General features: G+C 52.2%; 10 protein-coding genes and 1 non-coding gene across 16 annotated transcripts; 6 read left to right on the top strand and 5 right to left on the bottom strand.

Moving 5' to 3' along the window:
• Positions 1-2272: 2272 nt before the first annotated feature.
• Positions 2273-6533, top strand: LRFN3 (leucine rich repeat and fibronectin type III domain containing 3). The gene is made up of 2 exons (XM_065899399.1): positions 2273-3693; positions 6068-6533. Exons 1-2 carry the CDS (start codon positions 2273-2275, stop codon positions 6531-6533), a joined length of 1887 nt encoding a protein of 628 aa, XP_065755471.1.
• A 23924-nt stretch (positions 6534-30457) lies between these two features.
• Positions 30458-30814, top strand: SDHAF1 (succinate dehydrogenase complex assembly factor 1). The gene has a single exon (XM_065899457.1). The coding sequence runs from the start codon at positions 30458-30460 to the stop codon at positions 30812-30814; it is 357 nt and encodes a 118-aa protein (XP_065755529.1).
• Positions 30815-37586: 6772 nt separating this feature from the next.
• SYNE4 (spectrin repeat containing nuclear envelope family member 4) lies at positions 37587-41370 on the bottom strand. 2 transcript variants are annotated; one of them, XM_065899421.1, is made up of 8 exons: positions 41243-41370; positions 40892-41042; positions 40252-40392; positions 39803-39997; positions 39473-39731; positions 38619-38722; positions 37857-37915; positions 37587-37764 (listed from the first exon to the last, which is right to left on the bottom strand). In XM_065899421.1, the coding sequence occupies exons 1-8, from the start codon at positions 41368-41370 to the stop codon at positions 37587-37589; spliced, it is 1215 nt and encodes a 404-aa protein (XP_065755493.1). The 2 variants fall into 2 exon arrangements, with proteins under 2 accessions (XP_065755493.1, XP_065755494.1); XM_065899422.1 differs by lacking the exons at positions 39803-39997; positions 40252-40392.
• A 417-nt stretch (positions 41371-41787) lies between these two features.
• On the bottom strand, positions 41788-46944 carry ALKBH6 (alkB homolog 6). 4 transcript variants are annotated; one of them, XM_065899443.1, is made up of 8 exons: positions 46860-46916; positions 46237-46242; positions 45990-46058; positions 45606-45674; positions 44213-44273; positions 43681-43832; positions 43361-43477; positions 41951-42214 (listed from the first exon to the last, which is right to left on the bottom strand). In XM_065899443.1, exons 1-8 carry the CDS (start codon positions 46905-46907, stop codon positions 41951-41953), a joined length of 786 nt encoding a protein of 261 aa, XP_065755515.1. In that variant the 5' UTR covers positions 46908-46916. The 4 variants fall into 4 exon arrangements, with proteins under 4 accessions (XP_065755512.1, XP_065755515.1, XP_065755513.1 ...); XM_065899440.1 differs by lacking the exon at positions 46237-46242 and having other exon boundaries at positions 41788-42214; positions 45990-46072; positions 46864-46944; XM_065899441.1 differs by lacking the exon at positions 46237-46242 and having other exon boundaries at positions 45990-46072; positions 46853-46916.
• A 1057-nt stretch (positions 46945-48001) lies between these two features.
• Positions 48002-59423, bottom strand: CLIP3 (CAP-Gly domain containing linker protein 3). The gene is made up of 14 exons (XM_065899406.1): positions 59295-59423; positions 58757-58980; positions 55604-55743; positions 55425-55518; positions 55076-55237; positions 54544-54662; positions 53799-54035; positions 51377-51512; positions 51109-51237; positions 50327-50470; positions 50136-50259; positions 49864-49928; positions 49411-49483; positions 48002-48870 (listed from the first exon to the last, which is right to left on the bottom strand). Exons 2-14 carry the CDS (start codon positions 58920-58922, stop codon positions 48816-48818), a joined length of 1644 nt encoding a protein of 547 aa, XP_065755478.1. The 5' UTR covers positions 58923-58980; positions 59295-59423; the 3' UTR covers positions 48002-48815.
• On the top strand, positions 49077-49149 carry TRNAV-CAC (transfer RNA valine (anticodon CAC)). The gene has a single exon. It is a non-coding gene; the product is annotated as a tRNA-Val (tRNA).
• A 1982-nt stretch (positions 59424-61405) lies between the features above and the next one.
• On the bottom strand, positions 61406-72667 carry THAP8 (THAP domain containing 8). Of its 2 annotated transcripts, none has more exons than XM_065899436.1 (4): positions 72585-72667; positions 63726-63918; positions 63170-63564; positions 61406-61556 (listed from the first exon to the last, which is right to left on the bottom strand). In XM_065899436.1, exons 1-4 carry the CDS (start codon positions 72665-72667, stop codon positions 61406-61408), a joined length of 822 nt encoding a protein of 273 aa, XP_065755508.1. The 2 variants fall into 2 exon arrangements, with proteins under 2 accessions (XP_065755508.1, XP_065755509.1); XM_065899437.1 differs by having other exon boundaries at positions 63293-63564.
• Positions 72668-73322: 655 nt separating this feature from the next.
• WDR62 (WD repeat domain 62) lies at positions 73323-118545 on the top strand. Its single transcript, XM_065899369.1, has 32 exons — positions 73323-73545; positions 76317-76408; positions 77769-77831; positions 82029-82086; positions 82323-82493; positions 83355-83492; positions 83907-84089; positions 85477-85637; positions 87075-87264; positions 95133-95270; positions 96913-97091; positions 98685-98776; positions 100302-100427; positions 103313-103380; positions 103461-103582; positions 104369-104444; positions 105221-105332; positions 105428-105491; positions 106092-106217; positions 107900-108033; positions 110209-110261; positions 112240-112458; positions 114259-114386; positions 114723-114826; positions 115181-115288; positions 115597-115731; positions 116026-116140; positions 116265-116406; positions 116488-116548; positions 116730-117413; positions 117964-118121; positions 118216-118545. Exons 1-32 carry the CDS (start codon positions 73369-73371, stop codon positions 118477-118479), a joined length of 4641 nt encoding a protein of 1546 aa, XP_065755441.1. The 5' UTR covers positions 73323-73368; the 3' UTR covers positions 118480-118545.
• Positions 118546-123064: 4519 nt separating this feature from the next.
• On the top strand, positions 123065-125008 carry OVOL3 (ovo like zinc finger 3). The gene is given in 6 exon segments (XM_065899452.1): positions 123065-123158; positions 123233-123252; positions 123255-123299; positions 124083-124149; positions 124152-124283; positions 124800-125008. Coding segments are annotated over 6 exon segments (567 nt in total).
• A 50-nt stretch (positions 125009-125058) lies between these two features.
• On the bottom strand, positions 125059-126612 carry POLR2I (RNA polymerase II subunit I). The gene is made up of 6 exons (XM_065899456.1): positions 126207-126612; positions 126074-126128; positions 125708-125781; positions 125546-125620; positions 125396-125447; positions 125059-125165 (listed from the first exon to the last, which is right to left on the bottom strand). The coding sequence occupies exons 1-6, from the start codon at positions 126263-126265 to the stop codon at positions 125103-125105; spliced, it is 378 nt and encodes a 125-aa protein (XP_065755528.1). The 5' UTR covers positions 126266-126612; the 3' UTR covers positions 125059-125102.
• Positions 126613-126841: 229 nt separating this feature from the next.
• TBCB (tubulin folding cofactor B) lies at positions 126842-134990 on the top strand. The gene is made up of 6 exons (XM_065899446.1): positions 126842-127034; positions 127434-127577; positions 130926-131022; positions 131758-131946; positions 134492-134564; positions 134720-134990. Exons 1-6 carry the CDS (start codon positions 126921-126923, stop codon positions 134832-134834), a joined length of 732 nt encoding a protein of 243 aa, XP_065755518.1. The 5' UTR covers positions 126842-126920; the 3' UTR covers positions 134835-134990.
• Positions 134991-136485: the final 1495 nt, after the last annotated feature.

Below are 136485 nucleotides of genomic sequence, written 5' to 3'. Positions count from 1 at the left end.
GCCTGAACCCCAAGAATTTGAATATGGACCCCAAGATTTGGAGCCTGAACCTCAAGATTTGGCATCTAAAACCCCAAATCTGGAGCTGAACTCTGAGCTCTGTGCCTGGGACCTTGAAATCTGGGACTGGATTCTCATTTCTATACCGTGGAACCCACTATTTGGGACCCCAACCCTGAGACTTTAGGCCTCAGATTCCAAGATCTGAACCCTGGCATTCCAAAGGGCCTAAACCTGAGTTTGGGCCTGAAGTCCTTGCTGCAAACCTGAATACTGAAATTTGGGGCAAATCTTGACTCAGAGCCCCAGTATCTGAACCCAGCACCCCAGTATCGGATCCCAAGACTGGACTTGGGACTCAGATCTTAAACTCTCCATTTGACTGTTTAGCATCCCAGGACTGGAGCTGGGAGACCATGACTCCAAGCAACCCAAACTGGGGCCTGGGTCTCTAAAACTGGACCCTTAGAGGCCCAATATTTGGAGATCTAGGACCCAAAGTATCCAGGTCTATCAAAGTATCAAGGATATCAAAGTGTCAAGACTCCGTGGCCACAGATCTGAGCTGAGACATAACAGACGGTCCCTCTACAGAGGCCTTGGGGACAGGGAAGGAATGACCAGGCACCCCCTCCAGACCCCTGACCCCCTTGGAGCTTGAGGACTCTGCTCCCTGGGGTTGCTTCCAGCTCAGGTAAGACTACTGGGAGGCCCCATAGTGGGGAGGGACTTGGGAGGAACTTTGTGACTGGGGGTGGAGGTAAGGATTACCAGGTTCCCCTGGGCACCTTTGGAGTTTCCCCAGGAAACAGATATCCCCTCACAAGGGTCTGCCTCCAGCTCCTGCTCTGCTTCAAACACTCTCTGGACATTTGGCCAGCCCTGCCCCTCTCTAACCTCCTCTTCCCCAGTTGATGGCATCTCCAGGTCTGTGACCCACTCACCACCACCCCCTCCCCCCACCCTGGCTCTCCAGCATCTTCCTACCATCTGTCTTATTTGATCATCTCCAGCTGCCTCTCCTGTCCACCATTCCGCTCTCCAGTCTCCTTTCTCTGCCTCTCCTCTCACTGACCATCTCTATTCACCTCTCCTCTCTCTGATCATCTTTGACACTTCTGTCCACTGTTCTTCTCTCTGGCTACCTCTGGCCACCTCTCCTCTCAGTGACCGTCTCTGTCTGCCACTTCCGTCTTTGATCATCATCTTTAACCCCCCTGTCCACAGCTTCTCTCTCCAGCCACCTCTGTCTACTGTTTCACTCAATGACCACCTTTGATATCGCTGTCCAAGGTACCGGTCTCTAATCATCTTTCAGCAACTCTCGTGCCCGTGTCTACCCCTGACCCTAAGCCTTGACCTGTGACTGTCTCTGACCATCTTTGACCTCTTTTTCTACCACTGTTCTCTCCAGCCGCTTCCATCCATCTCTCCTCTCTGACTTCCTTTATCCGCCTTTTCTCTCTCGGACCATCTTTCACCATCTCTCTTGCCCTCCACCCACTCCTGACTCCAGCTGCCAGTCTGTGACCATCCTGGCCTTTATTGACCACCTCTCTTCTCTGTGTCTCTCTTGCTCATTGGTGTTCTCTGATCATTTCTAACATCTCTGGTTGCCTTTCCTCTCTCGGATGACTTCTCCCCACACCCATCATCCTAACCAGCTGTCCCATGTCCAGCTGTCTCTGACATGTCTGTCCTCTCCTCCTCTCTCTGACTGCCTCTCTGCCTTTTGACCATTTTGGACCATCTTTGGCCATCTCTCCTGGATCTGACCACCCCTGGCCACTTCCCCTCTCTGTCCACTTCTGATCTTCTTGACCATCTCTAACCACCTCTCTTCTCTGGTCATGTCTGGCTACTTCTAATCATTCCCACTACCCTGACCAACTCTCCTCTCTTTGGCCATCTCTGAGTATCTCTCTGACCATGTCTAAAGCTCTCTGGCTTACCTTCTACCCACCCTGACTGCTGATCCTGTTCTCTGACTGTCGCTAACCGTTTCGAATCACCTCCCTTCCCTCTGACCGTCTTTGCACATTTCTGCTCCCTGGGTTCGCCCGGGAAACATCTCTCTGAGTCTTTGACCGTCACCTCTGGCTTTTGATCTGTCTGACCAGTCCTCTCTCTGACCATCTTTGACCAAGTCTTCTGCTCTGTGACCTTCTCTTCTGGTCTCAGACCACCCCAACCCCCTTTAGCCACCCCCCCACTTCTGGCCTCAGCCCGCCCTAACGCCCCCCTTCTTCCCTGCAGGCCGACCCTGCCCGCGATGGCCGTCCTCCCTCTGCTCCTCTGCCTGCTGCCGCTGGCCCCCGCCTCGTCTCCACCCCAGCCAGCCACACCCAGCCCGTGTCCCCGCCGCTGCCGCTGCCAGACACAGTCCCTGCCCCTAAGCGTGCTGTGCCCGGGGGCAGGCCTTCTGTTCGTTCCACCCTCGCTGGACCGCCGGGCGGCCGAGCTGCGCCTGGCGGACAACTTCATCGCGACCGTGCGGCGCCGTGACCTGGCCAACATGACGGGCCTGCTGCACCTGAGCTTGTCACGCAACACCATCCGCCACGTGGCCGCCGGCGCCTTCGCTGACCTTCGCGCCCTGCGCGCTCTGCACCTGGACGGCAACCGGCTGACGTCGCTGGGTGAGGGGCAGCTGCGCGGCCTGGTCAACTTGCGCCACCTCATCCTGAGCAACAACCAGCTGGCAGCGCTGGCGGCTGGGGCCCTGGACGACTGCGCTGAGACACTCGAGGACCTCGACCTCTCCTACAACAACCTCGAACAGCTGCCCTGGGAGGCGTTGGGCCGCCTGGGCAACGTCAACACGCTGGGCCTCGACCACAACCTACTGGCTTCCGTGCCCGCCGGCGCCTTTTCCCGCCTACACAAGCTGGCGCGGCTGGACATGACCTCCAACCGCCTAACCACCATCCCGCCCGACCCACTGTTCTCCCGCCTGCCACTGCTGGCCAGGCCCCGCGGCTCCCCCGCGTCCGCCCTGGTGCTGGCCTTCGGCGGGAACCCCCTGCACTGCAACTGCGAGCTGGTGTGGCTCCGGCGGCTGGCGCGGGAGGACGACCTCGAGGCCTGCGCCTCCCCGCCGGCCCTGGGTGGCCGCTACTTCTGGGCTGTGGGTGAGGAGGAGTTTGTGTGCGAGCCCCCCGTGGTGACACACCGTTCGCCGCCCCTGGCCGTGCCTGCCGGTCGGCCAGCCGCCCTGCGTTGCCGGGCAGTGGGCGACCCCGAGCCCCGTGTGCGCTGGGTGTCACCCCAGGGCCGGCTGCTGGGCAACTCGAGCCGAGCTCGCGCCTTCCCTAACGGGACTCTGGAGCTGCTGGTCACCGAGCCGGGCGATGGCGGCATCTTTACCTGCATCGCGGCCAATGCAGCTGGCGAGGCCACGGCTGCTGTGGAGCTGACCGTGGGCCCCCCGCCGCCCCCCCAGCTAGCCAACAGCACAAGCTGCGACCCCCCGCGGGACGGGGATCCTGATGCCCTCACCCCGCCCTCTGCTGCCTCGGTCTCTGCCTCCTCCAAGGCGGCTGACGCCGGGCCCCCTACCGACCGTGGCGTCCAGGTGACTGAGCATGGGGCCACAGCTGCTCTAGTCCAGTGGCCAGATCAGCGGCCTTTCCCAGGCATCCGCATGTACCAAATCCAGTACAACAGCTCAGCCGACGACATCCTCGTCTACAGGTGCAGGGTCCAGGCGGCGGGCAGGTTGGGTGGGGGAGCGAGGTGGAGGGAGGGCTGGAGGAGCACCTACTGATACCCCAGGTTGCAGCACTGGAAATGAGGCTGCAAGGTTACAAAGGCAATCAGACAGCAGAGGTAAAAGAAATCAGGCAGAGAGGGTAAAAGAAATCTGGCAGCAGTGGTAAAAATGAAAGAAGGCAGCAAGAATAAATACTAATCAGGCCAGAAGAGTAAAAAGATAATTGGGGGTGAGGGGCAAAGTTGAGGGGATACAAACCAACTTAAGTAGTAAAGAGAAGCCGGGTATTTCCAGATGACAGGGCTAGACTCAAGCCAGTCTGCAGGAAGAAAAAGAGATCAAGCGGGAGAGTACACGGATCATGGGAAAAATGCAGTGAGGCAGCCTGGCTGCAAAGGAACTCAGACCAGAGGCTAAAAGGAAAATGGGGGAGGACGTTACATAGAGATTAGGCTTTGCGTTTGTGCGGTGCGACCTGCTCCATGTGTTTGGAGTTCCAACGTGGTGACATCTCAACTTTTGGTTTTCTAAATCAAATTAAACCTAGTTCAAGCTCCACCTCTGGGTGACTGCTGGGGGCTCCCTTCTCCCTTCTCTTGTTGCAAACACAAAACTTGGGGTTTACACACTCCAAGAGGCGGGTTATATAACTTCTGCCCCCAAGCTGGAGAGCACATGGAACATCTGCTGTGGCCACATGTGGTCACTAGTGGTGGCTCTCATCCAGATGTGCTGACACATCTCACCCAAGTCCAGGCTTGCATGGATGCCTGTGGATGGCTCCCTGTTCTCACTGCCAGGCTGGGCCAAGGGTACAGTCCCTGACACCTGGCTGCAGAGGACTGGGCCTCCCAAGGCCTGGGGTCTTCACCTCGTAAACCCAGTACCTGGGTTCCCTGTGCCTCCCCAGAAGCCCAAACCTCAAAAGATAGTCACTTGATTTCCTTTTCAGTCCCGGAAATCCAATGAGCTTTTTCCACTCCCTTTCGTAGACAGCGGTACTCAGTAGATTCCATGGAGGGCCCACACCTGAAAATCACACAAGTCCTATCTACCTTGCCTGTCAGGGGACGGGACAAATGCTCTCCTAGATCATCACCCTCCTAGAGATAATCATGGAGTTCCCTCATTAAAGCAGTTTAAGAATAAAACAGATTATAAAACAAGTTAAATCTGCAACAGGGTGCCATGCTACCAAAGGAAATATAGTGGAATTGGGTACTAAGGATAAAAGGGAATGGGAAAGATAAGGATAAATAGAAACCAGGCTAGAGAGATGAAAGAGAATCAGGGGACAGAAGTGGAAAGAAATAAGGCAACAGGGAGAAAAAGAACTCAGCAATGATAACTGAGGCACATCAGTTTAATGAAAATGGAGCCAGATGACAGGACGCACTGGAAAGCAGGCTGTGGATACGGTAATAATAACACAGCAGCGGCAGCGGGGCTTGGGGGACATTCATTGGCAGGTTAGAAGGAAATCGGGCATCAGCGGTATGGGGGGATCGGGTGGTTAGATTAGAGAGAATTCTAGGTTTAACACTAGAGGAAAGTCAGGCAGCTGGAAAAGGGAAACCAGGCACCTGCTGGAGGAAAGTCAGAGGAGCAGAGGGAAATTAGGTGAAGGTCTAGAGGGAGACTGGGAGGTGGGATTAGAGGGAAATTGGATGGACGTGGGGGGGGGGTGTGGCTAGAAGGAAATGGGCATCAGGTTAGAGGGATACCAGACAGCATTAGAACAAAACTGGGTGCTGAGTTGGAGAGATGTCTGGCAGCAGGGCTGGAGGGAACTCGGTGGTGGGCTGGCGGGAAATGGGGTAGTAAACTGGAGGGACTCGGGCAGTGAGCTAGGGGAGAGTAGGGTGGGGGGACCAGCGTGAAGTCAGGCAGGAGAGTGGAGAAAAACTGGTCAGCAGAGCTAGAGGGAACTTGGAGGCTGGTGGGAAATTGGGGGGCAGTGCAGGATGGGAAGCAGGCAGTGGGGTATAAAATGAAACCCCACGTGGGGGGCAGTGGGGCTAGCGGGAAGCTGGGCAGCAGCGCAGAGGGGAAGCGGGCAGCGGCACTAGAGGGAATTTGGGCGTTAAGGCCACAGGGAGATCACATGGGTATTCGAGCAGTGGGAAGATGAGAGGGTGGGCTCGGGTGAAACAGGCTAACAGAACGGAGGGGTATTGGGCAGCTGATGGGTATCAGACCAAAGGGAATTCCGGTAGTGGTTACAGGGAACTCAGGGGCTAGGGTGAAATGAGACAGTGGCCTGGGGGGAAATCCTCCAGCTCGGAGGGTTGGGGCAGAGTGCAGGGTGGGTGCTGGGCAGCCGGAGACCTGACTCCCACCTGTCTGTCCCTCCAGGATGATCCCAGCCGACAGCAGCTCCTTCCTGTTGACGGACCTGGCATCAGGCCGCACCTACGATCTGTGTGTGCTAGCCGTGTACGAGGACGGCGCCACGGGGCTGACAGCCACACGGCCTGTGGGCTGCCACCGCTTCTCCACTGAGCCAGCGCCGCGGCCCTGCGGGGCCCCGCACGCACCCTTCCTGGGCGGCACTATGATCATCGCACTGGGTGGTGTTATCGTGGCCTCGGTACTGGTCTTCATCTTCGTGCTGCTTATGCGCTACAAGGTGCACGGTGGCCAACCCCCGGGCACGACCAAGGCACCTGCGCCTGTCAGCAGCGTCTGCTCCCAGACCAATGGCGCCCTGGGCCCCACGCCGGCCCCGCCGGCTCCTGAGCCGGCCGCACCCAGGGCCCACACCGTGGTCCAGCTGGACTGTGAGCCCTGGGGGCCCAGCCACGAACCCATGGGACCCTAGCTTCGCGCCCACCTCTATGGCCCTTCTGGCTCCAGGGGTAGCAGGACCCGGACACCCTGTGGGACCTGGCTCCAGACTCACCAAATTGCTCACGGTTTTTAAAACTCTGATGGGGAGGGTGTCGCGGGCACCGGGACACAACAAGAAAGTCCTATTTTTCTAAGCTTGGGCCTGGGCCCTTGCCCTTGTCTCTGTCTGTTGGGGCTGGGGGATCGTTCAGGGGTCTGGAGCTGGGATGCCCCCTCTGGGGAGAGAACCACCCCCCAGTTCTGTCTGAAGTCCCTGGATGAGGCTGAGGATGGTTATCCCTTTAGTGTCCTCTCTGGGCCTGCCCTGTGCTGGGTGATGCTGCAATGACTCAGGCAGCCCCCAGCCCTGCCCCTCAGACAGTGATAGCTCAGAGCGAGCAGAGTTGTGGTGAGGAGGTAAGCCTAGGAGACTGCAGGAGCCCAGAAAAGGGGCCTGTCTCAGCCCAGGGTGTGGTCAGGGAGGGCTTCATGAAGGAGACGTGATCTGAGAATGACGTCTGAAGGAGATAAATGGGCAAAGAGCAGTGGGAAAGGTGTTCCAGGCAGAGGGACAGCCCAAGCAAGGGCTTAGGAAGTGCCAGGCACTGGGGGTGCCGTGGTAGAAGTGAGGCAGGAAGGGTGGGCAGGGTTCAGGACCTCCAGGCTGAGGAGCTCAGACTCTAACCTGATGGTACTGGGGAGCCACAGAGGAGTCTATGCAAGGGAGGGAGAGGGTCAGGTTTGGGCTTTAGGAAGATCCTTCTAGCCATTATGAGGAGGGTGGACCAAAGGAGAAGACTGAGGTTGGGAGCCTGGGGGAAACCAGGGCAGGGACCTGGGTGGGCGAGGACAAGGCTGGACCACAGCCGGCCTGGGGGAGGGCACTAGGGGGTGAGTGAGAGAGACATTCAAGAAGCTGAGTGGATGGGTCATGGAGCTGAAGGGCTGTGGGGGAGAGAAGTGTCCAGGGTAAGGCCCAGGGCTCTGGCCAGGGGAGAGACAGTGGAGCTGCCCTGATACAGGACCGGGGAGGAGGGGCAGGTTTGGGGAAGATGCTGAGGCCACTGTGGGACTTGGTGGATATGGAAGGCAGCCGTGCTCACCACTGTACCACCAGTGCCTCTGGGACTTGGTGGATATGGGGGGGGGCCCAGAGGGTCAGCATGCCACCAAGGCGTGGCAGCCAGGAGGCCTTAGGACCGCTGGTCTAAGACTGGAACTGGGGACAGAAATGAAGCCTCTGTCAGCTGCGATGGGGAACTGAGGCCACCAAATTCTCCATATTTAAGGGACAGGCAAATAAAACCCTAGACTAAAAAACAAAGACTAAATAGGAGCAGTAGGTGAAGGGATGGATTGAAGCAAACCAGGCAAGTCAGACCCAAGTGACTCTTGTGTTTAATGATATCAAGGCTGCGGTGACCTCAGCGAGAGCAGTGTTAGGGGATCAGCTGGGCAGTTGCCAAATCCAGCTGATCTGAGAGGAGTAGGGAAGAAATTATAGACAAGGAGTGTAGACCCTGTGATTCTCGGGGTCTAGAGCCTGGTTCAGGTTGATCTGGGCCTTTCTGCCCCACGTCTCTCCAGGGCTGGTCGTCACTCAGTCTAGGTCTGCTCTAGGCTCCCCCACTCAGACACCAGGCCTGGAGGTTTGCAGGACTAAACCCTGGTCCTTGGAAATGTTGAACCTCACTGGAGATCCAGGAATGGGATTGGCAGTAAGAGGATAGCGCTCCCTGACTTCAGCTCACCTGTAGTGGTCCAGAGGCAGAGATGTGGAGGGAACTCGGGTTCTGTCATTCTACTCTGAAGTGATGTGTGAGGGGCATGGTGAAGAGAGCCCAAGACTGGTTGGGCCGTTCTCATCATCTGGCTCGCTTGACTTGTCCTCGTGGGATAACATCCTAGATTCTGGCGAAGCCTTCTAGATGGGTGTAGGCCTTGGAAATGATCCTACGTCGGCCAAGGGAACAACCTAAGTGCCAGGGACCTGATCTGACTCCTGAGTCCTCCAGCAGCATCCAGAGTCCTCCTTCTTCTTCTTGTTTGTTACCCTCGGTGGCTGAGGTCAGGTGAAGCCATCAGGGAGAGCGAGGTGTCTTGGGTAAAAGGGCCCAGGGGCTGGGAGGATGGGATGGATTCCTAGCGCCAAGCTACAAAATACCAGTGTCTGCCATGAGGGGGAGCCAGAGTGCGCCATCCCTCAACCCTCCTTTTAAAATCTGAACAATTTATTGTGTGCCCACTGTGTGCAACGTGCTAGGGATTCAATACTGAACAAATACAGGCCTGTCCTGCCCTCCCATGTCTCACCATTTGGTGGGGGAAACAAGGGTCAAATTAACAAGTGTAAAGCACGTATGGTGACAAGGCAGGTCATGCAGGAGAGAGCCTTGGAACTGTGAGAGCCTATAACCAGGGGACTTGACCCAGGAAGAAAGGTTGAAGGAGGCTTCCTGGAGGAAGTAACGCCTCTGCTGAGATGCTCAGGTTGGAGTTAACTACACAATGGGTGGAAAGGACATTCCATACAGATGGAACAGCACTGCAGGAGGCCAGGGGGCTGGAGTGGGGTTAGGATAAAGGGAATGATGCCGTGTTGAGGCTGGAGAGCCAGAAGGGGGCAGATGATGCAGGGCCCTGTAGGTGGCTTGCAGGAGCCTGGGTTTTATTCTCAGTGGCACGAGAAGCCATTGGAGGGTTTTGAGCAGTGAGGAGAGTTAGTGCTCCCTGATCTCAAGGAAGCTGGCAGTTCTGTTTGCATGTTCAGGACAAAGGTGAAGCGCAGAGACCAGGGAGGGGGCTACGGTGATGGTCCGGGCCGAAAAGTGGCCGGACGAGTTTGGGACCTGAAGTGGATGGATTCAGAGATTTGAAACTACCTCACCAGAGGCCTCCATCCCCTACACAGAAGGGGACAATGTGGACCACTGTCCAGCTACCCTGTTCTCAGGCTAGATTGCAGAGACTGGGAAGAAGAGTTGTAGAGCCTAGGTCTCTGATATCCAAGGACCCAGTCCTTAGAAGGGGGAGCTGACTTCCCTGTAGTGCAGGAATTAAGGACCTTTTCTAGGTTCAAGTGCTAGGACTGAGGCCATGGCTGGTCGGGGGGAATGTGGACACAGGAAATGCAGGCCCAGAAGGCGGACACACACCCAGTGGTAGCTTATTACACATTCAGAAGTCGGAGGTGGGAGGAGGCCCATGGGGGCAGGCTGGTCCCTCTAACGTGGTCCCCTCCTGCCTCCTGCACAGAATGCCTGGACCATCCCCCACCCCCAGGCAGAAACAATACAACTGTGGACAAATGGTGACGTGTCTGGAATTTAAAGTTAAAATGTAGCTTGTCCAACATTGCCTGGCTGAGTCCACCAGTTTCCTGAGCTCAGAGAGTGCTACTCTTTCCACTGCCCATCCTCCATCTGGCTTTGAGGATGCCCTGCACATTTCTGAGACCAGCTTTCCTGGGGCCAAAGCTCCAGGCTATTGGAGCATTTTCTTGAAGACACTGTAGTCCTGATACCAGGACTCTCCCCTGTCTGGGTCCTACCAGATCCAACCCATGTGTCTGGGTGTGGCTGATCCCCCGCAGGCCCTGAGTGTCTGGACATACCTGTGATCCCTTGAGAGGCCTCAGCTAATGCCAAGCCTTCACAGCTCTTTACCTGGGCACATATGTGGGAGAATCAAAGGGTCCTCAGAAAGGGGATGTTTCTTTTCTAGGTTGAACTTGGGCATGGCTCCAGCCTTTGATTCCTCCCTGATCACGCCTCACAAAAGCAAGGTTAAGTATCAAAGCTCAGTGTTGCCCTGACCTGTGCAGAGTGATGCTGGGAACACAGTGGTGACCAACGTAGCCCCAGATCCTGCCCTTATAGAGTTCAAGTCACCAAACAGTGGCAGCTCAAAGTGGTCAGGGCTGGGATGGGGGAAGCACAGGCAAAAATGATTAGGGCCTGTTTAAGCCCAAGGGACTCTGGGAGCCTGGAATGGGAGGTGGGGAGAATGCAAGATTTCCTGAAGGCAGGGCCGGCTTCATGGCAGCGTGCCCTGTGTAGTCGCCCAGTGCCCTGTGTTTAAAAGGACGCTGTGCTTGGCTGATGCCCTGCTGTCACCATCATGAAATTCTTAACGATTTTTGAACAAGGGACTCCACATTTTCACTTTGCACTGGGCCCTGCACACTTGAAGGATATACAAAGAGAGCCGGGAGAAGAGAGGGTCTTCCAAAGAGAGAGAACATCATACGCAAAAGATAGGAAGGGAAGAGAGAGGATTGTGCGTTGGAGAGCTGGCCAAAGTTCCGTGTTGCTGGAGTACAGAGTGCGAGAAGGGGGGACGGTGACAGTGAGCTTAAGAAGTGGGCGGACGCCTGCTGCCAGGCTTACGAACTGTGACTCCACGCCAGGGGCACTGGAGCCACGGGAGGGGCAGGATCTGGTTTGGACCTTAGATCTATGGTGGGGAGGGGTACATGGCACAGAACAAGGTCAGGGTGGGAGGCTCATTTGCCTTAGGAGGGGTTGGGAGTGTCTGGCCACTGGTTAGGCTTTTGAAGAGCCTTGAATGCTTGGGTGACAGACACCCCAGTGTACCAGGAGACTGGCTGGGGAGATTCCACAGCCACAGGCTGAACCCAGAGCTTCATTTTCACTTGAAGATTTTCACTGTTGAGGGTGGGAGGGGAGTACACAAGGGTAGGTTAAAGGGTGTCACTGGTAAGTACTTGAAAATCTTTTTATATGAGAGCTCACATGCATAGACCGATGGAGGGGAATGCAAAATTGATGAGAATTTAGAGTATAAAATGTGAGACTTCAAAGGACTTTATTCTCGGTATATTCTGGCTTCAACTCTGTGGAACCCCCGGGGTACACTTCACTCTGGATGAAACATCGGTTCTTTGGGAACTTCCTCTTCATCCACAGCGCTGAATGCTATGGTCCCCAGGGCTGGGAACTCACCGCCTTCCTGCTTCTCCACTCACCTCTTTCTGGGGCATCACCCCCAACACACCCCAGTGCCCCCGTTTTCCCTCTCTGCTGAGGCCCTTCACATTGCTGTCCCCGGCCCTGGCCCCTCTCCTAAACCCCGAGCCTGGCTTACCTTGGCTTCCTGGACATCCCCCAGGCCTTTCACACACACTGGGTCTCACACTGGCCTCAGCTTCTTCCCACACCTGACCCTCTTCCCCGGTCCTGTCTCAGGGCAACCTCCACCCAGCCTCCTGAACAGCCCGCCCACCTCTCCTTCCTCCCTTCTCAGGTCCCATCCTGTTCTAGCTCTGGCCTCACCCACCTGGGTTCCTGCATCTCCTCCCCCTGGGCTTCTGGCCTCAGTCTCACTCTCTGGTCCAGGGAGTCTTCCTAAAGCCAAACCTGGCCCTCCTCTGCATGGAGCCCTCCATGTTTCTCCAGGGTTCCCAGGACAGGGTCCCAGTTCCTCAGCCTGGTGGCACAGGCCTTGCCCCCTCCCCTGCTCCCTTGCCCAGCTCCATCTCTAGCACATGTGTTCAGGGACCTACCTGGCAGTCCAGTGGTTAAGACTGCACGCCACCACTGCAGGGGGCACGTGTTCCATCCCTGGTCTGGAAACTAAGATCCCACATGCCTCGTGGCGCGACCAGAAAAAAAAAAAGTCTAGCACATATGTTCTCCACCTCAGGCTGGAAGGGAATCGCTGCTTCCTGAAAGGCCCACACCTTTATACTCCCACACCTTCCCTCACCTTAATCCCTGTGCCCTCCCTCACCTCCTCTGCTTGTGATGAAGAGCCTGGGAAGGATCTTAAGCAGGTGTGAAATGAAGCAACTGAAAGAAAGTCGGTTCCTTCTTGAATTCTCCCCCTACTCCTCCCACCAAAGGCAAGGGCTCTGGGGGGAAAGGGACTAGGGGTGCAGGCTCCTGGGACCTGAGGGAGGGAGGGGCTGGAAACTGTATCCAAGGTCCCTTGCCTTTCCCTGTCTAGAGCCCCAGGCTTGCCATTCCTCCCGGGTCCTCCATGGACGGTGCGGCTCCACTATTCTCCGGCTCAGGACTTTCTGGGAGGACGGGAGTGACTGAAAGCCATTGTCTTCCCTTGGGGAGTCCCACCCCCCAATCCTCCAGACCTCCACATCGGGCACATGGTGTCCTCTCCCACCTGGCTCCAGTCCTAGGGGTCCAGGCCCCAGTCCCCACCTTCAGGTCCCCAGTCCTTCTCCCTCACACACAGAAAACCAGTTTCTATCCCCCTCCTTCTGCAGAATCCACAAAGCTGCTGGCACCCTGGCGCCCTCCTTCCCAGGATCCCAAAAGTCCAAGCCTGAAGCTCCTCCCTCCTCAGCAGGCTCAGGAGCCCTGCTCCTCTCCTCCTAGGAACCATGGTATTCTTGCTCCCTTCCAGCCCCTGATTTGTAATCCTCTGTCTCAAACTTGGAGCCGTCACCTCCTCCAAACACAACCACTTCCTCCACACTCGAAGGCCCTCCTCTGAAGAAATATCTTTCTTGTCTCTCTTGGCCTTTACATCTCTCCACCACGCTCAGCTCTCTCTACATTCCTTACTCTGCCTGTCTCTCTCCCCACACCCATCTCTCCATCTCCCTGTAATTTTCTTGTATTTTTTCCTCTCCCTCTTTCAGTATCTCTGCTCATCTCTGTCTCTCCCCTCTTCCCTCTCTATCCCTCTCCCTCCGCTCTCTGTCTGCCCCTTCTCCCTGACCCCGCCCACTGTTTTAGGCCTCATTTTGATCCATGGCACCAGGCAGGCTGGAGCCAGTGTTAATGGGGACTGCAGTGTGCTGACCCTGGGAGAGTTTTGAGGGCCAGGCCCAGACATCTGGAACTATAAATGCCCCCACAATGTGCCCGGCCTCAGTCTAGCTCCTGGCAAGTGAGATCCCCAATCTTGCCTTTTTCCTGGGGCTTGGAGGTCCAAGCCCTTCTCTGGGATTCCTCTTGTGTCCCCTTCCACTCCTGCAGTAGGAGGGCTGGAGGGCAGACTGGCAGGAGAGACTGCACTGACTAGCCTGGATCTGTCCACTCCCTCTCCAGCCGTGGCTGCCCCGTGTGTGAGCACCTGCCCCGCTGTGCCTCGGTGCCCTGAGTTTCCTATGGGGTGAGTGACCCATGGGAGATGCAGAAGGCTGGTGAGCTGGTCTGGATCTACAGCAGAGGACTGGTTGTGCCGTCTGGGGTTGGGGGGCTGCCTGGCAAGTTCTGCAACAGGGGATTGGCCACAGTGGAGCTCCTTGGGACAGGGCCCTGGCCAGCTGGGACAGAGGACTATTTGGGCAGACTCTGTGACAAGGAATCGGCCAAACTGCTTGTGGGAAGGGGAACAGTCAGGCCTTTCTGGGACGACGGCCCAACGGAGGCAACTTTAAGTTAATGTTTATGTACCATTGTTCCGTGGCCTTTACGTATATTATCTCGTCTAATCTTCCCATAGCTCTGTGAAGTATGGGCTAAACACTACCTCTTACAGATGAGGCAAGTGTGGCCCAAAGAGGTTAAATACCTTGCCCACAGTTCACATGGCCAGGGAGTGGTAGAGTCAGGATTACAATATAATGTGTTTGGCCTCAAAATCCACCGGATTATGCTGACTCCTTCCTATCCCCTCCCGGTTCCCTCAGGCCCAGGGTCTGCATTTGTAGGTTTCCAGGGCCGTGACATCATCATGGCTTTCTTGGAGTACCGGCGCTGAGAAGGCCAACATCCGGCTGTACGTGTCGCCGCCGCTCAAGGGGCCCCTGGTGCTAGTGAGGGCGCACCCCATGCACCATGGGTTCGCGGCAGGCGGTGGGCAGCGAGGTGCGCCTAGAGGCGTCGCGGCCGATGGGAGTGACAGTGATGACCGCGAGTAGGCGCCCCTCCCTGGACACGGCACTGGCTCTTCCGCGCCACCTGCTGAGTACCCATGATGTCGTGGTGACGCCGTCGCTGCAGCCCCACGACCCGCACAAGGAGTTTGCCATAGTGGCAGGCGCTCGGCCAACGTGCCTGAGCCTCAAGCCTCCCGTGCGGGTCCTGCTGGCCTGAATCTGTAGCTGTAGTTGAACCAGCACCTACACCTGTCTCCCTGCCCATGCTCATGGCTGAACCAGAGTCCAAATCCAAGACAGTGTCTTGGTCTGGGTCAGAAACTGCCTTAGTGGCCAAGCCGGGGCTCAAGGTGGTGGCAGTGACTGAACCAAGCTTAGAGGCTGTGGCTGTGGGGAAACCAGAACTTGAAACTGTATCTGGGTCCAAAATGATGTTTGTGACCAAATCAGAGATAGCAGCTGGGACTTCCCTGGTGGCACAGTGGTTAAGAATCCACCTGCCAATGCAGGGGACTTGAGTTCAAGCCCTGGTCCGGGAAGATCCCACATGCCGCGGAGCAACTAAGCCCGTGTGCCACAACTACTGAGCCCGTGTGCCACAACTACTGAGCCCACTGCCTTGAGAGGCAGTGGGCTCAGTAGTTGCCCTTCAGTGCCACAACTACTGAAGTCCACACGCCTACAGCCTGTGCTCCGCAACAAAAGAAGCCACCGCAATGAGAAGTCCGCGCACCGCAACAAAGAGTAGCCCCTGCTCACCGCAACTAGAGAAAAGCCCATGCAGCAATGAAGACCCAACGCAGCCATAAATAAATAAATAGATAGTGGCTGTCTCTAGGAATGGGCAGGGGACCATCACAGGGGGAACCTGCTGGGCCTCTGGGTTACCATACATCTACACTCTGGATGGCTACTCTTTCCCCATGCCTGGGGGCTGCGCCTACATCCTGAGCAACTGCCCTCAGACCCTACCCAGAGGCCTCCGTTCCTTCCGGCTGTGGGTCGCCTGCTCTGGAGGGAGACAGCTCATGTTTTGTCGCAACGCACATCTCTGACGTCATCATCACTGCTGTCAAACAGGAGTTCCGTTTTTTCGGGTAAGAATCACACTGTGTGGAATCCTGGGAAACCCCATCCTTCTCTGTCCCTCATTTTTGTCATCTGTAAAATGGAGGCAATTATACAGGTCCACAGTCTCTTAGCTAAAATGATCGGGGCCAGGTGCATTTCAGATCTTAGAATTTCAAAGGGTCATACCATGCAAATGCCACATATTATATAATACCCCTAGTGGGTGTTACAAAATCACAAATATTAACGTCTTTACAGTGACATGTCTGAATATTCATACCAAATGGGATAAATTAAGACTACAAGCAGCTACATGTGAGGCACTATTGCTGCCAATTTAGTTCTAACATCAAACACACAAAACATCGTTCAGTCTTCAGACCACTTTTGCATTGGGGGATTGTAGATAAGGGATTATGGATCTCTAGCACCTACCTCGTCAGGCTCCTGTGAGGTGGGAATGAGTTAACGCATGAAAAGCACTTGGAACAGAGTCCAGCTCATGGTAAGTGTCATATGAGGAATGTTTGCTATGTTTATTGTCCCCTAACCCTGGCATCTGGAACCTCCAAATTCTCTGAGCTTTGGACATATCCTAGGACCACATGCAGCCACTGGCATGTCCCAAATTTTTCCTCAGGGAAGGTTTAGGGACATTGCTCTGGTTGGAAGCTTGTGGGAGCTAGACTATATTTAATTGTGGTTGCTAGCGGGGCAAACTGATGGAGGTTATGGATGTACGAAGCCACCTTTCAGCACCTTTCATCACTATAGAAAGACAATGGACTCTGGAGCCAGATGGCTTGGGTTCAAATCCCAACTTGACCACTTGTTATTTATATGATCTTCGGCAAATTAGTTAACCTCTCTGGGCCTCTGTTTCTTCATCTGTGAAATTGGGATGATGTAAAGACCTAATGCATAGGGCTGTAGTGAGGATTAAGTGAGATAATATAAGGAAAGCTCAGAAGGTGTATGTTGCTAAGACCTGATGCGTGAGCCCACGATGGTCCATACTCCTCTCCACATCTCTTAAGAGCTCACCCTGCCACTTAGGAGTCAGGAGTTCCCCAAGTGCTCTTATGGCTCCCCAGCATCCAGCAGCCTCCACTCCAGGTATCCAGTACCTTCAAATTCTCAGGGCTCCAGATTTTTTTTTTTTTTTTTGCGGTACGCGGGCCTCTCACTGCTGTGGCCTCTCCCGTTGCGGAGCACAGGCTCCGGATGCACAGGCTCAGCGGCCATGGCTCACAGGCCCAGCCGCTCCACGGCATGTGGGATCTTCCCAGACCGGGGCACGAACCCGTGTCCCCTGCGTCGGCAGGCTGACTCTCAACTACTGCCTCACCAGGGAAGCCCAGGGCTCCAGATTTTTACCCTCACCACTTGGGCCCCCATCTCCCAGGGACCTGACACTCCTGAATTCCTTCCTTGATTAAGGAATATTTTATTCTTATGTACCAGACCTTGTTCAAGAAACTGAGGACACGTCAGCAACAAAGACAGACAAAACCCTTGTTCTCACGGTGCTTATAGTCTAGCAGAGAGAGATAAACAATAAATGTAAGTTAATTACATAGTATGTTAGAAGATGCTACGTGCTAAAGAGAAAAAAAATAGAGCAAGGAAAGTGAGATCAGGATTTCTGAGAGTACAGTTTTAAATAGGAGGGATGTAACTTAAGCCAAGTCTTAAAGAAGTGAGGGAGAGAGCCATGTGGGTATCTGAGAAAAGAGCATTCCAGGCAGAGGGAACAACAAGTGCCTAAAGTGAAAATCTGCCACCCATGTTAGAGGAACAGCAAGAGGTCCAGGCTGCAGTGGGATCGTAGTGCCGAGTAAAGGGAGAGATCACGGGAGTCAGGTTGTGTACGGCAATGTGGGCTCTTGCGGTAACTTTGGCTTTTATTCTGTGTGAGGTGGGAACCAAGGAAAGATTTTGTGCAGAGGACGGTTGAGATATCACTCACGTGTAAATAAGATCCTTGTGGCTGCCATGTGGGAAACAGACTATGGGGCTTGTGGAGGAAGACCAGTGAGGAGGCTTGCTGCAATTCTCCAGGCAGGAGATGATGGGGGCTGGTCCAGGGTGGAAGTAGTGAAAGAGAGTAAAAGGTGGGTTGGGAACCTTCTGGGGGGTGGCGTGGGGGCATAAAAACAGAAATCATGGGTTGGGAGAAGAGAGACACTCTCTGACCTGGAAGTTCTTGGTGGAGGCTCTCGGTAATTGTGGGAAAGACCTTTGGGTCCTGGCTGAAGGCTGTCCTATTAACTAGAGGAGGTGGGCACGCCTAGCTCCTTAGTGGAACAACTTATCTGGGTTCCTCAGAGGAGGACTTCTGAGTTTTGCATGAGGACAGAACTGGGTATTGGAAACAAGACTCCTGGTTAGCAGATGAGGGTGAGACCTCGCAAAGCCCCAGTACCCCAACCTTCAACCCCCTCAGCTTTCATCCCTCACCCCTCCTCAAATGCTCAGGAATTCAGCCTTTCTGGTGAGCCTGGCTCTTGGGTTGCCAGGTGAACCGGCAGTGGCTACAGCTGTCGGCAGCCCTGAGTATCACAAGGCTTTGGCTGTACTTCCACAGCTCCGAACTACGGGCAGAGGCAGGTCTGGGGCAAGAGCCGCCTGCACTGCACTGTCTTTGACTGGCAGCTCGCGATGTCTCTGCAAGTGACCAAACGTTACCGCGCACACATGTAGGGCCTGTGTGGAAATTTCAACGGGGACTGGACCCATGATGTGGGAGGTCCCGATCTGCATGTCTTCTTGCATGATTGTGCCCTGCAGCTGCCTGATGCCCCGTGCCAAGCCCCCTAGGCTGCGCCCTGCATCAGACCTGTGTCGCCACCAGAGACCCCAGGGCCCTGTGCTGTCCTCTTGTTCTGAACGGGCCCTTTAGCCACTGCCACGACCTGATGCCACCTAGACCCTTAGAGACCAGCAGCAGTGCTTGGATCTGCAACCGACAGACAGCTTCCCCAGCTACCCATTTGTGCTTTGCGACTTGCACTTTGTGCGTGGCCCTCCAGGTCTATGGGCACACCTATCAGCGCCTGGGTGTCAGTGTCAGGAACGCATAAGTCTTGGGGTCGGGGTCTGTGGGTCCTGAGGGTGAAGCATTCTAATTCCTGGGGTCCAGAACTACTCAGTTCTAAAAGGCAGGATTCGTGGACTTGTTGCATGAAAAAGTCCTCTAGGCAGCGAGGACTCCAGGCTCTGGAGTGAGGGTTCTGTATCCCACGGCCTGACTTTTATGTGCTGGAGAAGGGACTTCTGGTTTCTGAAGACAGAAACTTTACTCTGTGAGATGGAGTTTGCTGGGGCTGGGGGCTGGAAAGCTTCCACTCTAGGGGCACCAAGCTACCTGAGGATGCTTTGGCCTGGACCTTCAGCCATAGCTTCTTGGTGGGTTCCCTAAGCGAGTGTCTGGATGCTGCTGGCAAGATGCTGTCACTGCCACCATGCTGTCACTCTGCCAACCACCAGAACCCCAGCCCACTTTGCCCACATGTGTGACGTCCTCTTTCACCTCGGGGCCCTTCCAGCTGCACCCTAAGCTGCTTGCACCAAACCCCCATGTCCAAGATTGCATGGTGGACGTATGCCTGGGCATTGGCCTATGCCCAATGCTAAGTGTCTACTGTGAAACCTGCCAGTTGCTGGGTGGCCAAGTCTTCCGCTGGCAGAAACTGAGCCAGTGCAGTGGGTGTCCAGGGCCTCGGTCCAGCCTTTCCATCTTTGCTCATCTGGGGCCCCCCTCCTGACCCAGTTTCAGCTCTGTGTTGCCCATCTCAGGGTGCCAGCCCCTCCCTGCACAGGTTAGTCCCTGAGACCTTGTACTTCCCACTGTGCCAGCCTCCAGCCACCCCTCCACGGCCCATTATGGTCCAACCTTTGCCCATCCTAAAGTGTCAGCCCAGCTCTGATGGCAGCCCAGCCCCCAGCTCTTATCCTTCTCACTTCTCAGCCCTGATTATGGTCCAGCTCTTCAACCCTTACCTCTCAGGAGCTCAGAGCCGTTCATGGTCCAGCCTCCAAGGCCTTATCCGTCCCAAACCCGTATGGGTCAGCTGTGCCTCTGATCCATGGTTGGCCACCTGGTATTCATCCCCTTGAGGGTTAGCTTCAGTACTGCCCAAGCCAAGCTTTCCAGCCCTTACCCCTGCAGGGCCCCAGATGCCCCATCCCAGCCCCAGAGGTGGGGGGTGAGACTCCAGCAGCCACTTGCCACCAAGGAACCCTCCATTCCTACTCCTTCCCTCAGGCCGGCTATGCCCTGCACGCCCACACTACTCGCTGTGCACTCCAGGACGGCCAGACACTGGCGCGGGGCTGGAGGGGCCGCCCGGCTGGGAGGGTGACAGACGCTGTCGCGGGGGCTGCGTGTGCAACGCGGGCCTCGTGCTGAGTGGTGTCACCTGCGTGCTCACGGCTCAGTGCAGCTGCTAAAGCGCTGGCCGGCTGCTACCTCCCACCCGGTGCACCGCTGCCGCGGCTGCCACCTTGGCGGCCAGGCGGCCTGCAAACCCTGCCGCGCAGCCCGGGGGCAGCCTAGGCCTCTGCCTCGCCTCCGGTGAGCTCTATTACCCCACCTTTGAGGGCGCCACCTTCCACCCTCTGGTCGCCTGCACCTATTCGTTGGTGAGCACAGGCACGGGTTGCCTTCGGGGTATGTGGCCCTTCGAGGTGGTGCTGGAGGTAGGCTCACGGATGCTCAAACTCCACCACGTGTTGCTCCACACACAAGGCCGCCGCTTCGGCCTCGACCCGCTGCCAGGATGGGGATGCGTCAGGGTGAGCTCCTGTCCCGCGTCTGCCGCTTCCCTCCCATTCCCTCTTCACCCCAGCACGCCCACCCCACCTGTCTCTCCCATCCTCCAGTCTTCATCTCCGAGTAGTTTTTCCCTCTGCCTGGGTTTCCCTGCACCTTCCCATGCTCCCCAACTACCATCACCTTTTCCCCACTCCAACCCAGCCTCCCCTGACCCTGGTTGCTGCTTGCCCAGACGCCTTCCCTGCGTGCCCCTCTCTCACCACTGCCCTTCCTCTGGCCTCTCATCCCCTCTCCGCCTCCTGCCCCCCGCATCCCCCTCCTCCTCCCTGGCTCGACAGCCCTCCACTGCCTCCCCATCCCCCAGTCCCTGGATGCCCTCTAGGTCTGTCTCCTGTCCTCCTCTCCCCTCTCATCCTTCACCCGCATGCCCACCCCACCACTCTCCCTCCCCTCCCTTCCCCCACCTCCTGTCTCCACAGGCGTCCTTCCCCTCCTCCGGCCTTCCTCCTACACAGCACCCACTCCCAAGCCCACGGCACCCACTCCCAAGCCCACAACACCCACTCCCAAGCCCACGGCACCCACTCCCAAGCCCACAGCACCCACTCCCAAGCGCCGCCCTGAACGCCTCTTCCCTTGACTCCTCTCTCCCCCTTCCTTCACCTCCTCGTCAGTCCGCTCACCCCTCCCACCCCTCTGCACTCTCCCCTGTTCTGGCACACCACCTCTCTCAGCCTTTGCACACACACCACCACTCCGTCTTCTCCCTGATGCTCCCCAGGCCCTGATATCGCCCCTCACTCTAGGCCTCCTTTGGCTGCCTGCCCTTCCCACTGACCGGAGGTGGGTGCGCACCTTCGTGTGGCGGGGGCGCCGTCTGTGGTGCTCGTGGCTTGGAGGCCAGTGGCTGCTCTTCCAGTGCAGCTCCCATGTGAGCCTGCCGCTGCCTGTGACCTCCTGCAGCTTCCCATGCAGCCTCTGGGGCAACTTCAACAGCAACATGACAGATGACCTGCAGCACCCGAGGCCCGGGTCTGTGCTGTGCTGTGTTCCTGCCCAGATGCCAGCCGTCCAGCAGCCACTGAGGACAGGGGCACAGACCCAGCACCTGCGGCCTCCTGTGTGAGCCCAGTGACCTGCTGGTACCCTGCCACCCATGCCTGCCGCCAGAGCCCTTCTTCTGGGTCTGTGTGGCCGACAAGGGACCTGCCCACAGGAACCTCAAAGTGCTCTGTGCCTGCCTGCAGGCCTCCATGGCCGCCTGCCGGACGGCTGGTGTCAGTGTGCAGCCCTGGAGGGCGCCTGGCTTTCGCTGTGAGTCATTGCCGGTGGGGTCGGCAGTGCAGACCGTGTCTGGTCTTCTGTCATCCCACAGGTGTTAGTGGAGGACCAGCAAGTGCCAGGCCCACGAGGGAGATACAGCGCCAAATAGGACAGAATCCTGCACACATTCTTGTTGGGAAAACAGATTTTATCTCTTAGCTACATTTACAGAGCACCCATTCTATATCAGACCCTGTGTTGAGACAGTGGGTCTCAAATTATTGTCCCTAGACCGGCAGCATCAACAACACAGGGTTTGTTTACGATGCAAACTCTTGCCCTGCCCCAGATTTACTGAATCAGAAACTCTGGACTGGGTGGGACCGAGCAACCTTTTGTAATGAGCCCTTCACGAGATTCGGATGCTAGGCTAGGTTTGAGAACCTCTGTTTGACCTGCTTTAAGTCAGTTCACTCCATCTTTGAACCGCTCTAGGAGATAAGGACAATCATTGCCTGCTTTCTACGGTGAGGAAACTGAGGCACAGAGAAGCTAAGTACTTCCCTAGATCTCAGCCAGTAAGCGGCAGACCTGGCCTTTCCACCTGGCTCCAGAATCCTCCTGGCCCTCTATGCTTTAGTATCTTTCCAACAATGATGTAAAAATAGTTCCAGTAATAACGTGAAAAGAGCAGCCGGCTTTATTGAGTACTTGCTCAGTGCTAAGCCTTGTTATTACCTTAACTGATTCTCACAACAGCCCCATCAGGCAGGTTTTTTTTTTTAAATTTATTTATTATTTATTTTGGGCTGCGTTGGGTCTTCGTTGCTGCACGCGGGCTTCCTCTAGTTGAGGTGAGCAGGGGCTACTCTTCATTGCGGTGTGCGGGCTTCTCATTGCGGTGGCTTCTCTTATTGCAGAGCACGGGCTCTAGGCGCATGGGCTTCAGTAGTTGTGGCATGTGGGCTCAGTATCTGTGGCTCGCAGGCTCTAGAGCGCAGGCTCAGTAGTTGTGGCTCACGAGCTTAGCTGCTCCGTGGCCTGTGGGATCTTCCCGGACCAGGGCTTGTGTCCCCTGCATTGGCAGGCAGGTCGTTAACCACTGCCAGGGAAGCCCTATCAGGTGGGACTCTTAGTAGCAGTGTCAGAATCCCAGACTGAAGAAAGAAAAAAAAGGACTTGAAGCACATGTAACTGCAAAGACAGAGGGTATTTCTATTTTCAGGCTTAGCTGGATTAAGAATTTTCAATTGCAGTTAGAAGAAATGTTTCTCTCCTTCTCTCTCTTGGTCTCTCTTCTGTGTCTTGGACTTCCCCTCCCTCCTCTCTCTGTGTTAGCTTTATTCTCAAGCAGATTCTTCCCTTGTGGTAGCAGCAAGGCTTCTGCAACTTCAGGCTGACGATTCTACCAGCTTCAAAGCCCTCTTCCAAAATGTAGCACCCTTTCCCCACTGGCCCCAGCCAAAGTCCTAGAGTCCCTACCCATAGACTTTGCTTGAACAATTATTGGGGCCAAAGGAATAATCTGATTAGCCATCCCCGATTCCTGTACCCACCCCGGAGCCTGGATGTGGAGTCATCTCAACCTACATGTTGAAAGTAAGGATGGGTGGCTGTCAAAAAGGAGGTATCATTGTCAGAAGGATGGGAGGACAAAAAAGACATCCACTACTAGAGTTTACTGACAGGTTCCGCACAGGCCCAAACAGGTGGATAAGAGGTGGGATCACTTGGTGGTTCAAGAGATGGTCAACCCTTTTCAGTAGGGGCTGGGAGTGGTGGGTGGGGCAAAACCCCAGAAGACAAAGAGCAGAGAAGCCATGTCAGTCATATCTAGGACCCATTAAAGTAGCCAGCACACGACGTGGTATGTAGACATTGCTCAGTCATTGCTGGTTATTACTGCAGATATGATTAATCCAGGGGGGAGGTCCCTCAAGAAGGATGCAGCCTCAGGGTGCTGGTGGGATGGATGGTAGGCCCCTGGCTTGCCTAAGCCTGACAAGCCGCCTTTTCCCAGCCATGCAGTCTCCCCCCACCCCCACCCCCACCCCCGCCCCCGCACATAGCCTCTACAGCTTGTGTGGAACCCCTGCCCCGTGGCCTGTCCGTGTGTCCAGGAGGTGCAGCTTCCCACTCCCTGCAGGTGTGATGATGGATTCTTCCAGGCGTGGGCTGACTGCATCCCTGTGGACCACTGTTGTTGCCTCCGCAATGGCCAATACTTCCCTGTGAGCACATCCTCTTGGGTCCTTGTTAGAGTTTCACATGGATCCTTCCACTTTGCCTTTGATTCCGATGCACTTCCTTGAATGGGGCTCATGTCACAACCTCTAGACGCCCTTCCTTTTAGTACCACCTCCCCTTTCACCCTCCCTCCCTTCCTCCACAGCCTGGCCAGACTATCCTCTTAAAGAATTGCCCCTCCTATACCTGCCAACCGGGGGACAGTGTGACCTGCAGCTGCCCTACAAAGTAGGTTTGTGGATCACAGATGGACCCCTAGGCTGTCAACTGCAAGGTGACCAGGGCTGTGGTCTGAGGGGTCAGAGATTGGGGCATGACTTCTGGGTCTTGGGAAGGAGGGGACTGGTGACTCAGACTCCTAGGACTCTTGGGTCCCTGACCCTCTCTCTCCCCCACAACGACCTTGGCCCCTGCTCTGAGACCCACGGCCTCACTGCTGGTTTCCCCACCATTGCTCCCCGGCCCCAGTCCCCAGTGCCCAGCTAACTCCAGCTTTATCCCATGTGGCTCTGCATGAACAGCCACAGGTATCAATCCCTCAGCCCCAGAGCACTGTAGCTGCGCCCGTGCCCTTACCTGCCCGTGCCTGTCTGGTCATCTGCTGCCTTGGAGGGCTGATGCGTGCCCCGTGCCCACTGCTCCTGCTTCCTGCACCAAGGCTGCACTTTCTGGACAGACAACTGTGTTCAGCATGGCCACTGCCTGGCCACTGGGGCCCTGGTAAGCAACATGCCCCAGTGATGGCCTGAGAAGTGCTGTGGTCATTGCAAGGCTGCCACAGGTGGCTGGTGTCACTGCCTGTTAGCCTAGTCCCCACCCAGCCCCACTGTCCTGGAGGAGCCACTGGTCTCCACTGCTACTGGAGACTTCCACTCCCGCACGTTCGGAGAAGCCCGCTGTGAATCCCCGGGCTCCTGTGTCTACCGCCTGGTGGGTCTCTGTGGCAGAGCCCATGCCAACCTTGACCCCTTCAGTCTGGATTTGATCCCTTTTCTGCAGCCACGTGGCTGCACCAAGGGCCAAACCCTCTCAGCCAGTCTGATACTGGACATGAGTCCGAAAGATCTCAACCATATCTGGGTGAGGTTTCTAAGGCCCACACTGACCCACCACCCCTCACTGTCCCCACTACCCTCAGGTAACCCATAGTAACCCCTTTTTCCTGCTGGTGCCCCCATTATTGACTCTCCCACTGGTCCTGAAAGATATCTACTCCAATTCCCTAGTGGCCCTATTCATCCCCTACCAATGGCTACTGACCCCCTCTCTCCTCATTGACTTGCTTGTTGACTCCTTCCTACTGACTCTCACTTGTCATTATTTACCACCCTTGAGACTCCTATTACCCTCCTATTAACTCTGAGTCCTCATTTGACTCCCTAATTGACTCCCCTTTAACCCACAGGCTCAGCCCTGACCTCCCCATTGACCCTCCCTTTCACCTCCCCATTTAACATCCCCTTAAGCCATTGCCTCCCCAAGTGATGCTTCTATTGTTATATCCACTTGCCCATTAACCCTACTTACTGCCCTGTTGACCCCACCCCACACCCTTCCCCCATTTATCTGTACTGAGCTATCTATTTGACACTCCCAGGGATCCATGACTGGCCCATTAATGGCCCCATTTACACCCCTGTGGAGCTTCCCATTGAGCTTCCTAGTGATACTGACTCCTCCATTGAATTCTTGGACCTTTCTGTTATCCTAATTCAGCCTCTTTGACTCATTATCTCATTCACTGAGACTTTCAAAGTGTCCTATTAATTCATCGGCTCACCTTCTGACTCCACCCGAACTTACCCACCAGCTGAGTCCTCCCATTGCCACCCAAAGCCATCTAAGCCTTCTCTTGACCCTCAGTGATGCGTGGATTTGTCCATCCACTTCTTCCATTTGCCCTCTTCATGATCCTCCCCTTGATCTCCCACTGACCCCTCCCTACTGACTCCCTAATTATCCTTTTTACCCCTCATTGATCTTCCATTGACCCCTCATTAATTCTGACGATCTAGTCACTCTACCATTGATTCCTCATTGGGTTCTTTATTGACCCTCCATTTAGCCTCCAACTGAGTCTCTTTTGATCCCTAATGACTAAACCCCGGTTAACCAACCAGAATGTTCTCCTTGATCCCTCTCTGATCCTTCATTGACATTTCCAGGAATGTCTGCTGACAGCCACTACCCCCTTCCCTGGCTGTTCTCCCGTCCCGCATTCCCTCCCTGGAGGTGGATGGAATTTTGGAATCACCACCCTTCATTCACAGCTGCCGCCTCCTCGCCTACCGTGGGGGATGCCTGCCCTACGTGTGCGCCCCACGGCATCCACTGCGCAGTCGACCAAGCCCTGGTCGCCTACATTGTCACCTGTCAGGCTCTGGGCGTGCGCCTGGGCCCTGGAGGATGCCTGAATTCTGCTGTGAGTGTGTGGGGCTGGCTGGAGATAGTGGGTGAAGCTCTGGAAACTCAGATTTGGGCCACCAGAGGATGGACGCTGGAGGACCAATGGAGAAGTTTAGGCCTGGTTGAGCAGGGGCCAGGCGAAGAAGGGTGGGACTTGAAGAGTTAAGACTACGTTTGAAGAAGCAGCCAGACCTGGAGGGACAGCAGTTTAACAAGGTCTTTCTGTTTTTTGTGCCTGTCTCTTTTTCTCACTATCTGTCTCCCCTTTGCCCCACAGCCTACACTGCAGGCTCGCCAGGAGGCTGGGATCCCCGTGATACCCTGGAGGGGTCCCCAACTTTGCTGTGAGTGCTCTGGCTGGGTCTGGGATGCATGCCGGGCAGGTTGTGGGCTGGCAGGAAGAGCCCTCTCTCCTGATGGAGATCAGAGAAGACTTGACATAGATGGAATTGGCTGGAGAGTGTGTGGGAGGGGCATCCAAGGGAAAGGAAACTGTAATTCAAAGTTGTGGAGGTTGGAAAACACCAATGGGAAGCTAGCCTGACTGGATGCAAGAGGCAGTAGGACTGGAAAAGGAAACTTGAGTAACAAGCACTCACCTTTGCCATCCACCTGCAGCCCTGACTTGTCCACCTGAAGCCACTACAACATCTGTGCATGGACCTGTCATGGGGGCTGTGTCCCACCTCTCAGCCCTGCTTACTGTTCTACCCAATGCCATGAGGGCTGTGAGTGTGACCCTGGCCTCATCTTTGATGGCACAGACTGTGTATCCCAGGACCACTGTGGCTGCTTCCACAGTGGATGCAACATCCCTGTCAGAGAGGTCTCCAGGCCTGGGTGGGTAGGCACAGAGTCTCCCGTACCTCATCATAAAATGTTCCCTGAAACACACCATATCAGTAAGACTTTCAGCTGTAACTGACAGAAAATGATGCCAACTATCTTAAATACAACAGGGAATTTATCTACTTTTATTTGTGTAAAGTTTAGGCCTTCAGACATGGCTGGATTCAGGGACCCAAATAATGTCACTGGGATTCAAGTTTCCATCTTTCATCCCTGCCTTTTCCTCTTCCTGTGTTAGCATCTATATTAAGTAGGCTCTACATCCAAATGCTATAACAGAGGCGCAACATTACAATGGCTTAAACTTGATAAAAGCTTATTTCTCATGAACAATCCAAGTATAACCAGTTTGTTTCCTCCAAGTCAGGAACACAGGCTCCTTCTATCACACAGCACAGCAGGGGTCAGCTCCTGGATTGCAGGGTTGAGAAATGAGACAGCTGGAGGCAGCAGGTATAGACACCTCTCTTGACAAACTGTCCATGCAGAAAGGGGAAAATAAAGATCAGCTAGAAAGTTCCAGAGGGCAAAGGTATCTTAGAATTGATGATGATGACGATGATGATGATTTTGAGATGGGAGAAACTCAGGGATGTTTAAGTGCTGATGAGAAGAAGCCAGACAAGGAGAGGGTGGAAATCCAGCAGGGAGAGATGCCAGGGTGGAGGATGCATGGCTCCCCAAGGAACTTGGAAGCAGGAGAGCAACAGGAGAATTGAAATTTGGGCAGGCAAAATGGATAGTATTTCTAAGTAAGAGGAAAACAAACCTGAAATCTCATGATGAGAAATAGAATCATCTGTGAGTTCAAGGTTAATTGTAGAAGTGGGAGGATGGGCCAGCAAGAGAACAGCTTGGGTATCTGCCACAACCTGGCAGGTAAACTAAGCCAGAACCTTTGGTTAAAGGGTCAAGAAACCCCCACTATGTCTCTTAAGCTTCTAGTGTAACTTTGTGTAAGTGACTCAACCTCTCTCTGTGCCTCAGTTTGCTCATCCACAAAAAGCGGTGATAAGAGTGGTGCCCACCACATAGGGTAGCTGTGAAGATACATATAAAGTGCTTGGGGGACTTCTGTGGTGGCGCAGTGGATAAGAATCTGCCTGCCAATGTGGGGGACATGGGTTCGATCCCTGGTCTGGGAAGATCCCACATGTCATGGAGCAACTAAGCCCGGGAGCCACAACTACTGAGCCCGCGTGCCACAACTACTGAAGCCTACACACCTAGAGCCCGTGCTCCACAACAAGAGAAGCCACCACAATAAGCCCACACACCACAACAAAGAGTAGCCCCCACTCGTAGCCCCCACTCTCCGCAACCAGAGAAAGCTGGCGCCAGCAACGAAGACCCAACGCAGCCAAAAATAAATAAATAAATAAATTTTTAAAAAATTAAGTGCTTGGTATAAGTAAGTGCCCAGTAAGTATAAGTTGTGATTGCTCTTGCAGCCATTTTTATATTATCTTTGGTGAGGCAGTATGTATAGCAGAGTGGTTAAAAACACAGGTCATGAAATGAGATCCCTGGGGTCTGAAACCTGGCTCTGCCACTTACCAGCTATGTGAACCTGGGCAGGCTATGTTACTTCTCTGACCTTGGTTTACTAAGAGGCAAGAGGTATATGGTCCTGCAGATCTACCTTGTCAGAGTGTTGGTGAGGATTTAATGTCACTTAAAATATCAAGTGTTTAGGGACTTCCCTGGCAGTCCAGTGGTTAAGACTCTGCCTCCCAACGCAGTGAGCGCAGGTTTGATCCCTGATCGGGCACGGCCAAAACTTAAAACAAACAAAAAATGTTTTAAATACTCACTATTTTAAAAATAAACTGTTTTAAATATTCACTATTTTCAAATAAATGTATTACATAATATAAATTAGGTGACAAGATATTAAAATAGCATCATATTATATTGCATATTTTATTAACATACTGTGTCATACATTATAAATAAAATATTAAAGCACTTGAAAGAGTGCCTGGTACAGAGTAGTGCTCAGTAAACAGTTACTAGATTATGAAGACACAGGTGAGAGAGATGTGACAGGATCCAAAGGCTTTTTTTTCTCTCTCTCTAAATCTCCCTTTTAAGAAAGTGTTTATTACGGAAAATTTCAAGCATCACAAAAGAAGAGAGAATAGTGTTATGAAACCCCATTACAGTTACAAATATTTTGCCACTCTTGCTTTCTTTTCCTCTCACTCTTTGTCGCTCCGCGGCATGTGGGATCCTCCCGGACCGGGGCACGAACATGTGTCCCCTGCATCGGCAGGGGGACCCTCAACCACTGCACCACCAGGGAAGCACCTCCTCTCGCTCTTTTTGTTTCGTTTGTGCTGGAGGATTTTAAAGCAAATCCCAGACCTTATTCCTCTAGCAAAGACCTGGATATGTATTTCTGATAGAGACACCGAGGGGATTCATAGCGGTTTCAGATCTCCCGTTTGACTCCCAAACTCCGACCCTCTCCCCAGTCCCTGATCCGCCTCCCCTCTAGCATAAGAACCCACGCCCAGCGCAGCTCGCCGCCCAGGTGTGCCGGGTCGTGGTCGCACGCTGGGCGGAGGGTTCCGGGTTATTGTCCAGCGGCCCCCCACGCTCCGGGTGCTGGTAGGGTCCGAGGGGATCGTGGCATTGCAGGCCTCCCAGCCCTACGAGTACGCCTCCGCGTAGCCTGCGAGGACTCTAACGGAATTGAGGCTGACCTGATACTCCCTGGACATCGGGGTGCCAGCCTAGTCGAAATGTGCCATGTGGGCTGGACTCTGGACTTCAACAGCTGGGGAGGCCGCTCCCTCTCCTACCCTCGGACCCGACTCATGTCGATAGAGGGCGCTAAGAGCCCAACTCCCTGCGCTACAGGCTGCGTCTGGGGGCTTACAGCCCACACCATCTCTCACGCCATCTTCTCAGCACCGAGAAACTTGTCCTGCCGGCTGTGACCCAACACTTCACCGCGTGACCCCGTCCCTCTGCCCGTCCCCAGGGTTGGGACCCTCGACGCACACCTGCTCTGCGGGTGGGAACGCATGGAGCTTCCCGAGATTGCTTTAATAAATAACTGAGGACAAAAGCATGCCTGTGCCTGTCTTCTCTCTCCCAGTGCCCCCAGAGCCCTGAGGCACACAAGGGCTCCAACCTCTAGCTCTCTCCACTCGTAGGACCCAAGAGTCAGGTCAGGATCCCCTGGTCCCTTCCAACCCCAAACCTAAGAGCCTCAGGGCCTAGCGCCCTCCTCACCCAGGCGCTCAGAAGTACCGTCCTCTAAAGGACACTGATTTCCTGTGGGGCGGGCCAGTGAACCAGAAGCTCCGCCCCTTACTCACAACATTGTGACGTAGAAGCAGCGACAACCTATGGGACGCGGCGGCGCCGCAAAGCTGGGGGCGGGTGGCGGAAGCGTCAGTTGTCGCGTTTCACCGCTTCTCCCCACTGTTCTGCCGCGCCACTCGGTGGGGCGTCCGCTGTGTGAGCCCGCGGCCCAGCTGCTACCATGTGCCGGCACAGCCGGCTTCAGAGACAAGTTCTGAGTCTGTACCGCGAGTTGCTGCGCGCCGGGCACGGAAAGCCGGGCGCCGAGTCGCGGGTGCGGGCCGAGTTCCGGCAGCACGCCCGCCTGCCACGCTCCGACGTACTGCGCATCGAGTACCTGTACCGCCGCGGACGGCGCCAGCTTCAGCTGCTACGCTCGGGTCACGCCACGGCCATGGGTGCCTTTGTGAGTACGCGGGGCCCGACTGAGGAGTCCCCCGGCGCGGGGGCCCCAGGGACCCCACCTGACGAAGGTGACGGCCCAAGGAGACCGCTGGACAGCATGGAGGTACCGAAGACCGCGCCGGATGGACGGTGACCGTCACCCGGTGGCTCAGGGGAACCGGGGGCCCGCCTGACTGCGTGGGGGGACCGGGGAACCGGCCTGATGGAAGGTGAGAGGTCTTGAGAGACCAGATCGACAGATTGGGGGAATTGAAGAGCCCTCCTGACGACGTAGGGTGCGATGGCGAGAGATGCCCGACTTTGCCCGATGTATGGTAACGGGTCAAACTTACCCATGAGGGCTTGGGGCAGCCTGGGTCGCCGGCTGGCTGGACTGTCAAGCTGAGAGCTACTTACCCGAAGGCCTTGGGGAGCCAGGACGCCCCGCTGTTGGACAGAAAGAGACAGACACGCCCTTCTCTAGACCCCGGAGAACATACCACACTCCTGGCTCCTCAAGGAGACTCCCTTCTTTGTAACTATGAGGAGAGCAGACTTTTTTGCTGAGGAGTTTGGGAAGATGCCCTGATGGCCGGTGAGAAGCCTGAAATCCCCTTAGAAAAAGCTTTCGCCCATTGTGACAAACTAGGATCGATGAGGAAGCGGGTAGGGAGTCTCTCACCCCAGCTAATCAATTAAAGACCCCCTCAAGACCTCTACGTGATACTTACGAGGGGGACTCCCGATTTCTGCCCCTTTCCCTGCTCAGGACTGTTGGACAAAAAGGCAATAAAATTGGGGATGTGCTTACTTCCCTGTTGGTGATCTTAAAGATTTAATGTTTGGGGGGATTTTTGAAGAGGCACACACACACACACACCAACTAGTGACCCTCTGGCAAGGGATGGGTGTGGGGAGCTGTCTCTACCCCTCTGGAGCCCTCTAGAATGGCAGATTGGTTGGAGCAGCAGATCCATGGCAGATCCATGGAGGGGACCCAGCCTGGTTTGACCCCAAAGAAGCCCCAGTAGACTCCTTAATGGAGGGTAATGAGGCAGGAGAGGAATAGTGGAGCTGAGGAGACCTGGCTGGTAACCCCTGAGGTAGTAGTGGGGCCCTCAAACCTGGCTAAGGAGTCCAGCCTCAGCTACAAGCTGGGATTTTTGTTAGCAAGGCTGAGGGGTTGGGGAGGAGAGGTGGACCCAAAGGCCACAGGCATACCTCGCCCCATAGACTTGCCCTAGATATTCTCTGGAGTACCGCACTTTGCAGCCCTCAGCTGTATTTGCACTGATGTCGGTTAAATAAGTGGAAAGCAGTTGAATGCAGTTGAGAGGAGGAGGAGGACCTCAGGAAAGGAGCCCAGACCTCAGATCAAAGGTAGTACGGACAGAAGAGAAACACAGTCTCTGCCCCAATCCCAGTGGGGGAGGCAGGAACCCAAATAGTAATAAAGTTGGGGTGCAATTTAAAGAATTATAAAGTGTTTGCCAGAATGTAGGGATAGGCTTCCAAGCAGGGGGACCAGTGTGGGTAAAGGCCTGGAGAGGGTGAGGGGAGAAATGCTGGGGCCTGGAGTGCCCCAGGGCACAGGCTGTGCTGTTCACGCAAGTGGCTTCTACTTCAGCTTTGTCTCTGGTTGGTGCTCGGCCTCCACGGCCATGTTCGTCTCTCTGCCTCAGTTTCTTTGGCCAGGGTGATGCTGTTAATCCTGGCCTGACTCCATTTTGGAGTAAAAGCCAAAGTCTTGAAAGTGGCTTAAGGGGTTAAGTCCTACCTATCCAGCCCCCATTACATCTCCACCTGCATCTCCCTCCTCTTCCTCTTGCTCACTCCTGGCTCCAAGATCTTGAGCCTTAATAAGCTCCAGGATAGGAGCTTCTGGCAGGGCTGCAGGCAATGATTGAGTTCTCACTGGGGCTGGGTATCCCGGTCAGGAAGGGAGACATTCACTCGGGTATTACAGAGGAATGGAGTTTGTCTGGTGAAGAGGATGAGGGAGGGGATTGCCTGATTTGAGGGAGGAGGTTGTAGGTGAGTGAGCAGTGATTAAGAGCATGGACCCTGGAACTGGAATGCCTAGGTTTGAATCGCAGTTTCAACACTTACTGATTACATGATCGGAGGCAAGTGATTTAACCTCTTTGTGCCTCAACACCCTTATCTGCAAAATGGGCATACTAATAGTGCCTCCCTCCTGTGGCTGTTATAATGATACAGTGAATTAAATACATGTGGCAGCAGGTGATGATGTCCCAACCCCACTTGTAGCTGCAGAGGAGGGTTCCCAAGAGGCAGCCAGCTTCCTGCTCTGAGCCCCTGCATCTCTGCTTCTCTGCTTGAGGGCTTTCGGGGAATTATGGGGGGTGGGTTAATATCCTTAGGAGCAAACTACAGCCTGTGGGGGACAGCAGTCACTGGATAAGTGCCTGTTGTCTGGTGGGACAAATGAAATGTGTTCTACAAGGTGCCCCCATGGGACTGAGCCCCAGTTGCTCACAGTAGCTATCACTCCATGAGCACGTTTTTTGATTTTCCCCTGCCCTGTCTCTCCCCACTCCCTAACTCCTGCCTCCTGGGATCACATCCCAAATAAACCACCTCACTTCAGTGCTGACGTTAAAGCCCCCCCGTTGGTAATCTCTGTGTCTGCTGCTGTGTTTTTCACTCTTCTAAGGCACAGGGTCAGTGCCTCTCAACCTGTCTGTTAAAAGAATCTCCTGATCTAAGAAAATTGGTATAAAGGACTTAAGGGGCTTGGAATAACTTGGAATATGGATTGTGGGTTAATAATAGACTTGAATTGAGTTTTTAAATTTCCTGATTCCAATAACTGTACTCTAGTTGTATAAGATCTGTACTTTTGATCTTAAGAACTATACACTGAAGTATTTAAGAATTAAAAGTATCATGTCTACAACTTACTCTCAAATGGTTCCAAATTATGTGCACATATATATTAGTGAGAGTGTGAATGGTGAAGCCCATGGGGTAAAATGTTAACATTTTATGTGAATGTGGGTAAAGGGTATATGGGGGTTTGTTGTACTCGTCTTAAAGCTTTTCAGTAATTTGAAACAAAACAAAAAGTTACAAAAAAGATGATGGTCATATCACTGGTCATTCCTCTTTGGGCACCAGAGATCTTCACACAGAGGATACAATTTTACAAGAGATTTGAGAAGAGTAAAGCCTGCATCTTCTGAGACTTTATAAATCTCTCATGCATACCTTCTTCGCAGATTTAACAATCAATTTAAATTAAATTTCTGACCTTTGAAATAATAACATCTGCTCTCCCTTAGAGATTCTGATCTCCATCCTATTGGGAGTGATGGGTCACTAGAATATGTTCCTGTCTTGGGTCACAAGCTCAGTGGTCCCAAAGGGGCGACCAGGTGCATGAGGTGGCCCAGTGGGGCCTTGGTGAATTCTGGGAAACTCACAGTACCTGATGAGGATGAGGAGCCAGCCACACCCTCAAATTCCCAGCACTCCTGCTCAGCTCCCTCCCTCAAATAGTGACATCCTAGGTGTAAGTGATGTAGAGGAATGACTAGAATTTTTTTTATAGTAGTAAGAGCGTTGTGATTGGACTTTTTGCGGGGGTGTGGGGGGGGGGCACACGCAGCACAGCTTGTGGGATCTTAAGTTCCCCGACCAGGGATCGAACCCACAAGCTCAGTGATGAAAGCATGGAGTCTTAACCACTGGACCGCCAGGGAATTCCGTGATTAAATTTTAAAACAGAATCGATCTTCTGGAGATGGTCCATGAATTGCTGGTGAATAGAAAGATACAATGTCTAGAATTGACTTCAAAGTAGTAATCTAGGAAGAGGGGAGTGAGCACCTGGGAGCATTAAATGGGATTGGCCCTGAGTTGATAATATTTGGAGCCAGTGATGAGTTCACAAGGACTTGTAATGCTGTTCTTTCTCCTTTTGTACAAGTTCAAAAATTATCAGAATGAAAGCTGAAAACAACAACAACAAAAGCCCCTCCAGTGCCCATCTTACTCAAACTAGAAGTCCTCACTGTGGTCCACAAGGCCTCACCTGATCTGGCCCTACTGCCTCTCTCACCTTGCCTCCTTCCATTCTCGCACTCCAACCACACTGGCTTTCCCACGCGCCAGGCACAGTTCTACCTCAGGGCCTTTGCACTTGCTGTCCCCTCTACCTAGAATGCTCTTCCTCCAGGCCTGTACTGTCCAGTATGGTATCTGGGAAGTACCTGTGACTTGAGCATTTGAAATGTGATTAGTGCAACTGGGGAATTTTTTTTAACTTTATAAATCTTAAAATTTTAAACTGTAGCAGTGTAAAATATTTTGTCATTAAACACAGCTGTATTGTTTTGGTAGCACTACATTTCATTTTATGCGTTGAAAATTAAGCATCTGAATTGAGATGTGCTATAAAGTATAAAACACATACCAGACTTCAAAGACTTAGTAAGAAAAAAGGATTGTAAAATACCTCATTATTTTTATATTGATTACATATCGAAATGATAATATTTTGGATATGTTGCGTTACAGTATAAATTAAATTAAAATTAATTCACCTGTTTCTACGGTTTTACTGTGACAGCTAGGAAATTTATAATATTTGTGGTTCACATTATATTCCTGTTGGACAGCACCCCTCTAGGAGTCCCCCTGGTTTGTGTTCTCACTGCAACTTGGTATAATGACTTAATGATAGCATAATGATATAATTGTCTCCCTGATTCTTTCTTCAACCATCCTAATTGTACCCCTCTCCCTTTGCCTTTGCCCACATTAGTTTTCTCTTTAGCACTTAACCACTCTCTGACCTGTTACCTATTTTACCTGTTTCTTTTACTTACTGTTGCTTTCTCCCACTAGAATGTCAGCTCCACAGGGACCAGGATTTTAGCCTGACTTATTCACGATCATAGCCCCGCTCTTTGACCAGGACCTGGTTCATAGCAGACTCAGTCAATATTAAATGAATGAATGAATGGCATGGATTTGCTCCATTACCCAATCAGTTAGGTCAGTATTGCCAAGACTCTGCCTGTCCCATTTGCTGGTAACCCCAGGAACACCATGCCTCCTCGGGGACAGGACCTGGCCTGGCATTTGAAACAGAACAGATCTACGTTTGCATCCCGACTTCTTCCCGAACTTGGAGTCACTCCCAGAATCTGCTCCTTCCTGCCCCCTTCCCTCAGTGTCCATCCCCCCTTCTGGTAACAGCTCCCTGATTTTTTTTGGAGAACGACTTCTCCCCCTGTTTTCAGTACACATGGTTCAGTCAAGGCTGACTGCAGCCCCCAGTGAAGTATGTGACACTGGCTTTGGGTCCTTGGCTGGAACTATAAGGGAAGAGTAACTCTCCTATTGGCTGCTAAATTGGTGGGATGTAGGCTTGGAGGTTTTGAGGGGCACTCTGGCGATCACTTGCATAAGAGTGAAGCCAAAACAGAGGAAAGAACTGAGCCTCTGGATCCAGCTGTGCTATAGTCCTGAACTTTTCAGTTACCCACGAAAACAAATTCCCATTTCTTTTTAAATCAGTGCGGATTTGACTTCAGTCACTTGCTCCCGTGTGGCCTCAGGCTGGTGGCTTCCCGTCTAGAGCCTCAGTTTCCCATTCTGTTAAGCGGGGCCACATCATCAGGTGGTTGTGAGAATTAAAGGAGAAGGGATCTGTCTTAAGTGCACATCCAGGAGCCTAGCACAGGGCTTCTGCCTCTGTTCTTGAGTCTGGTTCTGCTCTACCCCTTGTCCTGATACCTTAAGTTCTGGGGAGAGAATGAGCTTAGACACTGGGGCTGGGGACTGGACTTCAGGACTGAGGCCTGGCAATTCAGCATGATGACCTGGGAGAAGGGGGCTTTCACAGTCGTGCATCAGTGATGGCCAGCCTGGGAGCCCACCATGTGGAGTGTTTGAACAGAGCACGTGGATGAATGCAGGTCAGGGGCTATAGCAAGTACTGTCGGCAACCCAGCACCAACATCACCTGCACCCCTCCTGCACACCTGCACCCCTCCTCTAGCATCCTGTAGCAAGCACCTGTGCCTCTTTGCCTGAGGGTCGTTTACAGGCAGGAGAGGCTGGAAGTGCTGGGGAGTTAATATCTCTAGGAATAATCCTTAACCAATGAAAGATGGGAGCTGGTACATATATGCCACAACTTCTTCACCTCTTGGGTGGGACAACTTTGAGTGTGTCTCCCAGTCTCCCAGAGGTCCCTAGGGGGATGGCACTCTAGGTGCCCAGAGCAGCAACCAGCTCATTAACTCCTTTCCATGGCTCACTTCCCATTCCCCTAATCCATTTGCCTGGGATCAACTCCCTAAAAAACTACCTGTGCTTGAATCTTGGTCTCAGGGTATGGGGGAACCCAACCCAAGATGGGCTGATTCAGTTCCATGTTCTGTGCTCAAGGCAAAAGGATCTGTGGAGGGGGCTGTCCAGATGTACCAGGGCCATACCCAAGATTCTCAGTACTCAAGCACCCAATATCCCCACATATCCTGCTATAGACTGAATGTTTGTGTCCCCTCAAAATTCATGTGTTGAAACCCTAACCCCCAAAGTGATAGTATTAGGAGGTGAGGCCTTTGGGAGGTGATTAGGTCATGAGGATGGAGCCCTCATGAAAGGGATTAGTGCCCTTATAAAAGAGACCCCCAGAGGATTCTCTGCCCCTTCTTCTATGTGCGGATACAGTGAAAAGACAGCCGTCTATGAACCAGGAAGTGGGTCCTCATCAGATACTGAATCTACAGGCACCTTGATCTTGGACTTTACAACCTCCAGAACGGTGACAAATCAATTTCTATTGTTTATAAGCCACCAGTCTATGTTATTTTGTTACAGCAGCCCGAACAGACTAAGACACATCCTTTGACAGTGACCATTTATTACATATGTCTGGACTTGTGTAGTCAGATTGGGGGAGGACCATTGACATAGCTGAGCACCAGGTAAGGTGTCCTGGCCAGTCGGGCAGGAGAGCAGCAGGAGCCCCCTGACATGGGCAGGAGCAATGTGGCACCCACCAACAGAAGGAAAAGGAGGAGGAGGAGGAAGGTCAGGGGCCGCCTGGATGCAGGAGTGGGGGATCTGCAAAGGGAAATGCAGTGTTCAATGTATGGGTGGGCTGCCACCATGAGCCCTACCCCCACACCCCCAGACCCATCTCCCAGGCATCTCACCCAGGGTCTACCTCCAGCATCACGTCCTGGACGTTGGGAGATGCTTGCCTCATCTTGTCCTAAAGGTAGAGAGCAGCCAGCAGTAGAATGGGTGGAAGTGATATTTAATGTGGTCTTTACCTTACTCCCACAGACCTACAGAGCTGGGCTTATTTCTCCTCCTTTCCTAGCACTCCCTCCATCCCGAAGACCCCACATGGACTTGGAATATCTCCAGGTATAGTGGATGTCTGTCAGTGCCTGCCCTCCAAACAGTCTCCCTTTTCCTGGTAACAGTGGTTCAGTTTGGGGAGAAGGGTATCATACCTCCCTACTTTCCTGAACTCAAAACTCCACCTCCATCGTTAGGCATGTGACCCAGATCTGGCCAACCAGAGCCCTCCATCAGCTTGGCTACTGTGATTGGTTCAGGGTGTAGGCCATGACCCAAGCTGGGGAAGGAGAAGTCAGCCCTAGGACTTGGCTGCCGTAGGTCAGTGGCACTCTCTCCTCCTGGGGTGGTTAAGCCAGTGAGAAGTGAGTGTGTAGCTGCTGGGGCAGCCATTTTGCTGAGAAGGAATCCACCCTGGAGAAGTAGAGCCCAAGACAGGGAGGGACTGAGCCCTGACAGTATTTGAGGTCTTGAATTCAACACCACCTGGACTTTTCAGTTACATGAAAAAAACAGCACCCTCTTTTTTGTGTGTAATTCAGTTTGGGTTGGGTTGCTGTCACTTGCCATCAACATTCCTGAGTGATACACCTGGCCGAGGACCAACTCACCTGAGACTTCCGGAGCAGGGACCGTCTTCGGTGACCTGTTAAGTGTTTCCGGTGGCTGAGGCCTGACATGAGCATGTCCTGTGGGGAGAGAGAGGAGTGGGGTCCTTGGAGAATCAGTGACAAAGAGACACAAAGTTGGGGAAGGGCCAAGACGGGGTAAGTGTCACAGAGATTAGATTCTGGGGGAAGAGAGAGATCTCAGGGAGAGATGAAGAGAGGGGCAGAGCCAAAGAAACCAAGAAAAAAGAGACATTATTTATTCATTCATTCAACAAATATTTAATGAGCATCTGTTACATGCCAGGTGCTATTCTAGGAGCTGGGGACACTGTGAGCATGGAAACAGGCAAAGTCCTGGCGTCCATTGAGTTTATATTCTAGCAGGAGAGAGAGAGACCATAAGTTAATAAACGTATAATGTCAAGATGTGGTAAGTGCTGTTAGGAAATAAAATAGGATAAGGAGTGATAATGTTTGGAGGCCAGGGCAGGCCTCTCTGAAGAGGTAACATCTGAGGAGAGACTGGATGGAATGAAGTGAGGAGGTGAGCTCGGTGTGCCTCTGGGGGCTTTGAGATGGGAGTGTATTTGGAATATTTGAAGAGCCAGGAGGCTAGTGTGGCTGTGGTGGGGTAAGTGAGGGGGAGAGTGAGAGGAAATGAGGAAATATAGGTACAACAGAGACACCTGGAGGCCAAGAGCGGCAGAGGGACGAGGGAGGAGACCACTGAGACACCAAAAGCAAAAGAGACACCGGGAGAGACAGAGCCATGAAGACCTCCTCGAAAGGGAAAAAGGGCCCTGCTAGGAGACACACAGAGGGTCCCTTGGGTGCCTGGGGGGAGGTGACCCCACCTGCTCTCACCTCAAGGCTTTGTCCCCTGCCCTGGGGGCCCCTGCGGCCACACAGCTCACAGGGAGTCCCTGGTGTCCAGGCTGTCCTTTGCCCCAAAGGCCCGAGGCCCCCAACGTCCCCCGCCGGGTCCCACTCCAACTCTGCGGGAGTGGGGAGGCTACTGGGTGCCCAGGGCCCCCAGACCCCACCAGGTCCTGGCCCGTCTGAGTCCCCCTCGACCTCCAAGTCCTGCTCCAGTGTGCTGGCCTCCTCAAACACCTGGTCAGAGGACAGAGGTCATGAGGGTTGGGATCGGTGCCTGCGCCAGGGACCGCCAGGGTGGGCCATACCAGGCTGTAGCTGACCAGCTGGGCCTGCAGCCGCCACAGCTGCCGGAAGATGCTGTCTCGGTGGGCTCTGAAGGCCCTCAGGACCTGCTCCAGGGATGCCCGGGCCTGAGGCTCACTCCGCTGTGCCAGCCCCTCACCGAACACCAGCAGTGCATCTAAACGCTCAGCTGCCCCACGCAGGTCTGCCTGTAGGGCCTGGGTACACATGGTTGGACATCACCAACACCACACCAGCCCAACCCTCCCCCCCGCCGCCCCCCCCCCCCCCCCCGCGCCTCCATACACACACAGCAGGGGCACCAGAGACCTGAGAGCTGGAGCACTATCCCCACCCCCTCTGCCGTCCAGACACCTGGAACACGGAATAAACCCATTTCCCACCCTGGGAAGCTGGCACCCACTCCTGAGGCCCTGCCCACCCTCCCACGTCTTGGCTTCCCACTGCTCACCTGCAGCTGGACCATCCTGCTCTGGGCTGATGCCCAGGGCCCCAGGCCTTGCTCCAGGTCCTGCAGCCGGAGGCCCAGCCCCAAAAGGCAAAAATGCAGGCTGTCCTGCTCAGCTTCTAATCCCCAGCCAGAGATGGGGCGCTGGGGAACACAGGGGGCTGAGTCAGAGCCAGTGAGCCAACCAAGGCCTGGCCCGCACCCACTGCACCCAGGCTCCTGCCTTCTGGGTGCTTCTCTGCAGCCGAGTCCATCTCTGGGTCTGCACCAGGGTTGCTCCCACCTAGAGAAACTTCCCAGTGGAGCCAGGCCTGAGAACCTCTAGTTCAAATTCTCCAGGTTTTCAAGGCTCCTAGAAACTTGTACGTATAGGGCCTGGGGCTCTGGAGAGGGAGAGGGTGGTGGAGCTGGATAGCCCCACAAGGAATGGGGCTACACCAGGGCCAATGATGAAAGAATTCTCTCTCAGTTGGTAAAATACTGAATAGTGGTAGTTAAAGAATCATTGTCTAGAGCATCCCTCCCCACACAGATGCCCAACACTTTTCCAGAATCATCACCCCATCCCCAGTGTGGAAGCCAGATCCTGGGAGACAGACAGGAGGTAGGGGCTGGCACAGGGGCCTAGTTCACCTCAGCTCACCTCACGGTGTTTGGCCCCAGCCGAGTCCTCATGAGAAGGGGGCGTTGGCAATCTAGGGAGGCCAGCAGCAGGCTCAGTGCCCCTCGGCCCACCCTGGAAGGGCTCGGGAGGGTCCAAGGAGTCCTGCCCCAGCTTCTGGGCCCGTTCTGACCTGGGATGGGGTGGGGGGGAGGCATTGACAGGCCCCTGGGTGAGCCTAGGTGTCCATTATCCACCCTACCCTACCCCTGTCCCCAGTTACCTCTCTCATGTCCCCAGGTGATCTTAGCTACAATACCTCCTACCCTCAAAAGGTCCCTGCTACTGCCTCCACCCTTTTGGGACCACAGTTTCAAAAGCCCCAGCTCGTACCTGATTCTCTCCTCTCCAGAGGCAGGGCAGATGGTGCATCCAGATGTGTTCAGTTCCCTAGGGGCTCCAGGCGGGTGGCTGAAGGGCTCTGAGGGGGGTGTAGGGCCCAGGCGTGGGGGCAGGGCCATATTGGGGAGCCTGAGGACAGAGAGTCAGTGAGTAGGAGCCCTTTTCCTATCCTCCCAGACTTCCTCAGTAGGACTCACCCAGGCCTGAGGCAGCCAGAAGCCCAGGGGCAGGCTCAGCTCCACCTCTTTCTAGGAGGAACCTGGACCCAGGTAATTTGATGCCCAGCTCAGGTGATAGTAGCACCACTTAACTCCTTCCTCCCCAGCGGACCAGTAGCTGAACCTCCCAAGCTCACCCCACCCACCTAAGGGGTTTCCAGATATAACCCTGCCCCTCAAGAGCCCTGGGTTCTTCTCGACTCTGTGACCCGAACATCTGACCTCGAGAGCCCACACCATCCATCTAAGGTCCCAGACGCAGCGCCCCTCAGGAACCCAAACATCTGGCCCCCCACCCCCAAATGTCCAAAACCAGAGTAAGATTGTTTTGTTGGTGGTTTATTTGGAATGGGGCCTTTTCCTGTGGTTCCTTCACAGGTACTGGGAAAATAACCCGGGGGGAACCGCCTCTGCCCACAGGGCGCCAGCAGTCCAGAGCAGGCGAGAGCTCGGGAATCCGAGCGGGTCCTGGGTCCTGGCGTCACTTGCTGAGCAGGAGGCCAGCGCGCAGCACGCGGGGTACGCGGCGGATGGTCAGCGAGACGCGGGTGCCGCGGACCAGGCGGGCTCCAGCCTGCGCCGAGGGGCAGGCGGCTGCGTTGCGCGGCAGGGAGGCGGCGTCGAGCGCGTCTACGCTGGCGGCTGCGATGCCGTGGAGGAGGCGCGTGTAGGCGGTGCCACGGAGCACCAGCAGGCTGCGCGGTTCAAGCAACAGCGAGGTGGCCGGCCGGGGCGGGGGCCGGGGCTGCGGGGCGGGTTGAAGGTTAGCGGGTCCCCAGAAGTTAGGGGTGGGCGAGAGGTCAGCGGGTTTGGGGGTTCAGGGGGCGAGGGTCAGCGAGTCCCAGGGGCAAAGGCTGAGGGGCAAGTGTGCTCCTAGGGATCGAGGCTTTGGAGTGAAAATCCCGCGGGGGCCAGGGCCAGGCTTCCAGGGAAGTGGAGACGGGGAGGTGGTGGGGTGTCAGCAGCCCCTCGGCAGGGACTAGGCTGCAGATGGCGGTGTCTAAGGGCCTAAGGGAACTGCAGCTGGGCTCTGCAAGGAGCTGGGGCTGGGACCGAGGGATCAGTGGTCCCAGGAAACTGAGTGGAACTGGGCTGAGGACTTGGCTGAAGCCAGGAAGGGAGGAAGAGATGAGCAGGTGTGGTCTGGGAGGATGTGCGGATATCAGGATGTTTTGAGGACACCAGCAGAGTGGGAGGGGGTGTCAGTGCATCTAGGAGCATGTAGGATTAAAAAGGGCAGCCGTAAGGAGCAGCTGGTGTCGGGGTGTCCAGGGGAGTTTCTGTGCACACTGGGGTGTCAGACATACAGCAAAGAAAGAGGTCAGGGAAGCTGCTGTCATGAGCAACACAGAGGGGAGGCAGGATATCTGGGGGCCCTTGAGCAGCGAGTCATGTGTTGAGGTGCCAAGGAGAATCTGGGGGTGTCCTGCATGACAGATCACATTATTGGAGTGGGAGGTAGGAAGTCAGTGTTGGGGTGCCTGTGCAGTGGCCACTGAAAGTCAGGGTGTCTGGCAGGATGTCAGAGACAACCCTGAGTGGCCGGTGTTGGGGTATCTGAGGATATCAGTGTCTGTTGGAGAACTGGGGAGCCCTGCATGCGGTACTGGAGCGCTCTGAATGTATGGAGCCAGGGGATCGGTAGGATGTCAGGATATTCACTCAGCAGATGGGGGTACTGGGGTATCCGTGGATATCGTTATTTCTAGGGCACCCTGCAGGCAGATGGGTTGGGCATCTGGGCGGATGTGGGTGCCCTCCATGAGGGGACAGAGGAAGATTTCTGGAAGGGTATCAGGGGTACCCCGCCGGCAGGTGGGACTGGGGCCTCTTAGAGGATATGGGGTGTCGGAGGGCCCACAAGCGGCTGGGGCAGTGTCTCAGGGCCCACCTGCTCTGTAGGGTCATCATCCTCTGGCTGCCGAGGCTCGTAGAGGTCCAGCATGGTGTGGGAGCCCAAGCTGATGGTGCCGACAGTCGGGTAGTACAGTGGCCCATCCTCGTGGGGCTGGGGAGTGGGTACCAGGGCTGGACGGGGCAGGAGTCCACACCCCCCCACCCTCAGGTCAAAGCGGGGCTCCCCAGCTGGGGACAGGGAGGTGAGTGTTTGGTTGGGGTATGTGGCTGCTTAATGAGAGTGATGTGGGTCGACATGACGCCCTGCCCCGTGGTGGATCCGAGGTCTGGGGGTCGGGGTGAGAGCGTGGTTACCATGATGCCCTCCCCAGGCAGATACTGGTTCACGAGGACGTGGTTGGCCGGGAGACCCCCAAAAAGGCTGAGGTCAGACACTTTGTCCACGTAACGCTGGAGCCACGGTGGCAGCCGCTCCGGAACCATCCCCCGGGGATGGGGGAGCCCACCTGGGGGAGGGAAATGGGGTGCTGAGGGCACCCAACAAGGAGCTCTGGCATGTGGAGCCCCCATTAGGGATATCCCAGTGGTTGGTAGCACTCTGACCTCCTCGGGGACCCCTAACTCTTTGGAGATCACCACTCCACCCTTCAAAGGTTTCCTGACTTCTCCGAACCCCTAGAGATACCCTCCAACTCATCAGGAAATCCCTAAGCCCTCAGGACCTCCACTGACCCCTGAGAATCCTCCTGGCCCTTAGGACCCCTTGAACCCTCAAGGACCTCCCCCCGGCACCCTGACGCCTCAATGTCCTAAGACTATCCAACCTGAGCTGCCTACCCCAGTCCCCAGCCCTAAATCACCCATGCCCACAGCCGGAGACACTTACCCCAGTTCTGTAACTTCCTCCCGGTGAGCTGGGTCCACTTTGGTTTTGGGGCATTGAAGACCTGGGAGGTGGGAAGGGGGTCAGTCCTTTTCCAGGACCACCCTCTCTGATTCTCCCACCCAGGCCAACATAGGGGTTTTCACCTAAGGTGGAAATAGGTCATCTCAGTGTCTGTGGGATCATTCTCTGAGACAGTGTTCCCAGGATTTTGTTCTTGCCCTTTCCCCCTGTGGAGGCCGCTGGCCTCAAAGCCCCTCTGTGTCTAGGGATTGAGGGAAGGAACCAGCGCTACACAAGCAGGGTCTGAATCTACTCAGAGCTCTGGGCTGGGTTGGGCTCTTTCAGCCCAGCAAACAGTCCGCACTCCGTAATTTCGTGATTCCTGGGCTATCTCAGCACAGTCTGAGTCCTGGAACCTCCTTGTTCCTCTTGCCTGGGGGAGAAAACGTGCTCAACTGGGCTATTCAGTATAGCCAAGAGAGTACGTTGAAAATTCTCCACTCCAAGACCCCAAGGGTCTAAAAAGGGTTATCTCAGAAAGTCTAAGAAATCTCCTTATTTCCTTCATTGTTATGGGGCTGGAAGCGGCTGTCTCAGTATGAGAGTCCGAGTTTTGGAGCTAACTCATTCCTGGGACTCAAACTAGACAGGACTAGTTGGGATAGCACAGGGAAGATCTGTGCTCTATAACCAAGGCTCTGGGGCTGCAAAGGGCTATCCCAGTGCACAGACTCTGAGCTTTGTAAAATTCTCCTTTCCCCAGACCTTAAGAATAGAGTACGGACTGGGCTATCTAACACGGGTGGTCTGTGCTTGGTAACCGTGTTCCCAAGACGCTGGGTTTATGCTGAGCTATTAGCACAGGGAAGCGTTTAACATTCTGAGGCCTCGGTTATCTCAGCACAGAAATCTGAACACTGTAAATTCTTCATTCCCCAAATCTCAAGGGAGTGAACTGGGCTATCTCAGCCTATGTTATAACCTCCTTCTCTAAGGTAGCCGGATAGGGCTGTCTTAGCACAGGGAGTCTGAGCTCCATAATAACCACCACCTTTCTAAGAATCAGTTTGGGGAGTTCCCTGGTGGTCTAGTGGTTAGGATTCGGTACTTTCATTGCCATGGCCCAGGTTCAATCCCTAGGGGAATGAGATCCCACAAGCCGCGTGGCGTGGCCAAAAAAAAAAAGAATCAGTTTGGTTTCCCCTAAGCTTCCTGGGAAAAGCCCTTTCTGACAGGCCCCAGCAGGTGCTGAGAAAGGAATAGGGAAGGTGGTGAGGGTTGGGTGCCAGGTGGCACTCTCCCTCCTGCCAGAATCCTCACTGTGACCTTTCGGGCTCTCCCACGAGAACTGGGGGTTGAAGAGGGTTCTGGGAAGAGGGGATAAACAGGTCACCTGTCGAAGCAAATACTCCTCCTCTTCCTTGGAGATGAAGTCAGGGACATAGTAGATTACAGGTGGTGCCTAGGATAGAGAGATCCCCCCTGAAGGTGTGACCTTTGGACCCACACAGGAATGCTGCCATCCATGAGCAGCCCCTCCTCTGGAGCGGAGCTCAGGATGTCCCCAGACAGGCCAGGGCCTTAAGTCGAGGGACCAATGGCTATTTGGGGGATGGGGAGGTGGGGGTGAGGGTAGGGCTAGACCCTGAGGGTAAGGATGAATTGAGGGGGGGGGGCAGTCCCAGCCCACAAACCCAGGAGTCAGCCTGCCTATCCCCACTCTATCTCCCGCCCTCTAGTTCCCACCTTCACCCTCTGCACCCCCGGTCCTGACAACCTGCTCCACCCTGAATGGTTCCAGAGCTGGAACCCTGGCGTCCTGATCCTCCATTGACATCAAGTCCGTGTACCCGGTCATTCCTGTGGGGAGGGGAGAACATGCTGAAATCACCAAGCCTCCCACCCGCAGACTGTGATCCAGCTTTCTGGTCTCATCATGGGCCAGGGCCTCGCCTCAGCCCTCTAGTGAAACTCACTTGGTTTCGAAAACCTAGATGTCCTCAGCATCTCAAAAGCCACACAATGCACCCCTAGGCTCCCTGCCCAGACACAATGAGCACCCACAGTACTCCCCTCAGACTCCATCCACCAAATACCCATCAAACTACACATGTCTGCCCTCTCAAGCCTCTGCAGAGAACAACCTCAGACTCCACTGGGAGCCTTTCTTAAGAGCTCCACACATATCCCCCAGGGCTGCACCCCAGACCCCCTTTAAACACCTTGATTTGAGACCTCATCTTAAAAACTTCAGACCTGCAATCCCGAGCCCGGCTCTCTAACAATATTCGAGGTCCTCATAGACCCTCCTCCCGCCTCAAGCCTTTTCAGACGCCCCATTCTGAGCACGCTTGTGCCCCCAATCTAAGCTTCCTCAGACACATCCATTTTCAGTCTCCTTGTATCCTCCCCACTCTAGACTCCCCTCAGACTTCTCTTCCCGAGCGCCCCTTCCCTGCAGCCCCCTTGGACCTTTGACCCTGAGCCTGACCCCTCTCACACCTTCCCTCCCTGAACCCCTTGGTTCCCCCCGACTCTGTCTTCTAGAACCCCACACTTTTAGCTTCCTCGGACTCCCATCTGAGCTTCCCCGGATCCCCACTCTCAGCCCTCTTGGACCCCCATCTCCGCCCTCGGCGCCCCAAACTGACCGTCCACCAGTGACCCCTCCAAAATCCAAATTCAACACCCCCATTCCCTTCCCAGCCACTTCCTACCCACATGGCCGACGCAGGAATTCTCAGACCAATGGGAATTCTCAAAGGCTCTAAGGCTCCTCCTTCCACCCAATCGGCGCTCTCACACACTGTTGTTCCGCCCCCTCGCCCTCCTTCGGTGACAGGCTGTGCCTCCCGGCCTCTGAGCCACTGGGGCTCCTTCAGAGACGGGTCTTCGTCTGGCATCGACCAATCAGAGCTCCAGAATCGAACCTGTCCACGCTGCGGAGAGCCCAGAAAGGAGGGGCAGCCGTGGCGGCACAGGAAAAACGCGATGGTTGGAAGGACTCCCCGCAGGTTAGGCCATCCTATACAAAGCCGCAGGGATGCGAGATTGCTGTACCCAGCAAGGGTACGGAGGCAGGGCGGTAAACTCCCTAAACACCGACCCGACACAGAGAGCCGTAGAAACGTCTTTATTGAAGGGGGTAGGGGTCATGCTGAGTTTGGGGACATGCAGTGAAGGGGCAGTCGTGAGCTGTCCTTGGTTTTCAGGGCCCCAGGTCTGCCCTGGACCCCTGGGCCTTCAGGGTCTCCGTCGGGCTGTTAGTCTGGCCAGGGTGCTCTGAGGTCCTTCAGGGCCAGTAACTTAGATTTGGTGTTTTGGACCTGTGACCAGAATGTAGATTGAAATGGGGACTCCAGGATTTGGGATCCCCTCAAGGCCTTGATGTCCCTCATGTATGAGATGGAGGCTTGAGGATTTGGGGTTCCCTTGGGGCTGGGGCTCTTGGAATTTGGGTGTCTTGAGATCCATGGACTCAGGGCATTGAAGTCCTCTGGTTTCCAGGGATGAGAATTCCTGTTTGGGGTTTCTGGTGCCTATGAATAGGGCTTGAGGTGCCCTGGGGGCCCAGGATGCATATCTCCTCCATCCCAGGCACAAGAACCTCCATGATTGAGGTTTCCTGGGGGCTTGGGATTGGATTTTTTTAATTTGGGATTCCCTGGGGATTTGGGGATTCCATGATTTGGGGATCCTGGGAGTTAGGGCTTTGGGGTCTCCTAGGGGCTCTAGGACTTGGGGGCACAGGGGAGTTTAGGACATGTACTCTGGGGTTTGGGATCCTCAGAGTCCCAGAATGGGACCTCCAAATTTTGGGGTCCCCCCAAAGGGGGAAATAATTACTTTAAAAATAGAGAATTTTCTGGGAGCCTGGCCAGCACAGGTGCTGTGGGCCGCATGGGGTGGGCTTCGTACAAGGCACTGGGGGTTTCTTGAGGGTGCAGAGGATAGGAAGACTTGGGGGTCCTGTAATTAGCACTTCCAGTACTGTTTTGGTATCTGTAAATTGGGGGTGACAGTGGGCTGGTTAATGTGGGTCTCTTCTTAAGGGGTAAGAGCAGGGGCGTTCGTTAATGGAGGGAGTCTCTGATTGCAGTGTAGGGGGTTTGGGGTGACCACGGAGGTCACAACATCTTGAGGGGACTGATATTAAATGTGGGTTTGTTACTCTTGCTTTGGAGGTGTTTCTTTCAAGGGGACTTGATGGTGGAAGGGGGGGGGTCTTTGTTAAGAGGGAAGGGTTCTGATCCAGTGACTAGTGACTCAGGAATGTTCTGCTGTGGAGCATTATGTAGAGAAAGTCACCGTCATTTGGGGTGATGTGGAAACCTGTTATTGGGGGAATCTCCTCTGAGGGGTTGGGACTAGCCTGAAGGTACTACACTTAGGGAATCTCTTTCTGGGTAACATAGGGCCTGTATTTGGGGGGTTATCATGAGGGAGTCTGTTAATAATGGGGCCTCAGTGATCGAGGGCTGGCTAATGGGGGTCTCTATTCTGGATGTGTTACTGGGAATCTCTATCTCAGGGTGACTCGGGGGCTCCTTGTGTCAGGAGATGCTAGAGGAGGCTCTGTGTCTCTCTCAGATGTCCAGAGCCTCTAAGACTGCATCTCCGCCCTCAGCATCCAGGGAAACCAGCAACAGAAGAGCAACCTGGGGAAGAGAACTGTGTCACACGCTGGTGCAGGATGCGGGAGCATCTGGATCCATCACCGCCCAGCTCTTCCCCGAGTGTCTGGGATTTGGCCTTTCTGGATTCTGCCTCTGTCTCTCCAGCTGTGCCCTCTCAGGCTCCCGTGGAGCCGAAGGTGTTCTGCCTCTTTTACCTGCCCCTTAAAAGTTGGAAGTCACCAGGGATTTCCCTGGTGGTCCAGTGGTTAAGACTCTGTGCTCACAACACAGGGGGCCCAGGTTCGATCCCTGCTCAGGGAACTAGATCCCGCATGCCGCAGTGAAGATCCCGTATGCCACAACTAAGACCCGGCGCAGCCAAATAAAAGTTGAAGTCACCAGAATTCACTATGGGGCCTCACTCCCTAAAGACTGCTTCTGGGTAAGCTAACTAGTCGTATGTTTTCCTAACTTCTATTTCCAGCCCCAACCCAGAAGTCCAGACTCCCTGTGTCCAATGGCCTGGTGGATGCCTCTCCCTGAATATCCCACAGGAGAGGGGGACCAAGGGTTGCTACGTACCTGGAGATGGAGTTCTCTGATGCGATGTCCTTTGGGGTCCGGACTGTTGTGAAGGTGCGTTTGGGCTGCGTCACTGAAGGGAAGGGCAAGGTCTCAGGTGAGGGCATGATAGACCGACCTCTGTCCTCAATATCTACCCAGACTCTTTTTCATTAATATTTATCCACGTCCCCAATATCCTACATTCCCAATAGCCATCTAGACCTCTTGTCAATAATATTCCCTGTGTCCTCCAAGACCTACCCATGTGTCCGGTGCCTGCTCAGAGCCTTGTCGTTAACATCCCCATCCCTATAGTGCCCATCCTTTTTGGGATCCTGTCTCATCGTTTTCCTGGACCCTGTGTCCCCAATTAAATTCTGGAGATTCTGTCACCAGCATATACCTGAGGACCCAAGACCTTTCTTCCTATCCCCAAATCCACACTCCTCCCACAGCCAGCCCCCAACTCACTTGTCACTTGATGTACTTTTTTGGCTCCAACATTATCCCCAGGGGGGTCAGTGGATCCACCAATCCTGGGGAGACACGAGGAGTGGGAGGAGTCAGAGCCGCAAGAGGCCAGGGTCTGACCAGGAGCAGAGCCCCGGGGGGCCTACGACGAAAGAGCTAGGGTGTGGGGGTGGATATCCACACTGTCCTCCTGGTCCAAGAGGAGGAGACATCCAAGCAGGGGATCAGGATTCCGGGTGGTGCCCTGAGTTGTGACCAGAGTTTGGGCTCACCTCTGAATTCGAGATGCTGGTGCAAAGACTCCATGCCGTGGGGGGCAGGTGAAGTACCGGACACCAAAGACAGAGCCATCATGTTTGCCGGTGGGCTGGTCTAGCTCTATGCCGTACCAGTAACCTGCAACAGGAGAGTGTCAGGATGCCTCAAGGCCCTGCCTGCCCCCAGCCCAGATAGCTATCCTCACCTGGGGCAAAGTCTGTCTTCCCATAGAAACGCACGATCCCTTGCTTCTGGCCTGCGACGAGGACTTGGTCTCCAACCTCAGCCTTAGCTCCTTCACGCTGCTGCAGGCTGCCCAGAGATGGGGATGATGAGGGCTTCTTTTTACCTGGCAGGAAGGGGACAAGGGGTGAGGGTGAGGCCTCCAGATGCCAGCCCTGGGGGCCCCGTGTCACCCAGAAAGCCACAAGGTAGAAATATCCTGGTTCAAATGAGATGAGCCTTCCCCTGAAATGGGGTTAGGGGGTGGGCTTGAAAGGAAACAATCCCAGCTGCCAGAGAATGGGGGTGGGGGCTTTGGGCCTGAGGGACAACTAAGTCAAGAACCTACAGAACCTCAAAACTCTTTCTCAAAGTTGAAGATATTTGGGCCAAGGGAAAAACTGAGTCTCAGAAGTCAGAAACCCAGAAACTGTCCTTTTAAAATGAAGGGGGGAGTTAGGTCTGAGGATAAATCAAGTCACTAAAGCCAGGAACCCCATAGATTCTTCCCTAAAACTGGGAGAAAACCTTTGGGTCTAAGGGGAAACTAAGTCATAGGGGGCAGGGAACACACAGGTCCTTGCAAGAACTGGGTGGGACCAGTACTGAGTCAAAGGAGAAACTGAGGCACAAAAGTCAGGAACTCAGAGGTCATCCTCTAAAATGGGAGTTTGAGCCTGAGGAGAAACTGAGTCACAGAAGCTGGGCTATCCACAGAATATCCTCAAGAATGGCTCTCGTCACTCCTAGGGCTCCCCCTCTGACCTTTGTGTTCCCTGCGGCCTTTGCCTGTGACACGGGAGAAGTCCATCCGGGGAGTCCGCGGTGTGGAGGTGACAGATGAGGGAGGTGCATCCACTGCCTTGGAGATCTTGGACACAGAGGCAAAGAGACCTGGGGGGACAGAGCCTGGGCTGGAAGTTGTCCAAGCCTCTGCCCTCTGACCCCCCTCATCACCTCCCAACCCCAGCACTCAGCAGCAGAACTACTGAGTGGACCCCACCATCACCTTCTGGGCCCCAGTGGGACTGACCCTGCTTGGGAGGGCAGATGAAGTACCGGACACCCCCAACACTGCCATCATTCTTGCCCTCAGGTTCATCCAGTTCCACGCCCACCCACTGGCCGCTGGCGAACTCCGTGGTACCGCAGAACCGCAGTGTGCCCGTCTGAGGAAACAAGGGAGGATATGGCTTGGGTGCGCCTTGAGAGGCCATGATAAGGTCACCGGCACACAGGCAGCATGGTGGGATGGATGAGGGAGCCCCAGGCTTAAATCTCAGCTTGGACATCACCATTCACTGGTTGTATAACTTAACTGTGCCTCAATGTCCTCATCTGCGAAATGGGAACAGAAATCTCACCCACCTTACAGGATTGTTACAGAGCTGCACTGTCCAACGCAGTAAACGGCCACTAGCCACACATGACGATTTAAATTAACTAAAATTAAATGAAAATATCATTTCTCCAATCACACTAGCCACATTTCAAGTGCTTAATATCCACATGTGGCTCATGGCTAGTTCACTGGACTACACGGACATAGAACATTTCCAATCTCACAGAAAGGTCTACTGGACATGAATGCTAGAGACACAAAAGCCCTCAGAACAGGGCCTGGTGCTGAGTAAGGGATCAGTAAGTGTTGCCTATTATTATCCTGTAACTTCGGTAAAGGGACCTCACGGGGCCTCAGTTTCATTTGGAAAATGGGGATAACAGTCCACCTCAGAGGCTGGTTATTCGGTGGAAACATTTTTAATATATGTGAAGTTGCTTAGCTGCAGTGAGTGTGGTTATTATTTGTGAGAGGCTTCTTCACTGCTCTAAGCCTCAGTTCCTTATCTATAAAATGGGCTAAATAATAGTGCCTACTTTGGAGAGTTGGTGTGGGGATCAGAACAGTGCCTGGCACCACAGAGCCAAGCCCTATTCTAAGGGCTTTACACATTTTAACTAATTTAAACCTCGAAAATAATCTTAAAAGAGAGTGGATATATGTATATACATAACTGATTCACTTTGCTGGTCAGCAGAAACTAACACAACATTGTAAATCAACTATATGCCAATACAAATTAATTTAAAAAAATAAAATAAAATAAAATAAACCTCAAACAACCCCCCTCAAGTGGGTACTATCAGCCCCATTTTACAGATGAAGAAACTGATGCCCAGAGGTGAAATCACTGGCCCCACAGCTGGTAAGTGGCAAAGCTGAGATTTGCCTGAGCAAATCCCTGAGCCTGAGTTCATAACCACTGTGCTATGCTGCTTCTCTACAGGCAGAGATTGTTATTACATGTCTTCAGACAAAGAGTTTCACCTTTCGGGCTTCTTACAGTCTTCTATATTGTAAAATGGAGAGAATCAACCCATCCTGCTTTCAAAATTGTCACACTGATTTGATTAAATCATGTACAGAAACTTTCCAGATGGGGCTGATGCACGCAAAACTCTTGATTACGAAACAAAATGTGACTTTTATGGCTTCTCACTGTACAAAGAAACAAAATTCAAATTCACTCCAGTGGCCTGCAGGTCTGGTGAGATCCAGCCCCTTCTAATGTCTCCACTTCACCCTCCCTAGATAACTCCCCTCCAGTCACACTACCCCTCCCCTCCTCTGGGACTTTGTACCTGCGTTCTCCTCTGTCTCCATATTTTTGCAAGGTGAGCTCCTTCCCTTCTCAGCTCAGATATCACCTCCTCAGAGAAGCCTTCTCAGAAGACCTTAGCTAAAACCACCTCGGCCCTCAGCTAGGGCCAATTTATTAAATCCAAGCATTTAATGGTTTTCAAAGCCTTTGTTGCTACTGGAAATTATCTTAACTATGGGTATACTTTATTGACTGTCTCTTCCTCAATAGAAATGGAGTTCTATGAGAGCAGAGCTGGGGCTAACACAGGCCTTTACCCCAAGGACAGGCTGCGTCCAGCATGGAGCCTGAGGGACACCAGGTAAATGAATCAAACTTGGAATGATTGGATGAATAAAGATCTCTCTGTCCTCTGGGACTTTATACCTGCTCCCCCTCCCTAGGGCCCCCTTCTCCCTTTCTTCTCCTGGCTCATTCCTCAGCATCTTCAAGTGAGCAAAGTATTGACCACTCTGGGAACACAAGTGGCCCCTGGATGGGAACCACAAGGCCCAGGGGGACCCAAATGGGGCAGAGTTGCGCTGATCACTCTGCATGTGCTTCCTCGTGAGCCGTGACAGCTCTGGGCTGTCACTGTCAGGAGGTGGATCTGTCTTCCCCCTTGGACTGAGAGCTCAGCTTGGGTGGGGCACAAAGGAGGCACTCACAGAACAACTGTTAGACAAAATGAATACTGTATGCATGACTGGGAGGGTGGGCAGGCAAAGGGGAGAGTCTGCACTCTGCCCAAAGACCCAGCTCTGAGGGATAAGGGCTGAGTCCTGCCCGCCCTTCCCTGCTCCAGTCCCTGACCTTCTGGCCATCCAGTAGCACGCGGTCTCCCAGGCGCAGGCCCAGTGCACTGAGCATGAGATTGCCTGGGACGTTGTCATAGTTGGGTAGCGTAACCTTGGGGAGGGCGCAGGAGAGCGGCACAGCCTCCTCCAGTAGCGTCCGCAGCTCCTTGGCCACCAGCGCCGCCTCTGCCTTGTCCAGGGACATGTCCATGGGGTCTGGGACCACCTCCGCTGGCACCTGTCCCTTTCGGTTCTGGGGGCCAACAGGAAGAGAGGGAGCAAAGACTCAGTGGCATAGGCTGCACTCCCAATGAGCCCATACCCCCAGAACCCCGGGTCGAGGTGAGGCAGAGGTGGGAGTAGGTCATACCCTGGGCCGACTTGGAAAGAGGAAGGGGTGGGGCATTAAGGTACAGCCCACGATCCCCAGGGAAGTCCACCCCTGAGACCTCAGGTTGGGGATGTCAAGTATGGAGCCAATAGGGAATGAAGGTCCCACTCCAGTGCTGTAGGTCATGCCCTCAGGGCCAAGACCCCAAGCCCGGAATGGGGCCATGTGAAGGACAAACACTGAAAATGGGCTCCTGTGGTACCGGGTTAAGGATCCAACTGGGCCAATGGGGAATGAGAGCTTCAAGAAACTCAAGTGGTCCTGCCCCGCCCCCTCCCCCGCTCCCATCCTCTGCAGAGGCCTGCTGGCCAGAAAGCGGTTGGGGAGGAAAGAGAAGGACGGTAACAGGACTGGGCCAGGGTGGCAGTACCCGAAGCGCCGGGTTGGCACCGTGTTCCAGCAAACATTTGGCCGCGCCCAGGCACAGGTTGGAGGCAGCGATGTGCAGGGCTGAGCCATGGTTGAAGTCACTGCACGTGGAGTTCACCACTGGGAAGTGGATGAGAGGAGGGTTCCGGGTGAGCGCCCTCAGCACCCCAGCCCTCCCGCTGCCTTCCAGCCTCCAAAGTCCACCTCTTCATCCATCTCTTAACCCGCAGGCCCCAGCCCGCACCCCCCACCCCCCGCCACGGCAGCCTCTGACACAGAGCCCCGCCCCTCCTCGGCCACCCCCCTCCCAACCAGCTCCCGCCAGGCCCTGACGTTTTGGACCCCTGAACTCCTTCTCCCGCACCTTTCGCCTCCCGCCTCCCACCCTGGCCTCCCATGCCAGGCCCCATCAGTCACCTTCCCCGCCTTCTCACTCGTCTCCTCCCCCAACACCTGGGTACCCTCCTTCTGCTTCCAGCCCCCCCCGTCCTCGCCTAGGTCCTGCCCCTCCCAGCCCGGCCCTTCCTCCTCACCTCGGGGCCGTGCACCCTTCAGTAGCACGCGCACGAGATCCGGCACGTCAAAATAGGCCGCGTAGTGAAGCGCGTTCATGTTGGTCCAGCGGCTGCGCAGGGTCACGTCTGCGCCCAGTGCCAGCAGCTGCTGCGAGAGGCGTACAGCCGCCGCGGGGTCCCCTGCGTGACAGCCCAGGTCAGCTTGGGTTCCCTCCTCCAGAGTGTGGGCCCAAGGCATGGGGAAGGCCCAGGGATTTAGGGACTGCACTTTGGGATCTTAGGCTGTGGGGTCCAGGATGGAGGTCTGAGGGCCGGGGTTCTGAGAGTGTTGGGCGTGGCAGTTAGGTTTGGGGGTTTGGACCCTCACCTACTCCGTGGGCCCCCGCCTTGCACGCATAATGGAGCAGTGTCATGTCGGTCAGCCCATCACGATCATTCACGTGGCAGCCTCGACGCAGAATCTGGGAGTACCAGGGGACCAGGGAGGGTTACCCAAACACGTGAGGATCCCCTTCCTCTCCTCCCTCGCTTCCCCAGCGCTCTCACCTCATTGCCAATGACATCAATCTTGTGCTGGACTTGGGGCACCCACTGGCGCACGATGGCGAACAGCTCAGGGATGGTGGTCTGCGGGTCAAACAGAATCTCCTGGCAGGCAGGGTCGTTGGGGTCGAAGAAGGTGAAGGCTGGGGTGGTGAGAGGTCCAAGATCACCCCAGGCAAACTGTGGACTGACCCCCCCTCCTTCCATCCTAAGGCAGAGGAGCTCTAGACCTTTAAAACCTTCTAATACAGAGTCTGACACTGGTGGCACATGGGCCACAGGCACTTTCTGTGTGGCCAGCGGGAGGTTTCAAAATCAGGTCTCACATAAAAATGTGGATGCCGGGTGTGTCTTGAAAAACTGGAAGATCATATAGCAGCAAACTCCACCCCATGAAACAAGAGTGTGGTAAGGAGTCTGCATGCCCAAGGGGGCTACTGCTCTAGCACATGTTGCCCCGTCAGGGCATGGTTTAGCCAAATCTCCAGGGTAAAGAAAATTAAAAAGCCGGAAGTCACGGTTTTTATGAAAAATCTCCCCAAATTTCAATTACTGTGCAGTCCACATAAAATGGATCCATGGGCAGGATCCAACCCGTGGCCAGCCAGGGGGTACCCAGAGGAACTTCCATCTCCCTCCCCCCTTTAGAGTGTTGCCTTGTAGTAACGTCAGCACCCAGCACAGGGCTGGCACAAGGCAGGAGCCCAGTGCATGTTGAACGGATGAGCAAACGAATGACCAGATGACACAGGGCCCAGGGACGTACCGCATAGAACGTGTCTCCCGGAAGCAGCCTGTGTGCTCTTTTTAAAACCCCAGTCACAGCACAGCTCTCCTTGGCTAAGCCTGCCCTGGCTCCCATCACACTCAGAGTACAGACCCAAATCCTCAGCCTGGCCCACAGGCCCTGCACAAACTGGCCTCATCTGTTCTCTGCCCTCTCCCCCTCACTCGTTCCCCCCCCAGCCACACTGACCTCCTTCTGTCCTTCCAACTCGCCAGGCAAATTCCTCTCTCAGGGCTTTGTGCTTGCTGTTTTTCTTGCCTGGGCCCGTCTTCCCTGAGATCTTCCTAAGGCTTCAGAGAGGCCTCCCCAGACCACCCTGGCTAAATCAGCACTTCTGCCTTTCTTTATCTCTTGCCCTTTTTCATTTCTTTAAAAATATCACTACTTAGGGACTTCCCTGGTGGTCCAGCGGTTAAGACACTGTGCTTCCTATGCAGGGGGCCTGGGTTCGATCCCTGGTCAGGGAACTAAGATCCCCATATGCCACGCGGCGTGGCCAAAAGAAAAAAAAGAAGAAAAAAATCACTACTTAACATTACTTGTTTACTCCTTCTTCCCTCCCTCTTTTCCTCTCTTTCTCTTCTTCCTCATTCTCTTCCTTTCTTGCTTGTCCCCCTCACTAGGACGTTTCCAGGCTGCCTTGTTCACTCCCTTATCCATGCAGGAGGCGCTCTGTCAGTCTAGCTGAATTAATGTACAAATTTAATAAATACACGAGTTCCTCTTGGAGTCCACCTTAGCCCTCTCTCTGTCCTAGACTACATTTTCAGATTTCTTCACATTCTGTGACGAAACCCTCTTTGTTCTACAGGCAGGATTCCTGGGGACAGGGGGCAGATACCCTAGACTCTTTGAGTTCCCAGCAGGCCACAGGTCCCAGCCACATCCAGCCACATTTCCAGTGGAGATTTTCCAGTTTCCCAGGGTGGATACCCGGCCCTAGACACCCAGATAACGTTCTTATTTTTCTATCAGACTGAGGGCAACTTATGGCCTCTCTGACCCACCTCTAGTGGGTGACATGTCCACAGATGCCACCCCTCCTGCCCTATCCTGATGACACCTACTCTCTGAACTTGGAACCTCATTTCCGAACTTACAGCTGCCGGGGATTCCCAGCCAACATCTTTTAAAAGCCTCCTCCTATATCTAATTCTGGCTGAGCTCCACCCTCTCTACCCAGTAGCCAGAGGGAGCTTTTAAAAATATAAATCAGACCTGCCCCCCCACAAACTGCTCTCCCCCGCCATCACACTTAGAATATATCCAAAGTTCTCACAGTAGCCTTTAAGGCCCTTCCAGATCTAGCCATTGCCAACCTCTCATCTCAGCTCCAATCACTCCCTAACAGCAACACCAAGATTTTCCTTCTGCTCCAAGCTCAGTCCTGCCTCAGGGTTTTTGCACTTGCTGCTTACAGCCTGGAACACTCTTTCTCCAGCTCTCCTATGGCTGATTCCTCCTCATGCTCTGGGTCTCAGCCTAAATGCCACCTCGTCAATAGACCCACCCTGACCACTCTGTCTCAAGGTGCTGCCCCCTAGTCATTCTCTATTATATCTCCATCTTTTATTTCTTTCATAGCATCCACTCCAATCTGAACTTATCCGATTTATATACCTATTACTTGCTCAGTCTTGCCTTCTCTCCTGAGAGCAGGGATCATGCCTGGATTGCTCACCATTAAATCTCCATCTCCTAGCACAAGGCTTGTCACGGAGTAGCAGTGATGGATAAACAGTGCTTGGTGAACGAGTAGACACTTTCCTTTTCTCCAAGAGGCCACCCTCTCAGCTCCACATCTTCCTACCTCAGAGCCTTTACTCCTGCGGTTACCTTGCCTGGGACCCCCTTCCCCTAATCTTGTCCCTTGTTAACCCTCAATTCATCCTTGAGTCTCCCTCAAATGTTCCTTCCTCAGGGAAAGCATATCTTAAAAAGCTCTTGCAGAATTCGGTTCTTAGCAAACACAATTCTCATCAAGTCTTGTAATTATGTACTTATATTTTTATACTTATTTGTGTGGTTGTCATTGAGGCCTGTGAGTTCTCTTAGGCAAAGACTAGATCTGTCTTGCTCCATTCTGTGCCCCCAGTTCCTAGGTCCATAGCAGGCTTTCCAAAAATGCTTGTTTAATGACTAAATGACTGAATGATGTGTCATGAACCAAATATTATGATTATCCCAATTCCATTCTCCAGTGGGTGAATGAATTAATGAAGGAGGGGGGGAATCCAAGGGCCACGACTCCTCCAGAACACCTTCAAATCCTCCAGATTCCTCCCACCATCTCCACCAGCAGAGTTCAGCCAAACCTCCCTGGCAACCCAAGGCTCCAGGCCATATTGCTGAGTGGGGAGGGTGGTTACCGTAGTCCTTGGGGAGGGGGGCAGGTGCCGAGGGGTGCACAACAGGCTTCTGCCGGCGCTCCTGGGTGGGGCTGGGGGGCTCTGGGACAGGCTCATCCTCCTCCTCCTCCTCTTCTCCCTCCGCCCTGAGCGGCGGGGCCATCGGGGCGGGATCTGTCTTAGTCATGGTCCTTGGTGGCCCTCAGTGGGCAGGTGCAGAGTTGGAGGTGGCCTTCAGGCAAATCCTGGGGGCAGAGGTCAGCTAGAGAGGGTGCCCCAGTCTCCGGAATCTGAGCCCCCCAGACGCTCACCGGGCTCCGGGTGGCTCCCACGCCCCCAGCTCTGGATTTTGGGCAATCATAGGGACGCCAGTCACCCATCAGAGGACGCTGGTTTGTGGGCCCAACGCCTACCACTTCCCCCAGGCCAGTCCCCCATTCTTCTCCTCCCGCGTCAGGGCCCTCAGTCTAGGCCGCCCCCTCCCCCGGTTTGTTTATCTCAGGATGCAGGATGCTTTGCCCCTCCCCTTCTCCGCGGGCCTCCCCTCTACCCATCTTACCTCGGGTGTCTGGGGCTGGAGACCAAAGCTGAAACCGGGGAAACTGGAGTAATGGGGTGCCAGTGTCTGGGGAAGTGATGGGGGAGAAGAAGACAGAGAGAAGGGGACGAGGCCCGGTCGCCGACGGGGGATGGGGGTGGAGAGGGAGGGGCGCTGACGGCGCATGCGCTGTCACCCCCAACCAGGCGCGGGGGCGGAGACACTGCGAGGCTGCTTGCATTGATGAAAAGGCTGGAGGCAGCGGAGGGAAGGGTATAGACACCGAGGACGGGGAGTAGAAGAAATGGCCACGAAGAAGGATGTGAGGCATGGAGACAGAAGGAGAGAGATGAAGCAGGGACAAGGGCAAAAAGAGAGGGATGGGAAAACGGGCACATGGATTATTGTCCATCCCGCTGTGATAGCGCCTTTGCGAAGGCCTGACAAACCAGACCAGTTTGGGCAGGGGTCTCGATGTGTGGTAGTGGTGGGTGTTTTCTCTCTCTGACATATCAGACCTGACCTCTACTCCATGTCCACCCTAGACAAGGGATGTCTCAGAGGGATGATTTTGTGGAGACTCCTATAATCACCGTCATTGTCATTATCACATAGTGCGCACACAGCACTTACCCAGAGAAGTTAAGCCATTTACCCAAGGGCATACAGCAAACAGGTAATGGAGCTAAGACTTGAATCCCAGTGGCCTGGCTATAGAGCCTGGGCTTTTAATCACCGTGCTACATGGCTTTGGCAGTGCCTAGGGGATAGATCTGTCAATGGACTCCTCCCCCCAGAAAGGCCTCCAGGAGCCAGCCCAGGGATGAGGCCTTCCTGGCCCCATCATCCTGGCTGGGCTGTCACACCTGACTGGCTGTGGCCTGCACTGTCCACAATCATCCCAGCCTGAACAGGGCTAGCTGACTTTGCCTTCCACCTCTCATCCTTCTAATGTGCAGGCCCAGTAGCTCCATTAAGATTTTTCCAGAATTTCATCCCTCACCCCAGTCCCAGGCCCTAATCCTGGTCCATCCTTCATCCTCTCCCACCTGGACTATGGCAGCTCGCCACAACACTCCAATATGCAGCCAGAGGGACCTATTAACACCTATCACATCAAGACCTTCCTAAAGGCATCTGCTTGCTGCACCTCACTGCAGGTAACAGCCAATGTCTCAACCACAACCCACAAGTCCCTGTGTGAACTTCCCTGTCATCTCTCCAATCTCACCTCCTCTCACTCTCCCCCTCAGTCACTCCACTCTAACCACCCTGGCCTCCTTGTTCCTCCTCACCCCAGGACCTCTGCACTGGCGTTCCTTCTGCCTGGAATGCTCTTTCCCCAGATACCTGGTTCCCTTACTCCTCTCTTTTAGGCTTTCGCTTATTGGTACCTTTCCAATGAGACCTTTTCTGCTCTATCTAACATTGCATCCCAACCCCACCCTCCTCACACACACTCACTCCCTTCCCTGCTTCAGTGTTCGCCATAGCAACACTGTCTTCCTCCGGCTTATACCTTAGATGGTAGGGTATGTGCAGAGGCCGTTCTTCTCCCTGGAACATCCAGTCCACGTGCCTTCCAGGCCAGCTCCTTCTCATCATCAGGTGTCTGCTCAAACATTGTCTCCTTAGAGAGTCCTCCCTCCCACCCAGCCCATTACATTTCCATTCAGTCTTTATGGCACTTATCACAACCTGGAATTATACTGTTTATTTACTAGTTCATCTTCTGCTCAAGCAGAAAGTGAGCACCACGAGGACAGGACTTCTGTCAGCTGTGTTCACTGCTGTATCCCCAGCTTGGCACCAGCCTTGGCAAAGGGTACAAGGGGCTCTTCAGAACCAGGTACAACTCTCTCCAAACAAACAACCCTTGCTCTGCTCTGAGAATGTTTTACTGACCGCAAAGATTGAAGGTGGGGTTGGGACCTGGTTCCCAGGGTAATCACTGCTGACAGGGGTCTTGGGCCCAGGTCAGCCCTAAGGTTCAAGGGGTCCCTAGGAGGAGGTGGTGGGAGCCAGGGTCCTGGGGGAGGCACTGCTATGCCCCAGGCATGGGTTATGGGGCTGGGCCAAGCCCACATTTGATGCGTCTCTCTTCCTCTGTCTTCTGTCATCTGTCCTGGTCCTTATGCACTGGGAGTCTGAGTGTCCAGGAGCTCAGGCTTGGTGTCCAGGGTGGGAGGTGCAGGAGCTTGGGCAAGGACCACAGCTATGTCAGGCCCTCCACAGATGATGGTGAAGGCTTGGGACTCCTCAGGTCCAGGGAGCTGGGCCGTCCCAGGCAAAGAAGTAGTAGAGATGGAGGACACAGGGGAATGAGGGGAGTGAGGGGAGGGAAGGAGGGAAGGAAAAAGTGGGGGCAGGGGGAGAAATGGTGAGGAACAGGGAGGTAGAGGTGGGAGGGGGGTGTCAGGAGACAGAGAGAGATATGGGCAGAGAGAGATGTGAGGAGAGAGATGTGAGAACCAGAGAGACATTCATGAGGGTATAAAGAGGTATGGGGAAACAGGGAGAGAGATGTGGGGGAAGAGAGACACGGAGAGACAGATATGGGGGGTGGGAGAAATGTAGGGGCAGGGAGACAGGGATATGGATATGGGGGATAAAGATGCAGATGAAGAGAGACATGGGAAGTGGGGAGATAGATGTGATGACAGAGACATGGGGGCAGAAAGACAAAGATGAATGTGGGAGAGAAAGGAAGAGGTTGAGAGACAGGGATGGAATGGGGACAGGGGAGGCAGAGAGAGACACTGTCAGCCCAGGGGCCCTGGCAGGGTCCATGAAGAGCCGCAGGCCTGAGTCTGAGTTATGTCCTTGCCCCCACCCCCACCCCCTCATATGTCCCTCTTGCGCTCCAGCATGGTTCAGGCCACAGTCTCAAACATGAAGCCTCCGGGGACAGCCACTGCAGCTCTAGCTGACTGCTACTATCTGGGGATGCAAACCCAGTGCTGCTAGATCTGCTGAGCCTTCAGGAAAGACCAGAAAATATTTTACAGCATTACTGAGGCCAAAAGAATAATATCTGTGGGCCAGGCCCAACCCACTGGCTGTCAGGTTGAGACACCTTAGCTACAGAGGTACCTCAGGGGCTTTCTGAAACCCCCTCCCACCTCCCTTGTCCAGGCAGGAACAAGGGCCCTGGGACCTCAAGCTTGACCCTGGGGTTTTAAGCAGGAAAAAGGCCTGGTCAAATTTTGATTTTTAAAGACATGGTCCCCTTGGGAATTCCTTGGTGGTGCAGTGGTTAGGACTCTGTGCTTCCACTGCAGGGGGCACGGATTCGATCCCTGGTCGGGGAACTAAGACCTCACAAGCCGCGTGGCGTGGCCAAATAAAAAAAGACATGAGCCCCTCCGCTCCCCACGCCAGAAAATACTCAGCAGTAAAACATAGGGGCAAAAGGGCCTTAGATAGGGCCTGGGAGACTCTAGTATAGAGTTGCAAACTCAAGCTTTATAGGGGCCAGGCAGGGAGTGCTCCCACAGAGGAGCACAGGCCTCCTCTGGGGCCAGACACCTGGGTTTGAATCCTGGCTCTGCAACTTACTGACTGCCTGGCTTTGGGCAAGTTACTGGACCACTCTGTGCTTCAGTTTTTTCATATGGAAAATGGGGACACGAGCAGTTTCAATATCAAGGTCATAGTGAGTTTTCAATAAGTTATTTACTCTGTGTCTAGAAGAGAGTAAGGGCTGCTTAAATATTATAATATTATTAATAGATGGAGCAGCCACTATTCAGCTCCCACCGATAGTTGCTTGGCATTGCCAGACTGATTTTTTTCAAGCCAGAAATTTGGAAACACGGGTGAAATGTTCTGACTTTCAACTCTGGACTCTAGTTTAGCCGAAAGCACACCCACTGTGTGGGCCAGGCAGGGCACTCACCGCGCGCAGCCGGCCCCGGTGCGCCGGCGCCAGCAGGCTCTCCGCGCGCAGCTGCTTCGCCAGCTGTTCCAGAGCCCGCAGCCGCGCCTGGTGCCGCTCATGGCGCCGCTGGAGCCTCCGCACCCGCCGCTGCAGCGCTCCCAGCGCCGCGCCCAGCCCGAGCCAGGGGTGCTGGGCCGACACTCCAGGGCGCGGCCCCGTGGGAACCGGCGGAAGCGGCAGGGGAGTCAGGAACACGGTGGCTGGGACCTCGGGGCCCCCGGATGCTGGCCCCAACACCACAAGCTGTACGGGGCCAGGGGCCGGGACGGCTGGACCAGGGGACAGGGACGTGGCCTCCTGCGGAGTTGGAGGCACGACTGGTTTCTCGGTGCTTCGGGAATTCGTCTGCCTCTGGAAGACAAGGCAAGGGTTGGGGGATCGAGGACATCAGGGCCGGACTCCAAGGAAAATTCCTCAGGAGTGGAGGGCTGAGAGTCAGCCTGCAGGAGGGACCTCCCTCAGAGGGGAGGGCGGGGGATCAGACTCCAGCAATGGGACTCTCCTGAGCTCACCTTGGCGGGCGGCGCTCCGGAGAAGATGGAGGGCACAGCATCCGGCCGCAGGTAGCGCACGCCCCAGCGCCACTGGAAGCAAGAGGGGGCGAAGTGCTCGCTGCACAGGTGCTGGTGACAGCTAGGCACCCAGTGCTCACACCCCATGTGCCTCAGCCAGGCCTGCAGCCGGGGGCCATCCTTCAGGGGGAACCTGCCGGGGGGCGGGGTCAGCGAGATCAGGTCCAACCCCACCCCTCCATGAGGATATGCACACCCAGAGGTCCCTGAGCTCCAAACCTCTGCCTCCCCTGGGCCAGAATCTGGCCCTGCCTCCCAACCAGGCTCTCAACCTCCTACTCACATCCAGTTCTTCAGGCTCCACCTTTTAAACACCCAGCATCAGCCCACCTCTCCCACCTCCGCTGACCCTCGCATCCAGCCTCCAGCCTCCCCTGGCTGGGTTTTTGCAACAGTCTCCTTCCTGGTCTCTTTACCCACTGTCACTCTCCCTTCCCCTCCAGTCTGTCCTCAGGAGGCAGTTTACAGAATTGGACAAATCTAGAATGTGGGAGATCCCATATTCATGGGGGTAGGGGTGGGATTATAGATTAAAAGAGATTTAAGAAACATCAGTCCAAAGGCAGATGTGGACTTTGTCTGCAACAAGCCATTCTGTAAAAAGACATTTTAATATGATTGGGGGAAACTGAACATGAATTGGGTATTAGATGATTGTAAGAAGTTAATTTTGCTAGGTGTGATAATTATATTGGTTTAACCTTCTAAATAGTCATCTGTTGGAAAAATATTCTGAAATATTTATGGATAAAAGACCTAATGTCTGGAATTTACTTTAAAATACTACATTAAAGATGTACATGGGAGGAAGGTGGATGAAAAACATTAGCAAAATGTTGACAACTGGTGTAAATGAGTGATAGATGCACGAGGATTCATTTGAACAACTCTATTTTTTGTGTATGCTTGAAAACATGTTAAAAAGTTTTTAAACAACTTAACAACAACAAATAACCCGATTAAAAAATGGGCAAAGGACTTGAATAGACATTTCTCCAAAGAAGATACAAATGGCCAACCAGCATATGAAAAGATGCTCAACATCATTTATCATCAGGAAAATGCCAAACAAAACCACAAGATATCACCTCATAACCATTAGAATGACTACTATACAAAAACAAACAAACACAAAATAACAAGTGTTGGCAAGGAGGAGCAGAAACTGGAATGCTGTGCACAGCTGGTGGGAATGTAAAATGGAGCAGCCTCTATGTATGGCTGTTCCTCAAAAAATTGAAAATAGAATTACCATATGATCCAACAATCCCTCTTCTGGATACACACCCCCTAAAAATTGAAAGCAGAGTCTCGAAGAGATATGCGCATACTCGTGTGCATAATAGCATTATTTACAATAGCCAAAAGTGTGAAGAAACCCAAGGGTCCATCAACAAATGGATTAGCAAAAGGTGGTATATACATACAATGAAATATTATTCAGCCTTAAAAAGGAAAGAAATTCTGACACATACTATAACATGGATGAATCTTGAGTACATTACGGTAAGTGAAATAAACCAGTCACAAAAAACCCAAATACTGTATGATTCCACTTATATGGGGTATCTAAAGTAGTCAAATTCAAAGAAACAGAAAGTAGAACGGTGGTTGCCAGGGGCTGGGGGGAGGGGGAGGGAAATTGGGAGTTCTTGTTCAATGGGTATAGAGTTTCAGTTCGGCAAGATGGAGAAGTTCTGGAGGGACTTCCCTGGTGGTGCAGTGGTTAAGAATCTGCCTACCGACGCAGGGGACATGGGTTCGATCCCTGGTCCGGGAAGATCCCACATGCCACGGAGCAACTAAGCGCGTGCGCCACAGCTACTGAGCCTGCACTCTAGAGCCTACGAGCCACAACTACTGAGCCTGCGTGCTACAACTACTGAAGCCTGCGTGCCTAGAGCCCGTGCTCTGCAACAAGAGAAGCCACTGCTCGCCGCAGCTAGAGAAATCCTGCGCATGGCAATGAAGACCCAATGCAGCCAAAAATAAATAAATAAATTTAAAAAAAAAAGTTCTGGAGATTGGTTGCTCAACAATGTGAACGTGCTTAATACTACTGAATTTAAAGATAGTTAAGAGGGGAGATTTTACGTTATGTGTATTTTACCACAATTAAAAATTTTTTTAATTTTAAAGTTATTTTTTAATGAATTAAATAAAAGCTTTCCCAGTGGGAGTGATAGGGATTATCTGATAAAGCACCCTCTACAGGCGCCCAACGACTTCTGTGTCCATAAGAAGTAGTGCCACCCATTAACTGGTGCCACTGTCCCCAACGTCTCTTTTTGCCGTCTTTTATAGCAATTCACTTTCTATTTAGACCTTGGTTCAAGACTGTCCACAATAAAGACCTCATTTCCCAGCTTCATTTGCAGCTAGAGGTGGTCACATGATTAAGTTCCGGCCAGTTTGTTCTGTGGGAGCTGCCAGAAACTGTGAAACATTAAAGGTTTATTTTAAGCAGCATTAGATAACTAATACAGTCAGTCATCCACATCCCACCTTCACAATGTCTTCCATATCTGTGACTTTTTTTTTTTTTTTTTGTGACTTTTTTTTTTTGCGGTACGCGGGCCTCTCACCGTTGTGGCCTCTCCCGCTGCGGAGCACAGGCTCCGGATGCGCAAGCTCAGCAGCCATGGCTCACGGGCCCAGCCACTCCGCGGCATGTGGGATCTTCCCGGACCGGGGCACGAACCCGTGTCCCCTGCATCGGCAGGCGGACTCTCAACCACTGTGCCACCAGGGAAGCCCTGTGACATTATTTACTTAACATTTTTCTTAAAATTGACCAACTTAAGTATTAAATGAAGATACCTAAAAGAGAAACTTTAAACCACAATTGAAAATGGAATACCAGTATCAATTCCATAAATAGGAGTTAACCATAAAAACACCTGATATCTTTACTTGCTGAGGGCTATAAGGCCTGCTCTCTCTTTGTTAAAGAGTAAGGAGTGTTAGAGGGTGGGGGACAATCCCATCCATAGGAGACAGGACAAATAAACTCAGGCATATGCACACAAAAGAATACCATGCAGCTCTAAAGTAGGCTGAAGGCACTGTATGAACTGATATGCTATTGTCAGGCATACATTATGTGAAAAAAGCAAGGTTCCAAATAGAGTATATCAGCTTTTAGTAATTGTGGCAGCCTGAATAACGGTCCCCCAAAAGACATCCATGTCCTAATCCCCGGAGCCTATGAATATTGCATTTCATGACAAAAGATGTGATTAAGTTAAGGATCTTGAGATGGGGAAAATTATCCTCTACATCATCCAGGTTGGCCCTAAAAGCAGTTGCACGTATTCTTATAAGAGGGAAGCAGAAGAACATATTACCACAGATAAAAGAGGAGACGCAATGTGACGACAGAAGCAGAGATTGGAGTGATGTGGCCAAAAGCCAAGCAATGCCTGTGGACACCAGAAACTGGAAGATGCAAGGAACAGATTTTCTCCTAGAGCCTCCTGGGGAATGCAGCCCTGCTGACACCTTGATTTTTGGCCCAGTAAAACCGATCTGGATTGTGAGAGAATAATTCCTATTGTTTTAAGCCACCAGGAGTTTGTAACAGCAGCCATAGGAAACTAACAAAGTAATAAAGGGGGAAACAAGAACATATGTTCAGATTTGCTTGCATTTGCATAAAGAAACACTGGGAAAGACACATAAGAAAGTAAAGAGGCCACCAGTGGGGAGAAGGTGGATGGGATGGACAGAGGTTGTTGGTGGGGAGCAAAGGAAGGCTTCTCAGGCGAAAGGCAGACAGAGAGAGAAGTGGGGGATAGCTGGTGAATGAGGACAGAAGGGCTGACTCAGAGGAGAGCATGGCATCCAAAGAGCAGAACCCCAGGGCACAGAGCCAGGAACTCTGGCTGCTGCAGTTCCTTCACCCTCAATCTGAGATCCAAATGTTCTCACCAGCCTCCTTCTGCCTGGACACGAACATGAAATCCCTTGTACCAGCACTTCCTACCTACTCCTGGGCAGAGACTGCCAACTGATTACTCCACGTCCACTCTCTTCTTCCTTACTAACAAACTCCAACTTTTTTGAGGCCATAATGTGCCCTGTTAGACGACTGTCTCCCAGATTCCTTTGCAGTAGGTGGGCCATGTAACTAAGTTCTGGCCAATACTTTCATGTTGGGTGAGACATCTAGGATGGTACCTTAAATGTGAGAGGGTTCTCAAATGGAATCAGAAGCAGCTCAAGGCGCAAAGGAGGAAAGTAATATCATAGAAAACCTCTTCCTAATTTGGTCTTGTTTTTATTCTCTTTTGTTCCTCTAGATGGCAACATTTATGATAGGAAATGTCTCTCTCTAAAATTCTACCTTAAGTGCACAGCCAGTGTCCTCCTTTTTTTATAGAATATTTTAGTCTTGTTGGCCATTCTATCTACAGCACTGCTAGGAGTTCTTCTTTTCTTCCTTACTAACATAACTCAGAATGTCTTCAGGGTGGTTAACTGCCCATCAAAAGACTACATTTCCCAGGCTCCTTTGCAGTTTTGGGAGGGTGACCAATGATGAAGAACCCGCCGTTGGGTGGGATTTCTGAGGCTTTGTAAAGGGGACCAGCTCAGTTTAGAGTTGTGTCTCTTTTGCTCTTCGTCCCTTCTCTTTTCTCCCTACCAGAAATGTTTGGGCATGATGGCTAAGGTACTTGGCAGCCACTGGATGGATATGAAAGATGGGACCCTCATCCCTGATGATTGTGGAACTGTCACACCAGCGCTCATCTGCCAACCTCTATACTTGCTTCATGTGAGAGAAAAATAAACCTTGCGGTAAACTGTATTATTGTTCAAGACATTTTCTGCCCTTCCCCACACGAAGATACACATTTCCACTCTACTGACCTGACGCTTGCCATAGACTTGCTGTGGCCAAAGAAGTAAAAGTGATATGGGCCACTTCTAAATATGCAATTTACCAGGAGCCATTGGGTGATTCTCCCCACTTTCTCTTTTCCCCCCTCCCACAAGACCACCAATATTCCAGGTAGGGGAGGCTCCTTCAGCCTGAATCCCCAATTAAGATACAGTAGAGAAGGGCCACAAATGGCCGACAAAGGACATTAGTGTGAGTGAGGAATAAACCTTTGTTGTGGTAAGCCACTGAGATTCTGTGAGTTTGTTACTGTAGCATAACCTAACCACGCTGATTCCTACAGACCCCGTAATTTGGTAAAGCCACTATTATTTCAGGAATTTGTTACTACCAGACAGATGCAATTCCTACCTGTGAGACACCTCCCCCTGCCATGAGAGATGACTGTCATTTGTTCCTGAAAGGGCCTAAATCACAACTAATGAATGTTTCCTTTGGCACCCAGGCAGGAATTTTGAGTTACTTCCTAGCAGCCACTTCCCTCAGTGTTTCACCTTGTTCCTTCCTAGCATCCATGCCCTCTCTTGAATCTCCTTTGGAGACTGCTCCTCACCAAACTCTTAGCTAAATGGCTTCTTCAAGAGTGACTCAGGGATGGACCTTGAGGTGGGAATGTGTCAGCCTGTGTGAGGAACAGCCTGGCAGCCACTGGTGGGATTTAAACAACACAGGCATGAACTGATTTTTATACGGTCGCCTGGCTGCTATGCACAGTTCTCACCGTTCTCCTTATTATTATGTGTGAAGCACTTAGAACACTTACCTGGCATACAGTAAGTGCTCTTTAAGCAAGTTATTATTGTCATCGCTGTAAGGGAAGCAAGCGTAGAAGTAGGGAGACCAGCAAGCATCTATCACAGCGTCTCATTAAGAAATGATGGGGACTTCCCTGGCGGTCCAACGGGTAAGACTCCGCGCTCCCAATGCAGGGGGCCCGGGTTCGATCCCTGGTCAGGGAACTAGATCCCACATGCATGCCGCAATTAGGAAGTCCACATGCTGCAACTAAGAAGTCCGCGTGCCACAACTAAAGATCCCACATACCACAACTAAATATCCTGCATGATGCAACTAAGAAGTCCGCGTGCCATAACTAAAGATCCCACATGCCACAACTAAATATCCCACATGCTGCAACTAAGACCCAGCACAGCCAAAATCAATAAAGAAAGGAATATTAAAAAAAAAAGAAAGAAAGAAAGAAATGATGGCAGCCTGGGCTATGCTGTGACAGCAGAGGTGATAAGAAGTGGTCAGACTAGGAATGTGGTGGGTTTTCTTTCTTTCCTTATTTCCTAATAGTTTAGTGAGGATTCTGTCATTTGCATTTACAACTGTATTGCCAAGGAGTTAGGGCTTTTGTTGTGATTGCTGCAGGATGGGACTGTTTTGGAGGGTAGAGTCAAAGGATGGATTAATGGACTAGATTGGGGGCAGTGGTGCTGAAGAAAAGAAAGGATCAACTTGTGTCCTCAGTTCTTCAGTGATTGACCCCGCACCTATCTATGAGCTTTGTCAGGGCAGGAACAAGATCTGTCAGGGTCCTTTGTGTCCAGCAGGAGCTTACTTACTACAGGAGACGCTCGGAGTTGCTGACTTAATAAACGATGTCAGAGTGATATATATTAAAAAGCAAGTCTGGACATACTGATTTAGGTTCAAAGACTCCTCTGCCCTCCTCCTCCCCTGAACCAGGGTCCCTCAAGGGATAGCTGGGACATGGCATTCTGAGTTTCCTGAGGAGCCCACCTGAAATGCATTCATTGAATTCATCCAACAAATATTTACTGAGCACCCACTACGTGCCAGGCACTGTTCTAGGTGGTGGGGACACAGCAGGGAATAAGACAGAAAAAAATTCCTGCCTTCATGGAGCTGACATTCCAGTGGAGGAGCCAATAAATGAATATATCAAATATGTGGTATGCTAGAAAGTGGTAAATGTTAAAGGGAAAAATAAAGCAGGAGGCGAATAGGGAGAATATGTATGTACTGGGAGAGGGTTATCATTTTACAGAGTGGTGGTCATAAAGGGAAGATCTTTCCAGGCAGAGGGAACAGCACAGGCTGTTCAGAACAGGGAAAGGTCCTGGGGCAACAATGTGCCTGGCATGCTAGAGGAACATTGAATAAGCTAGTGACACTGGAGCGGAGTTAAGTAAGGGGCAGGAGGGAGGAGATGAGGTCAGACAGAGAGTAGGGATCCAGCTCCTGTAGGGCTTTGTAGGCCTGTTCTCTGCCTGCTCCAGCCTCACCTTCTTGTCTTTACAGAGTCAGGTGGGAGCTGGGGAGGGGATCTGAGCCCTGAACAGACTGTGGGAGCAGGCTGACAAATGGAGAGGCTACTAAAATAGTGCAGTCATGCAGTCGGGAGGTGACACTGGCCAACACCAGGGTGGGGGCAAGGAAGGGGGTTAGAAGTGGTAAATTCCTGATAGACTTTGAAGGGAGAGCTAACAGGATTTGCTAATGGACTGGATGAGGAAATGTGTCCTGGCCCACTTAGACTAAGGCCACCAGGGACAAACATGTAGTCTAGGGAAGTCAGGTTTATTTACCACAGCAATAAGGGAACTGTACACCAGAGATACTGTGGGGAGTTTCATCAAACAGGAAAATTATCATTATTTGGGTTTGGTGAATAGGTGAAATTTAGGTGAAATGTAAGTGAAACAGTGTTTGGATAGGCTCAAAGCAAAGCAGAACTGTGTGTAAAGGGATCAATATCAGACCTGGATTACAAAGTGGACCCAGGGTCTGTCTCCTTGGAAGCAATAAAGTTTGGATAGATGTGGAATACTGTGTCCAGAAACCCCTTACCTGAAGCTCTGCACCTGGACTGTAAATCAAGGTTGCTTCTCTGTGTCAAAGTGACTCAACTTCTCCAAACCTTAAGTAAGAGGTTTCATTCTTACTGATGTAATTTCAAACAGCAGTTTGTGATGGCCTACGATTTTAGAGAACAAAGCTTCCTAGTAAGAAAGCAGCAGTCACTCAAAAGAAGGGGAGTTTTGGGCTTCCCTGGTGGCGCAGTGGTTGAGAGTCTGCCTGCCGATGTAGGGGACATGGGTTCGTGCCCTGGTCCAGGAGGATCCCACATGCTGCGGAGCGGCTGGGCCCGTGAGCCATGGCCGCTGAGCCTGCTCGTCCGGAGCCTGTGCTCCGCAACGGGAGAGGCCACAACAGTGAGAGGCCCGCGTACCAAAAAAAAAAAAAAAGAAGGGGAGTTTTGTCACTTTCCATCTGCAACACGTCCCTGAGAAAAATATAGAAAATTTTTTTCCTATTAACTCTTCAGCTAGCTTTTCCCGTATCTGTCATTCCAGCCAAATAAATAAGAGAGCAGGTTTTTTGTTGTTATTGGGTTTTTTTTGTTTTACAGTTCAAGCTAATTTTACTTTCTCAAGTGTGAGAAAAGAGAAGAAGTAAAGATGACTCTAAGGGTTTCTAGCCTGAAAGACGGTAAGGATGGAAAGCTATTAACTAGGATAATAAAGGATATGGGAGGTTTTAGGAGAGACAAAATCAGGAGCTTGGTTTCGGATGTTTTGAGTTTGAGATGCCTCAAATCCGTGGGGATGGCGAGTGGGCAACTGTAGGCTCTTTCTGAGCCTGGACCAACCTCACTTCTGTCTACACGGCCCTCCCATTCCTCCGCTCGCCCCGTTCACTACCTGCAGTTAATCGTCTACCCCTGCTGTTTCACACATCTGCACCTTTACATGTGCGGTGTCTACTGTTAGTGAAACACTGGGAACACGGTCTCTTCAACCTGCTAACCCTGCTTCCAGACACCGGCAAGATGGACTAGGTCCCCCGCACTGCTGCACTTACCCTCGGGCCCGCCCCCACAGGGCCCCGCCTCCCTGCAAGCCCCGCCCCTCGCTTGTGCTCACTTGTAGAAGCTCACCGGGCGGTTGTCCGCGCCCAGTTGGCCCGCATTGTTGGAGCAGTTCGGAGCCCGGCAGTACTTGGGCATGGCTGTCCAACCCAACTGGGTTTTCCCCGGTCTGAAGACGCACTTTGGTCCTCGCCGGGCGCCGCCGAACCCCGCCCCGCCTGCGCGCTTGCAGCGTGCCTGACGTAAGGGGCCCCGTCACGTGCCTGCGTACTGCGCGCCAGGCAGTGTTACCACAGCTACGCCCTCATCACGTGGCAAATGGAGACAAGCGAGAATGTCTGCGCAAAGCCGGCTCTTTGCTACCCGGACCTCATCACATGATGGGGGAGAGGTGGCGTCAAGGCGTTTCTGAGTCTGCGCCAACTCTTCAGTCTTTTTCAGCTCCACCCTACGCTTACATCCGGGCGACTGCCACTGCGCGGATAGTCGCCCTTCGGTGAGGGTGGGGGGGCAGCAAAAAGCGAGGCGAGGAGGCTTTGGTATTAGCTTCGTAAAAGTTAAAACCTGATATTTAATGAATGATGAAAACACAGACGGGATTTAAAAAAAACTCCACAACGCTCGATCAAGTATCAAGCTGAGGAGCCGTGGCTCCACCCTGCCAGACCCTCTGCTCCGACTCTTAGCTCTCATTGGTCAAAAGCGCCGCCCGGCAACCCTGAGATTGGCCAGACCGGCAGCCGGCCGCGTCCAATGGGCGGCGGCGCCGGCTTTCCCGCGGCCGTTCGCAGTTCGGTGGCAGTTGAGGAGCGTAACGGTCGCGGGGCTCCGGAGTGACGATGGCGGCCTTGGGGCCCGGAGGCTACGCGCGGAACGATGCAGTCGAGAAGTTGCCATCCATCATGGCGGGAGTTCCGGCGCGGAGGGCCCAGTCCTCCCCGCCCCCCGTTCTACCGCTCTGCCTCCGGCGGCGGACGAGACTCTCGGCGGCGCCCGAGGACACGGTGCAGAACCGGGTGAGGAGCTGCTTGCCTTGCCCATCTCAGTTCCAGGTTCCCCTGGGTCTCCCTTGGGCCCGCCCTTAGATCTTTGGCACCGCCTCTCAGCCCCCGGTTGGTACCCCCTCTTAGTTGCTCTCTGACCCGACTAGTCCTCTAAACCCCGCCCCCTTAGCCAAGGCTCATCCCACTGCCCTGTCTCCTCCTCTCTCGGGTAGTGCCCGTCGTTCCTACTCCCACTTCTCAAACCCTGGCCCCACCCTTAGCCCTTGGAGCGTTGCCGGGGTTCCTCCCTGGCCTTGTACCTTGGAGCGCATTTTAGTTTTGCTAATCACCTCCTAGTTCTGTTTATCCCTTTAGTTACCTTTAGATGTATCTCTGGGCCACTTTTGTATCCTTCCACTTTTGTTGACCTCACCCCCCTCTTGGTCTTTAGGGTCTCTACCAGGGTTCAGTCCCGAGTCCTACTTGTTCCAACTCTTCCTCAGCTCTAGCCTGCCTTCCTTCATCCGCTGCCTTCTCTTTCCTTCTCCTTTACCAAGGTGGGATTCTTAGTCCATATTGCCACCCTAAATTCTGGACAGGATGTGAGTAATATTTGTAAAATCTCAGCAGCACTGCCGGAGGTAGGGAGACGGCGTGTGGAACAGTTCCTTAAATCCTGAGACACAGAAACAAAGATTTTAGAGTAGGTAGAAGAAATTCCAGTAGCACAGCAGCAATTTAAAAAATAGTTTTCCAACTCCCTGAGCTGCAAAGTCGGTTTTTATAAAATGGAGATAACGATAACCATGGTGTTGCAGGGAGATGCGACAAGATTGTGAATATGACCTACTTGGCACAAAGTCCAGGTAGAGGGTCAGTACTTGGTAGCTGCTGTGGATCTCGTTCCTCCTCCGTGGCTTTCTGCTACACTCTGATTATATCACCCACTCCTGGGTGCAAGGCACTAGGAAAGTGGCCTCTGCCCACTTCTCTCGCCATACTTCCCTTGGCCTACCTCTCATGAAGGTTCAGTCACACTGGCCTGCTTTCTGTTTTCCTGAGGCTCCAATCTCTTTTCCGCCTCTTAGCCTTTGTGTTTGTTGAGTCCTCTCTCTGGGCTTTTTGCTGCAGTCTACCTGGCTGGCTCCTATCCCTCGAGTCTCAGCCTGAATATCCCTACCCTGAAAGGCCTTCTTGAACCCCAGCCTAAAGCAGACCCCCACCTAAGTCTCTCACCCAGAACCCTGTACTTCATAGCCCTTATCTTGTATGTTCCTGAAGGTGCCTTGTGGGCACTAAAGTGTATAAAGGAGAGGAATAACAATAGTAATTTCAGAGATGCAGTATAACAAGGTGGTTAAGAGCACCACCTCTAAACCCAGACTGCCTGGGCTTTAACCTTAGTTCTGTTCTTCCTTTCCTGATCTTTTCTGTGCCTCAGTTTCCTCATCTGTAAAATGAGGATAATAATATAAGTGTTCCCTTTTAGGGTACTGGTGAAGATTAAGTAAGCTCACATATCTTAAGTACTTAGAACAACAGCTGGCACACTGTAAGTAAGTACTCTCTTGGTGTTAGTTACTGCTCTGATTGTGTATTCAATATTTTGGGTGATTGAGGTCATTTATTTTTCTTGTTTGGTGGTGTAGGGTCCATCCAGCTTGCGAAAGACCTAGTCTAAAAATGACCAGCTATGCTAATGCCCAGTAATGCTGATTAACAGATTAAAAAAACGTGACTGCCATTGCCTGGTTGCCTGGGTTAGTCCTGGCACTGCTCCTTCCAGATGGATTACCCTCATGGGCCTCTGTTTCCTCATCTGTAAGGTGGAGATGATGATGATGATAGTGACCACATCACAGGGCTGTTGTGAGCATTAAATAAGTTAATACAGTTATAGGTATTTAAACAGTGCCTGTCTCCTGGTTAGATGCTCAATGAATATTACTTATTACTATCTTCTATTTGCCTTTCATTTCTGAGGCCCCCCACCTTGCTTGAGAATGTTTTACTTTATAATAATTAGAAACTAGTCTCTTCAGAATATGAAAATACCACGGTTTGTTAGTTCATCCTCTAAATTGTTTAATCAGCCATGATGAGGACTGGCTCATTTGACTTACCTTGCTTAGAGAATTTTAAAATTTTAAGTGCGATTGTTCAAGTTCACTTGTTTCCTTACTCGCTGAACCTCTAGACTGAATTTATTGAGGGAACGGACAGCGTCCACTTCTGTTCACTGCTGTAAGCAAAGTGCTACACAAAGTGCTGGCTTTGAAGCCAGAGACTGCCTGGGTTTGTATCCCAACCTTGCCACTCCACAGGGGTAGGATCTTGGGCCTCTGTCCTCATCTGTAAAATAGTGGTGATAATAGCAGCTTCTTCGCAGTATATAAAATACTTAGAGTCTTACTCACCTTCTCAGTGAGGCCTTCTCCCCTTCCTCTGTACTCTCAATCTCCTTCCTTGCTTAGTTTTTCTCTAATGCTCCCATCGTCACCTGACATCTATTTTCCATATTTGTTCTGTTCATTTTCGATGTCCACCATCCCGTCACCCCCAGCATGGGAGCTCCAGGAGGACAGGGGTTTTTTTGTCTATCTTCCTCACCATTGTGTGCCCTTCACCTAGCACTGTATTTACCAGAGCAGCATTTGGGGACGACAAGCTTTAGGTGCTGGTAGATGACTCTAGACGCTCAGTGAATGTGTTGGAGTGACAGGGATTGAATGGGTGGCTGAGGTGACTGTGCCACGTGGGGCCTGCTGGGGCAGCTGCTTCTAATTTGGGCCTTTTCCCTGCAGGTATCACTTGAGAAGGTGCTTGGCATCACAGCCCAGAACAGCAATGGCCTAACCTGTGACCCCAGCACAGGCCACGTGGCCTACCTGGCAGGGTGAGTGAGTGGGTGGGCCTCGGCCTCTGATCACTGATCCTGAGTTCAGAGCCTGAAGTCTTCAATGAATCTCTCTGGGCCTCGCCTTTTCCGTCTGTAGAATGTATAATGCTGCCTACCTCTGAGGGCTGTGGGAAGGATTCCATGGGCCCTTCTGTGTATAGAACAGTACCTGGCATGCGTGAGTGCTAAGAAAGCCTTATTGTGACTGCAGGCGGGAGGTGGCGGTGATTCTGGGAAAGGTAGGTGGTTAAGGTCCAAGCCATGGTTGGTGTCAGCCATCTGGATTTGTGTCCCAGCTCCACTGTGTGTGCCCTTCTCCAAGCCTCTGCTTCTGTAAAACAGAACTAGTGATACCCTCCTCTTGGGTAGTTAGTTGAGAGGACTGAAGGACATTTGCAACTGTTTATCCCACAAATACTGGTCTAGCCTGGCACTCTTCTAGGTACCGAGGGGACCCCTCACCCCCACAGGGCAGGGCAGAGCAGCGCCATAGTAATTCCTGATGAACAGTGTCTGTTACTGAGTCTCTGGGAAGCAGCCAGAATAGAGGGCAGGGTTGGGCTCTTGAATCTGACAGGTGTGGATTCACTTACCCACTCTGTCCCCGACCTGCTGGGGAGTCTTGGGTAAAGGACTTCCCTCTCTGTAAAGGGCTTCAGTTTCATCATCTATGAAAAGCGACAAAGAGTCCTGACCTCATCTGGCGGTTGTGAGGATTTAAAGAGATTGTGCACAGTATGTCTTTATTAGCCCAGAACCTAACAGTTACCACAGAGGAAGTGTTGGCTTCTATTTAAGATTATATTGATATTAATAATAATGTTGGGACTTCCCTGGTGGCGCAGTGGTTAAGAATCCGCCTGCAAATGCAGGGGACACGGGTTCAATCCCTGGTCCGGGAAGATCCCACATGCCGCGGAGCAACTAGGCCCATGTGCCACAGCTATTGAGCCTGTGCTCTAGAGCGCATGAGCCACAACTACTGAGCCTGCGTGCCACAACTACTGAAGCCCGTGCGCCTAGAGCCCGCACTCCGCAGCAAGAGAAGCCACCGCAATGAGAAGCCCACGCACCCCAATGAAGAGTAGCCCCCGCTCGCTGCAACTAGAGAAAGCCTGCATGCAGCAACGAAGACCCAACACAGCCATAAATAAATAAATAAATAGATGTTTAAAATAATAATAATGTTAAGTGCCCAGAATCCTCAGCATAGATAATGGAGGAGGAGGAGACTGAAGAGAGAAGCATCTGTTCAGAAAGAGCCTTGTTTATATGGGGGCTCTTGTGTTGGGAATAGAATCATCCCTGGACCCCAATACTCCCCTTAGTTTGGGCACATTTTCCTCTTTCTCCCCAGCTGTGTGGTGGTGATTTTGAACCCCAAGGAGAACAAGCAGCAGCACATTTTTAATACAGCCAGGTAAGCTGGGACCCAGGCATGGAGTAGGGGTGGGACCAGGGTCCTGGCACATCCCTCCTTCCCCACACTGCCTGGAAGTGCTTGTGGGTGGGTGACTCATTCATTCACCTGGTGGTTCAGTGACATTCACCAAGGGTCTGCTCAGTGCTAGGTACTGTTCCAGGTGCTGGGGACATGGAAGTTAACAAAAGAGATGAGAATCTGCTCTCGTAGAGCTGACAGCTTGGGTGGTGGGGGGAGGGACAGACTAAACTAGTTGGCAATTCCTAGCCGACCATGAGACCATGACTGTTGCTATGGAGGAAATGACGGGGATGTGTTAGGGCAGGTTCGCAGGCAAAGGACTCTCGTCAGAGTCTTATCAGAGCCTCCCTGAGGCTGAGAGCTGAAGAAAGTGAGGGGGTGACCCATGTGAAGGTGTGGGGAGAGCATTCCAGGCAGAGGGGACAGCAAGAGCAAAGGACCTGCAGTGGTTAAGAATCTCAGGATGTTTGAGGAGCAGTCAGGGTTCCATGGGTGAGGGGGAGGTGGGGCTGGAACCAGCAGAAGCCACATCAGGGGCCTTGGGAGGGCTTGGCTCTCATGCTGATTGCAAAGAAAAGCCACGAGAGGGCATTTGCAGGCTAAGGATATACTTCACACACCCCAGCCCTCCAGTACACTCTATCTCCCTTCCTTGCTTTACTTTTTTCCACAAAATGCACTCCTTTTTGATATGCTGTCTGATTTCCTCAGCGATGATATTTACTGTCTCTTTTCACAGTGTGAGCTCTCTGACGGCAGGGACTTTCTCTTAGTTAATTTCTGTGTCCCTATACCTTGGGTCAGTGTCTAGCACATTGATAACACTTATCGTTTCCTGAATGAATGAGTGTGATTTGGATTTTAGAAAGATCCCTCAGCTGCCAGTTTATTGAGGAAGGCCCTTGGCTTTGAGCAGGCCCAAGATGATGCCCGGGTCTGCCTTGGGGCTGATTGAACACTGTGTCATCCTGGGGCTTTGGTCCCAACCGGGTTGTGACCTTTGGGAGGCACCTCACTGCAACTTTTTATTCCACAAATACTGCACAAATAGTTCAAGCTTAGCTCCTTTGGCCGGGCTCTCCAGGTGGACGGATAAGTTGTGGGTTTTCTTCTTCCCTTACGGTCCCTAAGGCAAGGTCCCTAAGATACAGTTTGGTAGATACAGATTCCCTCTCAGAAGGGGCTTCTTGGACCCTTGACTCTGACTGTGGGTTCTGTCACTGGTGGTGAGGGCAGAGATGGGTTCCAATCCAGACTTAAGTGTTTATTCACTATGTGATCTCAGGTGAAATACTGCTTGTCAATAATCACAAACTAGGGGCCCACAGACTTGTCTGACAGTATGTTTTAAATTAAATATTGGACTTACTTGACAGCGTTTAAAGTTTTCTACACAAAAATTCAGATGCCCTCTCGTTTTAGAAATGTGAGAGATTCAGATCTCTGGGGCCCACATTCTCCTATGGCAGGGATGGGCTGGAGCTTGGTGGCATTTGTCAGAATGCCCCTTGCCCAATTCTTCTCATCCTCCCTGTTGCCTCCCTGAGTCCTGTAGGCGGTAGAGTAGGTAACCTTGATCCGAAGCAGATAGCATAGAAGTATCCACTCTCAGTCACAGATGGGTCTGTCTTAGGAGGCAGTGTGGCCAGAGTGGAGGTGTTCATTGTAGCTGCATTTCAGAGTCACCTGATCCCAGGCTTCGCCCCCAGAGAAGGCTGAGTAAGTTAGTCTGGAGTAAGACCTAAGCACTGCCAATTTTTAAACTTTTTATATTGAAATAATTTCAGACCTACAAGAATGGTACAAAGAGCACCTATACACCTTTCACCCATATTTCCCAAATGCTAACATTTTACCACATTTGCTTTATCATTCTCTGTCTATGGGAATTCCCTGGCAGTCCAGTGGTGAGGACTCCGCCCTTTCACTGCTGAGGGCCCAGGTTCAATCCCTGGTTGGGGAACTAAGATCTTGCAGGCTGCACTGTGCGCCCCCCCCAAAAAAAGTATCATTCTCTGATTCTCTGTCTATATACATAGTAATTTTTTTCTGAACCATCTGAAAGTAAGTTGCATACCTGATACCCCTGTACCTCTAAATACTTAAGTGTGAATTTACTGCAAAAAAAAAGTATGACCTTTCAAAACCACAAAGATTGAGCAAAGTCAGGAAATTAAAGTTGGTACATCACTACCATCTGCTCCTCATTCAGCCTTCACCATTTGTCCCAAGAATATCCTTTACAGCAAAAAGGATTCTGTCCAGCATCACGCATTGCCTTCAGTTGTCTCTTCAGTCTCCTTCAATCTAAAGAGGTTTCCTCCATCTTTTCTTGACTTTCATGACCTTGACACCTTTGAGGATTGCAGGCCAGGTGTTGTGTAGAATGTCCCAGCGTTTGGGTTTGTGTGCTGTTTCCTCATAGGTAGAATTAGGTTGTGCAGGACCACCCCCGAAGGAATGCTGCGTTCTGCTCAGTGCATTCTGTCAGGAGGTGCGTGATGTCTTTCTCTGCTGTGGCTCGTGGTGATCACCTCGAGCCCTGGGTTAAGGTGGTGTCTGCCAGGCTTCTCCACTGGGAAGCCTCCCTTTTCCCCTTGTGATTAGTGAGTATCTTGAGGGGAGCTTCTCTGAAACTATGCAGATACTACCCTGTTCTTACCAAACTTTTACTCACTAGTTTTAGCATGGCTTTGATATTTTTCAAAAGCTCCCTGGGCAATTCTCATGTGCCCTGTCTGCTTAGGTAACCTTGGCACGACTTCCTTGTGTTGAGGTCTCCTCATCTCAAAACTGGCTAGGATGGGTCTTGACTGGACAGAGTGTGCGTGAGGAATCAGTAGCGGGGGCCCATCTGGCAGAGGGCCAGGCGCAGGCTCAGGCGTGCAGTAGGCTAGGGGCAGCTGCAGACGGCAGACCTGCCCTCTTCCCCACCCCCAACAGGCATGGCTTAAAACACAAGGGTGTGCTCTTCCTGCACAGACAAAACCAGGAAGTGGGCACTTAGGGGGCTGGTGTCTCTGCCAGCATCAGGGGCCCCACTCCTTCTGTCTTTCTGTTCACCATGCTTATTGGGAGGCTTAAGATCACCTCCTGGCCCAAGGTGAAATTCTGGTTGTCATGTGGGAGCAAGTGGGGAGCAGGGCAAAGAGTTCCCTTTGAGAAGCTTTTCTGGAAGTCCCACACAACACTTCAGCTTACCTCTCATTGGCCAGACTGCGTCATGTAGCTGTGCCTGTGTGGCTGCAGGAGAGGTGAGGAGATATACTCCAGCTGGGGCCGTTGCCATCCCCATGAAAACTGGGCTTCCCTTCGTGAGCAAAGAGAGACGAGTGGATATTGGATGGGCAGCACACCTTGGCTGCTACCTTAAGGAGCAGTGGAAGCTGCAGAGGGTTGAGTTGATGAAGATAAACGTTCTATGAGATTTTCCGTGACTCACTTAGAGGCCTCGACTTAGTTATCTGCACAGCAGTTTACTCATTCGAGGTGGACAATTACTAGACTGCTAAGGAACAGAGGTAAAAGCAGGATTAAAAGAGAGAGAGGAGAGAAAAAACAACACAGTCTGGGAATAGTGAAACTTGCTGCCACAAAACATGCAAATTAGACTGATCATTCAGGGCTCTTGCAGGCTAGCTGGGAGTGTTGACGAGAAGTGTGTTGGTTGTTTATGGGTTTTCCAGGACACCTTCAGCGTTTAGCAGTGGAGCACAGGCTGCAGGCTGTCTCAGTGTGATGTCTGCCAGGATCCTTCATCAGTACCACCTGCATAGTTAGGCCAGATCTGTACCATTTCCTGCATCTGAATTTCTCAGGGTTACAGGGTACATGGGGTCTTAGGGAGACCACCCTGTCAGAGGGAGAGGGAAGGAGGGTTTCCATACAGCATCCACCCCGTCAGGGTTTGGGGTTTTGGGGAGGAAGGGGCCTTTGCTTTCACAAAACCCCATTTCCCTGTGCTGCTTGCCCCCGCTTCTTCCAGCAGGAAGGAACGCACTGGGTGCTATGCTGGGCAAGGACGTAGCACTGGCTCTCTGGGAGCTGCAGGCGCTCACCTCTCCCAACCTCTTGGGAGTGAGGAGTGGGCCGAGTGCTGTGAGCACAGCCAGGCTGGAGTCTGGCTGCCCACCCTCAGTGGAATCAGTAATCAACCCCTTTCCTTGCCCCCAGGAAGTCTCTGAGTGCCCTGGCCTTCTCCCCTGATGGAAAGTACATAGTGACGGGGGAGGTGAGTTGTGATCATGACTGAGTGGGTGGGGAGGGGCCTTGGGGCCATTCCTTCTATCCCCAGGAGGCCTGAGGACTCCCTGGAATAGCTCCTTCCTGGGCTAGAAAAGCCCCGTGACAGATGGGGGAGGTGGCTTTCGGGCGCACCCTGGGGCAATGCCAACTTCAGCCCTAAAGCCCCTCAAGCCCCACCTGCGTGCAGAACCCGGCAGCAGTAAATGGCCCCATCTTCCCCAGAACGGGCACAGGCCCGCTGTGCGCATCTGGGACGTGGAAGAGAAGAGTCAGGTGGCGGAGATGCTGGGCCATAAGTACGGTGTGGCCTGTGTGGCCTTCTCCCCCAGTATGAAGCACATTGTGTCCATGGGCTACCAGCACGACATGGTACTCAACGTCTGGGACTGGAAGGTAAGAGCTGACTGGTAGGTGTGTGACAGCTGCCAGAACACCCTGAGTCTTGGGCATTGGGAGAACTAAATAAGGTAACTTGGTAAAGTGTTTAACCAACAAATATTTATTGAACATCTACTACATGCCGATGCCGGTTCTAGGCACCTGTTGCAGGGCATGTGACAAGTTGTCAACCCAGGGAACATATAATTCTTTTTATATTGACCAGCTGTGACCTTGAGCAAGGGACCTACCCTCTCTGTGAGTCTGTTTCCTCATCTGTATAATGGGTATAATAGTATCTGCTTTGTTGAGTTGTGAGAATTCAGTGAGTTGATATGTGCTGGAAGGCTGGACTTTGGAACAGCTTGGGGAGGACTTGGAGTCGGGAGAAGTGGGTATCAAGTCCTGCCTCTGTTCATGACCTGCTGTGTAACCTTGAGCATGTGACAGCCCCCTTTGAGCATGACAGGGTGGTGGGGAGATGCACCTCCCTTGTAGGACTGCTGAGGGGATTCCACGAGTTATCCTGTGAAGGGCTGAGCAGGGCCCAGAGTAAGAGCCCAATATCCGGCAGCATGGGTCGTGTTGTCCTTACCTTCCAGCTGTGGCTGTCCTCAACACCATGTGTGGGCTGCAGGGCTTGGACTCTTGAGGAGAGCTCTGGAACTTACTTTCACGTGGGAACCTTTGCAGGCCTCAGTCTCCTCTGTGTTGGGAATGATAAGAGTGTCACGCATAGGTTTCCCCAAAAAGGAGGGCCCAAGAAAAACAGACTTGGAGCAGGGGAGGGTGGAAAGACGCAGGGCTGAGGGCAAAGGCTCAAAGAGTCTGATGAGGTGGATGTTGACGTGAACTTCTCTGCACCGATTCTTCCAGAAAGACATTGTGGTGGCCTCCAACAAGGTATCATGCAGGGTCATCGCCCTCTCCTTCTCAGAGGACAGCAGCTATTTTGTCACTGTTGGGAACCGGCATGTGAGGTTCTGGTTCTTGGAAGTCTCCACTGAAGCAAAGGTGAGTTGCTGTCCCTGCCACCTCATCCGGGCCCAGGGGAGGAACTGTCAGGGTAGTAGGGACTCCTGGTTCTACCTGAGATTCAGGGGCAGTGGTCTCAGAGGCTGTCTAGCCTCTCAGGGGTCTGCCTTCTGCTTCTGGACCTGCTCTCCAGGTGCTGACTGACTGGTAGGCCCTGCTGGGTAACCTCCCCTGCTGGACCCCGGGGCCAGACTTCATCCCTGGCCTGCTGCCTCAAGCCACTGTGCCTGGAAGTGTGTGTTCTCTTTGTTCTTCCCTTCTCCATTCGGAGGAGTTTCTGAGAGTTCTCCTGTTTAGCTGTGTCGTATCCACTGGTCATGAGAGGCCCGCCGTGACCTTGCTGGGGGCTAGGCCATGTGGACGCTGTCTCACTGTGCCCTGCTCTGCCTCCAGGTGACGAGCACGGTGCCCCTCGTGGGGCGCTCAGGCATCCTGGGTGAGCTGCACAACAACGTCTTCTGTGGTGTGGCTTGTGGCCGGGGCCAGATGACAGGCAGTACTTTCTGTGTGTCCTACTCGGGCCTCCTCTGCCAGTTCAACGAGAAGAGGGTGCTGGAGAAGTGGATCAACCTAAAGGTACCCCAGCCTCCCTCTCTGCTGTCAGTGGGGGAAACACTCCCCATGACATGTGTCTACAGGGACACTCAGCAGTCCCCCTGCGTGATAGTTGGTCACAACAGCTCTGGGTCTGACTTCCTGTTCTGCTTGTACAACTCTGGGAGAGTGACTTTCCCTCTCTGAGCCTCAGTTTTCTTATCTGTAAAATGGAGTTACTGCTGCCTACCTCACAGAGTTGACAGGGGAGTCATGCGAGATAATATATGTCAGGCACTTAGCACAGTGCCTGGTTCCCCTATAATGGGGGTCAGGGTTACAATTGCTTTCCCATCACCATTTGACCCAGTTCACGTTTCTTTTCTTCACTGGGCACTCTTGGCTGGTGGGAGGACCGCTTTTTTTTTCTTTTTTAATCTAAGGTATCATTGACGTAATAATTTTTATATTACTTTTATCATTAAAGACTATATAAAATACATTAAATTTTAAACTAAAAGGTGATATATCAATAAATTACAGAACCACTTTTCTTCAGGATCTGAGGGTTTGAATCCAAGCTGTCTTCCTATCCTGGGCTTGGATGCCTGTTTGGCTGCTAGCAGGAGCATCACGGTTGTCCTCCTTGTCCTATTCCTGCTCTTATGACTCCCCCTCTGGAGCTCAGCTTTAGGGTTAATGGCATGGCAAGAGGTGTGTGGAAGAATTCCGAGCTTTATCTGTCTTTCCTAGTTGGTTAAACATCATTTATTTCTCTCATTTGAATCCTCTTGCTAGAACTCATGCAGCTTTTAAGCAAGTCAGAAGCTTTGGATAGATAGATGTTTAGCCCCCGAGCAGGTGTCTTAAATGACCCATAAACTTAGTCCCTCTAGATTTGGAAAAGCTCCTCTAAGCTCTATCCAGAGGTCTGGCAGTTCCTGCCCCTTCTATCTGCATGCCCTGGCAGAAGAGACAGTCCTTCCTATATATAATATATATATATTTTATATATATAATAACTTTTTTCTATGCTGCTTTAAAGTATAATCTCTATGAAGGTATTTTTAAGCAATAAGGAATAAAGCCTAAAATTTAATTTAAGCCTAAAATTCAACGCTGCTACTGCAAGCAACCTATCTGAAGTCACAATCGGCTGAGATATTTTCCACACATAGCTGAGTTCCTCTATAACAATGATAACTCTGTCCCAATTTGTGCCTCTGTCTGCCTGCTGCCCCCTTTCCTTCAGTAGTGACTGAGCACTATATCCTGATTTCAAAAATCTCAACATTTGCAAAAATGGGTTCCTTAGACCCCAAAGGTGTAAGGCTTTTCTGGAGGCCCAAGGCTGTTCTGTCAGCCCCCATATCCCTGAACTGGGCCACACAAAACACGAAGTCCACCTGGGTCCCCTTTGCCCCCACAGGTCTCGCTGTCTTCCTGCCTCTGTGTCAGCCAGGAGCTCATCTTCTGCGGCTGCACAGATGGGATAGTCCGCATATTCCAGGCCCACAGCCTGCAATACCTCACCAACCTGCCCAAGCCGCACTACCTTGGAGTGGATGTGGCCCAGGGCCTGGAGCCCAGGTACTGCCTGGCACGGGGAGGGAGAGGGGCCTACCTAGAGTCTGTCGGCTGGTATGCATCCATGCTTCCAGATCCATCTACCTACTGGCCAGCCTTGGGCTGGAAGCAGGACACAGGCTGTAAGGAGGCAGCAGGATCTCGTGAAGTCTGCAGTCTAGTGAGGGTGCTGGATGATAAATGAGTGCATAAACAAGATCATTTCAGATAGTCGTAAATGCTTTGGTGAAATAAAGCAGGGACTCAAGAAGGAGAGTGTCTGGGAGTGGGGCTGTTGACTGGGTGGCCAGGGGAGGCCTCTCTGGTGAGAACAAGCCAGCTGTGTGGAGAGCTGGGTCCTGACAGCAAATGCAGAGGCCTTAAGGGGACAGCACACTGGGCTCCGTGTGTCACAGGAACGGCTCGGGGCTGTGTGGCTGGAGCGCAATGTGCTGGGGGGAGCGTGGTAGGAGACAGGTGTGGGCATTGATGGAAGCTGCTGAGAGGAGCTTGGAGCCTATTCTGAGGTCACTGGGCAGCTACTGGGACCTTAGGCACTGGTGTTACTGGTTCAGGCCTTGAGTAGTAGCTCCTCTGGCTGCCATGTTGAGAGCAGGTGGAGGGGCTGAGCTGTGGTGTATCTTCCCTTTTGTTGTAAGTCTGTTTTGTGGGGGTTGGGGGGCTACCTAACCAGAGAGATCGGGGTGCCTGGGGCTGCCTCTTCATAGGTTGCTGGACACTACCTCCTGGGTGTGCCTTTTCTAAGAGAGCGCGTGGAGGGGCATACTGGATGTCGCAAAGGAAAGAGAAGGTGGGTGAGCAACCCACAGACAGTAGTGTGTTGTAGTGGCCGGGGTGCCCAGCTCTGCCACCTTCTGCTGTGTGCTGTGTGGCCTCGGGTAGGTCACTGTATCAACGAGTGCTTCCGTTTCCTTGTCTGTAAAATATAGTACCTACCTCTCATGGAGACTGTGGGAATTCAGCACAGCTAAAGCTCTCGGCTCGGTACACAGTAAGTGCTCAGTCAACTGTAGCCTTGGTAGGAAGGCCCCAAGCCAGGGGACGGCTCACCAGCCCCCTTACACAGGGAATTTTGATCATGTGTTTGTGAGGCTGAGAGAGAGAAGGCCTGATCTTTGTGCCCATTATCCTATGCTCAGAGAGAGAGGATGGAGCTTGGGCTGAGTGAAAAGAGGGGAGAGAACTGTTAACAGGAGTTGAAAATTCAAACACTCTTAGGGGCTAGGCAGAAGCTTCCAGTTTACAGTCTCTGTATTAGAAGCAAAGCAAAGAAAGAAGATGGAGGAGTGAGAAGTGGAGTTGGAGTAGGAGAGATGGGTCACCACAAAGATCGTAAGGGATGGCATTGCCAGGCAGGAGGCAGCTCAAGCATCACCAGAGGCAGTTGTTACTACTCACAATGACACTGATGGTCATTGATGACTCACGTGGCTTTGTCAGCTTCCTTTTCCACAGGAAGGCAGAAGCCATCTACCCGGATACAGTGGCGCTGATCTTTGACCCCATCCACCAGTGGCTGTCCTGTGTGTATAAGGACCACAGCATCTACATCTGGAATGTCAAAGACATCAACAAAGTAGGCAAGGTGTGGTCAGAGCTCTTCCACAGCTCCTACGTCTGGAACGTGGAGGTGAGTTCCTCTCTTCCTCCCCCTCCCCCTGCTTAGCCCCCAGCTGGGCTCAGCTGAGGAAGCTTCTGCAGAGTTTGGGGAACCCATTCGGCCATACCTGCAAAAGATACTCATGGACCCCTGCTATGTGCCAGGTGCTGTTGTGGGTGCTGGGGACACAGCTGGGCAGGAAACTGATACAAGTCCTGATCTCCTGGAGCTCACATCCGGGTGGTAGAGTAAACCTGTAAACATATCAATATGGAATGTGCCAAGTACAATACTTCTCTGAAGAAAAATGAAGCCGCCTAGGAGAAAAGGGGGTTCAAGAGTGCTATTCTAGAAAGGAGAGTGATCAGGGCAAGCCTCTCTGAAGATGTGACATTCGAGTGCGGGACCTGCAGGAAGTCAGGGGTGAGGCGCACCACCATTGTGGGTACGGCAAGTGCAAAGGTCCTTCAGCAGCAGCGTGTGTACCTCAGGGAGCTTTCTGTCAAGGGCGTTTGCGTAGTTCACGGCTTTTTTTTAATTGATTGATTGATTGATTGGCTGTGTTGGGTCTCCATGGCTGCGCGTGGGCTTTCTCTAGTTGCGGCGAGTGGGGGCTACTCTTCGTTGCAGTGCGCGGTCTTCTCATTGCAGTGGCTTCTCTTGTTGCAGAGCACGGGCTCTAGGCGCGCAGGCTTCCGTAGTTGTGGCACGCGGGCTCAGTAGTTGTGGCATATGGGCTTAGTTGCGCCATGGCATGTGGGATCTTCCTGGACCAGGGATAGAACCCGTGTCCCCTGCATTGGCAGGCGGATTCTTAACCACTGTGCCACCAGAGAAGCCCTTTTTTATTTAAGTGTTGAAGAAGCCTTTATTTTCTGAGAATGAATCTGTGGGGATTTTTCATTCTGAAGCTGTTCTAAGTATAATACTTCTTGCAGATAAGACTTGTAGATAAGATAAGGTAGAGAAAGAATTGTAGTCTGCTTTTTTTTTTTCCTGAAAATTTCTTATTATTAGGAATGTTTGTTCTAGAGAAATTATGTTTTCAGTGGCCCAGTTCAGGATTGTGAGAAATAACTTTACCCTTTTGAATAGGCATTATTCAGCCCTTTGCTTGAATACATCTCCCTTCGTGGATCTGACATTTCTGTTGATAGCACTTTTCTCACTTAACAAGAATGTTCTTTAAATAACTTTTGAAATTTATATATAAATATATTATCCTTTAAAAAAGGTGAGATATTACAGATCAAGCTAAAGTCTTTTTTGATCACCTCCCCAACCCCCACTCTTGCTGTCTCTCTCACCCTCACTCTTGTTATCAGTTGATTATGTGTTTTCTTTCAATTCATTTTCTTTCCATCTGCTGGTTATTTATATATATATATTCTCAACAGAAATATCTGTGGATAGATCTTTTAATCAGTTCTGGAAAGTTCTCAGCCAATATGGATTTAAGAGTTGCCTCTACCCCATTCTCTCTTTTTCTGTTACTCTAATTTGCTGTCTTTCTCTATCCTTCATATTTTTTTTCAATAAAACAGAGATCTAGAAAACCACACGAAAGAAATGTGCAGTTGATTGATTATTGTTAGCAGCTGTTGACACTCGATGCCTCGATCCCTTTATTTATTGGGGGTTGCAATATGGTGATATTCTAATTCTATCATTTCTTTTTATTAGTTGGACTGCTTATATGAAGAGAAACTTCCCTTCATCTACCATTTGGTCACCCAGTGGTACACTTCCTATAGGAAAGGCAGGATAAATGCTTGATTCTTTCCCTTTAATTACCAGTTTTCAAGATAATGAATTGGTTCCTTGTCCTCTAAAGGTAACTAGTTGTTTTTATTTAATATCATTATAAATTCATATATTTAAATATATTGGATATATTTTAATTGACTGCAATTATTAACATTATTGGAGTTCAAATTGTCCCATCTTTGACCAGTGGAAGCCTCTTCAGGTTGGCTCCTGAGTCCTTTGGACATAATGCCAGTAGTCTTTGATTAGCTACCTTGCTAATGACAAGGGATGGCAAGGTGTTCTAGCCTCATCTTTTGCATTTCTTGCCCCAAACCTGGAATCAGCCATTTCTTGAAGAAGCCCTGTTTTTTGTTTTGTTTAGTTTTTTCACTTTGAATTGGTATGTCAAAGTCACAGTCTGGGTGCTGGGGATGCTTATAGCTGTTGGATTGATCCTTCCAGAATCCTAGTTCTCAAAGACATAGGGGGATGATGGAATTAGAGTATCCCCAGTTAATCATTTCCTTGTTCCCACATTATAATACAACAGCCTAAGAATGATAATGCAATTCTGAAAACAGTTAAAACAATTTTTTTTGCAAATGTTCTCCCCATTCTCCCCTGATTTTTAGATTAATTATTCTGTATCTATATGATCTGATGATATAGCCATTATATACTATATTCTCTCCCTTTTGACCCCATTTATTTGAGGGGAGTATAAGTGTACATATATATTATGGTAAAATATACATAACATAAAACTTACCACTTAAATCATTTTAAATATACAATTCAGTGTTATTTAGGACATTCACAGTGTTATACAACCATCACTACTGTCTAGTTCTGGAACTTTCTCATCACCCCAAAAGGAAACTCTGTACCCATTAAGCAATCACTTTCCATTCCTACTCTTCCCAGCCCATAGCAACAGCTAATCTGCTTTCTGTTGCTATGGGTTTGCTTGTTCTGAATGTTTCATATAAATTAAATCACAGAATATGTGGACTTCATGTCTGATGTCTTTCATTTAACAATGTTTTCATGGTTCATCTATGTTGTAGCATGTTTCAGTACTTTATTCCTTTTTAAGGTTGAATAATACTATTCCATCATATGGATAATACATTTTGTTATGCATTTATCAGTTCATGGACATTTGAGTTGTTTCTTTTTGGTTTATTCCCTATTAATAATAGCCAAAATAACATTGTGGCTATTGTGAATAGTACTATTGTGTAAAAGCTTTGTTTGAACACCTGTTTTCACTTCTTTCGAGTGTATACCCAGCAGTGGAATTACTGGTCATGTGGTAATTCTATGTTTAAGTTTTTGAAGAACCACCACCGGACTTTTCCATGGCAGCTGCATCATTTTACTTTCCCACCAGCAATGTATGAGAGTTCCAATTTCTCCACATCCTTGCCAGCACTGGCTATTTTTCTGTTTGGTTTTTTAAAAATTATAACTATCTTAGTATTTGCAAGGTATTGTGGTTTTGACTTGTATTTCCTTAATGATTAATAACTTTGAGCCTCTTTTCATGTGCTTGTTGGTCATTTGTATATCCTCTTTGGAGAAGTGTCTATTCAAGGTTTTTGCCTATTGCTTTTTTAATTTTTAAAAATTTATTTTTGGGTGCATTGGGTCTTCGCTGCTGTGCACGGGCTTTCTCTAGCTGTGGCGAGCGGGGGCTACTCTTCATTGTGATGTGTGGGCTTCTCTTTGCGGTGGCTTCTCTTGTTGTGGAGCACGGACTCTAGGCACACGGACTTCAGTAGTTGCAGGACACGAGCTCAGTAGTTGTGGCATGTGGGCCCTAGAGAACACGGGCTTCAGTAGTTGCGGCACGTGGGCTCAGTAGTTATGGCTCATGGGCTCTAGAGTGCAGGCTGAATAGTTGTGGTGCATGGGCTAGGTTGCTCCACAGCATGTAGGATCTTCCCGGACCAGGGATTAAACCCATGTCCCCTGCATTGGCAGGCGGATTCTTAACCACTGCGCCACCAGGGAATTCCTGCCTGTTTTTTTTGGTGTTTTTTTAACATGTTTATTGGAGTATAGTTGCTTTACAGTGTTGTTAGTTTCTGCTGTATAACAAAGTGAATCAGCAATATGTATACATATATCCCCATATCCTCTCCCCCTCCCTATTTCTTAATTGGGCTGTTTGTCTTTTTGCTTTTGAGTTGTAAGAGTTCTTTATATATCCTGGATACTAGACCTTTAACAGGTATATAAATTGCAAATATTTTCTTCTATTCTTTTTTTTTTTAGAAGTTTTATAGTTTTACTTATTTAAATTTATGGCTGTGTTCGGTCTTCTTCGCTGTGTGCCAGCTCTCTCCAGTTGCGTCGAGCGGGGGCCACTCTTCGCTGCAGTGCACAGGCCTCATCGTGATGGCCTCCCCTGTTGCGGAGCACAGGCTCCAGGCGCACGGGCTTCAGCAGTTGTGGCACATGGGCTCAGCCACTCCACAGCGTGTAGAATCCTCCCAGGCCAGGGCTCAAATCCGTGTCCCCTGCATTGGCAGGCGGATTCTCAACCACTGTGCCACCAGGGAAGCCCTTCTTCCATTCTTTATGTCGTCCTTTCACTTTCTTGATAGTGTCCTTTGATGAGCAAAGGTTTTTAATTTTGATGAAGTCCAATTTCTCTATTTTTTGTTTTGTTGCTTGTGTCTTTGGAGTCATATCTAAAAAACCATTGCCCGGCTTCCCTGGTGGCACAGTGGTTGAGAGTCCGCCTGCCAATGCAGGGGACATGGGTTCGTGACCCGGTCCGGGAAGATCCCACATGCCGCAGAGCGGCTAGGCCTGTGAGCCATGGCCGCTGAGCCTGCGCGTCTGGAGCCTGTGCTCCGCAACGGGAGAGGCTACAACAGTGAGAGGCCCGTGTACCGCGAGAAAAAAAAAAAAAATTGCCAAATTCCTAGTCATGAAGATTTACTCCTATGTTTTCTTCTAAGAGTTTTATTATTTTAACTCTTCCACTTAGGTATTTGATCTCTTTTGAGTTGATTTTTTTTTTTTTGCGGTACGCGGGCCACTCACTGTTGTGGCCTCTCCCGTTGCGGAGCACAGGCCCCGGACGCGCAGGCCCAGCGGCCATGGCCCACGGGTCCAGCCGCTCTGCGGCATGTGGAATCTTCCCGGGCCGGGGCACGAACCCGCGTCCCCTGCATCGGCAGGCGGACTCTCAACCACTGCGCCACCAGGGAAGCCCTTGAGTTAATTTTTATATATGGTGAAGTAAGGGTCCAAATTCATGATTTTGCATGTGGATGGATAATCCCAGCACCACTTGTTGAGCAGACTGTTCTTTCCTCCTTGGGTGATCTTGGCACACTTGTTGAAAATCAACTGGCCATAGATGTATGGGTTTAGTTTGGGATTCTCAGTTTTATTCTACTGACATATGTCTATCTTTATGCCAGTACCACATTGCTTTGATTACTATAGTTTTGTAGTGATTTGGTTTGACTATTTGGGGATCCTTTGCAATTCTATATGAATTTTAGGATCAGCTTTTCCATTTCTGCAAAAAAGACTGTTTATGTCCGTTGTAATCTTTATATTTTCCTTTCTTCTGCTAGCTTTTGGTTTAGTTTTCTTTTCCTAGTTCCTTAAGGTGAGAAGTTAATTGATTTGAGATCTTCTTTTTTTGTAGGCATGTACAACTGTAAATTTCCCTCTGAGCATTGCTTTTGCTGCATCCCATAAGCTTTGGTATACTGTATTTTCATTTTCATTGGTCTCAAAGTATTTTCTAATTTCTTTTTTGATTTCTACTTTGACCCATTGGTTATGTAAGGGTGTGTTAATATCCACATATTTGTTAATTCTCCGTATTTCCTCTGTTATTCATTTGTAATTTCATTCCACTGTGGTTGGAGAAGATTGTTTATATGATTAAAGCCTTTTAAGTTTATTGAGACTTATGTTGTGGCCTGTATGTGGTCTATTCTGGAGAATGTTCCATGTTCATTTGAGAAAAATGTGTTCTGCTGTTACTGGGTGTTCTTTATCTCTCTAGATCTATCCTTTTTTTTTTAAGCTGAAGCAGTCATTCATTTTATTTATTTATTTATTATTTGGCTGTGTGGGGTCCTAGTTGCGGCACGTGGGATCTTTCCTTGAAGCGCGTGGGCTCTTTGTTGTGGCACGCGGGCTTCTCTCTTGTGGTGCACGGGCTTAGTAGTTGTAGCATGTGGGCTCTATAGGTGTGGCACATGGGCTCAATAGTTGAGATACATGGGCTCTCTAGTTGCGGCATGTGGGCTCTCTAGTTGTGGTGCACAGGCTCTAGAGCACACAGGCTTAGTTGCCCCATGGCATGTGGGATCTTACTTCCCCGACCAGGGATCAAACCCACGTCCCCTGCATTGAAAGGCAGATTCTTAACCCCTGGACCACCAGGGAAGTCTCCTAGATCTATCTTTTATTGAAAATGGAATATTGAAGTCCCCAACTATTATTGTAGAACTGTATATTTCCTCCTTCAATTCTGTCAACTTTTTCTTCATATATTTTGGGTCTCTGTGTTAGTTGTCTGTTTGTATTTGTTATATCTTCTTTATAATTGACCCTTTTTTGTCACTTGTAATAATTTTTTACTTAAAGTCTATTTTGTCTGGCATTACTATAGACATGCAAAGCTCCCTTTTGGTTACTATTTGTATGGAATATCTTTCCATACCTTCACTTTCAACCTGTATGTATATTTGGATGTAAAGTGAATCTCTTGTGGGCAACATATAGTTGGATTTTTTTTTTTTTTTTTTTTTTTTTGGCGGTACGCGAGCCTCTCACTGCTGTGGCCTCTCCCGTTGCGGAGCACAGGCTCCGGACGTGCAGGCTCAGCGGCCATGGCTCACAGGCCTAGCCGCTCCGCGGCATGTGGGATCTTCCCGGACCGGGGCACGAACCCGTGTCCCCTGCATCGGCAGGCGGACTCTCAACCACTGCGCCACCAGGGAAGCCCTGTTATGTCCTTACTTTTATCTGTACTTGTTTACTTTGTCTCTCTTGTCCCTATCCTGATCATTTTGTTTCCATTCCCAGCAGTTTCTCCTCAGTATAGGCCTTTGTCCTGAAAGGAGCCCTGGTAGGTTAGTTTTGAGAGCTCACCAGGCCTTGATTTCTCCAGCCCCTTCAGGCCTTACTGTTGAGCCCTGCACTCAACCACTATTGGAGTGGATGACCCCCCCACTCCCACCCTGCCAAGTTCAAGTACTGTTCAGTTTGGCCAGTTGTGCTTTCCAGTGAATACCTGCTGGCTACTTTGAGGTTAGAATACCTCATTGCTCCGCTCTGCTTTCTCCCATATACATGTTGAGAACATGTAGGTCTTATGACTGGAGGTAATTTGTTCCTACCTGCTTGTATTTGGGGAGTTATGAGAATATCTTGTTCACCTACTTTTGTTATAAATATTGTCCATGGGGTTTTGGTTTTGCTTTCAGGTTTCTCTTTTTCACATGGGAATTTTGGATTAAAAATCTGTGATGCTGCTGTCATCATCATTTCAGAGTCCAGGCTTCCATATTTTGAAATTTCTTTATATGTTATCTCTTTGTCTCTCTGAGTTGCATTCTGAATAACGTCTTTAGTTCTGTCTTTCAATTCAGTTAATTTTCTTTTCAACTGTGTCAAATCTTTGGTTTTTAATATGTTTTGTTTTTCATTTCTAGGAGTAGTTCTATTTTGCTCCTTTTCAGCTCTGCTTGGTTGTTCTTTATAGTTTCTGGTTGGCTACTCATACTTTTAATCTTGTCAAAGTTCTTTTATCTTTTATTTCTTTAAACATAGTAAACATAGTTATTTTATAATCTGTTAGATAATTCCAGTATTTGAAGCTAGACTCTGTTGTTTCTGCTGCTTCTTGCTCGTGGTACCTTGTTTCCTTTTGTGCTTAGTGATTTGCGCTACCCATTTTCCTTAGAAATTCATTTGTGGGGATGTTTTATGGACTGGACTGAAGATGGGGCATGGTGGCATTTTGTGTCTTTTTTTTCTTGCAAGGCATTACACTAAGGCCGTTTATCTGCAGCTTACTTTTATTTCACCATGCAATAGTATATCATAGTGCCGTCATTGAAGTGGTTGTAATGAATCTCCTTTGCCTTGTTCTCTGGGGACTGTAGGTGTATCCTGAGTTTGAAGATCAGAGAGCTTGTCTGCCATCAGGATCTTTTCTGACTTGTTCCTCAGACAATACCATCCGCTTCTGGAACATGGACGGCAGCCCTGACTCTCACTGGCAGAAGAACATCTTCAGTAATGTAAGGGGCTTCATTGTGAACATCTTTTAGGAGGAACAAAGGCCTACTTGAATCTAGGATGGGGGGTAGGAGGGAGTTTTATGGAACCTCAGTGTTAAGCTTCACTAGGGACAGGAACCAGGAACCAAGGCTGGTCACTCTCTGTCTCCTATCTCATTTCTCTCTCTCTCCCTCTTTCTTTCTAGGTGACATGGTCTTTCCTGTCTGCTTTTTAAAAATATATATATTTATTTATTTATTTTATTTTTGGCTGTGTCAGGTCTTAGTTGTGGTCCTCTCTGCTTTTCTTTACCACTCAGCTCCTGCTGTCTCAGTGTGTGTGGACACAGCCACTCCAGGCAACCCGACATACTCAACAAATAAGAAATTGCTCCCCAAGTCTTGAGTTAGAACTCCCTGGGAGAGCACCTGATGGGCCAAACCAGGCAGGGGTGACTCCTGTCTAGCTAGCTGCCACTCAGTGAAGCCTGAGGTGGAGGTGCTGGCAGGATCCCAAAGAGAGCCATGATGAGAGGCTGGGGAGAAACACTTTACTGAAGAAATGGTTGGTGTTGCTAGGTCAGTGAGGGAGCTTCTCTGAGGAGCTGAGGCCTGAATCATGCATTCACTGATTCTACAGATAGTTATTAAGGTCAGTGCTAAGTGCTGTGCTGCATGCTGGGGACACATCAGTGACTAAGGCAGACCCTTCTCCTGCCCCCGTGACACCTACAGTCTAGTAGGTGTCTAGACACCTAGACAGTCTAGTAGGGGGAGGCAGCCAGCCAATAACTGCCCAAATTATGATATAATCACAAGCATAGTAAGCACCATGAAAGAAAGTTGTAAGGTATGTGTAAGATATATCTAAAATCAGTCATCTGATTTTATCTGTGGCGTTAGGGGCAGCCTCCTGGAGGAGGAGATAACTGAACTGAGATATGGAGGATTGGGAGGAGTAAAGAGGGGAGGAGAGAGTGTTCTACACCAAGGGACAAAGGCCTTATGGCTGCAAAGAGCTTGATGAGTTGGAAAACCCAAAAGAGGTTAGTGTGGCTGGAACAAAAAAAGCTCTTAATGCAGGGTGTGTATAGCAAATGCTCCTTTATGACTCCCCTCACAGCGCCCCACGTCCCCCTGCCATACTACCATCTTCTCTTCTGCATCTGTGATGACCATGTTATATTTGGTTGCACACAATAGAAGAACCCAAAGCGAGGTAAAAGTTTGATTTTCTGACTTGTAAAAATAGTCTAGAGGTAACTAGTCCAGGCTATTTTGGCAGCTGTAGGAAGCCCTTAGAGACCCAAGGGCTGTCCAGCTCTCCACTCTGCCCATTTTGAAGGAGTGGCCCTTGTCATCGTGGTCCAGGATGGCTGCTGGTGCTCCAGTCATCACATCCAAGTTCCAGGCAGCAGGATAGTGGGAAAGAAGCAGAAGAGTTTTCACTTGCTTTACACCTCATTGACCAGAATTTATTGACACAGCTTCATCTAGATGCAAGGGAGTCTGGGAAACATAGTTATTATTCTGAGTGGTGAAGCTCCCAGGTCAGAATTAGAATTCTGTTACTAATGAAGAATGGGAGACTATCAGGAGAAAAAATTGCAGAGGTGCCCCAAAGCTTCTCATAGCACTGACCTAAGTCCTTTCCCGCTTGCAGACCCTGCTGAAGGTTGTGTATGTGGAGAATGACATCCAGCACCTGCAGAACATGTCACACTTCCCAGACCGGGGGAGTGAGAATGGGATGCCTGTGGACATGAAAGCTGGGGTACGAGTCATGCAGGTCAGTCCTGATGGCCAACACTTGGCTTCAGGCGACCGAAGTGGAAATCTGAGGCAAGTGGGCCCTGGTGTTGTCTAGTGTACATCTCCCAGCTTGGGCTCAGGTACTAAGGGCAGTGGGGAGGAGCCCTGGCCTTGGCACCTCCAGCTGCCTGTTGGGAATGAGGGACTGTGAGTAGCAATCTGGTAGCCAGCCACCCCTGGGAACGTAAGCTGAGAAGGGGCTTCCAGAAGGGCTAGCTCAGGGTAGATCAGGGTAGCTACCGGGGCCTCAGCAGCTGGGCCATGTGAACTCTGCCTGCAGGGTGGACAGACAAACTTGCATGCCTCTCGGGCATGGTGACACCTTCTCAGCCACATGGTACCACTGCTGAACCATCAGAGAAGATGCCAGCTGCAGCTTGGCATTTCTGGTGGCCCTGAGAGAGGGACCAGAGGATGGGACATCTGAGGGCTCGGGCTGTTTACCACCCTGCAGAGGTTTTTCAAGATGTGACAGGCCCAATAGGTGCTGACAGAATATGAGTCCTGTCACAGGGATCAGGTTTAAGGTGGCGAATGACAGCTGTGACCACCTGGGTAGTGGAGCTGTTGCAGAATGGGAGGGACTGGGGCACTGGAGAGCATGTGCCCCATAACAGGGCAGCCACCACACAGCACCAGTAGTATAGGCTCCAAGTTGTCATATCTTCCCATTGTCTAAGAAGAACATAAAGTGCAGATTTTTTCTGTGACGTTCCATGGTTTTTAAATGTTGGCAACTGTTGTGATGTCAGTCACTGCATGAGGCAAACTGAACATGTCAGGGGGCTGCTGCCGTTGACAGCACTTGGCTGTGAACGGTGAAAACAGTGAGGAGAGGTAACATGGGCATAGCGATCTTCCCCCAGGCTGGCCGCTGGCCTGAGTACCATGGGTATTGACTGATTTAATCCTCTCACCGACCCTCTGGCATAGGTGCTGTTATTCACTCCACTTTCAGATGGGTTCACTGAGGGAAGAGAGGCCAAGTGGCTTGGCTAAGGTCACACGGGTAGAGAGTGGAGAAGCTGGAATTATTGTTTCTTATTTCGGTCCTGGATGACCTGTTGTCTGATTTCATTTGGCAAGAATGTGAGGAAAGTCTGGATCTGAGACTCTTTAAGAATGAGAGGGAGTTCCCTGGGGATCCAGTGGTTAGGACTCCACGCTTTCACTGCTGAGGGCCTGGGTTCAATTCCTGGTCAGGGAACTAAGATCCTACAAGCCACAGAGTGCAACCAGAAAAAAGAAAAAAAAAAAAGAATGAGAGATTGGAATCCAATGTTCCTACCCATTGGTCCTATCCTTGAGTATGACCTCTGACCCCTGCCCCAGCCCCAGGAATCACCTCTGATATATCCCTACCCTAACCTTTGTTCCCCCAGAAGACCATCCTAGGTGTTACCCATGGAACCAGAAGGGGCGGGGTGCCCGCTGAGGTTCTCGCAGACTTGGCAGGTTTTTAGATGAGAAACTGGTTGGGCACCTGTAGACTATTTGGCCAGGGTAGGGTGTTCTCCACGTCACCTACCTGGCTGCTCTGACCTTTTCTAGTAGTGGCAGAGCACCTGGAGCTGAGGGGTGGGGGTGCCAGGCAGGGTACAGCAGGCAGTGTGTATCTCTCAGGATCCACGAGCTGCACTTCATGGACGAGCTGGTCAAGGTGGAGGCCCATGATGCTGAGGTGCTGTGCCTGGAGTACTCCAAGCCTGAGACAGGTGAGCCCATGGTAGGGGAGCAACCTGCCTGGCAGAGCCACAGGGAGGAGTAGTTGGTGTCTGGTGGAACCGTGAATGACAGGGCAAGACTCGACTTGTTTACCCTGGTCCCCAGTGCCCCGAACAGAGCTCAGGCTAGAGAGGTGAAGGTTGAATGAGTGAATATATGAATGAGCTCCTCCTCTGCTGGAGAAGATAAAGATAGATCAGTAGTCAGACATATTCTTTTGAAAAAGTTTGATGCTTACAGAAAAATTGCAAGAATATTATAATGAATATCTGTAGCCTCTTCACCCAGGCTCCCCAAGTTTTTTCTTTTAAATCCTGTCTGACCTGTGACAGAATTATCTGCTTCCCCTCTTTCCATTTCTATGTATTTGCGCACCTGTGTATATATACACTTGTAATAAAATAATAGCATGTGTATTATTATTATTAAAGCGTGTATATTATTATTATTATTATTTGCTGAACTACTTGAGAGTAAGTTGCAGGCATGCTGCGCTTTCACCCTTAAATGCTTCTGTGAGCATTTCCTAGGAATGGGGACATCTATTTACATGACCACAGTGCACTTATCAAATGTGCATCTTATCAAATCTGTCATCTGTCTTGGGTTCTTATTCACATTTTGCCAGTTGTCCCAATGCTGTCCTTTATAGCACCTTTGTTTTTCCAGTCCAGGTTCACATTTCAGTTGTTGTGGCTCTCCTGTCACCTTTGTTTTGGAATATTTCCACAGCCTTATTTAATTTGTCTTTATGACTTTGGCTTTCTGCAGAATTTTATAGAATTTCCTTCAATTTGGGTTTGTTGTTCTCCTCATGATTTGATTCCGATGATACATTTTTGGCAGGAATATAATGTAGGTGGAGTTATGTCCTGATAATGTTCATGTTCTTTCCCATGCTCTTCCTTCCCCCACACCCTCTGCCCCACCAAATTTTCTTTAAATTTCTTTTCATTCAGTACACCTCTCCCGAGCTCCCCTCCACCTCAGGTCATGTGTTAGGCCTCAGATATAGCAGGTGTCCAGGCTAGGCACTGTCTGAGGGGGCCAGCACGAAGGTCCAGTGGCTGAAGGAAAGGTGGCAGCATGTGGTCAGTAGGGCCGAGATGAGGCTCGTGTAGCCAGAGCTCAGAGAGTGAGGGGGCAGTGTTTTGGGGAGGTTGAGAAGTTGGCAGGGCCTCACATAGCTGCCAAGTAGCTGGACTTGGTAGGGAGGAATGCTGGGCTCTGCTGGAATGTCTGGTGTGGGCACAAGTGGAGGAGTGTCCACGTGTACATCAAGATTCATCCTGCAGGAACTGGTGGCAAGGGGTGTGAAATGCCAGGGTTTGGGGCTCTGGGGAAAGACTGCACAGAGTGGGGGAGTGGCCCCTTTCCGGGTTTGTGGCAAGTTGACTGCAGTTAAGAAACCGAACTCCTTCTTCAAGGCCAGGAAAGCTCGGTCACACTGCTCTCTGGGAGGCCAAGCCATCAAGCAGCCTCCCAGAAACCCAGTGGCACCCTTTCCATCCACAGGGTTGAGCTTGCTGGCCTCAGCCAGTCGGGACCGACTGATCCACGTGCTGAACGTGGAGAAGAACTACAACCTGGAGCAGACCCTGGATGACCATTCCTCCTCCATCACAGCCATCAAGTTTGCTGGTGAGCCCTTTCCTTCTGCGTCCCGTGCCTCATTAGATGGGCTCCTTTGACTGCACGTAACAGCGAAAGCCACCTTTAGCTTAGAGAAAAAAGGGAGAGGCAAGCTCAGGCACAGCTGGATCCAAAGATTGAATCTTTATTTATTTAAAAAACTTTTTTAGACTAATTTTTTTTAATGCTTTTGGAGTATCGTTTATTTTGGCCGCTCCACGTGGCATGCAGGATCTTAGTTCCCGGACCAAGGATTGAGCCCGTGCCCCCTGCAGTGGAAGCACAGAGTCTTAACCACTGGACCACTAGGGAAGTCCCCAAAGGTTGAATTTTTTAAAGTTACCTGGACCCTCTCCCTCTGTCAGCTGTGCCTTTCTCTCGTGGGCAGGATCTCTGTGGTCACTGTGCCGCTGGATAGAGATTTTCCCTCTTCCTGTCAAGTTTGGCAGAAATTGGTAGCTTACTTACCTTGTGCTGGCTTGAGGCACCTGCCCTTTCCAGAACAGTTATTGGTGCCAGAGCTCTGGAGTATCCTCTTGGGCTGGGTGTGACTCGTGTGCCCCCAGCCTCCACCTGCCTCCACCCCTGATCCAGAAGGACTGACATTAGGTGAGTGCTAGTCCGCAGAAAGAAATCAGAATGCCGGTCCAAGGTGGGATAGGTTTGGGTGACCTTGGCCGAAAAATAGATGACGGTGACAATTGCTGGAGGCTAATTCTGTGCTGGGTGATGTGATCCTTGCACTGCCCCAGCAGTTACTGTACTTTACAGCCAGAGTCACACAGCCAGTAGGTGCAGGCCTGGTATTTTGCATAAGGCTGTCCTTCTTTATAGCCCTCGCTCAACCAGGCAGTTGAAGGGATCCCTCCAAGACTCGAAAGATCCAGTGCGGAGATCCCTGGCCCTAAGGGATTCCAAGAGGAGGGGAAGTAGGCCCTGTGGGGGTTTAACTGATCAGAACCCAAGAACATGTTCAAAACTATATTCAAGAAGAATCCATTCATGGAGGGAATACGTCCACTGACTCCAAGTTCTTGACTTTGAAGTGTTTTGTACATATAATCTTGTGGCTGAGAATGTATTAATGTCCTTGGTCTTCCCCACTTTCTGCCCTGTCTCTGTCTAACTCAGGTGGTTGGGAGCTGGGCAAAAACAGGTTAACACGTTTGCTGTGTCTTGATGAGGACCTGACAAAAGCTGATCAGCTCAAACTTCTCAGACACCTGTAAAAAACTGTTCAGACCATCCCATTCCACAGGGTAGAGGTAGTTAGAATAGATTGGTAAATCTAGCAGTTTGGCCAGCAGTGACCTCACCTTTAATGAATGGTCTGGATCCAGGAGAGGTGATAACTGGCCAAGGGGATGGCCCAGGAGTCGGTCCTTTAGGTCACCTTCTGAAGGCATGGGCCTCTGTTAAAGCCCCAGCCGGTCTGAGAGGATGCATATCCTAAAACCAGTCCTGTGAGCCCTGCTCTGGCTGGGCTGACTCAACTGGACGTTACACTCAAAACATTGGTAGTTCATATAAACTGGGCACCAGCCAGTCGGGAACTGTCTGAAGCTATCCAGCTAAAGAATGAATCAGTCTCTTAATTCTTTACTATGAAACATATATCCAAAAAAGTGAACAGAAAAATCTGTGAATAGTTTACAGAATAATACAATGAATATCCACATCAAGGTTCATAGTCAGTAGGTCTGAACTAGACACACCCATTGTTTATAGCCAGCAACGGTTCTGATTGGTCCTAGTCCTAATATTGCTAAATACTTGGACTCACCACCCCAGGTTAAGAAGCAAAACATTACCAGTAGTAACTTGCAGGCCCTCTCTGGATTCCTCGCCAACATAGGACTCGTTCCCTTCTATAAACCAGTGACTTCTGCTCGAGTAACATCTTAACTTGTATGTCGGGCCTGGGTGCTCTCAAATGTCCTGTCATGAAGGAGCAGTGTCTATTGTACCAAGGTTGTACATGTTTTATATTTGTTCTGTCTCTTCATCCTCACCACAACTCTGTAAGATATTTGTGCTGTGATTATTCTTATTCTATAAAGAAAGAAGAATAAAAGTAAGAACATCGATCGTGCTTACCAGGTAGCAGCCACTGTCCCAAGGGCTTCATACCACTCCACAGGGCAGTGGCTGATACAGGCTTATTGAACAGACGGGAGCTGAGGCTCGGAGAGGAAGCCTGGCTTCAGAGCACAGTGTTTAACCAGAGAATGCCTGGGATCAGCCCTGGCCCCATCTTGACTCTCTGCACCCTGGGACAAGGACTGTGTGACTCTGAGCCCCTGGGTTCACATTTGTACAAGTGGCTGGTGACAGTCAGGAAGGGGAGGCACATGTGGCACAGGACCTGGCCCGAAGTCTGTGTGTGGATATTCCTTTTTATTTTGGCTGCACCGCATGGCTTGCGGGATCTTAGTTCCCTGACCAGGGTACCCCCTGCAGTGGAAGCGCAGAGTCCTAACCATTGGACCGCCAGGGAAGCCCCTGTGTGGATATTCTGATCCTTCTTGATGGTGTGAGCCTCCCAGTGGTCTCCCTGTCTCCTCTTGCTCCCTGCTTCACTGACGCCTCCATTGTTAGGCCAGAGTCACCTCTCCAAATCCCAAATTAAACATGGTGCCCCTGCTGTGTCCCTGGCTTCTGTTTCCCTGTCTGCTCTTGCTCTGCAGATTCCTGCCTTGCCCACTGCACCATCACACAGAGCTCACAGTTTACAGTGTCCTACCGGCACCCAGCACTCACCTCACCTCCTCCGGGAAACCCTCTTTGACCCCCAGCGAAGTGCCCTTACAGTAGAGTTCCCTAGCTAGGATCCCCAGCCCCAGTTGGGCCCAGCAGTGGCCCAGCCCTGCCTAAGTCACTGCTTCCTTCTCCAGGCCACAGGGACATCCAGATGATCAGCTGTGGGGCAGACAAGAGCATCTACTTCCGCAGTGCCCAGCAGGTAGAGTGGGGCAGCCTCCTTGGGAGCTGGGTAGGGGGCTTGTCAGGGGTATCCTCTGAAGGCCCTGCCTGCCCTGCCAGGCCTCAGATGGACTACACTTTGTCCGTACCCACCACGTGGCAGAGAAGACCACCTTGTATGACATGGACATTGACATTACCCAGAAGTATGTGGCTGTGGCGTGCCAGGACCGCAACGTAAGGTGAGGAACTGCCCTGGACTCTTAGTCGGCCAGACTAAGTGGGGCCTGGTTGGGTCTGTCTTATGAGTGCTCTGCTTTCCTCCCCCTGCTCACCTGGTCCCTGAGAAGCTGGGTGGAGTGATGGGACCCAGTGGGTGTTTCTTAGGAGCTGGGTTCACCCAGGCCTAGTCTCCAGGTCAAACGGAGGGTTCTCCTAGATCTCAGGAGCCTGTGTGGGGCAACTGAGAGCTGCTGATGTGGCTCATAAACTCACTCATCCTCGTTCCCTGAGCTCCTGTCTGGGAGGGACAGTGGGGGAGTCACAGGCCCTGCCTTCGTGGAGCTCACAGTGCAGTGGAGGAGAAGACAGACTGACCAGACAGGGACAGCACAGAGTGGTCAGGGCTGGGCTGCAGAGAGCCCTGGGAGGACATCCGACCCTGCCTGGGGTCGCTGGCAGGGACATCTGAGCTTAACCTGGGAAGGATGTGGAGGAGTAAGCATGAGCAGAGAGGTTCTCCGTCTCCTTCATTTGCTCACTCAAGTTGGGTGCCAGGCACTCAGCTTGCTGTGTGGCAGGGAGATGGATGTTAACTCAGTGGACACCCCAAGACGTAACCTCTGTGACCTCAGCCTAAGACAGGGTCTCATTCCCTGATACGGGGTTTCAGTCCAGGCATCGGGTGGGGGACAGGAAGTACTGGGGGCTTCCAGGGGAGAGGAGGGCAGCAGGTAAGGTTGGAACAAGGGAGCAAGAGAGGGCGGTGGGCAGGGCCATGTTAGCCACTTATGCTCTCACCTTCCCAGAGTCTACAACACCATGAACGGGAAGCAGAAGAAGTGCTACAAGGGCTCCCAGGGTGATGAAGGGTCCCTGCTGAAGGTGAGGAGCTGGGGCCCCGGGTGAAAACCATACACAGACACCCACACACAAGGCCCCCCTGTCTGTCTCCTGCCCTGCTGGGCCTCCTGAGACCTGGGTCCTCCTTGGCACCTGATCAGAGGGATGAAAGGATCACTTGCTGGCCAGCATCTACTCAGGCCTGGCTGACCAAGGATGCTTGGGAGCCAGGGCTGGCCCTGACTGCTCTACCTTTATTTACTGAATCCTTCCCCAAGTGGGGACATTTAAGTGGCTTTCATTGTGAGTGGCAATAGAGTGTGGTGGGAGGAATCAGAGAGCTCTCCAGGCTTGCCCCTGTCTGTGTTATCCAGGATGAGGTGGGGACCTTCTCAAGAGCCTCTGGACTAGGGGAGTTATGAGTTCAGGCTCCAGGGTCAGACCCTCTTACAACTCTGCCTCGGGCTGACTGTGACCTTGGGCAAATGTCATCTCCTCTCGAACCTGTTTCATCATGTGTAAAATGCAAATAAAAATTGCCTCTATCACAGGGTTCTGTGGGGGAAATAAGTTCACACACGTACAGCTCTTAGCACAGGGCCTGGCTGCCATTAGTACCATTGTTGTGGTTGGTAATTTCTTCACCTGTGAAATGGGAGCAGGAGCTTCTGCCTACCATGGTGTGTGTCGTGAGGGTTACCTGAGTCCATGTGCCAAGCGCCCAGCACAAGGCGTTCCTCAGTGGGGTTGTGTGTTGAGACCCAGGCCTATTCCAGAAGGAGGCAGCCCAAGTGTCACATGGGTCCTCTTCTCGGCAGGTCCATGTGGACCCCTCAGGCACCTTCCTGGCCACAAGCTGCTCTGACAAAAGCATCTCGGTGATTGATTTTTACTCCGGGGAGTGCGTTGCCAAGATGTTTGGCCATTCAGGTGGGTTTGCCTCCTTGCTTGGGACACCTCCCCACCTACCCCAACCCAGCCTTCTGGCTCAGAAGGCCAGCACGGCTTCTCTGCTCTGCTTGCAGAAATCGTCACTGGCATGAAGTTCACCTACGATTGTCGTCACTTGATCACAGTATCCGGAGACAGGTGGGAAAGGCCTGGAGGCTGCCCTGGCTGGGCCTCCCTCTGGGAGTGGGTGGGACCTATCCTGCTGGGAGAGCAAGGGCTCAGACACCGGAACCCCATGCCCACAGCCTGCCTGTGCAGAGAGCTCTCTGAGCATGCCAGCTTACTCTCCTCGGATAGTGTGTGCCCAGCCCTGAGTTCAAATCCTAGCTCTGTCACTTATATTTCCCCTCTCTGACTTTGTAAAAGAGAGATGACCCCATCTACCTTGAAAATCGTATGGTGAGAGTCAAATGAGATGACATAAGTTCCTTAGCACATGGTTGGTATCCAAGGAAGTCCCTTTTGGCGCTCTCTTCAGTTTATCAATACTACACTCCTTCCTCACAGCCCCCTTCCTTGGGTCTCAGGGTCTTCAGAGCAGCCTTGGTTTGCTGGGATGCCCTGGACCCCTCCCAGGGTGTAGACCTGACTTGGTCCGGAGCCCTGTGCTAAGCTGATGAGGGTTGTTTTCCGGGCCAGGAAATAAGGTCTTGGCAGTTGAACCAGGTGGCTCTGGGGTCAGATGGCTTCCATATTCACTGTTCCTCCCTCTTCCACATCCCTCCTTGGTCTCTGCAGCTGCGTGTTCATCTGGCACTTGGGCCCGGAGATCACCAGCTGCATGAAGCAGCACTTGCTGGAGATTGACCACCGTGAGCAGCAGCAGGAGAACACGAAGGGCAGGAACTGGAGCAGCCACCCCAGGTCCTGGCAGCCGCCTGTCCGTCCCCTGTCCATGCACCAGAGGGATGTCTTCCTGCCCTGGGCCCCGGGAGGAGTGAGGCTAGGGAAGCAACCATGGCCCAGACAGCCCCCGGCCCTGCCCTTTGTGCCCTCGGGGCCTAGAAGGGGAGATGTACTTCGAATAGGAAGTTACAGTAATGCATATGAGAAGGGTTTTGAAGTGTAAAAGCAAAAGTGCTTGGAGAGCCCATGAGCACTCTGGTGGGAAGCCCCAGGAGGCTGTGGGGACCAGAGGAGGCCCCAGACCCAGCCCACCCAGCCCATGGTGGGGAGGGAGGAGATCAGAGAAGGGTCCAGTGGAGCAGAGATGTCTTCTTAATCTTTTTTTTTTAAGGTATTTTTTTTGTTTGTTTTTAATCTTTGGCTGCATTGGGTCTTCATTGCCGCACACGGGCTTTCTGTAGTTGCGACGAGCTGGGGCTACTCATCATTGCAGTGCGCGGGCTTCTCACTGCGGTGGCTTCTCGTTGCACAGCATGGGCTCTTGGTGTGCGGGCTTCAGTAGTTGTGGCACACGGGCTCAGTAGTTGTGGTGCACGGGCTTAGTTGCTCTGCGGTATGTGGGATCTTCCCGAACCAGGGCTTGAACCTGTGTCCCCAGCATTGGTAGGCAGATTCTTAACCACTGTGCCATCAGGGAAGTCCTATCTTAATCTTTTTTTTTTTTTTAAGATGTTGGGGGTAGGAGTTTATTAATTAATTTATTTTTGCTGTGTTGGGTCTTCGTTTCTGTGCAAGGGCTTTCTCTAGTGTGGCAAGCGGGAGCCACTCTTCATCGCGGTGCGCGGGCCTCTCACTATCGCGGCCTCTCTTGTTGTGGAGCACAGGCTCCAGACGCGCAGGCTCAGTAGTTGTGGCTCATGGGCCTAGTTGCTCCACGGCATGTGGGATCCTCCCAGACCAGGGCTCGAACGCGTGTCCCCTGCATTAGCAGGCAGATTCTCAACCACTGCGCCGCCAGGGAAGCCCTTCTTAATCTTTTAATTAAGTTATTCCTTCACTTATATCTTTGAGTTTCCTAAACGTATTTCTTAAGTCTTTATGTTGCAAGACCAGTTTTATTTGGAGTGAATTCCTGTTCTGGTTTTTGATTTGGGATTTTGGTTTGGAAGTTTCAGTTGGAGTGGGAGGTTTTGAATTTTCTTCTCTTCCGCCTCCAGAGCTGTCCCTATCTCTCTCTCTGTGTCTTGAGGCTTTGCATTGCTTCCCCACGGGGACCAGGCCTGACATGGGCCATCTATTTTGCAGTGATCTTGAGGTAATGCAGATCTAGGCACCAAGAGAGTGGGCAGCTCTTTGGCTTGTGGAGCTAAAACCTCATTGCTAACCCCACTTCCCAGAACAGAAGCCAGCAGCTCAGGACTCATGCCCTACTATCATCTGCTTTGCTTTTTGTTCCATTGCTGTGGCCCTTGAAGAGTTTGTCTTATTTCTTGAGCCCAGCCTTTGTTACATCTCATTTTTTGTGGCAGTATGTTTCTAGCAGAGGGGGTGTGGCAGGTGAGACCTTCCAGCACCGTCTTGACCAGAAGCCAAGAATATGTTCACATGGACCCCAGCACAGGGCCCAGCCCTAGACAGGTCCCCTCTACCACCCCATTTACCTATGTTTCTCTCCTTGCCGTCCTTTTTCCTGGCTTCAGGCAGGAGACATATGCATCCATGCCCAACGAGATTTGCTCCCTAAGCCCTGGAGAGCAGACGGAGGATAAGCTGGAGGAAGAATGTGAACCGGAAGAGTTACTAAAGACACCATCAAAAGAGAGTTTGGATCCAGGTTGGGAAAGGGGCCCTATTTTGACCTCTCAGTGTAGGGATCGTTGCTGGGTTTTGGCCACTACTCTGTTTTCACAGCCTGGCACATATTGAAGCTCAATAATCATATCAGTCAGGACTTTTTCAGGGTAATAGCACCTAGACTCTCACTGGCTTAATTTGGAAAGAGAATCTATTGGTTCTTGTAAATGAAAATTTGAGAGTATTGGTTCAGGCATGGCTGGATCCAGGTAGTCAGGTGATGTTAAAGAAATAGATGTTTCTCTGTCTCCTGGCTCTGCTTTTCTCCATGTTGACTTTACTCTCAGGCAGAATCTCCCTGTACAAGGGGCAAAGTATCCCCAGCAGCTCAAGGTTATAACATTCTAGAAAAGAGAGCACTTCTTTCCTAATAGCTCAAAGTCCTGTGTTCATGACTCATGTTCCTGCCGTGAGTCACCTGCCCATTTCTGAGTCACTGTGATTGGCCAGGCCTGAGTTATGTGGTCATCCCTGAGGGTAGGAGGCTTTAGTCAGCTCCACTTGAACCACCTGACCAAAGGCGAGGGGTGGGTGTAAGGGGGTGTCCCAGGGGTAAAACGGTGATGTTCACCAGAAGACAGACCAGATTCTCTTTTTCAGGCAGAAGGGAGAGTAGTAGCTCAGTGACTTTATGAGAGGCCAGGCCTTCTATAAATTTCTGCCCCTCTGCATATCGCCTTGGCTTAGACCCTCATGTTACAAGATGGCTGCTTAAGTTCCAGTCATCAGAGACATTTTTTTTTCACGTCTTTATTGGAGTATAATTGCTTTACAGTGTTGTGTTAGTTTCTGCTGTACAACAAAGTGAATCAGCTATATGTATACATATATCCCCATATCCCCTCCCTCTTGAGCCTCCCTCCCTCCCACCCTCCCTATCCCACCCCTCTAGGTCATCACAAAGCCTCGAGCTGATCTCCCTGTGCTATGCAGCAGCTTCCCACTAGCCATCCATTTTACATTTGGTAGTGTATATATGTCAGTGCTACCCTCTCACTTTGTCCCAGCTTCCCCTTCCACCGCTGTGTCCTCAGAGACATGGTTGAAAGAGGACATTCCCTCCTGGAATCTCCTGTACAGAGGAAACTCTTTCCCAGAAGCCCCTGCAGGCTTCTCACAGGTCCCATTGGCCATGATTGCTCCAGCTGTGAGAGAGGCTGGGAACAGTGACCAGTACTGGGTGCTCTTAGCGAGGGTAGTAGGCTGCCAAGAAGGAGGAAACAGGCAGGGGCCAACTGGTTGGCTGACTAGTAGGCAACAGCAGTGTGAGGATTCAGCCTTGGGAAACAATCAAATAGAGAGTAAGCTCATTCTCTTTGTCACCACCCACACATCCAATCCAGCGTCCTCTCCCAGGTGGCCACTTTGATGAGTTTGGTGTGAACCCTTATAGGCCTTTTCCTGAACATTAATATACACGTGTGCATATCCATAGGAAACATCTGTATCCACAAATTGTATTATACTGCAGATATCGTTCTGTATCTTTTTCTTCTCAAAACTATCTTACTGACCTATAGGTCGGTGAATACAAAACAGAGGCCTCCCTCTTTTAACCAGAAGCATAACCAGTGATTTTGCTCTGGGTGGGCATTTGTGTGTTTTCTAACTTTACACTGTTGTGAATGAGGCTGTGCTGACCACTCCTTGGCCTCAGGCCGAGGACTGGCATTGCTAGATCCTGGGGTTAATACACTTTTTTTTTTTTTAACATTTGTTTTATTTTTTTGGCTGTGCCACGTGGCATATGGGATTTTTATTCCCCAACCAGGGATTGAACTCATGCCTCCTGCATTGGGAGCACAGAGTCTTAACCACTGGACTGCCAGGGAAGTCGGATATACTTTTTATTTTGAAAGAGAACCCCAGCGGCCCTCCAAATCCAGTTACTGCCCCACCCAGCAGTCAGTGTTAAGCCCTCCATTTCCCCACACTTTTGCCAACATTTGATAGTTTGAAGCATTTTAATTTTGGTCAGTCTCAGGGTAAAACATTATATCCCATTGTTTAAATTTGCACTTCCCTGACAGTTAGTGAGATTGACCATCTTTGGATGTGTCGTTTCCTGTGTTGTCTCTGGAGAACTGCTGTTTATGTTACCCGTTGTCTCTTGGGTTGCTTATTCTCTTTGCATGGATTCCATGTGTCTCTCCAGATCCTCGGTGCCTGCTGACCAACGGCAAGCTGCCACTCTGGGCAAAGCGGCTGGTGAGTCTGCCTGGAGAGTGGGACGCCTAGGAGCGGACAAAGAAGGGGTGCCCTCCTCCATGTTCCTCATTCTTCTGGGAACACTTTTCCCCTCCACATGTCTCCTTTCCCTGGAGAACCCCTGTCATCCTTCCACTCTCCGCTTAGACAGTCCTTCTTTCATGCAACACATATTTACTGAGTGCCTACCCTGGGCTAGGCCTTGCTGTGGCCCTTAGATACAGCAACCAGCAGGGCAGATGAAATCTCTGCCTTCACAGGCTCATTCTCTACTTCGGGAGGTGGACAATAGCCACATTAAACAGGTAAATTATATAGTGTTTGGGGAACTGATAATCAGTGCTATGAAGGACAAAAAAGTTGAGAAGGAAAATACAAAGTGTTGGGGGTGGTGACAATTTTAGGGTAAAAAGAAAAGGCTTCACTAGGAGGACTTCACGTATTTGAGCAGAATTAAAGCAAGTGAGAAATACAGATCCTGGGCAAGAATGTTCCAGGCAGAGAGACCAGTCTGCAAGGGTGAGGGCCGTGGGGCAGGATCATGCTTATTAGCATGTTCCAGGAAGTGCAGGGAGGCCCGATGCCTGGGTCGAGGGTGAATGAGGGCAGAATGGGGGAGAAGGGCTCGGAGAGGCAGTGGGGGCCAGGTGGTGAGGAACCGTGTGGGCTTGCTGCGTCCGCTCAACACCCCTTATTGTCCTTCTCCACTTATTTCTTCCCCTGTGGCACTGAGTGAGATGGACAGGAGGGAGAGCTCTGAGCCAAGGCAGGTCGTGTTCTAACTCAGGTGTTAACAGGTCCCTATGGCTGCCTGGGCAAAACAGACCTTGAGGGGCAAGCAGGGGGACCAGGGAGGAGACTGCTGTGATAATCCTGTCAGGAGAGGTTGGAGGCTGGACCTGAGGGGAGAAGTGGTTGGATTCTGGATGGATTTTGAAAGTGGAGCCAAACAACTGGATGTGAGAGAAAGAGAGGGACCGAGATGAAGGTAGGATTGAATGAGTGATCGTTAATTGAGGGAGGGGCAGGCCAGGCGCTGGTGGGTTAGAAGTTGGCAGCAGAATCCTAAACCCCAGGTTGAAGGGTTTATTTCAGGAACAATGTCAGACCTCGAATCAAAGCCTAAATGTCAGCTCTTCAGGGAAATCCTCCCTGTTATCAGCCCCTGCACTGCTGACCAGGTCAGGCATGTGGCTTTGCTCTCTCAGGCCCCCAAGCTTTCCCTTATCAGTGCATATTACAGTTGGAGTTACATCCAACAAATATTCACAGAACACTTACTCTGTACAGGTTCTATTGAGTCTTTTATATGTATTGTTTAATCCTCCTGGATGTACGGGCTTTTCATATCCCCTGTTATTTCACAGATAGGGAACTGAGGCCCAGAGAGGTTAAGTAACTTACCTGGGGTCAAGCTAGGAATTAGGGGAGGTGGGGTTGACCCTAGAAGGCTGGCTCCAGAGCCTAAGTTGTCAAGCACCCACCCTCCACTGTCTCTCAAGCAAGTCTTGGTAGGAGGCAGTGGTGGGCAGGACCAGGGTTAGGGTTAGGGACCGTGGAAGAGAAGTGGCCATATCTTGGATGTGTTTGGGTGGCAGAGTTGAAGAAATACAATGGGAAGTGTGAGGGACAGAATAAGAGGAATGAAGGAGAACCTCAAGGTTTGGGGCCTGAGCAGCTGCAAAGAATCACTGAGACAGGGAAGGCGTTAGGAGGAATAGGTTTAGGGGGAAGGTCAGTTGTCTTCAACATGTTTGCTTTGAAAGATCACTAAACATCCATGTGGAGATGTGGAACAGTTGCATGTACATTTCCAAAGTTTAAGAACAAGGTTCAGGCTGGAAACAAATATCTGGAAGTTGTTTCTGATTGATGTTTAAAGCCACGAGCCTGGATGGAGGTCCGTGCAGTGTCCCGGGCCCTCACTGGAGTTGGTGAGCACTTGGCTAGCTGCCTGACCGTCCCCTGTCACCCTCAGCTAGGAGATGATGATGTGGCAGACAGCTCGGCCTTCCACGCCAAGCGCAGCTACCAGCCACATGGCCGCTGGGCGGAGCGGGCTGACCAGGAGCCTCTCAAGACCATCCTGGATGCGCGGGACCTGGATTGCTGCTTTACCCCCATGAAGCCCGAGAGCCTAGAGGATTCTGTTCTAGATACAGTGGAGCCGCAGAGACTGGCGGGCCTGCTGAGCGAGGTATAGACTGCCTGCCCCAGCCCGGCCTACAGCCCCTGCACCATGACTGCCGGCGCAGGACCTGGGGCCTCAGTGCTCTCGTTCTAAAGATAAAGCTGACTGTCCCACTCCAGGGGTGCGAAAAGGGTTACATGAGATGGTAGAGGGCAGGAGGGTGAGCCTCGGACCTGGTGCACAGTGAAACTTCCCAGGGCAGACCAGAAAGCGGGAAGATGGGGTCGTTCGGGTGTTAAGAGCTTGGGCCCGAGGGCAGGCCTGTGCCTGAGTTGGGGGCATTTGAGCAGGTGGAGCCCTGGTCCTACCCCTTCCCGGCTCTGTAACCTGCAGCAAGGCTTGATTCCCTGGGCTTTGATTTTCAAAAATATGGTCATTTAAAAAAAAAAAAAGAGAGAGACTTCCCTGACGGTTCAGTGGTTAAGACTCCGTGCTCCCAATGCAGGGGGCCTGGGTTCGATCCCTGGTCATGCTGCAACTAAGAGCCTGCATGCTGCAACTACAGATCCTGCACGCGGCGACTAAGACCCGGCGCAGCCAAATAAATAAATAAATATTTTTTAAAAAGAAAGGTGACTGGGGCTTCCCTGGTGGCGCAGCGGTTGAGAGTCCGCCTGCCGATGCAGGGGACGCGGGTTTGTGTCCCGGTCCGGGAGGATCCCACATGCCGTGGAGCGGCTGGGCCCTTGAGCCATGGCCGCTGAGCCTGCGCGTCCGGAGCCTGTGCTCCGCAATGGGAGAGGCCACAACAGTGAGAGGCCCGCGTACCGCAAAAATAAATAAATAAATAAAACCATTTTTTTAAAAAAAAGGTGACTAAGAAAAGATTTCAGAAAAGGTCATTTTTAAAAATAAAATTAAAAAAAAAAAAGTGCACAAGGGGCTTTTACAGTAATCCAGTTCTAGAAACAGGGTCTGGGCCCTAAAAGGTGCTGAAGCAACTTTAGCTCTTATTCTATTATTTTTCAAACAAAATTCTTTTTTATTCTATTATATAAGTTTGCTTATGTGGCATAATATAAATAGTTATGTGCATAAATCATAAATATATAGTTTGATGAATTGCTACCTGTGTACACACCGATGTATCCACCACCCAAGTCAAAATATAGAGCATTTTCTACCTCTTGGAAGGGGAGCTTGGAGGACCGCCTTGTGTCTCTTCCAATCAGTATCCCCACTGAGGTAACCAGCATTCTTTTTTTGGCTGCATTGAGTCTTCGTTGCTGCATGTGGGCTTTCTCTAGATTCAGCGAGCGGGAGCTGCTCCTCGTTGCGGTGCACGGGTTTCTTATTGCCGTGGATTGTCTTGTTGCGGAGCACAGGCTCTAGGCGCGCGGGCTTCAGTAGTTGTGGCTCACGGCCTCTAAAGTGCAGGCTCAGTAGTTGTGGCGCCCAGCTTAGTTGCTCCGCGGCATGGGGGATCTTCCCGGACCAGGGCTGTAACCCGTGTCGCCTGCATTGGCAGGCGGAGTCTTAATCACTGAGCCACCAGGGAAGCCCTGGTAACCAGCATTCTGACCTCTTTCACCATGGAGTGGTTTGCCTGTTCTTGAATTTCATATGAGTAGACTCTTAGTGTGTTCGAGCCGTGCCTATTCCTTCTCTGTAAAGGGGCTGATGATAATGCAGAGTGAGCTCATGGCCCCAGCCCCGGCCCTGGCTCACAGGGAGCATCCAGCAGTGAGGGCTGCCATCACCACCTACATCTTTACCATTACCGTCGGTGTTGGCGGAACATCTAGCAGCTTGGGAGGGCCCTGGTTGCCACAGCTGCCTCTGATGGCTGTGCTGTCTTCCCCCCAGTCAGAGAGTCCCCAGGACAAGGGCTGCGGGCCTCCCTCCTTACCACCCCTACAGAGGGAGTCTTCTGAGGCCAGCGAGCTCGTCATCTACCCCCTGGAGACAGAGGTGACAGTCACAGGGACAGACAGGTGGGTGTCTTTTGCACCAATGGGAACCTTAGTTGGAGAGAGGAAGCCTCAGCTGGTAGGCACACCGTGGAAGAACCACTCTCCCAGTGGGCCTGTGGGAGGGAGGCGGGCGGGCGGTGAAGCCCGGATGGTGCAGGAGCCCAGCCCTGCAGCCTCTGCTGCAGCCTGTCTTTCTGGTTCCAGGAGAAGGTGCAGGGGCCTCCGGAGGCGGCAGGAGAGGTGAGGCTGTGCTCCCAGCAGGAGCAGGCGCAGATGTCTAGGCGTTCTGGGTGGGGGCCACTTGTTTACTAACCAGTACATTATCATTCCCTTGCCCCATGCCCACGGGCACTGCAGCAAGTCCTGTGCGGAAGAAGTAGAGAGGGCGCCAGGAGACCAGCAAGGTGACTCCTGCCTCAGGGCCCCCTCCATCGACTCGAAGGACCAGAGGCCACCTGAGGGTGAGTGAGCGCCAGGCAGTACACCCTGCAGTAGTCTGTTCATGTGGCCAGGTCCCTTTCTGGGCACTGATGGTGACCTTGACCAAGCCTTTCTGAAGCCCGGAGTCTGTCACAGAGACAGGCATGGTCCCTGCTATTGTCACTCTAGAATTCTGGAGCCCAACTTCCCACCAGTGGGAGCCCAGCTCTGCACCTTCCTCGAAGTGTAGCCTTGCTGGTCCATAAAAATAGGGGGCGGTCTTATCATCCCCTTTCTGCAGATGAGGAAACTGAAGCCCTGAGACCCAGAGCGCCTTACCTGACTCAGTCAGGGCCCAGCTTTGGACTCCTGACCCCTCCCACCCTGTTTTCCAGACTCAGGGGAGTCAGAGGCCGACTTGGAGTGCAGCTTTACCACCATCCATTCCTCCCCTCCACAGCCAGACCCAGACCCTCAGTTTGATGTGACGCCCCCTACACCAGGTAAGTAGGGGCCAGATGTGGGGAAGGGCAGTGTGTGGGCCTGGCCAGGGGCTGGTCACGATAGATAACCACTGGCCCAACATCAACCCTGCATTTGGTGGCCACTGAGCACCAGTTTCCTCCCCTGGAAGACAGACACATTAGCCCTTCCTTCTCCGCCTGGTGGCAACAGGGTGTGTGATGGGCAAGTCCAGCTTTCTCCATTGTTAAGTGGCCGGTGGCTTTTTCAGAGCGTCTGCCATGATTCATGGTGTTGATGGTTCTCTCCTGCCCACTCCCTCTCCCAGACCCCCTTCTCCTCTCCCCAGGATGCCCAGGTACCACAGAAGAGTTGTCCCAGCCCGAGGTGCCAAGCATATCCAACGGCTCCCTGCCCCAGACCCCTGAGCAAGAGAAGTTCCTCCGCCACCACTTCGAGACACTTACTGACGCCCACCCTGAGGGTAGACCATGCCCCTCTCTGACCCGTGCCTGGGCAGCATCCAGGACTGGGCTCAGTGTGGGCTTCTCTGGGGTTAGGCTTTCCCTGGCAGGGCTGGCAAGGGTGGTGGGAGGGCGTGTGTTTTACTTAGGGGCCCAGCTGTATGGTTTCTTCTGCCTGCTCCATTTGCTCCCAAAGTGTGTGTTGTCTATTGATGGGGGTTTCTGAGGATCTGTCTGCTGGTCTGTGGGTCTGCCTGGGCCCAGGGCTGGCTGGCTGGAGGGATTCTGAGGGCGCCCTCGGCATCTTGCCCTAGAGCCCTTCCACGGATCCCTGAGAGACCTGAAGGCCTCTGAGGCCGAGGACAACTTCTTCAATCCCCGGCTGAGCATCTCAGGCCAGTTCCTCTCCCGCCTCCAGAAGACATCCAGGTGGGAGCTGGTGAACTAGTGAACCCCCATCCCGCCTTCCAGCTCTCTGTCTCCCCGCGGGAAGGGGCTGTGTGCCCTCAGGCGTCCCCAAGGCAGCCACAACCACCTGTTTTCCCCCCTACAGGTTCACCCACACCTTCCCTTCCCGGCTGCCCCTGCACCTCGTGAAATCCCCAGAGGTCAAACTCATGGATCTTAGGGGGAGCCCGCCCAGAGCAGAGCCCCTGAGAGCAGGTACTGGCTACACCTGCCCAGGCAGGACCAACGTGAGTACTGGGGCCGCTTCCCTCGAGACATAGGGCTGGGAGCCTGGTGGCCTTATCCTCACCTCAAGGCTATGCTTGCAGGTCATCTCTGGGGGGAAGGCTGAGGAGCCCCTCGAGACCCTGGAAGCCTGGTCCCCGCTGAGTGAGTGTCCCCACCCCCAGGTGAAAAGCCCTAGCCTTCTCAGCAAATGGCCCTGGGTGCCTAGCTGAGCCATGGTGGGGATGGACAGGATCCACTCAGACCCTGCAGCCACCCTGGCTGGGGCTCCCTGTCCATCAGCTCTGAGCTGGGGTGTGAGAGTAAGCTGCCTCTTCCTTTCTAGCCCCCTGCCTCACAGGCCTGGCACCCTGCATCCTGCCCTCCTCTGTGCCGCCCACAGACAAGAAGCCTCCGACACCCACAGCTCTACCCACTCCAGGCCTGGCTCAGGGTTTCCACACCCCCGCCGCCCGCTCCTGCATGGAAGCCACTGCCAGTTCCTGTGCCAGGATACCACACAGCATTTCCATTGAGGACAGTGAGGGCCCTGTCCTGGCTGAGCTGACCAGGCCTCTGTACAGGTCCTCGTCCCTGGGGGAGCTGGCCTCCCTGGGCCAGGAGCTCCAAGTCATCACCACCACAGTGACACCCAGTTCTGACAGTGGGGGCCAAGAAGCTGCCCTGCCCTCCCGGGGCAACCATGAGGCCCGCGCCAGCCTGAAACTCACCCTGCCAAGCATCTGTGACAGGCTCGTGTTGCCCCCACCCCAACTGGAGCCTCCCACCACATGTGTCTGGTCCCAGGAGCCTGTGGCCACCCAGCCCAATGTCATGGTCACAACAGCCAGCTTCCTGGCCCCCAGCCCTGTGGATGGGAGTGCCCCAAGACTCCACAACGCCACCTTTCTCCCAAGGTTCCTGGCCACCGAGTCCCTCAATACCCCTTCCCATCCCAACAGCCCCCCACTTCCAGAGGCCAGGCCTGGGGTCCCTGGCAGCATCACCTCCTTCCTGGAGCCCACCCCTGGTGAGTACCATCCTTGGGACAAGGGATTGTCCCCTAAGCTCATCCCATGTAACAGCTGGCTCAGCTCCAAAGGTGGGCACTTGACCTGGCCACAGGCGCTGTGCCACTCATTCATTCATTGCCTTACATATTTAGTGAGTACCTCGTTTGTGCTGGGCTTTGTTCTGGGCCCTGGGGACGTGGGACCTGGTGGTAAACAAGACTACAGAGAATTGACACCTTAACTGGGGGAGACGCCCAGACTAAATCTAATAAGGAAAGTGTTCAGTGTATCACAAAGTGATGTGTGCTGAGAAAAAGAGAAAGAAAGGGTTTAGGGAGTGACAGGTGGGAGCAGTGGTTAGTTTTAAACAGGATGATGAGAAAAGGCTTCAGGGAGAAGGTGGCATTTGAGCAGAGACCTGCAGAAGGGGTGGGAAGGTAGCCTTGGGGACTGAGGGAAGCATCCCAGGCAGAGGGACAACAGTTGTGGTCGGCCCAGCAACACTGGCCTCTTTAGACCAGCTAAAAAGTAGAAGTGTCTTTCTCATTTCGTCCCCTCCACCACCAGATGCGCTCAGTCCAGTCCAGGGCTGCCCTGGACACTGCGGGGAACCGAGGGGGCCAGCCAGGGTCCTGCCCCCAGATCCCCTTGAGCTGAGCAATGTGGGGACCGTCGTGCACAGACTGCAGACTACCTTCCAAGAAGCCCTGGACCTTTACCACCTGGTGAGCCAAGCCCCAGGGTCAGGGGAAAGGACTGAGGGGCTCCCTGGCACTGCCTGGCCCAGGTGGCCCCTAACAAGATGGGCGCCCCTTGCAGATGGTCTCCAGTGACGAGGTGAGCGCCGAGCAGCGGCAGGCACGGACTGAGCTGGCCTCCACTTTCCTTTGGATCCACAGCCAGTTAGAGGCCAACGACTGGCTGGTTGGGACCGATGTGGCCCCAGCCCAGGCCCTGCCCAACCCAGGCCCCCCCTCCCCACCTACACTGTGCCCCCTGGCCAGCCCAGATTTGCGTGCCCTGCTGGAACACTACTCAGAGCTGCTGGTGCAGGCCGTGCGGAGGAAGGCACGGGGGGACTGAGAGCCAGCAGCCCCCTCCACCGCAGCCCTGCTGCTTCTGAAGAAATAGTTGTTTTACGCAAATAAACTGACAGCTTGGAGGAGTGGTTCCTGGTGCCTGTTCTGGCGCATCCACAAAGCCCCCTTCAGATGGATGCAGGGAGAGAGGGTAGAGAGCCCAGGGAACTCACAGATGCCCCAGTGCCAGGCCCTGTTCCAGGACTCTGTCGTGGGCAACACAGGACTGTTGGGGAACTGCAATAATGATGACCCCAGCACCTGGCTCCCACGTCACCTGTCCCCGGCCCACTGAGCTGCTGTGGAGTCCCGTGTGGTCCTTGCCCAGTGGGGCCCAGCTGTATTCTAGGGAGGGGCCAGCCCTTCTTCTCTGCCCCCTACTGATGTGCAAGAACCCACTGGAGCCTCTGTGATCACCATGTCCCGGACCCTGGCCACCAGTTCACATACTGCCACAACACTGGCTCACGGCCCCTGGGCCAGTCCCATGCTGGATCCTGTGAGCTTCAGGCTTTTGTTCCCACTTGCAGCAGGGCAAAGTGAGGAAGGACAAATCCAGGGAGCATGCCTAGGCCACCCAGCAGCTGGGACCAGTAATTTCTTCCCCAGCAAGACTGTGTCCAGCTTCAACATCCCATGAGCTCCCAGCACTGGTACCAGCTTCCCTAGGCAGCAGGCATCTAGCCACGTGGCATGTCTGCTAAGAAGGACACTCTTGTGACCACAAAAGCCCTCACTGTCCCAAGTCTATAAAAAGGCAGCCGGCAGGAGCAGAACCCTCCTAGAGCACAGTCGTACTGTGCAGCCTGCTTGGCCTGAACCCCCACTTACCTGTGAGTTCCTCACTGCTCTGTTTGGTGATCACGGCCCACCAGAAACAGGCTCAGAGAGATCCAGTGCCTTGCCTCGGGTCCCATAGAGTTGAGAGTCAAATGAGGCTTGCCTGGTGGTAGACTCTTTAACATGAGGACGTGGCTCTCTGTTGGCCCTGTAAACACTGAACCAATCATGCAGTTGTTGAAAAAAATCCTACCAGCCCCGAGGAATTGCTGGTCCCAGCTGCTGTCACTGCTCTACACGGTAGGGGTAGATCAAGGAACAGGACAAGCAAAGCATCTGCCCTCATGGCATTCACCTTCTAGAAAGTGAAACACGACAGAAATTAAAATAACTGTCTAACTGTAGGTAAACTGAGGGCATTCCCTGTGCTGGTTACAGGACTTTCTTAGGTGATGTTGGAGCTGAGGCTTGATAGAGGGCACAGGCCGTGTGGACACTCGGGCAAGTATCCAGGCAGACAAAGGCCAGTGCAAAGGCCCCATGGCAAGCTCAGACGTACATGAAAGGAATAGCAGTGAAGCCAGGAGGCTGGAATGGAGTGAGCTCAGGGCGAGGGTAGGAGAGGAGGTGGGAGGAAGAATGGGTCCCACTGGGCAGGGCCTTGTTGCTTCATGACATTTAAATCCAAGACACATTCACAATACAGTTTTTTTCCCCTAAATAAAATGCCTGATCTTGGTGTTTGGGAAGATGCCCAGTATTGTTTATTTCTCAAGGCTCCCTCTCCCTGCCCCAGCCCACTGGCCACCCCTGCAGACTGGAGACCCACTTGACCTGCCCCTGCCTGCCTTGGCCACAGGTGCCTAAGATCTCTGAGGTGTTTGGTTTCCAGGACCCTGGACACCCAGGGGACCACCTTGAGCCTCGGTCCCTCATTGATTTTACCCCTCCTCCCACCCTGTATCATAGTTAACTCTTCAACTCCAGGTAGCAAACACCTGGCTTAAGGGGCCCCAAGCTATAGGGACATTTGTTACTCTTGATTCTGTTCCTGTTGTATTTCACCCTCTATGAGTCTGAGTTTCACTCTCCAGATTAGGCCCTCATGGTGGCAACATGGCTGCCATAGCTCCCAGCAGTACACCTTCACCCAACCAGGAGCAAAGACACAAAGCAAGGCAGCCACCAGGATAGTGGGGAAAAAGTGCAAAGCTTTCTTAGATGCCTCCCCTTTCAGAGCAGTTGCAGGCAACAGGATTGGAGATGCCTTTAATTTGCTTGGACCAGCCACCTCCCCTGTCCTGGGCCTGTTACTGTTGCAACAAAATTGGGTTCTCTCAGCACAAAAGGAAGGTGGGCTGGTAGGATCCAGTGTGTCTGCCAGTCTCCACCTCGTAATTCCAAGCTCTTCAGCCCTGGAAGGACCAGACAAACCGACTGGTTAAGAAACCACTGCTGATGAACGTGTGTGCGTGCGACAGTGTGCCAGCAGCAAGAGGACAGCATGCTCACGTGGGATATTTGAAAGAGAGTTTAGCAGAGGGATCATTTGCAGAGAAGTGGACAGGGAACAGGGAAACCTCAGGGCCAGTGCATTACCCTAGACTGGTAACAGAGGAGAGGTGTTACTCCCCACACAAGGCACAAGGGAGCAAAGTGGAACCCAGAAGAGCAAATCCTGGAGAGAGCTGCCCTTAAGGGAGCTGTGTTCCTGGCAACCCCACAGGGAGGGAGTTGGGGGAACCCCTCCCCCATCTTCTGCCAGGCTTCCCATTGTCTAAACCCCACTGGAAGCCAGAGGGCCCAGGAGCCCAAATGATACTGACCACCCAGGTCAGCTTCCCAGGACATAGAGCAGGACAGAAAAGGGACCTGGGGGCAAGTAAAGATACCTGACCCCGGGGTTTTTCCCTAATGTGTTTTCAGCAACAACTTAGGAACCAGTTGTCCCAAGAGATGTGGTGTTGGGCATGGAGAACTGGACAACTGAGACAAACAAAATGGCTCCCATAACCTGCTCACTGGCTTGTTCTTCAGTGTATCTGGCCCCAGTGCATCTGGCCCTGCGTCGGTCAGGTCCTAGATATTGGGCTGCTGACCCAGGCCAGGCACACCAGTCACAGCTGCATTAAGTCCAACAATTGGGAGATGGAGACACTTAAAATCCCACTTTACAGGGACATCCCTGGCAGTCCAGAGGTTGAGACTCCACCCTTCCACTGCAGGGCGCACAGGTTCGATCCCTGGTCAGGGAACTAAGATCTCGCAAGCCGTGCAGTGAAGCCAAAAAAAAAAAAAAAAAAAATCCCATTTTACATGGGCTGATTGAAACTCAGATGCTTGCCTAGCCACCCCACCCTTCAAGACTTTTGAACAACCCACATTTATATGTCTGCTGCATGCCAGATCCTCTCCCTGGGTGATCTACATGGATTTTCAACACAAACCATTGGTAGGAAGACTCATTAGTCCCATTTCCAGATGAAGAAACAGGCTCAGCAAGACAAGATGTGACTTGCCCCAGGTCCTGCAGAGATAAAGTGGCAGAGCTCTGGGCCGGCAGGCTTCCAGCGCTTCCTCTGTTGCTTCCGCAAATGAATTTAGCTGGACTGACTCTCAGAGAATGTGAAGAAATGAATAAATATTGCTTCTTTCACCATCAAGCCTTTTATGCCTGGAAAACCCTGTTTACCAGAAACCTCTTCTTCCTTCAAGGCTCACACCTAGGAAGTCATCCCTGAACCCTTAGACTGGATCAGGAGACTCTTCTGGGTCCCCTGAGCCCCCTGGCTTTTCCCCATTGAAGCTTGGGTCGCTCTGCCTGTGCTTCCCCCATCACAGCCTTGGTCATTCTGGACTGTCACTGGTGTGTCTCCCCCATGGACCTTTATGTCATTTTCAGTGCTGAGCTAGGCCAGGCCTATAGTTGGAGATCAGAAAATCGTTGGGTGAATAAGTGAAAGTAACTGCATGGGGAATATTCAAAATCCTTAACCCCTGGCTAAGAAGCCAATGACCAATCTAGAACGGAGCCTGGCCAGAGTGCTGGGGTAAGGGTCCTGGGAGCCCCTGGCTGTGTCAGGTGACCCCTTATAGTTCCTGGACCGTAGGAGAGTGAGGGAGTTACTAGGAGCTGCACTAGTAACAAACCAGTATTGTGATACCCCATACACTTGAACAGTGCTTCCGGCTGAACATCAGCTCTGGGCATCTGCGGATCAGAGAGGTAGAGTTTCCTGCCTGGAGATGCACAGGCTAGATCCTCACTTTGACCTTACCAATTGGACCCTGCTGTCTCTCCACCCTCTGGAGCAAGCAATCACAGTCACCCCCTCCCCTGCTTCCTCAGACGGCTGCTGTGATTTGAATAACCAAGCAGGCTGTTGGATGTCCGGTAGTGACTGATTTGCTTGGCAAACAGACCCTCAGGTCTGCTGGTAATATGGAAAAACACTCAGCCCCACTGGGGTCTCTGTTTCCTCTCTCCACCCCCAAGGGCTGCTTAGGTTCCAGTCTTGCCCTTGCTTGCCCTCCCTGGGGGCCCTAGTGTTTGTCTTCCCCTGGAGGCTGGAGAGTACCCTCAGGAACCTGGCAGAGGAGAAGGCGGAGGAATGGCAGGGCCCAAGGCAGAGGTAACTGGAGCCAGCTAAGTCTGCCCCCTGGGCCTGTCACAAAATGTGCATGGAGAGAATGAGACCTCTCTGTGACTTCCCCCTCCCTTCCTACCTGGAATAGTCCTCCTGGGCCTGAGGTCTGACAGTAGGTGGAGGAAGCAGCCCTGTGTGTGGGGGGAGCTGTTCCTGGTAGTGATGCCCCGCGCCTTCCTGGTCAGGAGTCGGCGTCCACAGCCACCCAACTGGGGCCACCTGCCTGACCAGCTCCGTGGACATGCCTATGTCCCAGGTGGGCCCCTCACTGGGCCTAGAGGTGAGGGGCAGGGGAGACACAAAGCATCACCACCTGGCTTCTCTCCTCAGACTGCAGCAGCCTGGGGGGGTGCCACTGGCACACCAGTCTTCTGGCCTCCAGGACTCTTGGGCAGCGGTGAGTCTGCAGCTGGCCCACAAGACCCTGCTCAGTTTCACCCCTGCCCGCTCTCAGCCTCAAGAGAAGCTGCCTGCCCCTTACCTCCTCATGCCACTCCAGCCTCGGGACCTTTCCACCCATTGTCCTCTCTGCTGGAAATGCCTTTTCTTTTTTAGTAGTGGGCTCACTGTTAGCCCTCACCCCAAGTACCTTTTCCCCAGGGTGGGCAGCCACAGCCCCTGCCCCCAGGGATTCTCTGCCCAGTGGGGCAGAAGAACAGGATTCAAACCAATAAGTGGATGGTGGTTTGCATTATGTCAGAGAATCAGACAAGGTGACAGGAGCTGGATGGGGGATGGGGGAGGAGCTTTGGGGTCTCTCAGAAGGGATACTCAGCTGTGCGTGCACTGGAAGAAGGAAAGCCCTAGGCGGGATGTAAATGTGCTGGAGATTATTTCAGTTTTTATTGGGAGCCAGGACTGTTCTAGGTAATGGGTGTTTAGGAGTAAGACAAAAACTCATTCCTTCCTGAAGCTTATAATCTGGTGGGAGCTGCAGGTATAGATAATAAAATTAGGGGAAAAAATATTATGTTGGAAGATGGTATGTACTATGGAGAAATAGAAAGTAAGGGCGATGGGGGCAGGGTGGTGAGCGAAGGCCTTGGGGAGGGGGCGGCATAAGCACACACAAACTGCAGTCTCCAGCCTTCCCAGACCTCCTTGGTTCCCAGTTCTAGGTGCTCCATTTGGTCCAGTGGAGGGGTGGGGTGGGATCCTAACTCCCATGTCCCTCCCACAGCCCTCCCAGGGCACACTGACTGCCACTCCTAGGGGCCCTGGGATGCTTGGCTGCCCCCTCTGCCCCAAGGCTTCCCGTTGCAGCGCATGCTGACCCGGCACCTCAAGTGCCACAGCCCTGCCCACCACCACGTGTGCCACTGCTGTGGCAGGGGCTTTCATGACGCCTTTGACCTCAAGCGGCACATGAGGACTCACAGGGGTGAGCGGCGACAGGGACTGACTGAGAGGCGCTGCTGGCGGGGGGATGGAATGAAATGGAGGGAGGTGCATGGAATGTGGAGTTTCCGTGCACTTGAGTTCTGTGCACAAGTGGGGCATGTGTTAGTGGGGCAGAGACTCAGCCTTCAGGAGGCTGGGAATACCATGCACCTCAGCTCCCAGCCAGTGGGTGTTGGGGTGGTGCTAAGGTGGGGGCCTGCTGAGGGATACAAAGAGAAAACAGGTACTGGTTACAGGATTCAGGTCCCATATTGAAGGGTGCAAGGGAAATCCTCCCTCCTTCTCCTCCAGCGGAAGGAACATGCTGGTGAGAAGGGTGGGGACACACAGCTCCCACATTTGCATGGGGTGGAGGTAGCAGATGGTGGGAAGCAGGCTGACGTCTGGCGAGCTTGGAGTAGGAAAGGAGGAATGCTCACGGAGGTCGAGGTCGGAGGGTGCTGGTCTGGGGGCCATTGCCCTGTCTGTCCTCTCTCCCTCTGGCCCACCTACGCAGGGATCTGGCCCTTCCGCTGCGGAGTTTGGGGGAAAGCATTCACGCAGCGCTGCTCACTTGAAGTGCATCTTGCCAAGGCACACGGACAGCTGGCCAGCTACGCTTATCGTGAGCGCCGTGAGAAGTTACATGTGTGTGAGGACTGAGGCTTCACCAGCTCGAGGCCTGACACCTACGCGCAGCACCGCATCCTGCACCACGCTGCTTGAGACTGGGAACCCTGTGTCCAACCCATGAGAGGGAAATAAACAGAGGAAAGGCACGCATAGAACCCAGCATTTATTACACAAGGGGGAGAGTGGTTCACTCGGTCCAGCGGTGGCCGCAGTGTGGGGCTGTGCACACGTAATACAAGCGCATGGCATCCTGGCAGAAAGGATATATGGTTAGGAAGGGTCTGGATCCACAGGGCTGGGTACAACACGAACCTCCATCCAGAGAAGCCTCACCCCAAAAGAACAGACTCGGGGGCTTTCCCCACTACTTAAGGTCCAGCTCGAGATGCCTGGAAGGGCAGGATCTCCCCAATATTGGTAGCCCCACCCCTGGGAAGGACCAGGCCCAGGTCACTCCGAAGCCTTGCTCTCACCACTCACCTCGGCCCGGGCACTGTGTGACTGGAAGAACACCGCCTCCTTGTGGCCGCACCTGAGGGGACAGTCAGCCACTCAGAGCCTGCCATACCCTTCCCTCCTCCCTTCTCCGTCCGGTGAGGATAAGCCACCTTCCCTCCCCTGCGCGCTCACTTTTGGCAAGGGTGGTCTTCGGTCCGCGGCAACGTGGGGTCCTGGGACACGTCAGCGATGATCTGGGTCAGTTCGCTGAGGGAATAAAGGGTGAATAAGTATGCTTAGACCGGGCGTCCCAAGCCAACAACCCCGTCTCCGAGCTCGGGCCCTGCCACTCACTCCACTTCGTGCGTGATTTTGTTGACGTAGATGCAGCTGTTGTCGGCTTCCTGCTGGTAATCACAATTCCGGCACTGCGAGAGGGCGAGAGTGGCGGGAAGGGGGTCACAGAGAGATCCCCGATGGGACTGGGAGGGCATGGCCTTCCCCCGAGGGGATGACTAGGGGATGGAGTCTTGAGGTTGGGATCATTGGGTGTAATCGAGAATCACCTCGCGGATGGGCAAGACGAGAAAGTCGGGTTCACTAGGGGGACAGTTGGGAGGGTAGACCAGGACGGGGCGGCACTGGGAGTAGGGCCGGGCCACGTTGGGAACCTGTGGGCCGGTCACGGAACACCGGGGCGCCCGGCTGGCTCGCGCTCACCGCGTACAGCAGAATGCGGTTCTCCTTGTCCTCCTTGGGGTAAAGCATGTTGTTACTGTGGGGAAGGGGGAGGTCTGAGGTCAGTACTGGGGCCACTACTTGCTCCCCTTCCACAGTGCTGGCCGGGTCTCACCATTCCTGGCAGAATCGAATACCCACGAAGCCCGGCTCGTAGGTCCCATCGGGTTCCATGGCGACTCTCTGCCCGCCTAGCCTTCAGCGCTTGCTCAGCCGCGCGACAGGTCGCGGGAAGGGTCAGATCTCTTAGCTTCGCCAAAAGAGGGGAGGAGCTGCGCACATGTAATGGCTTCCAGTGGCTTTGTGCTAGCTGGTCTGAGCTGAGGTTTGATTAATTACTTGCTTCAATCTTTTGATATCCTAGAATATGGCTTCCAACTTCTGGGCCTTTCTTCCCCAGTTTACAGAATAGTGTGGTACGAGAACCGGGAAAAATGATGCGTCACGTAACCCGCAAAGTGCTGAGTGTAAACGGAGAGGCCTTGGCTCTTTGCAGGTTGAAGGCCAGTGCACATGCGCGACAGGGGTAGCTCTTGCCAGTCCTTCCTCTCGGCTTCAGCCTTCGCCCGCCAGGCCGTTTCCCGTGACGCTATTGGAAGAACTGTGCACCGTGAGAGGCTTCTCAGGATTGGCTGGGCCTACCCAGGACTTCTTCCAGGCGGTGGCGAAGAGACGCGGCGATTGGCGGACCCCCCTGGCGGGAGGGCGTGGATTGGCCAGGTCCGGGAGCAGGGGGAGGGGCTGATATCCCAGAAGCGGCGGCGACGGCGGCTGCGGAGCCGGTGTGAGGCGGCTGACTGGGTTGTGGGACCCTGCAGGGCGCGGCGAGATGGAGGTGACGGGGTTGTCGGCGCCTACAGTGAACGTTTTCATCAGCAGCTCACTCAACAGTTTTCGCTCCCAGAAGCGGTACAGTCGCAGCCTCACCATAGCCGAGTTCAAGGTGTGGCCGTGGGGGCGGGGTCCTGAGGGGCGGGGCTAGTGTTGAGGGGGCGGGGTCAGGAAGAAATGGAGGGTCTTCCCCAGCGCAGGGAAGGGGCCAGAGATAAGCCGAGGTTGCAGAGGTTCTGGACTGGACCTCAACGGGGCGGGGCCAGAGGGAACCTGAGGTTCCAGAGAATGGGTGCGGGGCCAGAGAAAAAAAGAGGTTTCAGGGAGTGGGGGCAAGATCAGAGGAGGTGGGGCCAGGGTTAACCAGGTGGGTCCCTAAATGGTAGGTCTCTTGGAGGAGCGAGGAATGGGTGATGGTTATTGATACAAAGGGCGGAGCCTCAGGGCAGAGAGTGGGGCCACTGACAGCCTTCCACCTCGTCCCCACCTCCCCATCTTGTTATCCCCACAGTGTAAACTACAGCTGGTTGTGGGCAGCCCTGCTTCTTGCATGGAATTGGAGCTGTATGGACCTGACGACAAGTTCTACAGCAAGCTGGATCAGGAGGATGCACTGCTGGGCTCTTACCCCGTAGATGACGGCTGTCGCATCCATGTGAGGCCTCCCTACCTGGGATCCCTCCCCTCCATTCATTTATTTATTCAATAGATGCTTGATGTGCTTTGCGCTGTGTGATAACCAAAATAGGCCCTAACCGCATGGAGCTCCCAGTCCAGCAGTGAGAGAGACAGACCCATCACCAGACATTGGCAGCCAGATTGGTCTGGACTGGGCTGAGAAAAGCCTAGGGGACTGGAGGCATCCAGAAGAGGTGCCTGACCCCACCTCGGGGTATCAGAAGGGACTTCCTGAAGTTAGGGATGCCTGAGTTGAGATCTGAAGGATGACCTAAGAGAAGAGGTGGGAGGGGCATTCCAGGCAGAGGGAACAGAGTGTGAGGTGGGTCAGGGTGAGCAAAGAGGCTCACATATTGGGAGAAGCCAGAACACAGAAGACCTCTGCATGCATCAGCTCACATCATCCTCTCTGTCCTCAGTCTTCCCCGCCCCCCCAAAACTCTGCAGACATCCTAGCATCCCAGGTGAACTTTGCATGTGCTATTCTCTATGCCTGAATGTTTCTTTTTTCTATGCCCACATGTCCCACTCCTTCCTTCCAGTCTTTACTTAAATGTCACCTTCCGGGTGTGAGGGCTTCATTGCCCTCAGTATAAAATTTAAACCTCCTTCCTTTCCCACTTTCTTTGATTTTTGTCCTTCTCACTAATCACCTGTGGCATACTATGTATTTTTCTCCAATACCTGGAGCAGTGCCTGGCACAGAGAGGATGCTCAGTGAAACATTGTTGAATGATGAGTTGAATGCATAAGATAATACTTGGAAAATGGCGTAATTAACCCTATTTTGCGGAAGAGAAAACTTAGTTTCAGTATGGAATTTACTTTCCTGAGGAGAGACATAGTTAGAATTTTTACCTCAGTCTGCATGGCTCCAGAAGTTAGTGTACCCAGAGAACTGGGTCTTTTTTGTCTCTTTCAATTATTCATAACTGTTCACTGAGCATCCACATTATGCCAGGGATATAGCTGTGAATCAAGTCTGAGAAGGTCTGTGTTTTAGCTCTGTCCAGTGAGTGCGGTAGGCGTTAGCTAAATATTCACAGGAACAAATGTAAAGGGTCAGTGAGATGAGGGCCATGCAGGAGGAGATCACAGAGCTGGGAGATCCTATACTGGGGAGCCTGACCCATCAATGAGATCCAGGAGGACTTCCTGGAGGAGGTGCTGCCTGAACAGAGACCTGAAGTTAACTGAAGAAGGGGAGAGCGTGCTTCAGGAGGAGGGCACAGCATGTGCAAACACTCTGAGGTGGGAGGGAGGAGAGTGGGGTACAGGGGCTGAAGAGTGACCTGTCCTGTTTTGGTGGGAAGTGGAAGCCAGGGGAAGACTCTGAGCCAGGAGGGTCCTGGTCTGACTCAGGTGTTCACAGGCTCCCTCTGATTGCATGTGGGGAACAGACAGTGGAGGACAGAGGAGTAGGGAGACCAAGGAGGAGACTGCTTCCATAGTCCAGTTGAGGTTATGGGTCCTGGACCATTGTGGGAGCAGGTCGGGACTGTGCTGAGCCCATAGGACTGACTTTGGACTGACCTGGGCAGTTTCAGCCTTGGGATGCTGGTGGGTCAGGCAGGACAGTGGCGTCCTCAAACAGGAGGGTTTCACACATGGATTCAGGTATAGACAGGGTGCTGACTTCTGAGGCCATACAAGGAAAGTTTCCCAGAGGTGGAGCCTCTGGAGAATTTGTATTTTTTCTAAAATTCTTTTTCTGTTTATAAATATCACCCATATTTCTTTTTTTTTAATTAATTAATTTATTTTTGGCTGCGTTGGGTCTTTGTTGCCGCACGCGGCTTTCTGTAGTTATGGCGAGCAAGGGCTACGCTTTGTTGCAGTGAGCAGGCTTATTGTGGTGGTTTCTCTTGTTGCGGAGCACAGGCTTTAGGCGCGTGGGCTTCAGTAGTTGTGGCTCGTGTGCTCTAGAGCACAGGCTCAGTAGTTGTGGTGCACAGGCTTAGTTGCTCTGCGGCATGTGGGATCTTCCCGGACCAGGGCTCAAACCCGTTTCCCCTGCATTGGCAGGCAGATTCTTAACCACTGCGCCACCAGGGAAGCCCTCACCCATATTTCTTGCAACAACGAATGACAGCAACCTCAAACTTAGAAAAACCCCTGATATAGAAAGTGGAAATTCTTAGTGATCGTTAGCCAGAAATAAGGGCCGTTTCTGTTTTGCCCAGTGACTCAGGCCAAACGCTTTAGGGTGTTCCTCACCCCTGTCTTTCCCTCACACCCACATCTAATCTGTCCGCAGATCCATGGGCTCCACCCACAAAAATCTATCCAGAATCCAGATTCTCCTCCCTCACTGCCCCTACCCTGGCCCAGCCTCCATCCTCTCCCTCCTGGACCATCACACAAGCCGTCTCCCTGCTCCCATCCCTGTGCCCCTCCGTCTGCTTCCCACACTCAGCTGAGGGAGCGTGTAAACACCTGTGTCAGATCAGAGCCCTCCTGGCTGAGCCCTTCCCTGGCTGCGTCTCATTCTAGGTAAAAGCCAAAGTCTCCAGTGATCTGTTGTGTCTCCCACTCTCCCCCTGGCTCACTCCACTGCCGCCGTGCTGGCCCTGCTGTTTCTCAAAGGAGCTAAAGACATTTCTACATCTGGGACTTTGTGCTTGTTCCTTCAGGCCTGTCTCAGACATCCCCTCCTTCCAGAAGCCTCTTTGTTGTATTTGTCTGCATAGAACCTTGTCGTCGTCGGGTGTTTAATACCCATCTCTGTGCATTTGTTTCTGGTTGGCCTCCCAGAAGAATGGGCACTCCTTGAGGGCAGGGATTGATCTATTTTTGTACCGTGTCCCTAGTACCCAGCACGGGGCCCAGCTGGGTGCCTTGGAGGAGCTCAGCAGGTGATGAGTGAATAAATGTTGGGGATGGTACAGAAGAGATGCACCAGGATCTGGAAGTTGGGGTCAGCCTAGGAGGGTCCCAGAGGTCCAGAGAGGATAGACACACTGCCCGGAGGGTTCATGAGCAAGGCCCGAGCTCTGCCCTTCGGTTCCAGTGTTCTGGAGCCATCAGTGATGTGGATGCCAGTATGTAGGGGTCATCTGGAAGCAGATGCAGCCTCCAGGGCCTTGGATGGATGGTAGAGAGGGAGATGGCCATTGTAGACACCTGCTCTCACCCCTTCGGCTGGGCTCAGGGCAGGCAAGAAGGCTGGGGTAAAGGTGAGGGTAGAGTAATGTGGTTTTTCCGAGACAGGAGAGACTTAAATCTACGGAACGCTCCAACGTGCAGCCACACTCGCCCCCCCGCAGCATCCCAGGCCTCTCTGCCCAGACCCTGATCCCCACTGACCTCCCTCTCCTCACTACAGGTCATTGACCACAGCGGTGCCCGTCTTGGGGAGTATGAGGACATGTCCAAGGTGGAGAAATACGAGATCTCACAAGAAGCCTACGACCAGAGGCAAAGTACGGGGTGCACAAGGAGGGGTGGGGGCTAGGGGAGGGGGTAGGGAGCAGACAGGATAGACGGGGACACTGAGGGCGAGTCAGTGGTGTGGGCAGTGGGGCAGGCAAGTGTGGGGGAGTGGAGGGGGCAGGGTGAGGTTGGCGTGGGGACAGACGGCTCATGGGAGAACAGTCAGGGGTGGGCGGGCATGAGGTGTGAATGGAGGCTGGGGGGTGTGGCCGAGTGCAAGCAGGCAGACAGGGCCATGAGAAAGCAGAGGGGGCCTGAGAGGAAGGTCTGGGGTGTGTATGTGGGGTCGGATGGGGGGGCAGTCAGGGTCACACTGGGGGCACGGTGTAGGGGACAGAGCATGGTAGAATATGTGGAACCGACAGGACAACGGGGTGCGGGCATGTGGGGACAGGTGAGAATGTGTGGTGGGGAAGATGAAGGTTTCCGAGCCTGGGTGGAGGCAAGCATGATACTGAAGGGACGGGAGGATGGGGTACCACGAAAGACTACAAGCAGGCACCTTCCCTTTAGTTTCGGGATTGTGGGGAGGCCCAGGGGTCCTGGGGAGAGGCCAGGGCTGTGGTGGGAGACTTGGGGGGCTTGGGTGACAGCCCTTCAACACCCAGCACGGAAGCGTTTCCCTCGGAGTGTTGGCCCCGTGCGGGTGGCAGATTATCTCATTAGGCCAGAGGTCTTCCAGATGGTCTCCCATGTCTGACCCTCACCCCCTACCCCACCCACAGACTCAGTCCGCTCCTTCCTGAAGCGCAACAAGCTAGGTCGATACAGTGAAGAAGAGCGGGCACAGCAGGAGGCCGAGAGCTCCCAGCGCCTTACTGAGGAGGCCCAGGCCGGTGCCATCCCCGTGGGCAGCCGCTGTGAGGTGCAGGCGCCTGGGCAGCCCCCTCGCCGGGGCACCGTCATGTATGTAGGTACGTGGCTCATTGAGGCCTCGTGTCCTGCCTTGAGGTGGGCAGTGCTGGGGACCCAGCCCTCAAGGGGATCTCAGTCCAGGAAGGGAGACGGACCCAGGGGCTAACTCTGACAGCCTGGTATGTTCACGGCAGGGAAGTGGGAAGCAGAGGCCATATGACCTGAATTGTGATGGAGGACGTGGAGGCCAGAGGGATCAATTCTGAGGTGAAAGCCTGGGGCACAGTGGTCAGAGCTGAGATGGGGAAACAGGCAGAATTATTAGGCCTGTGATAGGGGAAGCACAGACCGAAGTGATCAGGGCACACCCGGGCCATGGGCAAGGCTGGACTGTGCTGGGCCTCGGAGACAGGAGAGAGCAGTGTGGGGTTTTTTTGGGTTTTTTAATAACAGTCTTATTGAGATAAAACTTATATACCATAAAATTCACCCATTTAGGGAACTCCCTGTCGGTCCAGTGGTCAGGACTCCACACTATCACTGCCAAGGGCCCACATTCAGTCTCTGGTTGGGGAACTAAGATCCCCCTAGCTGCGCCACACGGCCAAAAAAAAAAATCACCCATTTAAAGAGTATCATTCATTAGCTTTTAGTTCACAGGAATCGTGCAACCATCACCAGAGTCAGTTTTACATTTTCATCACCCTAAAAGGAAACGCTATAACCATTAGCAGCTACTCCCCATTTCTGAAACCCCAGCGCCCCCAATCCACATAGCTGGCTACTAATCTATGTTATGTCTCTATAGACTTGCCTATTCTGGAAGTTTCATATAAATGGAGTCACATAATACGTGGTCTTTTGAGACTGGCTTCTTTCACTAGAACCATAATTTCAAGGATCATCCCTGTTGTAGTATGTGGCAGTATTTCATTTCTTTTTAGTACCAAATAATATTGCATTGTATGCAACACCACGTTTTATTTATTGATTCATCAGTTGAAGAACATTTGGGTCCTTCCCACTTTTCGGCTATTACAAATAACGTTGCTTTGAGTATCCTTGTTTAAGTTTTTGTGCGGACATGTGTTTTTATTTCTTTGTACCTAGGAGTGGAATTGCTGGGTCACAGAGTAACTCTTTCACTTTTTGAGGAACTGCCACACCGTTTCCACAATGGCTGCACCATTTTACATTCCCACCAGCGATGAATGAGGGCTCCGGTTAATCCACGCCCTCATCAGCACTTACTGTTACCTATCTTTTTGATTACAATCATTCTAATGGGTATGCAGTGGTAGAGCATTATGGGTTTGATTTGCATTTCTGTGATGGCCAATGATATTGAGCCTCTTTTCAGGTGCTTAACAGCCATTTGTAGATCTTCTTTAGAGAGACGGCTTATTCAGACCTTTTGCCCAGTTTTTAATTGGGTGGTTTGTCTTTTTGTTATTGGTTGGTGTGTTAGGGCTGCCATATCAAAGTACCACACACCAGGTGGCTTAAGAAACAAATTTGTTTCTTACAGTTCTGGAAGCGGGAAGTCTAAGATTAAGGCTTTGGCAGGTTTGATTTCTTCTTAGGCCTCTCTCCTTGGCTTGCACATGGCCACCCTCTCTGTGTGTCCTCACGTGGTCTTTCCTCTGTGGGCTAGCACAACCCTGGAGTCTTTGTCCAGATAACCTCTTATGAGGATGTCAGTCAGCCTGGATTAGATCCCACCCTAACGGCCTTATTTTAACTTAGTTATCTCTTTAAAGGCCCTGTCTCCAAATACAGTCAGATTCTCAGCTACTGAGGGTTAGGGCTTCAACATGTGGACTTGGGGGGGACACAGTACAGCCCATAACAAGTTGTAAGAGCCCCTTATATATTCTAGATACAATTCCTTTATCAGATATATGATCTGCAAATATTTTCTCCCATTCTGTGGATTGGTTGTCTTTTTACAGTCTTGATAGTGTCCTTTGAAGCACAAACATTTTTGGTTTTTATGAAGTCCAATTTTTTTTTCTTTTTTTGCTTATGCATGTGGCATTATATGTAAGAGGTCAGTGCCTAATAGAAGGTCACAAAGATTTAAACCTGTGTTTTCTTCTAAGGGTTTTATAGTGTTACATATTACATTTAGGTCTTTGACCCATTTTGAGTTAATTTTTGGTTATGGTGTGAGGTAGGAGTTCAACTTCATTCTCTTGCATGTGGATAGCTAGTTGACCCAATACGATTTGTTGGAAAGACTGTTCTCTCCTCATTGAACTGTCTTGGCACCCTTGTCAGAAATCATTTGGCCAGAAGCAGTGTGGGTTTTATGCTGAGCGAGACGGGCAGCTTTTGAGGAATTTGGGACAAGGCAGTGGTGCTGTTTCCCTTTGATTTTTACAGAGCCCCCTTTGACTGGGGGTGTTGAGTGAATGGGGGTCAGGGTAGGAACAGGGAGACCAGTGAAGGGGGCTACCATATTGATGTGGGCAGGAGGTGGTGGTTGTCCTGGGTGGTAGCAAGGAGTGGTTTTTGCCAGGACAGGCTTTATACTCAGTGGGCAGGTGCGAATCTGGGGTGAGCTGCTTAAGGAGGTTTCATTGGGATTTCTCCCCTGGGCAGGACTCACAGATTTCAAGCCTGGCTACTGGATCGGTGTCCGCTATGATGAGCCGCTAGGGAAAAACGATGGCAGGTAGAGATCCCCCCTGTAGTGTCTGTGTGTGTGCCTGTGTGCGCGTATGTGTGCATTTATGTGTAAGTGCATACATGTACTACTGGGGGAGCCCAGCCATGCTGGCATCTGGAGTAGGAGCCCTCTGACACTGCCTTCCCCATCATGCCCCGCAGTGTGAATGGGAAACGCTACTTTGAATGCCAGGCCAAGTACGGCGCCTTCGTCAAGCCATCCGTTGTGACAGTGGGGGACTTCCCCGAGGAGGACTACGGTTTGGACGAGATGTGATGCCCAAGGAAGGGCACCCCCCTGCTCCAGCTAACTCACCTATTGCCCTTCCTTGTGTGTGTCCATGGCCCTTTCCCCATGACCCCATTTTTATTTTATTCACTTGACCCTCGCCATTGACTTTTGAGACACATGTATTAAATTTGCCGGAAACCTGGGAAGTGTTTGGAAGACTCAATGATTATGGGGGGGGCTGGGGATAGCTGGGGAGGGGAGGGGAGGGAGAGGGGATACCCCTTGTTTTTAAGGAATATGTATATACAACTCAAAACTTGTTCCTATTTCATTGGCCAGAATTCTGTCTCATGGCCACTTGTAGTTGCAAAGGTGGCTTGGGAAATGTAGTTTTTATACTGGGTGGCCATTTCCTTGCCAAATATCACAAGTTCCTCCAGCTACAGAAGCTGGGGAAAAGGGATATTGGGGTCAACAAGTAGTTCTACCACTGTCCCTGTGAGTGGGGGACCTGTTCACTTAATATTTAAAAGAAAAAAGAAATCTCAAGTCTTTAGAAGTAGCATGAGGCCCCTCACAGCATTGTAGAGCTGGGCAAAGAGGCCTGCGCCCTCAGGTGTGTGACGTGTGCATGCAGCCCAGGTGTTCTAGGGAGCCTGTTCCACCATGTGTATGTCTGCATGTGCAGTAACTCCTCATTAGCTCCTTGAAGGGATTCCTGATGGAATGACTATTCGGGAGATTCTACTTAATTGTTAAAATTACTTTATTATAGCTTCTGGAGAAGAAGTTGGCACTGGTGGGAGCAACCGCAGAAAGCAGAATAAGGTTGAAATGCTTGAGAGCTGAAGGGGTCCTTGGGGAAGCTGCTCACATGCACATACAGCCTGCTGCATACATCCTCTCATGCCCACTGTAAGGTACGTGGACCCACTCAGATACACAGAACATTCACACACCTGGACTCATACTCAAACACACCGGAAACACAGACACTAGAGGTCACATGTGCAGAAATACAGTCAGTGCACAAAGATTCTGTCCCCCACACACAGGGGAGTCACACACACAGGATACACTCAGATTCACATCAAACACCCATCTGGGATAGACATACACCTACACACGTGAACACACACACATCAGTGAAGTTGTCGATCTACAAAACAAAACTGGTTACTTTATAAAAGGACTCCAAGGCTTAGATCCCTTTCACATGAGGGAGTTGTCAGAGTGAGGAACATTAGAGGGGGTGTCCCCAAATTCTCAACCAGAATCTACCAGCCTTAGTTCAGCCAGAGCTCAGCAGAATTAGCTCAGCATTGAGGATCTGAGGCTCACTTTAAGATCAGGCCCAGTGTGCACCCCCATGTGATGAGGCCAAAGAATAAGGGCAGGAAGACGATCATGTGCTCTCCTGGACACAGTGATCACCCAAAGTCATACCTCCAAGCTCCCAGCAAGGGTTACAGCATCAGTGTATATGAGGATCTGTCAAGCTGCTGTGGAAGATCTAAGCACAGACTTCCAGGGTGTGCTTTAATGCCTTCCAGCTGTCAGCATGGAAGAAGCTGTACCCATCAGAACATGGGAAACATTAAAATTTTTGATGACAATGGAAGGGATCATGCTGGTAATTTCTAATTAGGAAACCTACACTTGCTGTGTGAAAGTCAACCACAGTTAGGGATTGGGG

This window comes from Phocoena phocoena, chromosome 20 (genome assembly GCF_963924675.1).
Source record: "Phocoena phocoena chromosome 20, mPhoPho1.1, whole genome shotgun sequence".
NCBI lineage: Eukaryota > Metazoa > Chordata > Mammalia > Artiodactyla > Phocoenidae > Phocoena > Phocoena phocoena.
This window is presented reverse-complemented; position numbering and strand designations above follow the sequence as displayed.

What these genes read in the sequence shown, in the direction of transcription:
- LRFN3 (XM_065899399.1), top strand. Translation starts at nt 2,273, where the DNA reads ATGGCCGTCCTCCCTCTGCTCCTCTGCCTGCTGCCGCTGGCCCCCGCC. An exon ending in GACGACATCCTCGTCTACAG is followed by an intron (nt 3,694 to 6,067) that starts GTGCAGGGTCCA and finishes CTGTCCCTCCAG; the next exon opens with GATGATCCCAGCCGACAGCA.
- SDHAF1 (XM_065899457.1), top strand. Translation starts at nt 30,458, where the DNA reads ATGTGCCGGCACAGCCGGCTTCAGAGACAAGTTCTGAGTCTGTACCGC.
- SYNE4 (XM_065899421.1), bottom strand. Translation starts at nt 41,370, where the DNA reads ATGGCCCTGCCCCCACGCCTGGGCCCTACACCCCCCTCAGAGCCCTTC. An exon ending in CTGGGGCCAAACACCGTGAG is followed by an intron (nt 40,393 to 40,891) that starts GTGAGCTGAGGT and finishes TGTGTTCCCCAG; the next exon opens with CGCCCCATCTCTGGCTGGGG. An exon ending in AGCTGGTCAGCTACAGCCTG is followed by an intron (nt 39,732 to 39,802) that starts GTATGGCCCACC and finishes TCCTCTGACCAG; the next exon opens with GTGTTTGAGGAGGCCAGCAC.
- ALKBH6 (XM_065899441.1), bottom strand. Translation starts at nt 46,907, where the DNA reads ATGGGGGTGTTGAATTTGGATTTTGGAGGGGTCACTGGTGGACGGTCA. An exon ending in TGGTGGACGGTCAGTTTGGG is followed by an intron (nt 46,073 to 46,852) that starts GCGCCGAGGGCG and finishes CCCTCCCCACAG; the next exon opens with GAATGACCGGGTACACGGAC. An exon ending in AGGAGTATTTGCTTCGACAG is followed by an intron (nt 44,274 to 45,605) that starts GTGACCTGTTTA and finishes CCCACCTCCCAG; the next exon opens with GTCTTCAATGCCCCAAAACC.
- CLIP3 (XM_065899406.1), bottom strand. Translation starts at nt 58,922, where the DNA reads ATGACTAAGACAGATCCCGCCCCGATGGCCCCGCCGCTCAGGGCGGAG. An exon ending in TTGATGTCATTGGCAATGAG is followed by an intron (nt 55,519 to 55,603) that starts GTGAGAGCGCTG and finishes TGGTACTCCCAG; the next exon opens with ATTCTGCGTCGAGGCTGCCA. An exon ending in GTGCCAACCCGGCGCTTCGG is followed by an intron (nt 54,036 to 54,543) that starts GTACTGCCACCC and finishes GTTGGCCCCCAG; the next exon opens with AACCGAAAGGGACAGGTGCC.
- THAP8 (XM_065899436.1), bottom strand. Translation starts at nt 72,667, where the DNA reads ATGCCCAAGTACTGCCGGGCTCCGAACTGCTCCAACAATGCGGGCCAA. An exon ending in CGCCCGGTGAGCTTCTACAA is followed by an intron (nt 63,919 to 72,584) that starts GTGAGCACAAGC and finishes GCCCCCCGGCAG; the next exon opens with GTTCCCCCTGAAGGATGGCC. An exon ending in CGGGGCCGGCTGCGCGCGGT is followed by an intron (nt 61,557 to 63,169) that starts GAGTGCCCTGCC and finishes TTCTTTGCCTGG; the next exon opens with GACGGCCCAGCTCCCTGGAC.
- WDR62 (XM_065899369.1), top strand. Translation starts at nt 73,369, where the DNA reads ATGGCGGCCTTGGGGCCCGGAGGCTACGCGCGGAACGATGCAGTCGAG. An exon ending in AGAAGTGGATCAACCTAAAG is followed by an intron (nt 84,090 to 85,476) that starts GTACCCCAGCCT and finishes TTGCCCCCACAG; the next exon opens with GTCTCGCTGTCTTCCTGCCT. An exon ending in CCTGCCCAGGCAGGACCAAC is followed by an intron (nt 116,407 to 116,487) that starts GTGAGTACTGGG and finishes CTATGCTTGCAG; the next exon opens with GTCATCTCTGGGGGGAAGGC.
- POLR2I (XM_065899456.1), bottom strand. Translation starts at nt 126,265, where the DNA reads ATGGAACCCGATGGGACCTACGAGCCGGGCTTCGTGGGTATTCGATTC. An exon ending in ATTCGATTCTGCCAGGAATG is followed by an intron (nt 126,129 to 126,206) that starts GTGAGACCCGGC and finishes CCTTCCCCACAG; the next exon opens with TAACAACATGCTTTACCCCA. An exon ending in AAAATCACGCACGAAGTGGA is followed by an intron (nt 125,621 to 125,707) that starts GTGAGTGGCAGG and finishes TTATTCCCTCAG; the next exon opens with CGAACTGACCCAGATCATCG.
- TBCB (XM_065899446.1), top strand. Translation starts at nt 126,921, where the DNA reads ATGGAGGTGACGGGGTTGTCGGCGCCTACAGTGAACGTTTTCATCAGC. An exon ending in TCACCATAGCCGAGTTCAAG is followed by an intron (nt 127,035 to 127,433) that starts GTGTGGCCGTGG and finishes TTATCCCCACAG; the next exon opens with TGTAAACTACAGCTGGTTGT. An exon ending in CTAGGGAAAAACGATGGCAG is followed by an intron (nt 134,565 to 134,719) that starts GTAGAGATCCCC and finishes CATGCCCCGCAG; the next exon opens with TGTGAATGGGAAACGCTACT.